The sequence below is a fragment of the Musca domestica genome, unplaced genomic scaffold (assembly GCF_030504385.1).
Source record: "Musca domestica strain aabys unplaced genomic scaffold, Musca_domestica.polishedcontigs.V.1.1 21, whole genome shotgun sequence".
In the NCBI taxonomy this organism is placed as follows: domain Eukaryota; kingdom Metazoa; phylum Arthropoda; class Insecta; order Diptera; family Muscidae; genus Musca; species Musca domestica.
Genome location: NW_026712258.1, coordinates 8,904,384 through 9,030,288, shown reverse-complemented (window position 1 = coordinate 9,030,288; position 125,905 = coordinate 8,904,384). Strand labels below are relative to the sequence as shown.

The 125,905-nt window shown below is 35.2% G+C and overlaps 4 protein-coding genes and 1 long non-coding RNA gene across 10 annotated transcripts; 3 read left to right on the top strand and 2 right to left on the bottom strand.

Moving 5' to 3' along the window:
* Positions 1 to 6,869: 6,869 nt before the first annotated feature.
* Positions 6,870 to 42,664, top strand: LOC101893323 (monocarboxylate transporter 10). Of its 2 annotated transcripts, none has more exons than XM_020038486.2 (5): positions 6,870 to 7,326; positions 14,832 to 15,208; positions 37,892 to 39,049; positions 39,109 to 39,249; positions 42,574 to 42,664. In XM_020038486.2, exons 2-5 carry the CDS (start codon positions 14,869 to 14,871, stop codon positions 42,615 to 42,617), a joined length of 1,683 nt encoding a protein of 560 aa, XP_019894045.2. In that variant the 5' UTR covers positions 6,870 to 7,326; positions 14,832 to 14,868; the 3' UTR covers positions 42,618 to 42,664. The 2 variants fall into 2 exon arrangements, with proteins under 2 accessions (XP_019894045.2, XP_005188337.2); XM_005188280.4 differs by having other exon boundaries at positions 6,872 to 7,322.
* A 962-nt stretch (positions 42,665 to 43,626) lies between these two features.
* LOC131802440 (uncharacterized) lies at positions 43,627 to 44,129 on the top strand. The gene is made up of 2 exons (XR_009342179.1): positions 43,627 to 43,866; positions 43,926 to 44,129. It is a non-coding gene; the product is annotated as an uncharacterized LOC131802440 (long non-coding RNA).
* A 20,850-nt stretch (positions 44,130 to 64,979) lies between these two features.
* Positions 64,980 to 78,271, top strand: LOC101893162 (probable cytochrome P450 313a4). The gene is made up of 8 exons (XM_005188279.4): positions 64,980 to 65,209; positions 70,924 to 71,121; positions 71,184 to 71,363; positions 71,425 to 71,500; positions 71,575 to 71,701; positions 77,252 to 77,404; positions 77,472 to 77,898; positions 77,956 to 78,271. Exons 1-8 carry the CDS (start codon positions 65,059 to 65,061, stop codon positions 78,111 to 78,113), a joined length of 1,470 nt encoding a protein of 489 aa, XP_005188336.1. The 5' UTR covers positions 64,980 to 65,058; the 3' UTR covers positions 78,114 to 78,271.
* Positions 78,272 to 81,319: 3,048 nt separating this feature from the next.
* LOC101892983 (glycine N-methyltransferase) lies at positions 81,320 to 88,562 on the bottom strand. The gene is made up of 4 exons (XM_005188278.4): positions 88,226 to 88,562; positions 85,670 to 85,797; positions 85,342 to 85,598; positions 81,320 to 81,717 (listed from the first exon to the last, which is right to left on the bottom strand). Exons 1-4 carry the CDS (start codon positions 88,441 to 88,443, stop codon positions 81,448 to 81,450), a joined length of 873 nt encoding a protein of 290 aa, XP_005188335.1. The 5' UTR covers positions 88,444 to 88,562; the 3' UTR covers positions 81,320 to 81,447.
* A 16,555-nt stretch (positions 88,563 to 105,117) lies between these two features.
* Positions 105,118 to 120,808, bottom strand: LOC101898731 (uncharacterized). 5 transcript variants are annotated; one of them, XM_020038493.2, is made up of 8 exons: positions 120,210 to 120,808; positions 118,785 to 119,287; positions 110,371 to 110,737; positions 110,074 to 110,309; positions 108,711 to 109,598; positions 107,158 to 107,413; positions 106,764 to 107,086; positions 105,118 to 106,652 (listed from the first exon to the last, which is right to left on the bottom strand). In XM_020038493.2, exons 2-8 carry the CDS (start codon positions 118,973 to 118,975, stop codon positions 105,707 to 105,709), a joined length of 3,207 nt encoding a protein of 1,068 aa, XP_019894052.2. In that variant the 5' UTR covers positions 118,976 to 119,287; positions 120,210 to 120,808; the 3' UTR covers positions 105,118 to 105,706. The 5 variants fall into 5 exon arrangements, with proteins under 5 accessions (XP_019894052.2, XP_019894053.2, XP_058978801.1 ...); XM_020038494.2 differs by having other exon boundaries at positions 107,158 to 107,395; XM_059122818.1 differs by having other exon boundaries at positions 120,260 to 120,808.
* Positions 120,809 to 125,905: the final 5,097 nt, after the last annotated feature.

Sequence of the window (125,905 nt, the reverse complement as noted above, 5' to 3'; positions counted from 1 at the left end):
TACCTCCATTTCTACTTTTGGTACCTCCATTTATTACATTTAATTCCATTTTTAAATCAAAAGTTTCGTTGCCACTACTTCTGGCACCTTCACTACAACGGTATACCATTCAGGAAATAATTTCCCAATTTTGTTAAAATTGTCATATTGCAATCTATCTATTAACATTAAATCTACTGTAAATATGGGATAAGGAGATAACGAGATTTTCGGTTAGGTTACACTATTACACCACCTACGATTATGGGCGGTTGTTGATCGAATCAATAATCTTCATACTTACTTGCCTATTTAGAAAAAGGCGCACCTCTGCTGTCCATGGGGCCACCAGTTTTACCGTCGGCTTAGTGGTGGATAATTTAACATTGAACTAGGTAGCTATCGTATGTAATCACAATACCTTAGGAAGTGAGTGGAATCTTAGAACTATAGAGGCAAAACATTGGAGAAGATATTATTCTGCTCCGTGTCTGAATTTCGCTTACGACTGGCGCCCAAGCAAAAAGTTAATCAAAATGGTTTTATAACTTGACAAATTTCTTTCATAAATCATGCATGACTTAATTAGTGAGGTCACACCGCCCATTTAACACTGTCGACAGGTTCCGGTCTACACACAAGTAAATTCAAGAAACATGATTTTATGTAACTAAGGATGTAAAACTTCTAACCTCACCTTCCTCACCGTCTTATTTCATGTAGATCGAGACTAACTAACGACAATTTGAGGAATTCTTCTAGTACTGGTCATTTCGGTTGCTAAAACATCACTATGGAGCTTCCGTCGGAACCAAGTTCTTGAATGATTTCAAAAGTGAGAAAATATTCGTTGTCCAGCAGTTTTTAAACAAACAAAATGATCGTGTTTACTTGCCAATGAGGTCAGCTGAAAATGTGCACCATCGGTTGGCCACCAGAAGTCAAGCGCCGGCCATGGTGATGGTGTGGGCCGCCATAACAGCCGATGGGCCCTCTCCGCTCGTATTTATCAACCGTGGCATCAGAATAAATGCTGAATATTTTTGCGAAAATATTCTGGAGGGTGTTTTTTAAGCCTTGGGCTCGCAAACATTATGGCCGCAAACTTTGGAGATTCCAGCAGGACTCAACACCATCGCACTCAGCACACGCCACCCAAGAATGGTTACAAAATGAGGTTACTCGCTTCATTTCCAGCGCACAATGGCCACCAAAATCTCCGGATACCAATCCGTTGGACTATTGTGTCTGGAGTATTTTGGAATGCAAGGTTGGCACTAAAAAAACCAAAGTGTTGATCACCTCAAGCAAGGGCTTCGCCGAGAATGGGCCAAAATACCGGCCGTTTGAAGGCAAGAAAGCTGGGAATACATAAAGCGCTTATTTGGCTGGCTTAAGTCATCGGCTGGCTTCTTCGTAGAGGAACAAAGGAGTTTTAGGTTGACATAGTTCGATTTTGACCCTAGGCTCCTTTGGTCCTTTCCGAAGAAGCCAGCCGATGACTTAAGCCAGCCAAATATGCCCTTTATGTATTTCCACCCTAATTCTTGACAAAGGTGACCGATTCTAAGATTTGATTTCATTCAATAAAATTTAAAAAAATGTAAAAATTGAGGCGTTTGACTTTGTTGCAGTTTTTTATCTCACCCTGTATATATATTATACAAATATTTTATCCAATTTCAATAGGGTTCGTTCTTGGACCAAACAAAGGCAATAAATTCGACATGTACTGACATGCAATGATAAAAAATAAAATTGCTGAGGCAGGAGGCAAGTTTAAAGTACGACGATAAAATTTGTAGTAAGAAAACTCGCCTAGTCTAAATCTATACTATGCAACAATTAGTTGCGTTACTTTTTTCATAAAATATTTGTATAATATTTGTTGCAACTGAATTTAAAATATTTTCCAATTGTTTTCTTTTTTATTCACAACAATACACACATATATACGAAATGTGCATTTGTTTTGACAGAATAATGAAACAAAAGAAAAAAAAAAAAAGAATTATTCAGCTTAAATAGCTTAATTATGATTTCCACTATCTTTTTTCATACATTTATTGTTCTTATATTTGAGTTACAAACTCAATAAAATGAACACAGTAAACGTTATTATATTCGTTTTGTGTGTCAAAAAACAAGATTGAAGTTTTAAATAATGATATCCGCTAATTTAGACAATTGATTCAATCAATTCTTACAGTATTCATCCATATATTAGTGATAACTAAACCGTTATGTTTATTTGAAGTAAAACTGACAATATATATTATATAATACCCTAAATCAAGTGGAAGATATGTCAAGTTTTTAATTATTTTTGTAACCCTGCGAAATAGCATTGTTGGTTTGTTTAACCAAAAACCAAGCAAATGCATACAAAAAAGTTGGTGGAATGTTAAATCCAAAGGCAAAAAATGTTCCATATACCCAATATTTTTATATAAACATATGTGTTTTTACATACTCTCACGTATGGACCTGATATTAAACCCTTAACCCCATTGCAATGTCCACTGCCGAATGACAACATTTTGTAGTAAATTACATCATTCAATTAAGTCGATTAGAATTGAATGCAAGTTGTTGCAACCAGCGTGGATCAATGATAGAAAAAATAAATTTAAAGTAGTCAATCAGATGGTCAATTAAAAGGCAGACCGCATGACTCTTTCTGAAAATTGGAAATCAATTGAGTCAAAATAAAAAAAAAAAATGAAAACATAAAAGACGCTCAATAATCAAAATTGCGTTTGTTTGCAAAATCAGACGAAGATGATTGAGTTGAACAAACAATTGAAGGAATTATTTTTCGATTGAATTTGTCGGCACAGTTTAAGTGTGAATTGTAATTGAAATTAAATGCTTGTCAGACGGATGTACAGTTACAGATTGCCAGAGGTTTCAAAGAGTGTCCATTGAACAATCTAGGGGGAAGAAATCATTCTTCAATGTGGACTCAAGCATGGCCAGGTTATACAAAAAGCCCAACTGACTATCAATTCCTCCAATTCAAGCTAGAATCCAAGGTCTGTGAACAGGTTACACGGGAAGCAAATTAACGAATAAATGTCAAGACTTTTCTTCAGCAAAAATTAAAATGTATCGCTTTACTTCAAACAAGTCTATTTTCTGGTAGATTCTGAATGGTTGTACACATTTCATCAATTTTCAGTTTAAATAATTTTCTTTTTTTCGAAAAATCTGAGATTTATTGCAGTAAGTTTATAACAATCATTATTGATGCCAATACTAGTTGAAAAGTTTAAATTAAATTTTCCCAGTTGCTGCGAACAGGACATATCTGTATAGATCGTGATCAAAATCAACATACTTCTTCTATCCTTCCTATCTCATATGGTACACAATAGATGTTGAAGATGTATTGGGGAACCATGTTTGAATCTGAACGAATTTTTGGCAAAACTTGCAGAGGTATTTTTCAGATATATTGCACATCAAACACGTGAACGCGAAGGGAATTATATCTGGACCGACTATCACAAATTTCGATAGGGTTAGTGCTTGTCCCAACTCAGTAAACATCATCTCAATCGAAAAATAAATGCGATAACTACTTATTTGCTTATAAAAATGTATCACCGGTACCACAGTGTGGTTTAGAGAATACCAATGTATTGCAGAGACTTATGAATATTTTCCTATAGCTCGTCTACACACAATAGTGCACATATCTTTCTAAGAAACAGCAAATTGAATTTGATTCTGTTAAATGGCGGCTAAAAATTCATTGACCACTTCCGATACCGAGAATTTTGAACATAATTCAAAATAACCTAAAAATGTGGGTTTTGATTGGGTACCAAGATATATGTACAAATATTTTTGGCCTTTAATATTTTTTAAATCCTATCTAAATCTTAATTTTAGGAAATCCTTAACATTTTATCAGAGGTAATAAAGATTCATCAACTCACGACAACCTCTCTCTCCAGAACGTGCTTATCATTGTCTTTCATAGTGAACAGTTTATACATATATAATATCACAAGGTCGTTATTTTGCAATGAAAAACTAGTTCAAGAGACATTTACTCTATTAATTGCGGAATGAAAATCCACTCAAAGAAACACTTTATCAGAGTAAACAGTTTGAGTAAATAGTTCTGATCACGGCATTGATCGAAGTGACGTTCAAGGATTTATATTATTTGAGTTATAAAATCACTTGCTTATTGTTCTGTTCCAGTACATGCAAGAATCTACTAATTTTTAAAATTTTCTCGTTATCATAAAGGGAAAATCGATTATCCTAGTACAAACATTTAAATTCTTGTAGTTCTGGAACAAACCAAATGTTAATACCACTTTATTGATATACAGGGTGAGATAAAAAACTACAACAAAGTCTAACGCCATAGTTTTTACATATTTTTTTTAAATTTTATTGAATGAAAGCAAAAAATGTCGGACATAGCATCAAATTTTAGAATAAGTTTAGATTTGTTGGAATGGTCACTTTTGGCACGAATTATGGCCTTCAAACGGCCAATGAAACCGTCACACGCAGCCCGAATGTTGCTCTGCGGTATTTTGGCCCATTCTCGGCGAAGCGCTTGCTTGAGGTGATCCACACTTTGGTATTTTTTAGTGTCAACCTTGCTTTCCAAAATACTCCAGACACAATAGTCCAACGGATTGGTATCCGGAGATTTTGGTGGACATTGCGCTGGAAATGAAGCGAGGAACCTCATTTTGCAACCTATCTTGGGTGGCAAGTGCTGAGTAGGATGGTGCTGAGTCCTGTTGGAAAGTTTGCGTGTACAAGGCTTTAATACAATCTCCAGAATATTTTAGCGATAATATTCGGCATTTATTCTAATGCCACGGTCGATGAATACGTGCGGAGAGCGACCATTGGCTGTTATGGCGGCCCACATCATCACCATGGCCTTGAGTTCTTGTGGCCAACCGAAGGTGCACATCTTTGGTAAGTAAACACGATCATTTTGTTTGTTTACAAACTGCTTACTCATCACCAATGTTTACTCATCGGAGAAAACAAAATTCGGCAGTTCACCACTTTCGGCCAAGCGAAGCAACTCTTCAGCTCTTTTGAGTCTATTTTCTTTCTGTTGAGGTGTAAGTTCTTGCACTTTTTGGAATTTCATTTATTTAGCTCACGAGCCATTTTTCTGCCACTGCGACGCGGGTTTCGATCAAGTCGCTTCTTTACTTTTCGAACCATTTCTGCTGATGTTGCTTTTTTCTTTCATCCACTCCCTTGACGTCGGGCTACGCTACCAGTATAACGGTAACTAGCGATGGTACGAGACACAAAAAATGTATTCACATTTAAATGCTGGAGTGCTCTGACGATAGTCATAGTATCTGAACGAGTGGTATACGATGTGGGCCGATATTGTTAATTTTTTTCTGACATAGCATTGACACAAATATTGAGATTTGAAAATTTTAGATCAAATCGGATACTCCCTTTGAGAGTTATCGTGTGCACAGGCTAAGATCGACTCCAAATGCCCTGATTAATTTTGGTCGTATAAATAGACAATTGCTAACAAACAATTTTAGTCAATGCATGTTTGATTGCCACACTTAATTGCCGCTTGATTGATTGACCGCTGGTCAGTACACAAGAGGAAAATCAGAGGCAATATGGTGTCCTATTTTAGAAAGGTCAACCTATCTATAATTAAAGGAAAATTTATGGTGTTTCCTTTTATTCATTAACTACTTTTTGAGTTTTTTTTTTCATTTTTTCGTCCTTTAATAAATAACGGAACATGATTAAAAGGATATTGGCTTTGTGAAAGCGTAGTCACTTTATATTCTACCCATTATGGTGCTGGTTTAGGGATGTTTATTAAAAAATTAGAGGGTTGAACGAATAAGTTTCTGGTCACTTTTTTATACAGGGTGTTTTTTAAGCCCGAGAGAACTTGAAATTGTAAAAAATATCACAAAAAATTAAATTTTAATCAATACGTGACATTAACATTTAAAAATGATTTCGGGCATATGGGCACCGCGGCTGTTCTTGACGAAGTGCATTCTGGACGTTCAATTTTTGGCCACTTTTTCGAGCACTGCTGGCCGTATGTCACGAATAACACGAACAATGCTGGCCTCCAAAGCGTCAATTGTTGCTGGTTTATCAGCATAAACCAGTGACTTCACGTAGCCCCACAGGAAATAATCGAGAGGTGTCAAATCGCAGGACCTTGGAGGCCAATTGACAGGTCCACTTCTCGAAATCAACTTATCGCCAAATTTTGATTTCAATAAGTCGATGGTTGCGTTCGCCGTATGGCTCGTAGCGCCATCCGGTTGAAACCACATCTCTTCCGGATCAATGTCATCCATATTTTTAAAAAAAAGAATGACGCATATAGTGATGATGATTTGCCAGAGTATACTGAAACAAATAAAAAAAATTTCATCAACATTTAATTTTTTGTGTTACTTTTTACAATTTAAAGTTCTATCGAGCTTAAAAAAAACACCCTTTAATTTGGTTGACGTCACTACCGACCAGCCCACTCCCGTAATTATCCATTCCCTAATGCAAGGATGAGTATGATGACATTTTATTCTTACCTTAAATTCCTTTGTATGCAGTTGTCACCCCTATTCACCCCCACCCCCACCCCACCTACATTACATTTACAATTCCGTATGTGGCAATACGTGTTCGACGAGTGTCCCCTGTACGTGCGTGTGGCAAACAGTCGTTATCAGATATGGGTATTTCAGCGCACCCGAGCATTAACATAAATATTTACCACAAAAAAGTTCTCCCGAGAACCTTTCATTGCGATAGAAGAATGTTTTTCTTCGTTAACCATAGCAACGCTGAGTGGCGAGGCGGTTCGTGTTCTTTTTACATCGTCAACGGAGTGCAATCGCTTGTCGCGACAACACTAGCGTCGAGTGTCGGTGCAAATAAACAAATCAATAATTGTGGCAGGGAGAATGACAAAGTTTTACTTTACCCACGACCGCCGTCGTGAATGGTAGTTCGCTCTGCCAATTTTCGGATTGTCGTAATTACTTATCGCTTGACAATAAGAAGACTCGCGGAACTAATTTATTCTAAAAAAAAAATAAAAACAAAATAGTAAATATTGCGGCGCTCATAGTTTTGTTATACCGACCTATATAAAACACATAGTTTGCGGTAATTTTTGACAAAAAATAAATAAATTTGTGCAAAATTAAAAATTCGAATAGAAATTTCAAGGTTGCGAGAACACTTTTCTGCCATTTATTATTATTCGAACCAAACTCTCCACGCCAACCGAGGAAGAGGCGAGTGTGCGTGTGTGCATGTGCAATTGTTGATATTTTTAAAAGAAAGTGAGTGAGTAATAATCGAAACACGTGTATTTGCGGGTCTCTCCCTGCCTATTCATTGGAAATAAGGCTGATGTGCCGCCGCACACCCATCTATCGTCCATCCCCACGTACAGTATTATAGAGAAGCGATGATGTGTGCAATGTGTGTTTGAAGTGATACTATTTGTATCTGAAAAAAAAAAAACGAAAAGAAACAAAACAAAACAAAATACGGAAAACTCAAAACAAAAGTTTGTTTTGTTCTTAATTTTTATTTTTTGCATATCACAACAAAAATGAACACCAGAAAGCAAAAAATATGAAAAAAAATTAATGCTGAATAGTTCTCATTTATGGACAGTGACTACCTTTTGCGGCCCTGTTATGCGGTTTAGTTCGTGTGGATTCGTTTTATTTTTGTAAAATGATTCCACAATGATGAAATGGCATTTTGCAATTGCAGCAGGCAGCCTTCAACGTCAATGTCTGCAGTGCGATCGGTTGTTAAAATCAGTGCGGGGTTTGACCCTGTAACTGAAACTTTAGTTGAAATTGAAAAGACATACCTATCTATGAACATATAATGTGAACTGTGCGTATTGGTTATAGAAAACAATCGGTATAGAAAATTGTATCTTCTGGATAATATCGCCACAATGAAAACGACGATAATACGAAACTATGGCGGGAAATTAAAGAATATAAAGCATGCAAGCTCTTACTATTTATATTCGATTGGTTTATTAAAGTCATTAAGGGACTGTTTCTGTATGACCATACAAAAATGAATTCGAAATGAGCTTAAAAAAATTGTAATCAGCTGGAAGCTCTACCTTACCTTTTTTTGTACCATGGTTTCGAGTTAATAAAAAGTTTAAAAAGGAATAGTTTGATTTTTCTTAATATTGACGTATGGTCATGCAAAAAGAGGCCCTGAAAATGTTTTTAAGTCCAATTTTTATTTGGGGATTGTATTTAATCTATCTGTGATCTATACAGATCACTGAAAATGTAGACCTACAAGTCTGTTGTTCGTTGTTTTGCCCCAAGTTCATGTAAAAAGGCGAAATACTCGTTCTAGCTTTCTTTTGGTATACCAATCTTCAGATCTGTTTCCGATTTTAGCAAGTATTAAGCGGGCGAAATAACCAAAACTTATTTGTGAATAATGCCAAAGTTTTGATAAATTGGGTTTTGACTATACAGGTAAGCTAAAAAAACTGCAACAAAGTCAAACGCCATAATTTTTACATTTTTTTTTAATTTTATTGAATGAAAGCAAAAAATGTCGGAAATAGCATCAAATTTTAGAATAAGTTTAGATTTGTTCAACTTGGTCACCTTTGGCATGAATTATGGCCTTCAAACGGCCAATGAAACCGTCACAAACTGCCCGAATGTTGCTCTGCGATATTTTGGCCCATTCCCGGCGAAGCGCTTGCTTGAGGTGATCGACACTTTAGTATTTTTTAGTGTCAACCTTGCTTTCCAAAATACTCCAGACACAATAGTGCAATGGATTGTTATCCGGAGATTTTGGTGGCCATTGTGCGCTGGAAATGAAGCGAGGAACCTCATTTTGTAAACATTCTTGGGTGGCGCGTGCTGAGTTCGATGGTGCTGAATCCTGTTGGAATGTCCGAGGTCGGCGGCCAAATTTTTTTCGCGATAATATTCGGTATTTATTCTGATGCCACCGGCGATTAATACTAGCGGAGAGCGACCATCGGCTGTTATGGCGGCCCACGCTTGAGTTCTGGTGGCCAACCGAAGGTGCACATTTTCAGCTGACGTCTTTGGCAAGTAAACACGATCATTTTGTTTTTTATACACTGCTGGACAACGAATGCTTTCTCATCGGAGAAAACCAAATTCGGCAGTTCACCACTTTCGGCCAAGCGAAGCAACTCTTTAGGTCTTTTGAGTTTTTTTCTTTCTGTTGCGGTATAAGTTCTTGCACTTTTTGGAATTTCAATGGCCGAGCACATTTTTCAATATTGCGATATGTTCAGCTCACGAGATATTTTTCGGCCACAGCGACGCGGTTTTCGATCAAGTCGCTTTTTTACTTTTCGAACCATTTCTGCTGATGTTGCTGTTTTCTTCCGTCCACTTCCTTGACGATGACGATGTGGAGCGATGGTACGGGACACAAAAGATTTATTCACTTTTAAATGCTCGAATGCCCTAACGATAGCCACTTGTGGTTTTCCAGCCAAATATAAACTTTTTTTCTGGAAAATTCTCACCAAAATGCTTTTGTACGCTTGTAAACAATATAATGAGCTGTTACAGCTGTCGGACGAGTGGCTTAGAAATTACAGCAGTCTGAAGTTAGTTACAGTTTTTTCATCTCCCCCTGTATATACTACTTGCAGCACAATTAAGATAATATTTTGAAAATCATTAAATAAGTATTCCACTTCATTTAATACTGGTGAAAATATTCCAATGGGCAAAACTGAAAGAAAAACCAAGATTTATTTCCAATTTATGTCAATAATTGTTAATTTTGGTGGAATGGTACGGGAAAGAGTGAACCAATAAATTCCATTTTCACATGAGATCTCTGAAACATTTAGATATACCAAGTTTGAAAAGAAAAGCTAACTTGTTTCGAAAGTTATGAGAGATATAAATATTGATAAATCTTATATCGCTTTTTAAGAGCGTTTTGTTATTCTAAATTTTGACCTCATTGTGGGGGAGATACCAGAAGGAGTGGACCGATATTACCTTCTTTGATCCCGATCTAAGTTTGGAAATAATATTACGATGTAACAAATTTGGACCCAATTGGGATTTATCATGCGCACTAGCAGGCAATCTCCAAATGTCCTGAAACCAATTTGGTCTAAAGAGACCGTTTTGGTCGTATCACATAATATATACACAACATAGCCATATGGCTGAGTTTATAAAAACAACAACAAAAATCTGGTGACCCAGTTTATGTTTTGGGCCAATTTTTGGTTGGTCATCCTATTAAAACAGCCAGCCACTTAGGCCCCACTATTCCAAAATAACCGAATAATACTCCTTAAGGCGCATTTATGTAAATTTGTATTTATATTTTCCCATTAACTGGGTTGAACATGCAACCTTCTGATTTGTAGTAAGATACTGATCTACTTTTAAACAAATCAAAGAGCTTTTAATTTTGCCGTATCGAATTCGCACTCCCATATTTAAAAGCGATAAATTAATTAATTTTTCCAATAATTACATGGAAAATTCAGTAGATAATGAAAGTTGAGCTAATAATAGAAGTTACGTGTATAGAGGGGCAAGTTCCCCATCTCCCTCATTTTTGGACAATTTCCGATAGATTCCTTGGAATGCATCAATTTTAGGTATATAGTGTCTTCGACAATATTGCAGATAAAACACGAGGATTATTTTGTTCTAATATAGGTCGTAGAAGACGTCATCAGGCCTAAGCGTCATGGATTCACAGCTCAATCGGTTAGAAAATGTGACTGAACATTCAATATGACGAAAAATAAGAGATATATTCCAAACATAGGCCGATATAACCCATTTTTCATACGAATCATTTATTTGGTCTGCCAAATTACAAAATATTCTGGACTCTTTCTTGATTTTTATTGAGAGATGTACAGAGCCAAAGTGAGTCTCAGGCGAATGTTTGGAAGTTTTGCAAACGGAATGGTAGGTAGATTTAATATAGAACCATCTTATGTTGAAAGAATAACAATATAGGAAGCTTTGTCTCCGCTTTAAAGCCCTCAGGATTGACTTTGATATACACACTCTTTATGAACAAAATTCAACGTATTTGTTTTTATCTGTTGATTCATTTTTTACACAAATATCAATTTTTGCTGGTATGACAAAATGAATCACAAACGTACATAATCATAAGGTCATCGTATTGCAACAACCGATTTATCAAATTTCCTAGATTAATTCCCTATGTAATATTATTGTTAAAGCTTGTGTTTACATAATTTAAACAATTTGTCATGTCATTTATGTTATTGTTTAAAACTAGGTATATTTATTACAATGCATCTGCTTGTGCAGACGTTTTCGTCTTTCTTTTATACCTTCCACCATAGCATGGAGAGTCATTCCATTTGTAATACCTCGAAATATACATTTTAGACCGTACGAAGCATATATATTCTCGATCAGCATAAAATTTCATTTCGACAATTTTGCAGATAAAATCATTCTAGCTTCCAAACGAAATAAAGTAGGTTGATAACATTTTAATCAGATGGGTGTTAGGCTTGCAGTTCAGCCTGGCAGAACTTAGTGCTTTTTTGCTTGTTTTTTGCATTTGTGTTAGTTTTTTGAACATGACTCTAAATTTTTTGATGATTGCCAGAAATTATTCAAAACGTTTACTGCTTATAAATCGAGAATTTTCACCATAAATTTTCCACAAGATAGAGAGATGTAGATGGACGACCACGACCATGTGATATACTATATCACTTAAAAGAATATCAAGTTTTGGTCCCTAATTTTCCATTGTCTTGGTTTATAAAAAATGTATTAATTAGGATGACTTAAAAGATCGTTAGAAAAAACATTCATGTCTTTTAGCCAAACAGGGTGAGATAAAAAACTGCAACAAAGTCAAACGCCATAATTTTTAATTTTTTTTTTTTAAATTTTATTGAATGAAACAAAAAATGTCGGAAATAGCATCAAATTTTAGAAGAAGTTTAGATTTGTTCGAATTGGTCACCTTTGGCACAAATGATGGCCTTAAAACGACCAATGAAACCGTCACACGCTGCCCGAATATTGCTCTGCGTTATTTTGGCCAATTCCCTTCGAAGAGCTTGCTTGAGGTGATCGACAATTTGGTATTTTTTAGTGCCAACCTTGCTGTCCAAAATACTCCAGGCACAATAGTCCAACGAAATGGTATTCGGAGATTTTGGTGGTCATTGTGCGCTGGAAATGAAACGAGCAACCTCATTTTGTAACCATTCTTGGGTGGCGCGTGCTGAGTGCGATGGTGCTGAGTGTTGGAATTTTCAAGGTCTGCGGTCAAAATGTTTGCGTGCCTAAGGCTTTAATACACCCTCAAGAATATTTTCGCGACAATATTTGGCATTTATTCTGATGGCCCGGTCGATTCATACTAGCGGAGAGCGACCATCGGCTGTTATGGCAGCCCACACCATCACCATGACCGGCGCTTGAGTTCTGGTGGCCAACCGAAGGTACGCATTTTCAGCTGACCTCTTTGGCAAGTAAACACGATCATTTTGTTTGTTTACAAACTGCTGGACAACGAATGTTTTCTCATCCGAGAAACCAAATTCCGTAGTTTACCACTTTCGGCCGAGAGAAGTAACTCTTTGGCACTTTTGAGTCTATTCTCTTTTTGTTGCGGTGTAAGTTCTTGCACTTTTCGGAATTTTAATGACTTTACCATGAGCTCATTTTTCAATATTTGCCGAATGGAATATTGCGATATGTTCAGAACACGAGCCATTTTCCGTCGTTTTAACAACTGACGGACGAGTGGCTTAGAAATGACAGCAGTCTGAAGTTGCCTGCAGTTTTTTTCATCTCACCCTGTATACTCTAAAACATATTCATAAATAGTTTTTTATATTCTTGAATTTGTTTTATTTTTATTTAAAACCACAAAATATTCGTATATAAGATTTTGAATGCATATAAAATCAAAAGGGGTAGCGAATCGTGCCGGCTTCAGCTAGTATTGTATATTTATGCACAAGGTGATTCAAATTTGCAAAAATTCCGTTGATATGTACTGCTAAAATCATAAAAATACTGAGTATAGGAAGTTACGGTTATGTTTGAGCAATACGAAGACATGGACCTGCTTATGGCAATTTACAATATGAAATTTGAAAGAATTCCGATGAATAATGTAGCTAAAATCATCGAAATGCCGAATGTAGGGTACTTTTATATATGGAGGATGTATGATGATGCGGACCTGTAAGAGACATTTTCTGTCATAGGATCTTCAAAACATTTCTGGTGAAAAGTATGTCTCAAATTATGGAAATATCGAATATCTGGAAATACATTTATATGGCAACTATAAAATGTGAATGTTTGTAATTGAATTTTGAAAACTATCAATTTTAGTGAAAATATTTATTTCATTAAAAAACTTTATAGTTTTTTTGCAAAATATCCCTTTTTTATTCGAACTCCAAAAATTATAAAATTTCTACACATTTATTGAATTATGAGTTTATAAACTCCGTTTTTCCAATCTATAAATTCCTCATATTACACGAAAAGGCAAATGTACATATAAACTTCGATAGATAAGGTCAACGTATTGCAACAACCGATTCATCAAATTCCTGGATTAATTCAATGTGTTAATGTTAATGTTTAAACAATTTGTCACGTCATTTATTTTAATGTATAAAACATGTTATAGTTATTACAAGTCATCTGATAGTGTTGACGTTTTCATGCAAGTAATAGAAGTGTCAAATTTATTTCTAAAGAATATTTATTGTCGACGATATTAATTAAAAAGTAAAAACAATGAAGAAGGATTTTATCTGAAATGAATGGTTTTATACTGTGTATTACACTTTTGTTTTGTGTGGAAGCACTCACGAGTCTCTCTCGTTTGTACAAGTAAAAAAAAAACATTAAATTTGGCCGGTCCACCTTAGGGTGAAGGAAACATTAAACCCATTATGACCTACAAATACCAATTTTTAGACAAATCCTTAAAAAAAATCTGACAAGAATCATCAAAATGGCGAATATCGGAAGGTACCGTTATACGGGGGCTATACCAAAACGTGAACCCATTATGACCAACAAATAGCAACTTTTACACAAATCCGTGAAAAATGTGACAAAAATCATCAAAATACCGAATATCGGAAGGTACCGTTATATGGGGGCTATACCAAAACGTGGACCCATACATGAAATGTTTCGCCACCATTTTCAATACCAGGCATCCTAGACTCAATACAAATTGTTCTGCTAAATTTTTCTGCCTACGTCAAATAATTTGGGATGTATCGTGATTTCAACAGACACACAGACGGACATCGTTAAATCGACTTAGAATGAATATGCTGATTATGAATATATATACTTTATGGGGTCTACGACGAATATTAAGGGATGTTACAAACGGAATGACAAAGTTAATATACTCTCCTTTCCAAGGTGGAGGGTATAAAAATCGATCGATATAGAGTGAGAGTTAGCCCTAAGGGTGATATCGGGTGGAACAAAATATTTTGTTTTCTGATATGTGTGTGCGTGAAACAGCAAACAGACTTTTTCGGAGGTCTGATTTATTTTTTCGTTTTTACAGAAGCTCTTCCATCTGTAACCCTAATGTTAGACTTTAAATTCATATTTTCGATAAGTACAGGGCTTCGTTTAAATGTTGTTGATTTGCCAACGTCAGTACAATGTAAGCGTACTATAGTACTATAGCACGGCTACTCTCTGACTGTTTTTAAATAACTGAAAACATTTTTATTGTTTTTCAAATAAACTATTGATTTTTTATTTTCTTTTCAGAAAAATTTAAACTGACGGAATTTAAAGCAATACGGCTATGACAGAAAACGAGCCCTTAAATGAGAGTTCGCAGTCGAATGGCAAAATTGTAGCGATCGATAACGGCGGACGCTTGAACGGCAACAATCATGCAAATGGCAAATTTCAAAAGTCCAAGGCATTGCCAATGCCGGAACACATTGAAGCTCCGTGTTGTCGAGACATTCATGGCGCTAAGGAACCACCAGATGGCGGTATGCGTGCTTGGTTGGTCATGATCAGTGCATTTCTCTGCAACGGAGTTATTTTTGGTATTATCAACACCTATGGTGTCATACATAAATTGTTGACGGAGCGACTGCAGGAGCAGGGCGATACAGATGCGTCCAGCAAGGCGGGTAAGTGAAAATGAATTTGTTTTTTGTAATTTTGATATTTCCTTGTATTTAGTAAAAAACATGTAAAATCTTTTCTATGACATTTTCGAATGGGTTATTTGATATTTACTACTATTTTGGGAAAACACAGAGAATACTATTTTTGTGGCCCAACGCATTTTCCTGTGGTTTTATAACTTTTCTAGGTACAAAGTGAACATTGGATATCTGATCTTGTGACGATATTCACATCAAATTCCCAATAGTTACTTTGAGGTCATTATACCAGTGTTTCCCCACCCTGCTGTCGGCCACATTTGCCATAACATGTTGGCGTTTAATTGGCTTACAATGACCAAAGTAATTTTTAAAGCATTCCAATTTAGTTGGAAACACTCTCAAATTATCACATCGAGAGCTACGAAGTCTTAGTAGTGGTGATGGCGGAGCACACATCGACTACTACGCTTTCTTACGGTTGAACTCAAACGTAATTCACAAACTTTGCCTCGGATAGTTAGTGAGTATGGATTTATCTACGGTCAAAGGCCTATTGATGATGGATGAACGAACGAATAAAAACGATAAACGAAAAAAAAAAAAAAAAAAACACAAATTCAATTGATTCATGACTTTTGTCAAGGTTCATGTCGGTTGCACTGGCTTTGTCAAAGAAAACCGCCACCCAGCCGCAAAAAAATCATTGACATCATTCTTAGCGACTGCGGATGTGAAATGTCGGAAAGAATAAACGCCAACAATGACTGCCATAAGTTAAGTATGTGGCGCACTTCAAGCTGTTCCGTTCTTTTGTATCAGCAATCAATTGGTGGCTCCGAAAGTATTCTTGGAATTTGGTTATGAAGAATTTCCCCTAGTATTTCTGATAGTTTAATGTGAATATTTCGAAATGAAAAACTAAATTAATGAAAAAGATACATGTCGAGGACCCAACCTGTCATAAATATTTGTAGAATATACTTTTGCTAATACCTAGGATATATTTGTACATATTTTTATATTGGATATTTTATATTGGACTAGCTGAACCCGGTGCGCTTCGCTACCCCTTTTGATTTTATATGCATTCAAAATTTTATTTACAAATATATGTTGGTTAAAAAAAAAAAAACAAATTTAAAAATTAAAAAAAAATTATTGCACTACTTTAATGCGTAAATAGCTATACCCAAACCTCAACTGATTTCAATATAATTTGGCAATTTTTTCTGGTGCCAGATTTTGTCTCTCTCGCTTTGGGTGCATCAAATATGTGAAATCGGCTGAGTATATATATGGGAGCTATAATCAAATCTGAGCGTATTTCAATAAAATTTTTTAAATTTATTTTTGTACCAAATTTAGCCACTCATGCCGAATTTGATTGGAATCGGAAATACGTATCGTGTTTTGTGCATCAAATATGTGAAATCGGCGGAAAATATTTATGGGAGCTATATCCAAATCTGAACCGATTTTAATATAATTTGACTAATTTATTTTCTAATCAAAATCCCGTTACATATTCCAAATTTCTTTGGAATCGGACATACATATCGTGTATGGTGCATAAAATACATGAAATCGGTCGAAAATATATATGAGAACTATATCCAAATCTGAACTGATTTTAATAAAATTTGACAAATGTATATTTGTTTTAATTTCCGCTACACATTCCAAATTTCATTGAAATTAGAGATACATAGCGTGTTTAGTGCATCAAATACATGAAATCGGTCGAAAATATATATGGGACTATATCCAAATCTGAACCGATTTCAATTTAATTTGACAAATTCATTTTGGCTCCCAATTCCGTTACATATTTTAAATTTCATTACAATTGGAAATACATATCGTGTTTGGTCCACCAAATACATGAAATTGGCCGAAAATGTATATGATATAATTTGACAAATTTATTTTCGGATCAAATCCCGTCACACATTCCAAATTTCATTGGAATCGAACATTCATATTGTGTTTGAGGCATCAAATGAACGAAATCGGTCGAAAATATATATGGGAGCTATATCCAAATCTGAACCGATTACAATATAATTTGGCAAACTTATTTTTGTTCCAAATTCCGTTACGTATTCCAAATTTGGAGACTGTATCTTCAACCAATCAACATATATGTGCATATAAAATCTAAATTTTTGGGAGGTACCTCCGATTCTGATGCTATATCTCCAGTTCCAAGTGGAAATTCAAAAATGTATATAGCCCATGTTACTTTCAGGCGATGTTGCAGTATATATGGACATTTTCAGGAAAATCTATTCAGCGGTTTTCGAGTCCATAAATTACAAACAAACATACAAATATTTTCCCCTTTTATAGATATAGAAGAAGAAGATACAATTTAAACAAGTGAAATACAATTACTTTTTGTTTTGATTAACAAGTATAGAATCGTAGGGCATGCGTCGGCTTTTGGTTTTGGGCTGGAAATTGAAACACTCTACTGACCCAGTTACCAGTACTTTGTTGCCGTTCGACGTCTGACTGGTTAACTACTAGTTGGACTACTCGGTGGAATAGGGAAGCCCTGCAAGTGCATTAACTAACAACATTTTTGCCACTTGCTCTTGCCAACACAGAAAAGTTCCGCAATTTGATCCAATGCTTGCGACTTCATGCTCTCGAATGCGCCACGAAATGTTGGTTTGAAATGAAACGAATTGGAGAACCGGGTGGCATTGTACGATTATTTGAATGCAAAAGCTAGCGAAATAACCGCAGGCTGCATTTAATTATTTTGTCTTCTCTTCACTTACGTTCATTTTACTTTCAATTTGAATTATGTTAATTTGGAAAAAGCGGAGGAATGGGAAAAGAAAAAAAAATCATATTGAAGAAAATTCAACGATTTGTCATATCAGATGAAAAATTTAAGATATATCTATGTCATATCGAGATTTACAACGTTAATCTATTTTTTATGTCTTTTCTCGACGAGGTTTTCTTTGAGATCCTGAATCCTCTTTCTTCTCTTATTCTTCGTGTGTACATTCGTGTATATAATAATTCCTGATTAATGAAAAACGTATCGAATGTCAATAATGTAAGAGTGATCAATTTTGAAGATACAACCTTAACTTGCAGGTCAAGTTCGAAGATGGGCTATATCGGTCCACGATATCGTATAGTCCCCATATAACGGTATCCCCGATAATCGGTATATTGATGATTTTAATCACATTTTTTAATGGAATTGTCCAAAAATCCATACTAGAAGAGAAATGTCTGTACCTCCCGATATTCGGTATTTTTATGATAGTTGCCAATTTGAATGAAATTTACTTTACTTAGTACTTTAACCCTTGGAAGAGTAGAGTATTGTCCATATAGGACCACGATATCATATATCCCCCATATAAGAATACCTCCCTTTATTCGGTATTTTGATGATTTTAGCTCCATTTTTAATTTCAGGTAATTGTCTAAAAATCCATAGTATGAGTTCTTTTTAAACACTGTACCCCCTGGAAGAGAAATGTCTATATAGGCCCACGATATCGTATAGCCCACATACAACGGCACCCCCGATAATCGATATTTTGATTTTAGGGACATTATTCACCGGAGTTGTTGCAATTTCGTATTTAGAATTAGTAATAGGTACTACAGCCTATGACAATAAATTGCGTATGCCGGCTCACGTCTTCGTATAGCCTTCATATAACGGTACCTCCAAATATTCGGTATTTTGATGATTTTACCGATATTATTCACCGAAATTGTTTCAAATTTCGTATTTGAATGTTGTAATGGCTTAAAACAAAACTTACCTATGCACGTCAATGTCTTCGTATATAACCCAATATAGTGGCTATAGTTGGCATTTTTAAGATTTTAACAGAATTTTAAATGGATTTTATTTTATTTTTTTTGAAAACTTCCAAATTCGTTCCAAGTGTTGGAGGGTATTCAAAGTTCAGTCCGCCCGATCTTACTACTTTTTTACTTGTTTTTATGAATTTAAATACTAAATTTCAATCGACTCGTGTTTAAATGCGATAATATAGGTTTAATAGTTATGTTGGCGAATTAACTTAAGAGATGCACGGGAATTTAATATATAGCTGTTCAGGTGCCATTGATTATCGGGATTTTGATGTTTACGACGATCGGAAATTCTAGTGTTAAGATGGGAACTATGATGTAGAAATGTCGGTTTATATTCGATTTTAGGATAATCGTATGTTGACGAGTCGTGGTTGATAGAAAATTACGAGGCAGACGATATGTGAGTAATCGAAGATTACGATGTTCGTGTTGTTTGCATTGTTAGGAAAATCCTTAACTCTGTAGAATGGACATCGGGTTGTAGATGATTTTACCATCATCGGGATCCCGGTTGAATGTTATTCGGGTTTTCTGTCGATAGGTAACTGGAGGTTTAAGGTGCAGGTACATACAGATATTTCGATTGAAACGGTGAGCCGAAGCGCCTGAGGAACTGTGAGCCAAAACTGTGGAACAATTAACCCAAACCAAGAAGATTTCCAGCCAACGATTCTTCTAAATACAGGCCATCCTTAACGCAAGCGCCCTGCAGTAACAAGCCTGTTCTGTCAACCGATACGACTCTATATGTCTTCACCATAGATAAGTCAATGCGAATTATTTCTCATGTCGCCAATTCTTGGCAAGTAGTGAAAGAATTGCATACGGCTGTTGATTTGTCGGGCTTTGAGCGTTCATTGAGTAACGTTGTTGTTGTATGTTGGTGAGATAGGCTGTGTCTTGTTTTTCGAATTGTAGTGTGGTAGGTAATAGTTCCCAGCTAACAATTTTTTCCGAGGGCTCTGATGTCCGATTTTTCCGAGTAATCTGCAAATACTTTTGTTTCGTTTAAAAATGCAAAGCAAATCAGAAAAAACGCGTTAGCAGAGAGTTAACTCTTTTTCAACTAGATTTTTTTACTGTTCCCAGCAGTCCGATGGCCATTACAATTTAATACCCATCCAAATGTATACTATTTTGTCAATAGGAAAAAAATGAAATAACAGTTGTTAATAGCATACAACTAGCATCCGATTTAGATGAGTCTAGCAATACCACTACATTACATTACATTGTGAAACAAAATCTATATTACAATTAAAGAACAAAACAAAATATAATAAAATGTGTCCATCGCACTTGCATCTGAATCGAATGTCGATAGATTTCGAACCCAACCATCCTTCGCTTACAATGTCTGTAGATTTTGGACCCATCCAACATTCGCTTACATTGTCGGTACATTTCGGACTCGTCTGACGGCCTAAGCCATCGCTGTGTAAATGTGAGTAGAAATTGTATACAGACTTTGGATGAGTCGCGCCTACATTGTTATTGGTTCCAGTTGGAAGATGTATGTGCAAAAAATTCGCTGGGGTTCTTCCCGAAAAGTTTGAGAGTACTCTGCACATATCCGATTCTCGGATAAAACTATAAAAAATATTAATTTTTTTCCTGAATTTCGTATCAAACATCGGAAAATTTTTAGAATTATGGATAAAATATACGACATTATTCCAAATTTCGTACCAAAATCCTATATTTCTTCGATTTTCGAATAGATTTTTTCGGAATTTCGTCTCAAACATAAAAAAGTGTTCCGAATTTCCTTTTTTGCGAATTCTAATCGAATTCTTCACGAAACTCTAGTGTTCTTTCCGATTTTTTTCGGAAAACAACTTCCAGAAATATGGGCAATCTTACACAATTTTGAGTTCTTTCCGAGTTCGACATTAGAATCGGAAACATGTGCAACGTTCTTTTCTGATTTCGGGGAAAAATCGAAAAGAATTCAACCATCCACTCTTCTGTCTGTATAAATAACTCTCTTGCCTATTAAAAATCCATCTTATTGACGTCGTTGAATTAGATTTCTTTCCTTTAAGGGTTAGCAAGCGATTTAAGCATTAAGCTAGACTGAATGATCTAGTTCATACACTGTTTTCAATGAATAGTTCAATCCTATGACGTACTTTTCCTTCATCAATATGTAGAAAAATATAGCAAAAAGAAACATACTATAACACCATTCACTAACTATTAAATATATAATCATTATGCAGTGACAGAGGACGGAATGCTAGGGCTTGCATTGAACTGATGATTGCTTAATTGGTGCCAAAATGTGTAACGAAAATGTACCATGTATATTTGTAATATGTTCCCTCATCAGCGGTTTAATTGCCAGCGGCATCACTTAATCAGATTAATAAAATAAATTAATAAAATACCAAAAAATAATAATTTGTCGATTTGTTTTTTATCATCACGTTTCACAATTGCTGTTTTTTGCAATATTTGTACGCAAGAGAGAAAAATCTCACTTCATAATTTACTGGAAAACTTTTACTGGCTAGATTATAGTGCAGACCTAGCGTAAAAGAAATCTGTCCACAAAAATGCAATCCTCTTAAACTGTGCCATTTTTAATTTTGGGTGTTTTATAAATAACATTGCAATTTTTTCATTTGAATTCCATTTTTTCTTTAACGTAATTGATATTGTTGCTGACGGCATCTGTTTTTGTTTTTTAATCGGAATCATTATTTGTCAATTTTTTTATAATATTTAATAATAGAAATGGCGTGTGCATCTCCATTTCGGCAGCACAAACTCATTGACAAAGAACCACCCTTGACCTAGGTTTAAACAATGTTTTGTTCAACTTGATAAGCCTAAAAATGATTATGAAATATATATTCCAAAAAAAAAAAAAACTAATTAAATGAGTTCATAAATTTCATAGAAATGTCAAGAAAGTAAATACGACATGTTTTTGTTAAAATTTGGAATATTCGAAAATGAAAACAAAACTATTCTGTAGCATTGATATATTTTTGCATAATATTATTATGTCAATGGCATAAACATATATGTATTATTCAATAATATGTAAACATAAAACAAAGGTGAAAAGTCGAGCTGGGATTGAGAATTTATGTGAAGTAGACCATCCTTTTTTGAATGCGTATATGGTTTTAGAGTAGTCACAATTTGGAAACTATATCCAATGTAGAGTGCATAATATGACTTCGATAAAAATTATATTAAAAACTATTTATTGGAGCAATAGATATACCGGACGTAGTTTCAATAAATAGTAAAATTCGGTCGAATATGAAAAATTTATCAAATTTGGGCTGCGATTTCATATATATGGTGGACAATGACCGTAAAATCGGATGAAGATTATATCGACGATGTATAAAAATCTGAACCGATCTCTATAAATTTTGGCAAACGTCTTTTTGAGCAGTATCTGATCCGCGGTGCCAAATATCATTATTGAGGAGTGCATACTACGCATGTGGGGGACATTAACACATGAAACATATTTATGGAAGCTATAACTATATCTGAACCGATTATCCCCAAATATGATGTACTTGCTTCTGAACTGAATTCGGTCGGATGTGCCAAAATTCAGGTCATTTGGTGCTCAATTAACCCGAAATCGGTTGAAGATATATATGGGAGCTATATCTTAATTTGAACCGATCCTCACCAATTTCAATAAGGTTCGTCCTTAGGTCAAACAAATATTGTTTGCGATCTTAATACATGAACAGACCGACGGACACACAGATGAAATTTTGATACCCTCCTGCATTTTGAAGGATCTTGAAAAATTTAAAAAAATACGTCGAAAAAGAAGAGGAAGACGTGGACCTGCATAAGTTTTTGTCATGGGCTGCATATATTACTTACCGAACTTCAAATACGAAATTGGAAACAATTTCGTTAAATAATATCGCTAATATCATCAAATTTGAAACATTTCTGGTGAATAATGTTGCTAATATCATCAAAAGCCGAATAACCTCTTCCAGGGTTAAAGTAATCAGAAGGAACTCCTGGTGTCGATTTTGAGACAATTCCATTGAGAGATGTGGCTAAAATCATGAAAATACTGAATATCGGGAGGTACTGTTATATGGGGGATATACAATATCTTAGACCTATTTAGACAATTAGACAAAAAATTTGGCTAAAATCATATAAAAGACCGGAAGTACCGTTATATGGAGGCTATACGATATCGATGACATAGCCCATTTTCGAATTTCACGCTGATCAAGAATATATTTACTTTGTTAGGTGTAGAATTATTATTTCGATGAGTTACAAACGGAATGACGAACTTCATATACCCTTCATACTATGTATGGTGGAGGGTATAAAAACTACGTCTTATAATAACAATTCAAGAAGGCATGAATTAGTGTCTTTCGTCTTTCCCACCAGTCTTTAGGTGGGAACTTTCGGAGCTTAAAACTGGGTTATGTTCTAATGATTTATTGAATCACTTTGGATTAGTATTATTGAATAGTGATGACACCAAAGGTTGGGTTGGTGTGGGATAATAACTGCGTTATTATTTATTAACAGCATTCCAATTTTTCTTGGCGAGGAAATTCCAATATTGTACAGAAGATGGATCCTTCTGGGGTTATTAAAAAAACGCGACACTAAGTTTGTTTCTATTTAGTAAAGATTTTTTGTAATATCGAGTTATTAGAAAAAATGTGTTAAACGATTGTAAGTCTGACTGACTCTTGACATAGGCGTGCTGCCTTAATATTTACATTTTAATTTAAACGAATTTCCAATCTCAGTAGCCCTTTTTAAGGTCTTCATTGGAATGGACGAGAGGTTAGTCGGTCTGTGGTCTTTGTGTAATGTGTGTCTAGTTCCCGGATTGGATTGGATTGGATTATAATAATGCATTAGTATGAACAATATTCAGGCCTAACTCCATGTGAGTGATGGGGAATAAACACGATCTAGAGAGGCACGTCTCAGGTGCCAGGGCGGGGAGTTCTGTACACCTGCGAAGTTATTGGAACGAAAGTATTTGTTAATGCTGACGCTCGAAAAAAATAGATTGGTAATTAGTGAACTGATGTCACAGTCCTGTTTCAGTCCTCAACCCTTAATTTTGAAAAGTCTACGTACTTCTCCACCTGGGTCCCACTAAATACGTCAGTGATTCTAAATCAATCTCTAAAACTGGAGCGAAGTACAGTCTATTTAATGTGGATATGGTGTGAAATTCGAAGAGCGTTCTGAAGTTTGTTGGAAGTGAAATCAAAGGTCTCCTATAACATCAACAAAATGGACTCTCGACCAAATAACTCTCTTCCCAATTACGACTTCTTTCTTAATCGCTATCGCCATCACGATCATCAATCAACCATGCGATTTTAATCAAAAATATTTCGAAATGTAAACGAAGTCCATTCTTGTAATTGCTTTTGATGCTCGTGTACGTGTGTGTACATTTCATCAGCTATAAAATATATATTTTTAACCATATCACATCACCTTTTGGGAATGTCTTGTAAACGTTATCACGAATCGATTGCATCATCGTCAACATCATAATCATCATTGCAGACAAGAATCTTTGCGTGGCCCCAGACATTATCGTATTCTCATGTTTCTCAGATCGGCACTTGTTGGCGGTGGTGAAACGCGGAATTACCCACAAAAAAAAATGAAATTCGCTGATTTTACAGAGAACGGCGACGTATGGACCAATGCTAAATTGGCAAGATTTCATCCCCAACCATGTACACACGTAAATACATGCGACTATTTACATTCCGTGTGGTGTGGCGGAAGTAGAACGTAATCTGCGAAACGTTTTGTTATCTGGCCATGATCGTGAGAAGTGAAAGAGCTGCAACACGTACTCGCTCTGGGGGTGTTATTTTCGGTCATCACGAGCAAAGTCAAGACCAAATAATCGGTGGCTGTTCTTGCCTTGACATTAGCCATCAAATGTTCAGACAGATTAAATGTCTTCCCAGAGATAATTTGGTGGGTGTATTGGCAGGGGGAATATTGAACTTTGAATGGGTTGTAGATTACTAGGATATACTTTTATTATTATTCTCAAGGGATCATTGCACCTTTCCAGAATTTATTATTGTTTTTTTCCAGAACAAAATATGTAAAACAAAGTTTGGAAAAATACAACTGCAAAGTTCAACTGCGATTTATAGAAAATTAGATTTCATGCATCTGTCCAAAAATATTTTTTTAACTAGTGAAAGGGGTTAAATCGCTTCTGAAGGCCTAATCTGTATTTTTAACAACAATCGATATTGTTATTTTATTAAGTCATTCCCTTAACGGCAAAGTTGACAATATTGACACTCTATAACCATTTTTAACAACTATCGTTTTTATCATCGTCATAAAAGGAATATAAAAATTATAATTTAAATTATAAATTTGCCTTGTGTTGTGCATGGATTTTTGTTTAGGAAAACAAAACTTGAAAGTTTTTGAAAGTTTATAGACAATTTATTCGCATTTTATAGAAAAACACAATTCTTATTGCAAACATAAAAAACTGTCGATAAAATAAACAATAGCAATAGTTGTTAAAATATACAGGGTAGGTATATCCTGTAACTTCAGTAGGCCTATTCTGTATTATTGTTATTTTATTGAGTATTTCTCTTTAACAACAAAATTGACAAATTTGCTATTCTATAATAGTTTTACCAATAATGGTTTTGTTGTCATTATAAATATTAAGTTTTAGTTTTGAACAATTTTAAAGTTGAAAACTTTTGAAAGTTTGTCGACAATGTATCTACATTTTTAAAGATGCAAATACCAACAACTGAAACGGGTTTGAAATATATTTCTGTTTATGTCCCAGAAACCATCTATTGGAAAACAAAAAAATGCTTTTGGCTGTTGGTGGCAGCGTGATAAGTACTTACTTCCTTTGACATGGTCACGTTAATATAATGGGTTAGTAGGCCGTTTTGTAAATATTTACTCTTACCGAAAATTCTGGGTAGGCTCTAAAACCGTTATTTAAATAAGCGACATTTTTGAACGTTTTTGGTGATATAAATACACATGTCTTCCGTAGCCATAAAGTAAAGCTCCTTCAGATTAATTAATATAAAAGCCTCAGTCATGTGGCTACAGAGGGAATACATATCATTTGATACGGCCAAAACGTGTCTCATCGAAATAACGGGTTTAGCCCCTAGGTCTCTTTGGACCAAATCCGTTTCAGGACTTTTGGAGTCGATCTAGCGATGTCCGTCCATCTGTCTGGTACCTCCCACAAAAAATGTCAAAATTTTCAAAGAACACACGGAAAGAGAAATGATAATCCAATTTTGCTCCAACTTTGCAAATCCTAATATTTGCGTCAATGCTAGGTCAGGTACGAAAACGGGCAATATTGGTTCACTTCATCAAGTACCTCTCCCACAAAGGGTCAACATTTTGAATAATTACAACTTTTATAAAATGTGAATAGTCCGGTTGTCTTCAAGTTTCACACATCTTTTACTTATTTTTACTAACATAAGATCTGTTGTGAAGATGGGATATATCGGTCTACTCCTTCTGGTACCTGCCCCGCAAAGGCTCAACATTTTGAATATCCATGAAGCTCATAAAAAAGCGAAATTAACATCCGATTCCATTCCAGACTTAGTACATCTCAATCTTTCCATCAACACAAGATCTGCTATAAAGATGGTAGAGATCGAACCATTTATTTTGCTACCTGCCCATATAAGGTTCAAAATTAAAAAAAAGCTCAAAGAATCGAAATAAGCATCAAACTCTCTTCAAATTTCACACATACAAACATAGAATAGAAGATCTGTTGTGAAGATGATATATATATGCGAACCCCTTCGGTACCTCACCCACAAAGGGCCATCATTTTCAATACTTTTATTTGTCATAACTTGCAAAAAAAGTCAGCGATTCTTTACAAGTTGCTATACTTAAATATATCTCTCTTAATCAGAAACCTGAGATGAATATGTATGAAATTATGTTCGATTTTCTTGTAAATTTTACCCATACCAGTATTTTTATATGTATTAGATGAAGTATGAAAATGGAATACTTCGGTCGACTATATCTGGTACCTCACGCACATATTAACATTTTCTAAAAATTATCACATATGTCATATAAAGAGAAGGACATTACCAATATATTCCAAACCTGGCCCGTCACAATATTTATATCGTATCTATTTAGGTCCGATACGAAATATTTGAATAATCATATCGGAAGTCTAAATATACTTATATAATCGAACATTGGCTGAGGGTATATGTCTGTCGGTAGAACCGATTGATACTTTTTAACTTGCTTAATACCTACTTAGTTTTACTTTATCGTACGGAAAACTATATATGAGATACAACATTGTATGTGCGGCAAATCATTTAAATATTTTAATTGAAATTCATATTTGCGTCAATCTAGAGTGTTTAATATGTATGTAACCCGAATCACATTTGTATCGACAATTACAAATTTTCAGTTCAGAACAAACATTTCAATTTAAATATTTCACAACAACAATATTTTTGATGTGGTCTTCTTAGGTTGTCAACACAATTTAATATCAATAAATATTGTATTGCGATTCGAGCAGAATATTTAAAATTAGCTTCTTCGTTTGTCTTGATGCGGTCAAATGTATGAAGAACATGTATAGTTCGTGTCATGGAGTCAATTAAAAAACAAAGCTGAATGTTATATTCGCGTTGATAAAATGGAACACTTCTTCGGTTTATAACCTCCACCTTTGTATGCATGGTATATTAAGTTTGTCATTCCATCTGTAACACCTCGAAATATCCATTTTGGTTCCTATAGAGTAAATATATATTTAATTAGCTTAGAATTCTACATCGAGTTAGCCATGTATTTTCGCTCGTCCGTCCGTGGAAATCATTTTAGCTTTCGAATGAAATGAAGAAGATTTATAAAATGTTATTGCGATTTTTGGTATTGAAAATGGGCCATATATGTCCACGTTTTGGTATAGCCCCCTCCCCAATATAACTTTACCGCGCATTAGTTTAGCAGGTTTTACCCAGCATGTAAGAAATATCCTTGCAGAGAAGTGTCTTTATAGGTTTTTTTGTATAGCCCCCATATAACCGTACCTCTAGATATACGGTATTTTCACGATTTTAGCCACATTTTCACCGGAATTATATTATATTTAGACTACATTCTGTATTTTGGTGATTTTAGCCACATTTGGTGTTGACACCACCAATAAAAGTGGAATAGAAAATAATCTACATAGACTCACATATAACTGTACTTAACGATACTTATTATTTCGATGATTTATGTAGATTTTTGGACAGACTTTGATTGGTATTTGTTGTTGGTATTTTAATCATTTTTGAGGCAATTTTTTCAACGGAATTTTGTACTTTTTCAAATTTCTTCTAAATGATGTGGGGTATTATAAGTTCAGCCCGACCAAACTTAGTTATTTTTGTATATGTTCATATATAAGTTGAATGTATATTTCGAAAAAGGAAATTTAATTTTGAATGTTAGATGTTGTCAATGAAATATCATGAAAAAATTGTATATTATATGTTAGCATGGGATTATCTTAGATGAGATAGCAAACAAAGATTGCATAGCCGCAAAGATCAGAAAAATTGTTTTATATATTTATTCCATGTAATACTCATTTTTATACCCTCCACCATTCTATGAACGGAATATTAACTTTTTCATTCCGTTTGTAACTCCTCGAAATATTCATAATATATCCTGCAAATTATATATTTTCTGGATATGCGTAAAATTCTAAGACGATTCACGTTTTCGTATAACCCTATGTAACGGTACCTCCCGATATTCGGTATTTTCATGATTTTAGCCACATTATTCAACGGAATTATTTAAAATTTCGTATATGAAGTTCGTAATGGGTACTACAACCTATGACAAAAAATTTTGTATGCAGGTCCACGTCTTCGTATAGCCCCACATATAACGGTACCTTCCGATATTCGGTATTTGGACGATTTTAGCGACATTATTCACCGGAACCGTTTCAAATTTCGTACTGGAAGATCCTAATGAGTACTACAGCCTAAGACAGAAAATTGTCTGTGCAGGTCCACGTCTTCGTATAGCCTCCATATTACGGTACCTCCCGATACTCCGTATTTTCATGATTTTTGCGACGTTATTCAACGTAATTGTAACAAATATCGTATTTGAAGATCGTAATGGGCACTACAGCCTATGACAAAAAATTTCGTATATAGGTCCACGTCTTCGTATAGTCCCCATATAATGGTTTTCATTTAAGTGGTAGTTTTCGGATTTTTTTTTTGAAATTTATCAATTTCCTTCGAAACGGTGGAGGGTATTAAAAGTTCGGCTCGGCCGAACTTACCTTCTTCTTTTACTTGTTCTGTTGTTCAATTGTGTTAAAAATGCGGATTCTCTGACGAAATTCTCTGTAACTTTTTGTACCCTCAACCATTTTATAGAGTGTGTATTAACTTTGTCATTTCCTTTGTAACTCCTTCAAATATAGATTTTAGACCCCACAAAGGCAGGTGGGTTAAGTTCGTAAATGGGCCATGTCTACTTATAGCCCCCATATAACGGTACCTTCCAATATTCGGCGTTTTTATGAATTTAAAGACATTATTCACCGGAATTGTTTTAAATTTTGTACTTGAAGTTCGAAATCGGTACTAAAGCCCATGACAAAAAATTACTTATGCATTTCATTTAAGCGGTATTTTCGGAATTTGTTAAAAATTTTCAAGTTCTTTTAAAATAGTAGAGGATATATGGTAGAGGATAGGTTGTCTTTTAATTGTTTATTTTAACATACATGCGTCTCAACTTTCTAGGGCAGGTTCTGGTATTATCCACAACAATTGACGAAATGTTTTTAGGAATGAACATATTTTTATATATATTACTTTAAAAAATATGGGTTATGTGAGTTTATAATATTTGGCCAAGTCAAACATCTTACCCATATGCCTGTAGTATTGACAATCACCCACATGGAAGTGCAAATAATTATCTAAACACAAAGAACATGAGTGAATAAATGCATTTAACATGTTCTGGGAATACATATTAACAATTTTTGACAGTGATTTCAATTGTGATGTGATAAATTTGTGGAGAAGTGAAGCATGCGTTCAAGTATTGAAACTGTAAAGCGATATCAATGCTCAGGGCCAAAAAAAAAATATTTTTATTGTTGCTATTGCTGCTGCCTATTCGCCCACATCCGACAATGTTGTTTCTCATTTTCCCAATCATTGACAAGACAAAGAAGAAGATGAAGCAAGTGAATGGAATCAATAGACGTATTGAATTATCAATCGATTCAATTAGAATTGAATTAGTTTTAAGATTTGAATACAGGTATGTAGATATACACACACACTATAATTGATATGTACGCACATGCCTTATTCATATGTATGTATGTAGGCATGCATGTTTTTATGGATTTGCAAATAAATTATTTTCTATGGTTCTAACTGATATAGTCTCATTTCATCGCATCTCGGCAGTCGCTGTGATTTGTGTTAGTAAAATATTTGAATTTTGCTATCTGACAATAATTATGATGATGATGATCATTATCGTTATGATAATCCTGTTATCTAGTTGCAGCATTTAAATATACATTTACTTAAATTGTAAATTATTAAAATGGAGTAATGCCACTAGTATTTATGTACATAGTTACAAGTGAAGATAACTGAATCATAAGCAGGATGTAGGGTTAATTCCGGGTATTATGGGCCTTCAAGACAGGAATATACAAATTGGCCTAATGAAATATGCAGTCGATTGCAATATTTTCTTCTAAAATTTTAAAAATTTAAATTATATTCCTATGAATTAATTGATCATATTTGCCAGATTTTTTGCTTTTTTACGCCAAAGTCCAGTTAAAAGCAAGAGAGGCAACTAAGTGAGTTTTGCTAAACTTCATTAACGTTTTGGCAGTATGGTAAATTATTATTAATTTTTTTTTGTAAAAAAACCAAACCTGCCCCCTGCACATTATTTTAAAATCGGTAGTTGCTGTCTAATATGTGTTTTTGCTGGGCAGTTGTATATTGGTCGATTAACAATCCAAGTAATGTGTTCCCTATTATAACATGACCACCCAAAGCCAATAAATAAATACAAAACCCAGACGTCCACTTTAAGAAAACTAGATTCGAATTTGTGCCTAACTTCGCCATACTTCATTAATTGATTTGTTAGTTCATATGCCTGATGGTCTTTTGATTGCTAGTGGCTAGGGACGACATTCGTATTGTAATAATAGATAACATCAATCCATCCAGATGCATTCAGTCCTGCCTGATAGATTTCTTGAACTGGGGGCACGGTTTTATATAATTTTATTTCATTGTCTATATAGTGTTGTTGTTATAAAAGCTAAACATGATTGGTTGGATTTCTGCTAATTCGGTTCCAAATCCAGGTTTAAACATTTTGCTAGCTTTGCGGGCTGTAAAGAGATGAAAGACATTTCGCACATCTTCGTCAATTCGTGCCCAATGCAGATTGAGACGACTGCACCATCCTCAACGTATTTGCGCTAATACGACTATCCTGGTTTGTCTAGACAGTCAAAGCTCTTTAGCTCCAATTTATGAGGGCTAAACTCCGAGGACGGTATTCATACGGTAATTGTTGATGACATCTCTGTCTGTATCGGTATGAAAGCTACCAAAGCCATTGTTTCGATCAGTCAATAGATGGCCGACTTAATTTTACGATTTAACTAAAATGAATTAGAAACAGAAATAAAAATAAATCGGGAAAACCCGACGGAAAAAGTATTAAAAATTATAGATTTGAATTCAAAAATATATTCCAGAGCATTTCGGCATACATTTAATGGATAAAAATCAGCGAAATTCCTATAAATACATCAGACATCTACTACCAACGCCATCTACCTGATATGCGTCTTGATATTGATATTCTTCCTGGCGGTACCTTCACTGAGAGACGGGGTATTATACGACTTCGTCTCGCTTCATCACTTTCGGAGCCTTTACGTCGTAAAACATAATTGAGCTTCATTCACGGAGGTTCTATTATCTTTCTTCCCAGGGTTGGGGAGCGATTTAATCCTTACTCATAGTCTACCTCATTTCCACTTCTTGTGCTCCTGTACCAACCTGTTGTCGTACATACTCAGTTTGCCACGGACAGTAGGGTTTGAACGCTGCGGCTCATTACGTCCATTCGCCTTATGCCGAAAAAACATTTCACCTACCCAAACATCAATTTGCATTATCGTGGTTGGAAAAGTGGCCATATTTTCGGACGATTCCTTTGAACCTTCCGAAATGGTTTTATGGCTATGTTGGTGGAGCAGAATGCCACTGGCAGATGTGAACATTCAATTTTTTTCAAGGGTGCTTTTGTCCTCCCAATTCGTTTTAAGAATTCTATCAGGTGAATTTTAGTCTCTGCCTAAAAAGCGAAACTGCCTAAATGGTGTCGTTTGGCAAAATAAGGCTTGAAACGTTGAAAACATTGAAAGTATCTAATATCTAGCGGAAAGATGAGAGTTTACATTTGTAAGTTCATTTAAAACTTCAAACGGATCGAGAAAAGACTATCCAAGAACCATATGTAACTCCTACTAACAAACCCATTGTTTTGAAATAGTTAACGCTTTCGACAAACTAGACTGAAGGCCCCTCATACGATTGGATTGCCGGTTAGTGTGTCAATCGTAGAAGCGGCCTCTGCTCACCATTGTAATTTTCCTTTGGAATGCTCTAAAAACTCTTGACGGGCGCATAAATCTTTTCATAAAATGCGCTATGTAATGTGTGACTGGGTGTGTGCTGGGTATGTGAGTGTGTGTTTGTGTTGTGCATGTGTTTTGCAAAGAAAAACAATTAGATTAGAAAATAATTCAATTGCAAAGATTTTGCACGAAGTACGTTTTTGCTGGTTGTTAATTGCCATCATTTGTGCCTCTATTTGATCTCCGATCACATTTGACGCCTAATCTTGGACTAAATGGAGCGAATATCTGGCACAAGCCAACCCGTCATTTGCTGTTGTCTTTAGAACTTGCAAGGCGACGCACGTGAAGGTTCAGTGAAATGTAGTGGAACAGTGCAGCTGGACAGCTCGACAGACAGACGGACGAACGCAGAATGTAGGTGTCATAAGTGGTAAATGTGATGGGTGTTTGAATGAAGATTACAGTTGTTGTCTTTATCATCTGCACCGCCGAAACGTCAGTCCATTAAAGCTTTGAAAAGACAGCAGCAGCTGTTGGTGTTATTGTTTTTTTGTTTCTGCTTTCAGACGAGAGCTTCGATGTGTGTGTTCAGCGGATTATTGCTGCTATGATTGACGTCTGCTTTCCTTTGAATGCGATTGCCGGCTTGATGTGGTCATAGATGGCTAATAAATTCAAATCGATTCTTTGACGCTCTGGACATGAGTATGGTCATAAGACGTTGTTATTGTTGCCATTTTGCTCTCTTATGGAAATGGCAAAGTAAATGCGACGCATTACCTACAACGTCTGTTTCATGCGTTTGGCTTCTTGAGCTTCGTTTCTGTAATCTTGCCTTGAATGTGTTAGTTTGTGGAACTCTAAATGTCGAAAGCGTTCGGGGGATATCTTACAATTATTATTCAAATTAATATTTAATATATAATCGTACATTTATTTCGATTGTAAATTATACGAGTATTGCAGCCCTGAGTTACCTGTGTTGTAAATAAAAACCCAGTAAAAATCTGGCGGGCCGACTTGATGATACCCTACACCCCTTTGCATATTGAGGAGAGCTTTATAAAACAAATAAAAAACATAAAAACCAAATGAAAAATATGTAAGGAACTATATCGTATGTAAACCGATTTCGACCCTATTTGGCATCCTTATTTTCAGGATTAATTTGGTCGTATGTGCAAAATTCCATACTATTTGAACTGATATCACACGTATGGTGCACAATAAAAAGCAAATCGGACGATGCATCTTTGTTATGGTAGCTATATCTAAATTTTGACCGATTATCTCAAACTCGTCCTTCGGTCAAACAAATGACTTGTACAAAATTTCATCTGGATCGGGTAATAAATGCAACTTGTATTTTGTTTAAAATACATGGATAGATTGACGGACGAAGTGACATGCATAAATCGACTCAGAATGTGATTTTACGCAGATCATCAAAAGGAACTATGGGTCTATTTCGTTTCCTTCTGCCTGATACAATCAAATGCACAAAGCCATAATACCGTGAAACATGGTGTTTGGTATAAAAAGAATAAATAATTCATTTGATTGATGGAAATGATAAATAACGAGTGGCGATTAATTAGAAACAATTAATCGATAAATCCATATTTTTAGCAAAAATAGAAAATTGCCATAAATAAAAACACTTAATTATTTAATAATTACAAAATTATCTGTTTATTCAAATTATTACAAATGAATTTACTTATTTAGTACAGAATTTAAAAATAGGAGCTTTGATAGCCGTTTTTGGCTAATCTGCTCCGTTTTTTCGTTATAATGGCACCTGCTTTGGAAAAAGTTGTTCTGATGGTACAGACATACCAATCAAAAAGTGATTGGTCTGTTCCAGAACTGAAAGAAAGTAGAAGTTTTTACAACGAAAACCGATATTTTCTTTTTGCTATTGAAAAAAATTGCAAAACTAGTCGATTCTTGAAGGTTCTGGAACCGAACAAATATTAGGTATGCATGATAACTCAATATTTTGTAATACATTGTACAAAATCCAGTAAAAGAGAGTAAATCGGCAATGCAATTTGCATTCTGAGAGTTTAGAATTTCTTACTAGGAAAATTTACTAAGCAAAAATTATATAACAACTTTCGAGTTATCGAACATAACTATTTTTGTGCAAGGCGGCACAGCTTAGGTTAGACCGATCTTATATCATCCCATGCGTCTATTTCATTTTTGAACGTGGCCGATCACGAACGGTATTAAGGTGAGGGTACATTAGCAGCTTGGCATCATGCAAAGACTTCATGCACCTTTAGTAACTAGGGTTGCTACCGTCTATGCTCATTTTTGGTTTTGGGTGTCTATCGATTATTATTTTGAATGGCCGATTAATTCAATTGTCCAAAATATAATTTGGGAGAAAAAATATTCGGTTATTACTAAATTTTCGATTAATCGTGCCATGCCATTACGTAGGATACCTTGGAAAGGAAACTCGCGTTTAACGCTTAAATACTTTCAAGGTGATCTAGGCTCTTTGGATTGAATAAACCACATGCTAAGGAAAAGTACACAAGCTGCAAGCTACCTGACGTCACAAAGCGATATTTTTTAACTGGTCCAATGGGTCCAATGGAGTAAAAATAAAGGGTCAGATAAAAAACTGTAACAAAGTCACACGCCATAACTTTTACATTATTTTTTTAATTTTATTGAATGAAAGCAAAAAATGTCGGAAATAGCATCAATTTTAGAATAAGTTTAGATTTTTTCGAATTGGTCACCTTTCGCACGAATTATGGCCTTTAAACGGCCAATGAAACCGTCACACACTGCTTAAATGTTGCTCTGCGGTATTATGGCCCATTCCCGGCGGAGGTGATCGATACTTTCGTATTTTTTAGTGCCAACCTTGCTTTCCAAAATACTCCAGGCAAAATAGTCCAACTGATTGGTATCCGGAGGTTTTGGTGGCAATTGTGCGCTGGAAATGAAGCGGGGAAGTGCTGAGTGCGATGGTGCTGAGTTCTGTTGGAATGTCCAAGATCTGCGGCCAAAATGTTTGCGTGCCCAAGGCTTTAATACACCCTCCAGAATATCATCGCGATAATATTCAGCATTTATTCTGATGCTACGGTCGATTAATACGAGCGGAGAGCGACCTTGAGTTCGGGTGTCAACCGGAGGTGCACATTTTCACCTGACCTCTTTGGCAAGTAAACACGATCATTTTGTTCGCTTACAAACTGCAGCGAATGTTTTCTCATCGGAGAAAACCAATTTCGGCCAAGGGAAGCAACTTTTTAGCTCTTTTGAGTCTATTTTCTTTGTGTTGCGGTGTAAGTTCTTGCACTTTTTGGAATTTCAATGGCTCATTTTTCAATATTTGCCAAATGAAGCATTGCGATATGTTCAGCTCACGAGCCATTTTCCGGCCAGTGCGACGCCGGTTTCGATCAATTCGCTTCTTTACTTTTCGAACCATTGCTGCTGATGTTGCTGTTTTCTTCCGTCCACTTCCTTGACGTCGGGCTACGCTACCAGTATCACGGTCCCGAGCGATGGTACGAGACATAAAAGCTTTATTCACATTTAAATGCTGGAGCACTGTAACGATAGCCACTTGTTGTTTTCCAGCCAAATATGAGGAAATTACACTATCACGCTTGAATTCTATCACAAATAACTTTTTTTCTGGAAAATTCTTGTAAACAATATTATGATCTGTCACTGTAATAATTTTAACATATGTCGGACGAGTGGCTTAGAAATGAGAGCAGTCTGAAGTTGGTTGCAGTTTTTTCATCTCACCCTGTAGTCTTTTGAAAACTTGCAGACGATGATCTATCATTTCCGAGGGGAAAACGCCAAATCTACTGTCATTAAAATAACTTACAACTAAACTAGAACAAGAGATCTTAACGTAAGAACGGAGAAGGGAATTATCTCTAGGAAAACCATGATAGGGCATTTCGATGAATCACTTTTCATGAATAAGACAATAAACATTTTCACTAGCTTCACATTTCATTGATTTAAGGCCATTGGAATGGCTACGTCCATTTAAGATCTGTGAGCTCTTTCCATCCGTAGAAAGGAACAGGCGCAAATTGGGTACTTCAACCTAAGATGAACATAATTTAATCCATTCTAACATACACATTTGTAGTCTGGTGTACAGACAATATAGCAGAAATTCTAACGACATATGGGTCGCCCAAATGATTACAAAACAAATAACTTTATGCCGCTAACTAAAACAGAGTTTAATAAACCAATAGCAGCAATTTCTTTCCGGGTTTCCATGTACACCTACACATAAAAGTATGCCCGGAATGATGAGCACAGCAGACTTATAGCTGATTTATGTGCGTTCAAATCAGCGGTGCTCAAAACCGTGTTCTAGAACATGAAGAGAAAAAAGAGATAATTTAAGAGAAAATTAAAATTCTGTTTTTCTTTATATTTTACGGTTCTATTTAATTGTTTTTAAACACGAATGTTTGCCAAAATAATTTATAAAGCAAATGGATAAAAAATATTTGTATAAATAATGACTTACCACTGTTTTGCTCTTGATTTAAATAAGCAAAGAGAAATTTGACTGAAAAGAGATATTTCTTCTTGAGCACCGCTGGTTCAAATAGAACATATTTAATTGAACTTCGTTTCTCAACTTTGCTTTTAGTTTATTTCCTACTTTTTACAGTTCTTAAATGTCAGCAATAAACAGATCTACATTATTATTTATTGTATACAAGCCAATAACCCAAATAAAGATACGACTAATCGATGTTTAACAATGCATAGGTTATTGGCTGAAGTTAGTTTGCTGTAGTAATTAAACTGTATAAACAAATAAATACTTGGACTTGCTTCCCTTCCTTGCAACCTAACCTAACAAAACGAATAATGATTTAATACGTATTGCCGATTTAACAACTAGGACATTATTTTGTGGGGTTTGTAGAACTTTTAATAAAAAATTAGCAGATATGTTTTACGAACTTGAAAAGTTTTGCAAGTCTTTTCACGGGAGTAAACACCATATTTAATAGTTAATTTAAAAAATATTTTTAAATATACAAATACGTTGATTATCTCTTATTTTATCTTCTTTCCAGCACTTGTGGGCTCACTGACCATTGGGACAACATTTCTTCTTTCTCCGGTGGCCGGTTGCCTCACAGACAAAATCGGTCTACGCCTTACCACACTAATCGGAGGGATTTTATCTTCCGGTGGGCTGTTACTATCATCATTCTTTACCTACAGTACTGGAGCTTTGTACGTCACCTATGGCATCATGTTTGGTCTGGGTGCCGCCCTAGCCTATACCCCGACCTTAGCTATTCTGGGTCACTATTTCAAACGGTACCTGGGTAAAGTTAGTGGTTTTGTGACGGCGGGATCGAGTGTTTTCACCGTTATCTTGCCACCCGGCATGGATTACTTAATTAAATCGTACGATCTGGAGACGACGCTGAGAATAATGAGCGTTATTTGTACCTTTGTAATTCTATGTTCGTTTGTGTACAAACCACTGCACCCGCCTCCAGCGCCACCAAAAAAGAAACCAGGACGCTCGAAAGCCAGCATGGTAATGCGGTCCATCATCAATGTGGAAATTTGGAAGCGTAAAAAGTATGTCATTTGGGCCCTGTGCATTCCGATGGCTCTGTTCGGTTACTTTGTACCTTATGTTCACATGATGAAATTTGTACAAATGTCCTATCCGAACAATGATCAAAATCTTCCAGTTATGTCCATTGGTATAACCTCCGGCCTAGGCCGTTTGATATTCGGAGCCATAGCCGATCTTCCCGGCGTCAACAGGATATACTTGCAGCAACTGTCATTGAGCTGCATTGGTGTAGTGACAATCCTACTCCCCCTGACCAGTTCCTATGTCCTGCTCATTGTATTCAGTTTGATTATGGGTCTGTTCGACGGCTGCTTCATATCGCTATTGGGCCCGATTGCCTACGAGATATGTGGACCGTCGGGAGCAACACAAGCCATTGGCTTTTTGTTGGGTCTAAGTTCACTACCACTTACCATTGGGCCTCCGGTGGCGGGTATAATCTTCGACAAAACTGGTTCATACACAATACCATTGATATTGGCTGGCATACCACCGATCATTGGATCGGCCATACTATTTTTGATACGTTTCATTAGAGACGATCCATCATTGGAGAAGACGAACGGAGTTATGGTGACCGCAAATGGAACGGATGCCAATGGTGGTGACAACGATGAAGATGTGGAGAAACATCTAGGTAAGGTATTAATTGAAGCTCTTTACAACATATCCTTAATGCCATGCCATTTTCCTTAGCATCCAAACAAATACAACCTTTAATGAATGGACATTCCAAAGCAGCAACCTTAAATGGCAATGGTTCCGTGGAACATCGGCCGGAATCCGAAACACACGATCCAGCTGCCGCCAATGGAAAAGCTCGCTTGGCCGATACAGGTATTACCCAAATGTTTTCTACAGCCTTCAAACGCATTTTCCCCAATGCTTGTGCTTTTGCTTCCGCTGAATGTGATAGTCGTAGTAACAATCATAGTCATAGTAGTTGTAGTAGTAGTAGTGATCGCTCCAAACCGTATGCTAACCATAGTTCACTAAGTTCAAGTGCTTGTACTAACAAATCGATAGATGTAAATACCGCCTTGGTAACGAACGACTCAAAGTCATCGACCCTCTATCAGTTAAACGATTCTTCAGGTGCTTCGGTCCACTCCCAACCGGGAGTGGATAATGGAAGCCTAAGTCAACAACGTCAGTATAAATATTCTATTTATTAATCTATAAATTATGAAATATTTTACTAAAATTATGTATCCGTGAATTACTATAAGGACGGAGGTATCTATATTCTGACAAAATTTTCTGTGCAGAAAATAAGTATTGTAATTAAACTTGGCTTAACTAACACAACACACTTGCATACATATGTACTATATACACACAAATACACACCCACACACATATTATATGTTTTATATATTTTTGCGAATTCAGTATTTGATTATTGCTTATACATCGCATAAATATATAATAACCAAAACAAAAGTACTTTTTGAAAAATTATAGGACAGCATTTTTTCGATACGAAAGTTAATACAAATTTTTTTTTGTGGCTTTATCAGATCTCAGAATAATAATAATTAATGGTAAAATTGAAAGAAATAACATTTGGCTTCTTGATGTCGATTAAAAATTTCAAGCAAACGAAAGTAGTCACGTAATTCTACTTCAATCGGGCTTCGCCGACTTACTGATATTCTATCGACCTGTTTTAATTATACAATTTAAATATTGTTCAGTACATGGATTAACATTTTTCACATTTTTAGAAAAACTTGATTTAAGGCAAATGGTGTCAAAGGAATAAGTATTCAACATCAAGTTAAACAGTCAGATCCAGAAGATAATGTACGTGTAATACAATTTTCGGAAATGACAATATCAATTTTGGGATACCAACAAGAATTTAATTAATAATTTCCATTCGCGTCATATTCTTATATTGTCGAGTTGAGCTAAACTCTGATATAAGTGCAATTTCTAAGCATAGCGTCAAATAAAACAACCGGTAAAGAAATGTGAAAGGTCGGACGTGGCTGACTTTATGATACCCTACACCACTATGTATATTTAGAAGAACTACCCATTAAAAATATAAGTTTAAATTGGGAATTAATGTGAAGTGGATCGCGCATTAGAGCTTTAGAACAGTTATAATTTGGAATCATATCCAACTCTGAATAGATTTCCACCAAATTTGACGGAGCCACTACTTATAGAGCATAGTATGACTTCGAGAAGTATTATATTATAAAATATATATTGGAAGTATTTGCTTCTAGTCTGAATTCGTGCAAAAATCCACTCAATTTCGGCTGATATTAACCAGTTGGACAATAAACGTCAAATCGGATGATCAAGGATCAAGAGGAACTATGGGTCTATTTCATTTCCTTCGCCATGTTACAAATAAATGCACAAACCACAGTGTAGAGTGGGGTATAAATAGTATACGTTGAATTATACTATGAGCTTAAAAATTTGTTAAGTCTGCAAACATAATCTTTTCAATCAGGAATATCCGCGCGAAATTCTCCACGTATCATGAATAATTAGGAGCAATAATTTACAAATGTTTGCAACGCTAATAGGTCTTCCTCGCGTATTGCTTTTTCTATATGTTGTGGAAGTTCGCACAACACACACTCAAACAATTATACAAGTCACCATGGAGGAGTCTATTTTTGACAGAATTCTAGAACAGAAAGTTGTACTGTGTGAAACAAAAATCCCAGGCGGAGACTCTTGAATTAACGTATTCCTAGCAAGTGTGCCATCCGGAAGCTGCTGTTTAAGGGAAAGCTCAAAGTTAGGGGCGTAAACGAGAACTTTATAGAAGATTTGGAAACCGAAAAATTTCTCTCCTACCAAACCACATTATGGTTTTCTAGGCGAAATCAAAAAAAAAAAAATACCTAGAGGCTCTGAACTAGTATATATGCTGGCAGTTTAAGGCACGTAAATCTAGAATGTGCCAAGCCATTAGAGGAAGTATAGCTAGATTTAAGGTTTGCGTGAAAAAAAAGCCCACACATTTTGTGTGGAATAATGAGAAAATAGGGAAAAGGCACCAGTAAAGCTGCAACGAGCACATTAACGGGTGTCATTGCGGGACATCTGGTTTTGGAAGTACTCCTATAAAGCGATAAACTTCTAGGTCTGGGAAACGTCACTTGAATAAAATACCTTTGACAATTTTAGACGAAATCGGTTCAGATTTTGATATAACTCCCATATATGTTTCGTCCGATTGTTCATCAAGGTATTCTGCACTCCAAAACAAGAATTTTCAGTTCAATATGTTAGGACATACCTAAAAATAACTTTGCCAAGTTTTGTCGAGATCGGTTTAAGTTATGATACATTTCCCATATATATTTCCTTTTAATTTGATGTAAATAAGGACGCTATATTTCTCTACTAAATATTCATAGTGGTGTTAGATAGCATAAAGTCGGTCTATTTTGTAGTTGCTCTCATATGACCGTAGAACTGGTATCAAATGTTCATTCATTGCTTAATGTTATTTTTTTGTAATTCGCGCCCTCTCTTTTGAGGAGTTATGTTGGCAATCCTTCGTTGAATTGGGATTGAATTCAAATTGGAATCTCAAGATTCCATCTTATGTGGCTGATATCGAAAGGATTGAATAGGTCACTAATTTGTCATAAAATTTCCAATTTTAGATTTTTTATCCCTAGATAACCAAGACTCTCCCAGATTTGGAATTATTAACTGTTTTGAAAAACACCAATTATATAAGAACTTTTCAAATTTATGAATTTGAAGACGACGATATATTTGCCTTTTTAACCCCATTTCAATTCCCATAATTTTGAAAATATTATAAGCTTGTCGTACAGTGTAATCAACGACGGCATTACGGACACGAATTTGTATACATGCGTGGTGTAGGGTACAATAAGGCTATCCAATGTACAGATTTATCACTAAATTTTGAACTATTATTTAAGCTATGTCTTCTATAGAAATATTTGAATGCTTTGATTAAATAGATGTGTGTCTTGATACTGCATTATTCCAAATAATATATTTTTTTCAATCCATTAAATATCTGTTTATTTTCTAAGTAAATAATTTTGTTTTCGTTTTATATCTGTGACTGAGCTGCTTCAAATGCTTACCCTAGACTTATTGTTATTGTTGTTTTATACATATTTCAATCTGGTTTTATTTTTTCAGAATCTCTGACGGATGCACTGCCCTCGTACAAAGAAAATGTTTAGCAAATAACTATTCATTGATTGTTGACTAATTAGCCTAAGTTTTTTTTTTTATAAAAAAAGTTGAAAAAATAATATCGGATGTAGAAGAATTAATTTTAATTCCCGTGCCCCACTTTCATGACGACATATCATTGCTGACACTTTTTTTTTAGTTTCTTCTTTTTTCACATGCGTATAACTCTGACCAGACGTACAATCTCGACTTGCCTGAATCTAATTTTGTTTCTATTTCTTCACTGCCAATGGACATTCCTCCCAAGCCCCTTGAAATACCAAAGTGTGATCCTAGAACAGCTCAAGCCAAATTAGGAGAAAGAAAAGGATGACAGACACCAAACCATACCGAGAATTGTAAATAGACAACAACAACAAATACAAATGAATACACATTGATATTGGCAGTTAAAATAGGCGATACACAATTATATGCATATGTATGTAGGTAATGCATACTTTTTTTTAATTTTTTAAGAGATGTACCATAATAATGAAAAAAAAAAAAATAATAAAAACAACATATTTTATACAAACACAAAGAAAAGTATTGTTTTAATTGAAATCATTGCGTAGAAGGTATTGTCCGTTTAAAGGGATTTGAAAATCTGCTGGAAATTGGAATGAATGGCACTCGTTTTATTGTTAACTCTAGCGGATTAAGTCTCTAAAACAGCGAAAAAGTGAAGACAATTAAGAAATCAAGCTGCAGTTGATATTTAATCTAAGTCTATACAATAATGTCAACTCGTAAAATAATCAAGTGGCGGTGGCTTCTTCTTTGGGTGAGAATGTTCGAGAATTCTCCTTTAGCTCCCTAAGGATTATTTAGACAATAATCGGCTTCGTCCTTTCAGCACAAGAGTATAAAGGTATTTATTGGCCTTTGAAAGATCTCTATCCTTTATTTTTATTGTACCAAAAAGTACAATCTCAGGAGCCTGATAACATTTCAATTCCGTCATCAAAATTCCAAACAAAGCCTATTTTAGCACAAATTTGAAGCAACCCCAACATACCAAAAATACAATACAGCTTGAGAATAATATTATGAAAATAGTTTATCGTAGGAATTCCTCAACATTGCTAGAGAAAAACTTTTTTGCACAAACTTTTCTCAAATCTGTCCTTTGTTGACAAATTTGTTTTGATTTTTTTTTTTTTTTTGTGAAAATTGTCAACAAAAAAAAATATTTTCTTTGGTTAAAATCAAAATCACGCGAATTTAAGACCCATTTCTGGACGAAACTCTAAGGTAATGATGAATAATAAATCTGGGAATCTGTAGTGTATATTTTTTCAATCTCATTTCAGAATAGAGGCGTCAAAAAGTTGCAAGAATTCAAGAGATGTGAAGAATTAGTGGAGGAGATGCGGAAGCTCAAATAAGGGGAAAGAAAGCATCTAGATATCAATGCAACAGGAGGCAGCGACAGCTGGGATGGCGATCAATGAATGAAATGTGTAAAATAATTAAAAAAATTAAAAAATAAATATTTTATACCATTGAAAAAATAAGCTTGATATAATATTACATTCGTAAGCTTATTCTGCAATTACAAGAATAAGCTTATGAATAAGGCTGGAAATACATAAAGAGCTTGAAGTCATGGCTAGGCATATTTTGTGACATTTCATAAAGGGATTACAGAGCCGCACCAAAATCCTGCCGTCGTTTTCCATTATAATTTGACATTAATATGCCTAGCTATGACTTCAAGCTTGTTATGTACTTAGCCCTTAAGGGTTCCCTTTCGATTATTCTACAATTGTTAAACAAGCATTTCTCAATACATTCTCAAGATTTTCTCAAGCTTAAGGCTTATGTTTGAAAGCTTATTAAAATATTATTCTCAAGTCAATTTGGTATGTTGGGACTCCATTGTGTACAAATACTTTTTTGAGAAATATGAAATTATTCAAAAAAAAAAAAAAAAAAATGACAGTATTTTATAGGAAAGCAAACCAAAATTTAAAATTTTAGCTTAATTCGTGCGCAAAGTACCTTTTTAAAATGTTTTCCGGTTAAGCGGTGTTATTTTTTAAATTATCGGTTGTTTATTTCAAAAGGTGAACTAATACTTTGCAAAAATTGAAGAGACATAACATTGCCAATCTCAATAGACAAATTTGTGGCTACTCTAATTCTACGAGGAATCCAACCTGTGATTGCACAGTGGTCGAGGTCGTATGGGAACAGCGGCCAAAAATACTTTCAGTGCAGATATCAATATGATTCTTTGGTTATGGTACCTTGATGGGATAAAAATAAAAATGTGACAAAATGGATATGGTCGATGCATGTTTTGGCATGGTCCCCTTACAAAGTACCTCCCGAATAAGGGTTATTTGCCCAATTTTTGTCACATTTCTACACTAGGTTGTTCTGTTCTTCTTACGTTCTAAAGAGCTGAAAATAGTCTTACTGAAAATTATTAGGAACGGCCTGCCTTCAGGTAGAGTCCCCCTGTATAGGTACCTCCAAAAATAGAAGTATTTTTTATACAAATCAATTCAAAATAGACAATTTTTTTGTAAACAAAATAAACAATTCAATATAAAATTAAATCAAATTACTAATGGATATTTATAAATTTCAGTGTTATTCAAGTAAATCAAATGCAGATTTTAATAATACAGATTTTTTTGCTTGGTTTGGAGGTTAATAAGATCTGTGTTTGTTGAAACACGAGAATTTTTTCGGGTATGATTTAGTCGAAACTCTTTTATATCTTTGTTTCTAGACTCCACGGCTGCCTCCTATAATTCTCCAATCGATACAATGACAAATTTGTAATGTCGGGTACATGTATTACAATTTTATAAGCTGCGGGTGGAAGATAGTTCTATTTGTTAACTCTTTAGCTGTTTCCAGTGCAAAGGCCTAACATTTTTGGACATTAATATTATACCCAGAAGACAATGCAGGCAATATTATTAAACACCCCTCAATTATATCCTTATCAATCCCAAACAAAAAAAAAAAAAACATATTCTATGTCACTAACACCATAGAACTGACAAAATTGGAGTGAAGTCACTTCAGTATATTGGCCATAACATACAAATCTGACAAAATCTGAAAGTTAAATTAGCACTTCTAGAATCTTAGGACCATTACTAATGGCGTGAAAAAAATTACATTGGAGGATTCAGGGGGGAAAACAATTAAAACTTTAATTGAAATCCAATATTATTCTCAAAATTAATCTTAAAGACAACTCAGAACACTCACATCTTCTATATTATACACAACTACTAAACACGCAAATTACTGCACTAGAAATAAGTCAATACCTTGCTTTTCAATAATTATGCCAAGATTTGTCATTTTAAAATGTATTTAATTTTGTAATACAGTTCTATTTTTGCTCCACTTTTTCACTGATCGCACTGAAAAAAGCAACTAACTACATTTTCTCCTTTTTTATGCTATTCTCGAAGTGGGCCGTTAGAATGAAACCCAAATTATTATTTTTTCTTAAAAGCTTAACCTCTTAAAAGTTCGTGTGTACACATTTGACAATAAATATCTGATTTTCATTTTTTTAATTTTGGCCAATGACAGCGACCACTGTGGATTGGTGAGACGCTCCGTAAAGAACAAGCGGGTTTAGGCCGGGACAATCGGGAAAATCGTTAGTAGATAATATAGCTTGTGTTACATAATCGAGCAATCGATAGAGCACAACTCTCCTCTTTATATTCGAACGAGAATTCGACACTGATGCCATCTTGATACTCATTATAAATAATGATATTCCAGATTAGATAGTCTCCCTAAAACAAGAACTGAATAATGGAGCTCAATATAAAGTACGCTATAATGGTAAGTAGAGCTAACTCCGGGAGTGACACAAGGATGTGTATTATCACCCACGTTATTCATCGTATTCTTGGACTGGGCAATGAAAGAAACAAACTCACATGTTCCTGATGGTATACGAAGGGACATAAACAATTTTATTGGTAATATTGATTACGCTGATGGTATCTGTCTATTGACACACAACTTCTTCGATATGGAGGCAAAACTTATGAAACTATCCCATAACGCTTATAAGGTCGGATTACAAATGCATTTCACCAAGACTAAGCAAATGCGTATCTGTTCAGAAATCTCAAGGCCAATGACCATGAATGAAGTAACAATTGAAGATGTAACGTCGTTCAATTACCTTGGATGCATAATATCCAAAGATAGCGGTTCAGCGAAAGACATAATTGATGGTATCAATAAGGCGCGGTCAGCATTTATGAAATTTTGTGGAGATCCATATCCAAATTCAAGAAAACAAAATAAAAAAATATTCAACAGCAGCTGTACGGCGCATGTTCTACATGGAGCTTTACAAAATCCACGCAACAAAAGGTACAATATTTTGTGAAACTAAAAATCAAACAAATATAACACGTTTACAGGCCCAACTGGATATCAAACGAATCGCTTTGGAAAATGGCGAACTGCAATTCATTAGCAATTTAAATACTTAAAAACAAGTAAAAAAGCTGTAAGTTCGTCGGGGCCGATCTTTGAATACTCTCCACCATTTGGAACGATTTTGGCAATTTTCAAGAAAATACAATTCGTTAAAAATTCTGTTAAGATCTTAAAAATACCGAATGTAGCCGTTATGTTAGGTTCTATACGACGTGGACCTGCATATGCAATTTTTGTCATGAGCCATTACAATATTCAAATGCGAAACTTGAATGATGGCTATATGAAGACGTGGGCCTGCGAAGACAATTTTCTGTCTTAGGCTGTAGTACTCATTACGAATTTCAAATCCCAAATTTGAAGCAATTCCGGAAAATAATGTTGTTAAAATCATCAAAATACCGAATATCGGGAGGTACGTTATACTGGGGCTATACGAAGACGTGTACCTGCACAGACAATTTTTTGTCATAGGCTGTAGTAACCATTACGAACTTCAAATACCAAATTTGAAACATTTCCGGTGAATAATGTCGCTTAAATCACCAAAATTCCGAAAAAAAGGAAGGTACCATTATATGGGGACTATACCAAAACGCCCATTTTCACCCATTTTCAATACCAAAAGGGGTCTTAAATCTATATTTCGAGGTGTTACAAATGGAGTGACAAACTTAATATGGACATGGATTGGTCATTCGCTAAGACAACCTGATGAGGTCGACTCCTAACCTCATCACAAAGCGATGTAACTAACGAAAGAAAAAGAAAATGCCGCGAGTTGATCTTTCTCGTTCCGTGGCTGGAAGGGAACTCAATTTATTTACAACATATTCTTAACACTAAAGCTTACATCTAATACATTAACACATGCATTTTATTTACTAATGCACGCTGTGCATTAACGCACACAATACGTTGCGGGAGAAAACGAAACGTACCTAATTTGTGATCGACTCTTTCTTATCTTCTATTTATGGCCGTGACATTTATTACATTATTTATTACCGACCGTAAACCTAGCATTTGGAAAACACATGCATCTTAAGTGTTTTCTTTATTTAACTAATTTACATTCTTCGGAAAAGACAAATAAAAATGAGATAAGAATTTAAAGAAGAACATTCAACACACAAACTATTTTTACAACATGTACAGTTTCTACAAAACTAAACATACTCCCGGCCTTAAAAGATCCTAATCTTTTAACAAACTTCGATCGATTCTATTTTTTTAAATTATATAAAATAAACATAATTTTCTTAATATTAAGAATTGGATAAAACTGTGCTAAAGTTATATCTTATTTCAAAATTAATTTCTAACGTAAAAATAATCTCCGAAGTATGCTGCTTGAAACTAGGTAATTGCACCCATGACATCCACCAACCACTTGAAGTCTGGATCTCTCCGCCAGCGATGATCAGATACCTGGGATATTTTTAAATCCTTGCCATGATTCAATGACAAATCTTCTGCATGGATACGTCGTTTACTCATACCCATGTTGTTATGTTCTCCACGACTTCTGAACCATCCCGGGCGTTCCAGACGGAAATTATCAATCTTGTCTTTATGTCCATCGCTAATACAATGCTTGGCCGGGGTTTCACTTTCTTCTTCTTCGGGAGGAGCAAATACAGGATTCTTGTGTTCCTGTAAATTCCTTGTTGGCAGCCCTTCTTCAATTTTAATTTTGCTCATTATTTTTCTTTCGACTCGCGGAACATCAAGGCGATCGTTTTCATTTTTTCTTTCGATAGCTTCTAAGTCCTCAACTACCTTTTGATGAGTCCCTAAACTACCTTTGATATTATCAACATGCTTCTTCATGTTCACCTTTTCAGGTGCTATTCTTGAAATGTTCCCACTTCTCACTATGCGGTAACAAATTCTAAGAAAATGGTAATGACTTGTGTAGTCATCCTGTTTTCCAACTACATCCAAATACCGCACGTATTGTGACGATAATGTTTGAAATTTTCTATCGATGTTTTCTATTTTTGAGAAATAACATCTTCTAATCTCCTCCCAAAAATCAAATAAAGCATCGATAAGTTTAACCGTTATCCCAATGTCTTGTCATGAAATTTTGCATGAACTAACCTCACGAATTCCATTTTCGAGGACTTGAATTGACACTGAATTGTTGGCGTAGACCTTGTCTTACACTTGGTCCCATAGAGATCACATCTTCGATAGATAAAACTGTCCGGAAAATGTCCCCATAAATGAACAATGATTTCGTTGCACATATAGCGACGTTTTGTTGAAAGTAAAAGTTGTCTTGATCAATACCATCCAACTCCGACAATAAAAATCATTAATCAAATGTATAGTAACTCATCAAGCCGAACTTTTAATTCCCTCTACCATTTGGAAGAAACTTGAAAATTTAAAAAAACAAATCGTTGAAAAATACTGCTTGAATGAAAACTGTTATATGGGGATATGCGAAGACTTGGACATGCATATGCAATTTTTTATCATAGGCTGCAGAACCCATTGCGAACTTTAAATACGAAATTTGAAACGATTCCGGTCAATAATGTCTCTAAAATCATAGAAATACCGAATATTGGGAGGTATCGTTATATGGGGTCTATACTTAAACCCGCCGCATTTAAGAACTTCGCCTGCCTACTGGCAAAACACATGTGTACAAAATTTTGGCATTCTATCTCAATTCGTTCGAGAAAAAGCGTGATTACAACAGACAGACAGATACACACAGGCTGACATCGCTAAATCGACTTAAAATTTTATGCTGATCAAGAATATATATACTTTGTCTGACATGTCGATTTAGCGATGTCCGTCTGTCTGTTGTAATCACGCTATCTTCAGAATTGAGATACAAAGCTTAAAATTTGCATACGTGTTTATTTAGCTGGTACGCTGGTTAAGTTCGTAAAAGGGTCATGTAGGTCCACGTTTTCATATAACCAAAATATAACGGTACCTCCTGATATTCGGTATTTTGATGATTTTGGCGACATTATTCACCGGAGTAGTTTCAAATTACGTATTTAGAGTTCGTAATGGGAACTACAGTCTGTGACAGAAAATTGTGTATGCAAGTCCAGGTCTTCGTATAGACCCCATATGTCAGTACCTCCCTATATTCGGTGCTACAGCCTGTGACAGAAAATTGTCTCTGCAGGCCCAGGTCTTCGTATAGCTCCGATATAACAGTACCTCCCTATATACGGTATTTTGATGCTTTTAGCTATAATATTCACGGTTTATTTCAAGTTTTGAATTTGAATATTGTAATGGCTTATTGCAAACAAAGCATATGTAGGTTCACGTCGTAGAGATACCAATATAACGACTAGATTCAGTATTTTTAAGATTTTAACAGAATTTTAACGGATTTTATTTTTTGAAAATTTTCTAATTCGTTCGAAATGGTGGAGGGTATTCAAAGTTCGGTCTGGCCGAACTTACTGCTTTTATAATTAATTAGGATACCTTTGTTGTTTTAGGAGAAAAATTTGCTGGACTAATGCCCCCTTATTAGACGGTCAAACCGTGGACAAAGTACACGTCTAGTAATGATTGTGTGTTCGTTTAACCGCTTTGATAAACTACAGGCCTTACATTTCTTGTCGAATACCCAAACAATATATAATTGATATTTTCAAAAATCGACATCTTAAAACGTAATTTTTATTTTCTCATACATTTATCAAACTTTTTGGTGCGTTCGATTACGATTTTACATTTGACTACAGCTGTTGGAAAATTGCCAATCGTCTTTTTTTCTTTTGTATTACCACAAAAACTCCAATTGTTGAAACATTCAAAAATGGCCAAAATGGCAAATAATTCTCATGGATGAATTTTACCGTGAGGGAAAAATGTACAAAATTTACTTTATTGCAATTCAATAATAACTTCAGTGTATATACTTGTTTTGCAATTATTTCAAGCGCATAAGTATTTAAGAAGCGAAGGATTAAAAGACAGTGCTATAACACGATTAACAATAATTACTAAACAATAATTACATATGAATTACACATGTCCCTAATTGCACATAAGACCCACATGAGACTAGAAAAAAATACACACGATATGTGCAATTACACATCAGGCGGCAAAACTGGTAATGACGTCTGTGAAATTTTCAATTCCAAAGAACGCGGGAATTGGACTTATCAGGGTTTTCTGCAACACTTTGGAAAGAACAAAGATTTTGAAATAAAATGCTCTTTCTGTACAATACTTGTATCCTGTCATTAAAAAAATAATTTCACTCCAGTCGTTTGTATACATAAGTATTCGTTTTGGTTTTTACATACCTACCCTATAAGCCTTCCATGTTTTTCATCACGAGAATTGAATACATTTCTATTCCCAATACTATACTGCGGTCAATGTGTTATGTCTTTGTGCATTTGTTTGTAACATGGAGAAGGAAGCGAGATAGAACCATTCTGAGTAGATTTTTGCATGTCTGTCCGTCTGTCCATGCATTTTTGTAGAGAAGGTAGAGGTTGCTTTTTTATTCGATTGAGATGAAACTTTCCACAAATCCGTTGTGTGGCCTAAGGGCAAAGCCTATTGATATTGGTAATAATCGGTCCAAATTTAGATATGGCTCCCATATACCGATTTTGAAGAAAATCGATTCAGATATAGCTATAGCTCCCATGTATATGTTTCATCAGATTTGGGGTTTTAAGTCTCTCACATGCGTAATATGCACTCCACAAGAATGATATTTGGTACCAGATGACTTATGGAACTCAAAAATACCTCTGTCAAATTTTATCGTGTTTGGATAAGATTATTTAATAGCTGCAATATACAGGGTGAGATAAAAAAAACTGCAACAAGTAAAACGCCATAATTTTTGCATTTTATAAAATTGCAAAAAATGTCGGAAATAGCATCAAATTTTAGAATAAGTTTAGATTTGTTCGAATTGGGTACCTTTGGCACGAATTATGGCCTTCAAGCGGCCAATGAAATCACCACACGCTGCCCGAATGTTGCTCGGCGGTATTTTGGCCCATTCCCGGCGAAGGGGTTGCCTGCGGTGATGGACACTTTGGTATATTTTAGTGTCAACCTTGCTTTCCAAAATACTCCAGACACAATAGTCCAACGGATTGGTATCCGGAGATTTTGGTGGCCATTGTGCGCTGGGAATGAAGCGCGAAACCTCATTTTGTAACCATACTCGGTTGGCGCGTGCTGAGTGCAATGGTGCTGAGTCCTGTTGGAATGTCCAAGCTCTGCGGCCAAAAAGTTTGAGTGTCCAAGGCTTTAATAAACCCTCCAGAATATTTACACAATCATTTTGTTTATTAACAAACTGCTGGACAACGAATGTCTTTTCATCGGAGAAAACCAAATTCGGCAGTACACTACTTTCTATTGCGGTGTAAGTTCTTGCACTTTTTGGAATTTCAATGGGTTTTGCGATATGTTCAGCTCTCAAGCCATTTTTCGGCCACTGTGACGCGGGTTTCAATCAAGTCTCTTCTTTACTTTTCGAACCATTTATACTGATGTTGCTGTTTTCTTCAGTCCATTTCCTTGACGTCAGGCTACGCTACCTGTTTCACGGTAACGAGCGTTGAAAATCGGTTCTGATATATCTATAGCTCCCACATATATGTTTTATTAGATTTGGTATTTAAGTCGCTCACATGCGTAATATGCACTCCACAATAATGATATTTGATACCGATCATCTGATACAGCTCGAAAATACCTATGTTAAATTTTGTCGAGATCGGTTAAGATTTTTTTATAGCTTCGATGTACATCTTCATTCGATTTTACGGTTATTGTTCACCATATATGAAATATCTGCTCAAATTGGATAAATTTTTTCATATTCAACCAAATTTTTCCATTTGGAGAAATTCGGTCCAGTATATCTATTGTTCCAATAAATGTTTTTTAATATAATCTTTATTGAAGTCCTATCTTGAACTATACAGCAATGTTATTTGGTACTAGAGCTACAAACGCTTTCTTCAAATTTGTTGAAAATCGAATCAGGTTGGATATAGTTCCCAAATTGTGACGAGACAATCAGTTACTTATCTCTTACGATTTTATGTATATAGTGCTCCTGAGTGCTTTGTTGGAAATAAACTACGAAAATTAAAATAAGCAAATCGGTTACAAGTAAAAAGTCATTCTCTTTGAACGGAGTTTCAATGAGCACTGTCTTTTTATTTCGGTTCGAACTATAATTTTTACAGAGTGTATTTGCAATTTTCATTCATCCTGAAAGTATACTTTACAGTGTATGCATTTAAGCTGTTCTTCCCATCGGCGATAACATTTGTTCTCCAAGTACATGGAATAAAGTCAAAATAGAAATCCTGAAAATATGCCAAAAACTTAGCGTTGTTTGGACAACTTCAAATTTGATAATCACAAAATTCCCTTCTCATCTACTACAGTTGAAAAGCGATAGGAAAAGAAATAAAACAAGAAATAAAACAAATATGGAATAATTGGAGGTACAGTTATATGGGGGCTATACCTAAACGTGAACCTGTATAGCCCATTTTCAATACCAAAAGTCCCGCAGACCAAAGACACATCTGATTAAAATTTTAAAAACCTACTTCAATTCGTTCGGAAGCTAGAGTGATTGCCACAAACGGACAAACGGTCGGACGACATAGAATTTTATGCTGAACGACATAGAATTTTATGCTGATCAATAAGATACATACTTTGTGGGGTCTAATATGTATATTTCGAGGTGTTACAAGCGGAATGACAAACTTAATTACCCTCTATACTATGGTGAAGGGTATAGAAAGAATGATTTGTGATCCATGAAGTAAACACACTCACTAGCGGAGTGAAATAATGATGCTTATTTAGTTTCGAAGAATGAAAACATATCGTGAAAAATTTGCAAAGGCTTATGGAGACCTTTATCTAACACCGAAGCTAGTTGGACAATAGCAGAGCAAATTCTCCAGCGGTGTCGTCGTCAATCAACATAAAAGTGGTGGGTGGGCATGAAATTCACTCGTTTTGATTTTGATTGATATTTGGATATGGATGTATAAGTATGGAGGCGGTGGCTTCCAAAATGACTGACATAGATGATATGGAAGGTAGGAAGTTTCTATAGCTTTAGCTTCTTCTTTGCGTAAATGCCAACGTTGGTTGCTTGTGCAGTTAAAGGAATTCCATCTCTCAGAGAGAGGCATAGAATTTACATTAGGCATGCAGAGTTAATAAAAACAAGTGAAAAAGTAGAAAGTTCGGCCGGGCCAAACTTAGAATACCCTACACGATTTGAAAGGAAATTTACCAAAAAAAAAAAAAAAAACTTTGAAAAATACTGCTAAAACTATAAAAATACCAAATATAGGGAGTTACCGTTATATTGGGACCCTTACGAAGACGTGGACCTGTATATGCAATATTTTGTCATATATGGGGCTACTTTTATATGGGGCATATAAAAAGACGTGGACCTGCATAGGTAATCATAGAATGTAGTACCCATTCAAATTCCAAAATTGGTATTTATACCCTACAACACTATGTGTTGGGGGTATTATAAGTTTGATTGGCCCAAAAATTATGTAACACCTCGAAATATTGGTTTCCCACATAGGAAAGTATATATGGATCTTCCTAGCTCGCCGAGCTGAGTCGATCTAGCTATGTATGTCCGTCCGTCCGTCTGTCCGTCTGTCCATGTTAATTTGTAATCACTCTACAGGTCGCAATTATGGCCCGATCTTCAAGAAATTTAGAATGGAGGTGGGTCTGGGGTCAGAATAGAACCCTATTTCTTTTGGAGATGATCGCCAAATGTTTAGGGGTTGAAATGGACCAAATACTGAAAAAATTTCGGATTTTGCAGTAGCTATACAGGTCGCAATTATAGACCAATCGACGCGGAATTTCGCATGTAGCTAGAGTTTAGGGCGGGGAAGAGGCCTACCAATTTGGGTGGTCATCGGATAATATTTAGCGGGTAAAATAGACCATATCTTTTGTGTTGAAAAAATTCAAAATTTTTCATTAAACCGCGAATATTTTAAATCCCGGCGAAATCACAAAGACATGACAAGGTTACTACTGATTTTTACATTGATGTTAACATTCAACAAAACGGATATATAGCAAAATATGTGCGATATATACGTTTATCAAAGAAGATATGCTTGAGAAATCTCTTATATGTCGAGAACGGCTGAACTGATTTCCACAGTTCTCATTAATTCAGAATGGCCTCTTGGCAGGAAAGAAAAAACGTCTAAAAAATCTCATAAAAATATCTCTCTAAAGATGAAAATATTGATTTTGTAAAATTTTCTCATAATTTTTCAATTTTGTCATATATTTGGCATATTTTCATTTTGAATTAAACATTCGGTAATATTTCTACAGCTAACAAAACTAAGTAGTTAGGATATCAGGATATCATATACAGATCGCATTTATGGCCCGATCCTTACGAAATTTTGCATGGAGATAAGATGAGGGTCAGAATAGAAGCTTACTCTTTTTGGAGATGATCGCCATATATTTAGGGGTTAAAATGGACCAAAAAACTGCAAAATTGTCTGCAGGTCGTAATTATCGCCCGATTCTCACGCACATTTGAATGGGGGTTACCGGACATTACAAAAGCCAAGCAGTTTTGGATGGTCATCCAAAAATATTCAATATGTGAAATAGTTTGCCAACTTTTGTAGACAAAATACAGTGACTTTTTGGAGAATTCACAAATACAGGAAAGACGCACTTCTGACTATTTCGTTAACGCTGATTTCGTTGAAGAATATAGTCAAATGTCTGTATCTCATATAGATGCGTTTCAGTCAAAAACCCATAATAAATGTTAATCTTTTGCCACTTCTGAGAGATTATAGGTCATTGGGAAATATTGGTTCCAGATCTAGGAAGACCATTTACGTGCAACATCTACCAATAAATTGGAAATGAGCAAATTAGTTTAAGTTGCTATTATTCGAAAATTAGAGAACGGAACCTGATGGTTTTCTTTTATTATTTGTCACAATATCTTGTGGAATTCTTTCGAGTATCTCGCCTATATAAACTGTATGGTTTATTATAGTGTTGTAGGGTATTCAACGGTCGGCCCCGCTCGACTGTAGCCTTTGCTTACTTGTTTTGTACTGAATTTTTTATTTTTGAAAAAGAAAAAAACTTAAAAAGCCGAAAATGTACCCATTATGGGTTGTTGGACATACCCCAGGGGAGAAAATCTCAAGCCCCGGCTACTGAAAAAAGATTAGACACATTTTAGTGGAAAAAATCTTAATTTCATGATTTGCATTGCTAATATCATTGGTACCATTTTGGAAAGGCAAGAGTGTAGGCTATAATGTGGTATGCAGATCTTAATACCCCAAAATGGGCCTATTTTCGTGCAATACTCCGGAGCAAGTTCCAATAATACCCATTTAAAAAAAAAGGTTTTGTAGAACCGGATATAAACCGGATGTTGTATCCGAACTTTCACGTCAAATAACCGGGTAGACGGGTATTTCCCCCTCAAATAAACTAATTTCCCTTAATCAGGTTAAAAATATCCAACTGCGGTAAAAATTTCAAAATGATCCGAGCATAGCCCCTAAACTTAACTTGCTCCTCAAATTCTGCAATTTGCAGTTTCCAACACAAATTGGGATCAAGGGGGAAATTTAGAAGTACATGTCTCATACTTTTATTATCGTTTAAGTACTGCATTCTTAATGTCAGCCCTAGTCTTTAAAGTTAATACTGAGGAAGGACCGGCTTTGTCTACTCCTTATCTTGACAATTACGAAATATTTAAAACAAGCTATTTAAAAAGTTCATTAAATTCTTCCAATTAATCTAATGCTAGAAGTAAGTACAACACTGAAATTTCAAGAGTTATTAAAAATGAAAAGAATTTCAGATCCTAAAATTTTCTACAAATTTTCAAATTCAAACAGAAGTCTGCGACAATTTCCTGGTAGAATGAAGTTTAGTAATAAAGAAGCCTCTAATAGAAGACATGTTTGCTGAGTTCTTCTTTAAACATTTACTCTACTAATACCTATAATTCATCTTATTGTTATGGCAGTGAAACTATGTAAACTATCTTCCTTTACTTGCTCTCACTGAGGTCGAAGTGTTCTTTGTGTGCATACGAATTTTACAAACCACTTACCAATATTTTTATGATTCTTTATCTTCAGGTTATATTACTTTGGAGATCTAGGTTCATAGCACCTTAACATAAATCTGGAATTGGATTGAAAAATATAGGATATGGCAAAATTGAGTGCAATCCAAGAACTCTTTACACTGTTGCACGTAGAATAATTCATTTTTCTCCGTCAAATAGCTTTTTGTCCTATACTTGAATAAACTTCAATCGGTCATTCACTTTTCTAAAATTTTAATGTTCACAGACTACAAATTGATCGGCACTCTCTTGTGAAATGGTGTGGTATAAATGGAATGTGTAAAAAACTATCATTATGTTGGATTGGAACGCAGATGAAGCATTCGCCCCTTATGAGCACCGCTTAAAACTAGTTGATCTCCCGACATTTTCTAACAATACTTTTTCTCATAAGACTTTTATGTTGTTTTATTAACTCGAAAATATTAATCGGTGAAGTAAAATGTGATGTGTCCTCTCTGTTTACTTGTAATTATATGCTTCTTAATTTCCCTCTAGTAAAATCTAATTATAAACTAAACAATCCGCTGGGATCATTATGTGATCTATATAACAACCTAGACAATCGCATCACTGAGTCAGAAGTTGTAATCACAAATTCTATTCTGCGTCATCAGCTGTAGATACATGCAGTTTCCAGATTTATGTGTTGAGGTTCTTTAAGTAAAATGTAATTTGTGTAGGAGGCGGATATATTTACTATTGCTGGAGTCCCCCAACATTACCAACCCCCAAGTTACAGAATAGGTGTGCTGGTTTCCTTGAATCTAGATTTGCAATATATACATAAATTCTATTTACACCCTACACCACACTGTGGTCAGGGTATTACATCTGTTTTTTTTTTAATATAAAGAAGGAAGTGAGATAGGCCATAGTTCATTTTGACAATCTGCATAGAATCACATTCTGAGTCGATCCGTCTGTCCGATCGAAATTAAAATGTTGTACAAATCATTTATTTGGTCCAAGGACGAACCCTTTTGAAATTGTAAATAATCGGTCAAAATTTAGATATAGTTCAAATATATATCTTCATCCGATTTGCATTTTATTGTGCATCAAATGGGAATTATTATTCCAAATTGGATGGAATTCGGAATATACGCCGAATTGAGCCTAGAAAAAACTATGTCAAATTTGGTGGAAATCGGTTCAGATATAGCTATAGCTCATATATATATATATATTTTCCATTCGATTTGTTGAATTTGTCCTCCAAAGCCGCAATATGCACTCGGTAACAACGACATTCGGGGAAATATATTAATACATCTTTGAAATACTTTTGCAATATACAACTTTACTCGATTTCAAGTTTATTGGACCCAAATTGAATGTATTTTGGCATATACAAGCGAATTCAGGCTCACAGAAATAACTCTGCTAAAATTAATAGAGATCAGTTCATATTTGGATATAGCTCTCATATATATCTTCATCCGACTTCAAGTTTATAGCGCCTAAAGACTGCAAATTAAATTCAAATAGGAAGGATTTTTATGAATATCGGTGCAGACTCATGGGTTCAGAGGAGGATATACTTCCCATATAAGTTATAGTTCCTTTCGGGTTTAATTTATAACTGATGTAAAGCCATAATACGCATTCCAAAACGATCATAGTTGGTATGATTTAATTCTTATTAAATCCCCATAAAAACATTTATTTACGGGTAGCTGTACAAAATATACAAAGTTGTTTGGGGTATCATAAAGTCGGCCCTGTCTAACTTTTGCCTTTCTTTACAGGTTTTTATATCTTCCATTATGCAGGGTATGGAGGGTATATTAAATTCGTCATTCTCATCAAAATAATAATTTTAGACCTAACAAAGTATATGTATTCTTCATCAGCGTAAAATTCTATAACGAATTAGCCTAGTCCGTATGTACGTCTGTTATAATTTCGCTAGAGTTAAAATAAATTTAGTTAGGAAGCTAAAATTTTGCCCAGATCAGTCTTTTGTGTGCAGGCAGGTAAAGTTTGAAGATGGGCTATATCGGTCCCCCATATAACAGTAGCCCTATATTCGATATATTCATGATTTTTGCCGCATTTTTTAATGTCGGAAAATCCACAGAAGAGTTTCTCCTGAGTACTTTACCACCTGGAAGAGAATTGTCTATATAGGACCACCATTTTTAGCCACATTTTTCATGGAATTGTCTGAAAATTGACACAAGTATTTTCTTCTGAGCACTTTATCTTCGGGAAGAAAATTGTTTATATTGGCCCACGATATCGTATAGCCCCCATACAACGGTGCATCCTTTTATTCGTAATTTTGATGATTTTAGGAACATTATTCAATGAAATTGTTTAAAATTTCGTATTTAAAATGGGTACTACAGCCGATGACAAGAAATACTTATGCAGAACCACGCCTTCGTATAACCTTTAAGCGGTATTTTTCGACGGAACTTTTGGAAACTTTTCAAGTTTCTTTAAAATGACGGAGGATATTAAAAGTTCGTCTGGCCGAACTTAGCTGCTTTTTAACTTGTTATGAATAATTTTGTAGGGCATCACCAAATATTTGCATAATAAAATAATAGTTTCCATTATTATTAATATTTTTTCCATTTATCATGATGTCCAGAAAAGCAAAATCTGAACACTTTGACATTGGTTGAATTGTTAAAGGTACGAAATTTTAAATATTCACTTCCTAAATCAATAAAATGGAATTCTCCTGGCAAAATATTTGACATTACCGGCAATTTGTATGCAGCCAACACAGAAAAGTGTAAATGGCTTTTGCGTAGGCACTGAAAACATTTAAATCACAAACTTTTTGACATACATATTTCATACAAATATACTTTGCATCGTCAAAATGCAATGAGTCATGTTTGCACGTCTAAACTGAGCTTTTTTTCTTCAAGAATTTATCTTTTATTCCATCTGTTTACCAACATGATGAGGTACATATACTTCAACAGTATCAGTTTGCTGTCTCCGTTTATAGCACGTTTATATACCAAATCTTTACCCGGGATCATGGTGCAATACTTGGGCCATGCCCGGCAAATGTTGTACTTAAACAAGTAAAAGAACATTGAGTTCCGCCGGGCCGAACTTTTAATACCCTCCACCATTGGGCAAAGAAAATATTTTTATATAAAAGTATCTGAATTCAAACGTGTTCCACTTTAAACTACAAATACCAGTAAGACCATTTGGATAATGCTGTTGAAGTTTTCAAAAAAAAAAAAAAAAAAAAAAAAAAACATAAAGTGGGTGAGACCGTTTCATGTTGGTTATACCAAAACGGGAACTTATATAGACAATATTATACTACAAGGTCTGTTATCTATTGCGAGTCTTAAATACCAAATTAGAAATAATTTCGCGAATAAATGTGACAAAAACCGTTTAAAATAATCGGTAGGTATCGTTACATAGGGGCTATACGAAAACGTAGCCATATACATATACAATTTTCCAACATCGGACTTAGAACGCCTTATGATCTATAAATGTCAATTTTTGGACATATCCAAATGTACCAAACTGTGAACCGATATATCTCATCCTAGGCACAATACGAACCATTGTGCCAAATTTTAAAGCTGTACGTTAAATAATGTGGGTTGTATCGTGATTTTAACAGACAGACAGACATCGTTAAATCGATTTAGAATTGTATGCTGGTTATGAATATATACAGGGTGAGATGAAAAAACTGCAACCAAATTCAGACTGCTGTCATTTCTAAGCCACTCGTTCGAAAGCTGTTAAAATTATTCCAATGATAGCTCATTATATTGTTTACAAGCGTACAAAAGCATTTAGATGAGAATTTTCCAGAAAAAAGGTTATTCGTGATGGAATTCAAGTGTGATTTCTTTATATTTTGACTGGAAAACCACAAATGGCTATCGTTAGAGAACATTGAAAGCCATTGAAATTCCCAAAAGTGCAAGAACTTACACCGCAACAAAAGAAAATAGACTCAAAGAGCTAAAGAGTTGCTTTGCTTGGCCGAAAGTGGTGAATTGCCGAATTTGTAAACAAACAAAATGTTCGTGTTTACTTGCCAAAGAGGTCAGCTGAAAATGTGCATCTTAGGTTGGCCACCAGAACTCAAGGTGTGGGCCGCCATAACAGCCGATGGTCGCTCTCCGCTCGTATTAATTGACCTTGGCATCAGAATAAATGGTAAATATTATCGCGAAAATCCCGGATACCAATCCGTTGGACTATTGTGTCTGGAGTATTTGGAAAGCAAGGTTGGCACTAAAAAATGCCAGAGTGTCGATCACCTCAAGCAAGCGCTTCGCCGGGAATGGACCAAAATACAGCAGAGCAACATTCGGGCAACGTGTGGTGGTTTCATTGACCGTTTGAAGGCCATAATTCGTGCCAAAGGTGACCAATTCGAACAAATCTAAGCTTATTTTGAAATTTTATGCAATTTCTGACATTTTTGCCTTCATTCAATAAAATTTAAAAAAAAAAATGTAAAAATGATGTCGTTTGACTTTGTTGCAGTTTTTTTATCTCCCCTTATTTTTGCAGCATTTTTGGTATTGAAAATGGGCCATGTAGGTCCACGTTTTGGTATAGCCCCCATATAACGGTACCTCCCGATATTTGGTATTGTGATTATTTTAGCGACATTGTTCACCGGATTTGTTTCAAATTTGGTATTTTAAGTTTGTAATGGATACTGAAAATTGTCTGTGCAGGTCTACGTCTTCGTACAGCCCCCATATAACGGTAGCTCCCGATATTCGGTATTTTGCTACATACACCGATTTTTTGAATATTGTAATGGCTTATGATGTCGTATATGTCGTCGTATAGACCCTAATATAAGGTCTATATTCGATATTTTTAAGATTTTAACAGAATTTTTTTCTTTGAAAATTACCAAATTTGTTCAAATTTGTTTGGTTAGGCCCGGCCGAACTTACAGATTTTTTCTTGTTCTATATGTAATTGACAGTAATAATCATTAAAGACCCAACAAAGTATTTACATTCTTACTACGCTCAAAATTCTTACACAATTTTATGTGTCCGCCTGCGGTAATCACACTAATCATTGAGGGGATCGACTTAAATGACTATTAGTTGGGTAATATGCATCTTATGTCTGAATTTTTCAAATTTAACCACATTTATTAATAAAAATCATTTATTTTGGGAGGACAAATTATTGTTGAATTAAATGTTCAAATGTAGCAGCGTTAATTGTTACGAAACATGTATTTTTAAACTAAAAAAATTGAAACTAACAAAATATTTCTCTCTGTTTATAAGAGGCAAATAAATACTTGACTTTTTATACCCTACACCACATGATGGTAAGGGTATTATGTCTTTGTGCATTTGTTTGGAACAGGGAGAAAGAAGTGAGATAGACCCATAGTTGCACAGCTCTGAAATAAGTGTTTCAAATATTGTCAAGATCGGTTCAGATTTGGATATTGCTCCCATACATATCTTTATCCGATTTCAGATTTATATCTTTATCCGATTTCAAATGGCAAATATCAGCCTAAATGAGCTGAGTTTTGACAAAACCGACTGTACCCATCCTAGAAACAAGTATTTCAAATTTGGTGAAAATCGGTTCAGATATAGCTATAGCTCCCAAATATATGTTTCATCCGATTTGATATTTGATACCGGACATCAGATACAGCTCGAAAATACCTCTGCAAACTTTATTAAGATCGGCTAAAAATTAGATATAGCTTCGATACACGTCTTCCCCCGATTTTAAGGTTATTTCCACCATATATGTAATATCAGCCCAGATTGAATAGATTTTTTTATATTTAATTGAATTTTACAATTTGCTGAAGCTATTATATTTTTATACCCTACAAATTTAGAATGGAGGTGGGACTGGGGTCAGAATAGAACCCTATTTCTTTTGGAGATGATCGCCAAATGTTTAGGGGTTGAAATGGACCAAATACTGAAAAAATGTCGGATTTTGCGGTAGCTATACAGGTCGCAATTATAGACCAATCGACGCGGAATTTCGCATGTAGGTAGAATTTAGGGCGGGGAAGAAGCCTACCAATTCGGGTGGTCATCGGATAACATTTAGCGGGTAAAATAGACCATATCATTTGTGTTGAAAAAATTCAAAATTTTTCGTTAAACCGCGAATATTTTAAATCCCGGCGAAATCACAAAGCCATGACAAGGTTACTTCTGATCTTTACACTGATGTTAACATCTAACAAAACGGATATATAGCAAAATATGTGCGATATATATGTTTATCAAAGAAGATATGCTTGAAAAATCTCTTATATGTCTAGAACGGCTGAACTGATTTCGAAAGTTCTCATTAGTTTAGAATGGCCTCTTGGCAGGAAAGAAAAAGCGTCTAAAAAATCTCATAAAAATATCTCTCTAAAGATGAAAATATTGATTTTGTAAAATTTTCTAATATTTTTTCAATTTTGTCATATTTTTGGCATATTTTCATTTTGAATCAAACATTTGGTAATATTTCTACAGCTAAGAAAACTAAGTAGTTAGGATATCAGGATATCATATGCAGATCGCATTTATGGCCCGATCCCTACGAAATTTTGCATGGGGATAAGATGAGGGTCAGAATAGAAGCCTACTCTTTTTGGAGATGATCGCCATATATTTAGGGGTTGAAATGGACCGATCCTCACGCACATTTGAATGGGGGTTACCGGACATTACAAAAGCCAAGCAGTTTTGGATGGCCATCCAAAATATTCAATGTGTGAAATAGTTTGCCAAATTTTGTAGACAAAATACGAAAATGTCGATTCCAGTGACTTTTTGGAGAATTCACAAATACAGGAAAGACGCACTTCTGACTATTTCGTTAACGCTGATTTCGTTGAAGATTATAGTCAAATGTCTGTTTCTCATTTTTTTGGGAAATATTGGTTCCAGATCTAGGAAGACCATTTACGTGCAACATCTACCAATAAATTGGAAATGAGCAAATTAGTTTAAGTTGCTATTATTCGAAAATTAGAGAACGAAACCTGATGGTTTTCTTTTATTATTTGTAACAATATCTTGTGGAATTCTTTCGAGTATCTCGCCTATATAAACTGTATCGTTTATTGTAGTGTTGTAGGGTATTCAACGGTCGGTCCCGCTCGACTGTAGCCTTTGATTACTTGTTTATATTATCCTCACTGAAGTCGGATTATGCATCATACAACAATGTTATTAGGATCACATTAATACCCAATATAAACTTTTTTGCTATGGGAACTCTTCTAAATACGCATAGTTGTGTAGGGTATCGTATAGTCGTCCCCGCCCGACTTTTGACCTTTCCTTACTGGTTTTTATTTAAAGTATATCATCAATCAAAAAATAATTTTGACCTTTTGTGCCTCGGGCTGATTTAAATAAACGTCAATTCCGGCTCAATTTCAATTACTTTCCCACATTTTTCAAACTATTTGGGACTTTTGGATCAGAGCTCAAAGTTTGTTGCAAACAAACTTGAGCTGCTTGGTAATTAGGTAATTAATGGCAAAGGTATACTCGTGTATCACCTTAGCTTCGAACCGCTCCTGCAAAAATGCACGTGCATTATTGTCTTACCAAACCGGTTTTTCTTTGTAGATCTATTAAATAAAAGCTATTGCTTTGAGTAGTTCTTTTTATGGAACCACCTTAAGATATAAATCGTTATTATTGAATTTTATAAGCATGAACACATCCGCACTGCACTCTTAAATTTTTATTAAAATACAAAAACAATAGAAATCCCATTGTAATAGTTTAATTGTGCGTGTCGCTTCGATCATCGCGGACGTGTGCTCCTCATTGGCTCAGATTGGCGGAAAAATGTCATATTGGACTATTTTTGTGGTTTTGTGTGTTTGGTTTTATTGGTTGTGGACCCGACGAAGATACTATGCATTAATTTTTAAAATATCGGGACCCCTAGGATATCCGCTGTTGGGGAAGACGTTGGATTTAATTGACAAAAATAAAGGTTTGTACTTTTCGTTAGTGTGTCCAATGGAATATACGGGGACGATGTACGGGCCGGATCCCAAGAGAATTTTCAAAAAAGAATGAACAATTTTATATAGTTCAAATGAAAACAAAGACATTCGTGGTGAAAAGAACTTAAAAAAAAAAAATAAAATAATAATAAATAAAAATAATAAAGTAAATAAATATCGTTACAAATATATATCTGTAGAGTGCCGAAAATATTTATTTATGAACCATTTATTTACTGGATATTGGAAACTGTGTTGGAAACATGGAAAATTATGAGTGATAGGTAGTGGAATTATTATATCTGAACGGGAATTGTGTTAACGTGTGTGCTACTCCGAAACGTTGACATCGATTGAAATTTTTCTGCGAAGAGGTTTTCTAGCCCCTTAGAAACCAAGATGTTTAATAAGGGTCAAATCAATTGAAAATGTGGTCGAATACCGATAACTGAAATCAGGGGATACCTATATATGAGGGTTATACCAAAATGTGGGCCTATATTAATAATTTTTTGCAAGGATTGGTTCTTTTTACTAAGAACTCAAATTATCATAATATGCCGAAATTAGTATAAAAGATATGATCAAAATTTAAAATATAATTAATATCTGGGTAAGCCTTTATATGAGGAGGTTATACAATAAAGTGGACCGACATGACCCATATTGAATATAAACAATTCTACTTGTAATCTATAGGCATGTACAGTGTAGTGTTGCACAGTGTTATTAATCGATTCTGTCGTAATAGCGAAATATTAAAAGCGCGCTATGATATGTTATAGAATTTAAAAAGTATAAAAGCAGCTAAGTTTGCCCATACCGAAATTTTAATACCCTCCATTATTTTAACGGATCTTGAAATTTTTCAAAAAAAAAAAAAAAAAAAAAAATGCGTCGAAAAATACCACCCTTATAGGGGGGCTATACGAAAACGTGGACCTGAATAAATAAGTTTTTTTGTTCTTAAGTTGTAGTACCAATTCCGAACTCCAAATACGAAATTTGAAAAAAAAAACAAGTTAAAAAGCAGTAAGTTCGGCCGTGCCGAACTTTGAATACCCTCCACCATCTGGAACGAATTTGGAAATAAAATCCTTAAAAAATTCTGGTAAAATTTAAAAAATTCCGAATATAGCCGTTATATTGGTGTCTATACGACGTGAAGCTACATGGGCATTGTTTGTCATAAGTCATTACCATATTCAAATTCGAAACTTGAAATAAACGGTGAACAATGTAGCTAAAATCATCAAAATAAAGTATATAGGGAGGTGCCGTTATATCGGAGCTATACGAAGACCTGGACCTGCATAGACAATTTTCTGTCACAGGCTGTATCATCCATTACGAACTTCAAATACGACATCTCAAAACGGAGTCAAATCGTCTTAGAATTTTACGCTGATCAAGAATATATTTGTTTTGTTAGGCTTAAAATTATTATTTCGATGAGTTATAAATGGAATGACAAACTTAACATACCATCCATACTATGTATGGTGGAGGGTATAAAAATAATGTTTGGTATGGAAATTAACATCAATACAAATATATTGAAATGTAAAAAGCCTCTTATTCGCGTATTTACTTAAATCTGTTTAGGCGCATGTATTTTCGTCCACTATCCGACGTGGTGCAGCCAGTTACATCTAAGTATGCATAAGACCTTAAAATGGTCAAAAATTGCACAACTGGCACCTGTTTAAAACTGGCGCATCCGATTTATGTAATTCTCTAAAACAAATAAATACGTCAATTAATTCATATTTTAAAATAATTGGCCAGGAACCAATTTTCCGACTTTGTACTCCAATTACTTGGGAAGCTGTGCAAAGCACACGCGTGCTAAAATCATATAATTAGTTCATTAGCTTGTTGGCTTCGACACAACATAATAAATAATAAAATTAATTTTAATAATCTCGGTTGTGTACATTAACACTAACACAGCATTCGAGTAAATTATTTTAAATGGTCCATATTATGGGCAAACTAAATTAATATTTATTGGAATATTGCGAACGGTCGTGACGTATGGTTTTGTGAAACTCAGTTTCAACGATTGGACAGCCCATAAGGGGAAAACAAACTGCCAATGTAAAACAAATTTGGTTCAAAACTAAGACTTAAATTCTCGAAACACCTTAAATTTAGCGGCACTGTTTTACGTGGGGAGTCACGAAAACATGGGCTTTTATAGCCCATTTTAATTCTACGTAGCTAAAATATATCAGGGTAAACATTTATAAACCAAATTCATTAAATTCGGAATCTATAGTAGTTTCTAAATCGAAGGAAGGACAGACGGATATACTTATCAAGATGTAGTGGACTACTTCGGTCCAACTGTATCTGGTACAACGCTCACAATTAAACATTTTCTAAAAATTATCAAATATCTAATATAAAGTACACGAAGTTGTTGATATAGACCAAATCTGGCACCTTGTAATCCCTTGAATAATCATAACGCATGTCAATACACATGTAAACAAACAAACATTGGCTGAGGGTATACATCTGTCGGCAAACCGACTGATATTTTTTAACTAGTTTAATTTCAAATACTTTTCATTTTTTCAAATTCATTCCACAACTTTTTAGGGCTTGGCATATTTTTTGTCAAATTAAAAAGAACCGCCTGATGTTATTGCGTTGATGGAAATCTATTCAATCCAGATTTTTTCCATAGGAATGTGTCTTTTACATAAATACACCTAAAAATCTTATTAAGTCAGTAAAGTAATATGAAAATATTCGTTATTCTTCTATGCATAATGCTCTCGCGATCAATTTATTTTTATTTGTTTTTACCATAAACGGTATCATAATTTTTGCCACAAAACACAAGTTGTACGTACATTACGAAGGAGAATTTTTTTTATTTTTATACCCTACACCACATAGTGGTAATGCTATATTCTCATTGCAAATTCAATAACGTTGTCCGCTCTTAGAATTATGTACCCGAATTAGCCTGTCCATACGGCACGATTCGTAATTCAAAGTAACATAATTCTTATTTCCAATTTTTATAACCTCCACCATACTATGGAGGGTATATTAACTTTGTCATTCCGTTTGTAACTCCTCGAAATACTCATGTCAGACCCAACAAAGTATATATATTCTTTATCAGCGTAAAATTCTAAGTCGATTTAACGATGTCCGTCTGTCTGTCTGTCCGTCTGTCTGTTGTAATCACACTATCTTTTGAACGACTTGAGATAGAAGGCTAAAATTTTGCACACATGTTTATTTTTCCAGTAGACAGGTTAAGTTCGTAAATGGGCCATGTAGGTCCACGTTTTCATATAGCCCCCATTTTTGATGATTTTGATAGCCGATATTTTGATGATTTTAGCGACATTATTCAACGGAATTGTTTCAAATTTTGTATTTGAAGTTCGTAATAGATACTACAGTATAAAACGGAAAATGGGCCATGCGGGTCCACTTTTTTGTATAGCCCCCATATAACGGTACCTCCCGAAATTCGGTATTCTGATGATTTTAGCGCCATGTTTTGCCAGAATTGTTTCAAATTTGGTATTTGAAGTTCGTAATGGATACTACAGCCTATAACAAAAAATTGTCTGTGCAGGTCCACGTTTTACAACTCCCATGGTTCCTCCCTATATTCGAAAATTTGATGATTTTAGCTACATTATAAACAGATTTTTTTTCAAGTTTCTCATTTGAATATTGTAATAGCTTGTGACAAAAGTTGCCTATGCAGGTCCACGTCGTCGTACGGACCCTTATATACGGCTACATTAGGTATTTTTAAGATTTTAATAGAATTTTCAACGGAAATTTGTACCAAATGGTGAAGGGGATTCAAAGTTCGGCCCGGCCTAACTTGTTTATTTTTTTTTTTTTATTTTAACGAAAATATATATATTTTCATTCATTCACTTGTATTATGGTAAATTCGACCGAATTCAGTCTAGAAGCAAGTACACAAACTTTGGTGAAAATCGGTTCAGATATAGCTATAGCTCCCATATATATGTTTCATCCGATTTGGGGTTTTAAGTCCCTCACATGCATAATATGCACTCTACAACAATAATCTTTAGTACTAGGTATCAGATACAGCTCAGAAATAAGCGCCCAAAATTTTTGTCAAGATCGGTTCAGATTTAGATATAGCTCTCATATATATCTTTTTTCGATTCCAGGCTTATTGCGCACCAAATGTCTAATATTACTCCAAATGGACTTAAAATTTTGGTGAAAATGGGTACAGATATAGACATAGCTCCCATACATATGTTTCATCCTCACATGCGTAATATGCACTCGACAACAAGGATATTTGATACCGGACATCAGATACAGCTCGAAAATACCTCTGCCAAATTTTATCTAGTTCGGATATAGCTCTCATATATATCTCTATCCGAAATATTCAAAACGGGCAAAACTTCGACACTCATCAATCACTTTTTTTATACCCTCCACCTTGGAAAGGAGGGTATATTAACTTTGTCATTCCGTTTGTAACATCCTTAAATATTCGTCTTAGACCTCATAAAGTATATATATTCATAATCAGCATAAAATTCTAAGTCGATTTAACGATGTCCGTCTGTCTGTCCGTCTGTCTGTCTGTCTGTCTGTCTGTTGAAATCACGATACAGCCCACATTATTTGACGTAGAGCTCCAAAATTTAGCAGAGCTATTTGCATTGTGTCTAGGTTGGTATTGAAAATGAGATATATCGGTCCACGTTCTGGTATAGTCCCCATATAACGGTACCTCCCGATATTCGGTATTTTGATGATTTATGCCACGTTTTTTCACGGATTTGTCTTAAAATTGGTATTTGTAGGTCATAGCAGGTCCCTGAGCGTGTGGCAAAACATTGCATGTATGGGTCCAAAATTTGGTATAGCCCCCATATAACGGTACCTCCAGATATTCGGTAATTTGATGATTTTTGCAACATTTTTTCACGGATTTGTCTGAAAATCGGTATTTGTTGGTCATAATGGGTTCCAGCTCCGGTGGCGAAACATTGCATGTATGGGTCCATGATTTGGTATAGCCCTCATATAACGGTACCTCCCGATATTCGGTATTTTGATGGTTTTTGCCACATTTTTTCACTGATTTGCCTAAAAATTGGTATTTGTGGGTCATAATGGGTCCTAGTTCGTGTGGCGAAACATTGTAATTATAGGTCCACGTTTTGGTATAGCCCCCATATAACGGTACCTCCAGATATTCGGTAATTTGATGATTTTTGCAACATTTTTTCACGGATTTGTCTGAAAATCGGTATTTGTTGGTCATAATGGGTTCCAGCTCCGGTGGCGAAACATTGCATGCATGGGTCCATTATTTGATATAGCCCCCATATAAAGGTACCTCCCGATATTCGGTATTTTGATGGTTTTTGCCACATTTTTTCACTGATTTGTCTAAAAATTGGTATTTGTGGGCCATAATGGGTCCTAGTTCGTGTGGCGAAACATTGTAATTATAGGTCCACGTTTTGGTGTAGCCCCCATATTACGGTACCTCCCCATAATCGGCATTTTAATGGTTTTTGCCACATTTCTTCTAATGTTTATTTTACCCTAAGGTGGAGGGTATTAAAAGTTTGGCCCGGTCGAACTTAATGTTTTTTTACTTGTTTGTTTTTGATTTATGACGCCCTTTGAGTAATGCTTGTTTTTCCCTCTTCAGATCCCTTAAGTGTGATACATACGCACAGCGAGAAATATGGCCCATTGATGTACACTTGGTTGGTCACCTATCCAGTTTTGCTTGTCACCGACCCTGATATTATTCGAGATGTTTTCACATCGCCGCATTGCACGAATAAAAGTGTACTTTACAAAGCGGTCACCAATGGCGTTGGAAGAGGCCTATTCTCTTCAGATGGTAACTGCAAAAGCAATTGCATTTCCGACATATTATTACATATTAGTCTCAATCAATTTAAGATCCGGAATGGGGCGTTCACAGGAAACATTTGAATCCTGCATTTGGACACAAAATACTACTGAGTTTCATGCCTATTTTCAATCAGGAGGTGAACAAAGTTTTGAAGCTGTTCAAGGAAATGGGCGAATGTTCGGATGTGGTCGCATTGCTACAAGATTTAACATTGAAAATCGCCATAAGTGAGTTACATATATCCATTTCAATACATTTTTGGGTTTTTAAAAATTGTTCAACCCACAGGAACAACGATGGGAGTTAATGCAGATCAAGAGTATGGCAATGGACACAACGGTAATTTAATAAAAAGCTATCAGTGGTAAGAGAGAGAGAGAGAACTGTCATTTATTCATTTCAAATTGATTTGAGCGTGATTTCTTTCTTAACATTTAGTGTTGTAGAAAACATGACCGATATTCTGTTTGCGCCATGGCTGACCAACAATCTAATTCGGAGGGTGTTGGGAGTTTACGAACCGTTCAACTCATGCAAAGCAGAAAACCGCAACTTTATTCGAAAGGTGAGTAGGAATAGAAATTGCTTCGCCACGCGAACCTGATGAGAGATGCCGCAATCTGTAATTATAATTTAATTGCATTGTATAACTGGCTAGTTAATCGTTTCAGTACGTGATCAGGTGGATACAAAGTATTTAGATTTTCATTTCAATGAGACAACAAAATATTTAACGGATGAAAAAAGTCCAAAAATATTAGTTGATTGTATCAACAAAAGATTGTTGTCATAAATGTTTAGCTTCGATCGACTCATATTTTTTTTTTTGTTATCTTTCTTTGCATGGAGGTGAAATTAAGATTAGAAAAGAACCCTATTGTTTTTGGAGATGCTCGCAAAGTATTTAGCGGGTAAAGTAGTCCATAAGTTAAATGTAAAAAATACGAGAATTTCCACTACCGAATTTTTTAAACCATGCGACGTCACAATTAAATTAAAATATCACTTCTGACTAAGACATTGGATATATAACGAAATATATAGAATGTCATATATCACTTATTTTTACAATTCTGGCCTTTTGCCAGAAAAGGATAAAATCGAAGAAAATTGTGAATATTTATACAATACACCACATAGTGGTAAGGCTATTATGTCTTTGTTCATTTGTTTGTAACATGAAAATGGAGAAGAGATAGACCCATAGTTACTTTGGGGATCCCCATAGAATCACTTTTTGAGTCGATTTTATCCCAAAGACAAAATATTTTGCCTCAAATGCGCAATGTCAGTCGGAATCAGATGGATTTTAGAATATGGCCATGTTTTGGCCTGAAACAGAACTCAAGCACCGGCCATGGTGTTGGCGTGGGCCGCCATAACAACCGATGATCGCTCTCTGCTTGTATTAATCGACCGTGGCATCAGAATAAATACCGAATTTTATCGCGAAAATATCGTGGAGGGTGTATTAAAGTCTTGGGCACTCAAATATTTTGACCGCAGACTCAGCATCACCGAACTCAGCACGCACTACCCAAGAATGGTTACAAAATGAGGTTCCTCGCTTCATTTACAGCGCATAATGGTCACCAAAATTTCTGGATACCAATCCGTGTTGTGTCTGCTGTATTTTGGAAAGCAAGGTTGGCACTAAAAAACACCAGTGTCGATCCCCTGGGTCAAGCAAGCGCTTCGCCGGGAATGGGCCAAAGTACCGGAGAGCAACATTCGGGGAACGTGTGACGGTTTTATTGGCCGTAATTCGTTATTCTAAAATTTGATGCTATTTCCGACATTTTTTGCTTTCATTCAATAAAATTAAAAAAAAAATGTGAATAGGGTAAGTGTACCAGTAGTCGGCACTTTTAGAATTTTCAATGTTTCAATCTTTCAACATTTTGAGTGAAATCTTTCAATTGCAGAAAAATAAAGTTGTTCAGATCCCAAATTTTGTTTAGTTTTCGAAATAATAAACAACAATTGAATTTGTTTTTATTAAATTGGCAAAATTTGCAATTTTACTCAAATAGTAGTTTTTTGCCAGTAGTCGGCACCATTTTCCAATGCTCGGCATGTCTATTTGCCAGTAGTCGGCATATAGTATTTCAGTAAAAAAAAGTATAATTTTGTATTTTTTTTTATTTCTAATAGTATAAAACAATGCTATATTACTAATTCACAGTTCAATTAATTAATTTCGTTTTTAAATAGTGTTTTATTATACCCTACAACACTATGTGTTGGGGGTATTATAAGTTTGATTGGCCCAAAAATTATGTAACACCTCGAAATATTGGTTTCCCATATAGGAAAGTATATATGGATCTTCCTAGCTCGCCGAGCTGAGTCGATCTAGCTATGTATGTCCGTCCGTCTGTCCCTCTGTCCATGTTAATTTGTAATCACGCTACAGGTCGCAATTATGGCCCGATCCTTACGAAATTTTGCACGAAGGTGGGGTTAGGGTCAGAATAGAAGCCTATTTCTTTTGGAGATGATCGCCAAATGTTTAGGGGTTGAAATGAAAAAATAAAAATACTGAAAAAATATCGGATTTTGCAGTAGCTATACAGGTCGCAATTATAGACCAATCGACGCGGAATTTCGCATGTAGCTAGAGTTTAGGGCGGGGATGAAGCCTACCAATTTGGGTGGTCATCGGATAATATTTAGCGGGTAAAATAGACCATATCTTTTGTGTTGAAAAAATTCAAAATTTTTCATTAAACCGCGAATATTTTAAATCCCGGCGAAATCACAAAGCCATGACAAGGTTACTTTTGATCCTTACATTGATGTTAACATCCAACAAAACGGATATATAGCAAAATATGTGCGATATATATGTTTATCAAAGAAGATATGCTTGAAAAATCTCTTATATGTCGAGAACGGCTGAACTGATTTCGACAGTTCTCATTAATTCAGAATGGCCTCTTGGCAGGAAAGAAAAAACGTCTAAAAAAATCGCATAAAAATATCTCTCTAAAGATGAAAATATTGATTTTCTAAAATTTTCTCATATATTTTCAATTTTGTCATATTTTTGGCATATTTTCATTTTGAATTAAACATTTGGTAATATTTCTACAGCTAACAAAACTAAGTAGTTAGGATATCAGGATATCATATACAGATCGCATTTATGGCCCGATCCTTACGAATTTTTGCATGGAGATAAGATGAGGGTCAGAATAGAAGCCTACTCTTTTTGGAGATGATCGCCATATATTTAGGGGTTGAAATAGACCAAAAAACTACAAAACTGTCAGCATGACATAATTATCGCCCGATCCTCACGCACATTTGAATGGGGGTCACCGAACATTACAAAAGCCATCCAAAATATTCAATGTGTGAAATAGTTTGCCAACTTTTGTAGACAAAATACGAAAATGTCCATTCCAGTGACATTTTGGAGAATTCACAATTACAGGAAAGACGCACTTCTGACTATTTCGTATTTCTCATATAGAGGCGTTTCAGTCAAAAACCAATAATAAATGTTAATCTTTTGCCACTTCTAAGAGATTATAGGTCTTTGGGAAATATTGGTTTCACATTTAGGAAGACCATTTACATGAAGCATCTGCCAATAAATTGGAAATGAGCAAATTAGTTTAAGTTGCTATTATTCGAAAATTAGAGAACGGAACCTGAAGGTTTTCTTTTATTATTTGTCACAATATCTTGTGGAATTCTTTCGAGTATCTCGCCTATATAAACTGTATCGTTTATTATAGTGTTGTAGGGTATTCAACGGTCGGCACCGCTCGACTGTAGTCTTTGCTTACTTGTTTAATTATAATTCTAATCCAAATGTAGGTAGAAAATCAAGAATAGTATGGTTACCTTCAGTAACGTATGGATTTTCAATTAAAATAAAAATGAGATTAAATAAAAAAGAAAAAAGTGCCTTTCTTATATTTGGAATTTGTGAATTGATCTCTTTTCTTTCTTCAAAAATGCCACCGCTATCTAAAACGTCAAATAGCTAATTAAAAAAAACCTACTAAATTTAGAAATGTTGGTCAAAAAGTACAAATAAAAACAACTGCCGACACAAAACATTTTTTTTATTTGTGTAGTTTTTGGATAATTTTTTAATAGTTTTCTCAAGTTTTGGTGAAATGGGTCAAAAATTATATTTTTCCAGTAATCGGCACCACCTGCCGACTACTGGCAAATCTCTTTTTTTCTGTTCCTAATGTCGGCATTAAATAATATAACAGAAAAATGCTTGATTTGTAAATTTTTTAAGTTATAAAATGATCCTTGGACTGTTATTTACTTTAATAAAATATTTCTGATTCCAAAAGTATTAAATTTAATTTACTTAAATCGATTATTAAGTTGACACCACCACTATTTTTTTTTCTTTACAAACAAGCACTATCGCATGCGTTGGAAGACACCCACTGACGAAAACAGTTATTCTCTCGTAATAAATGATCGGATCTCATTGTTTTTTTTTTTAAGGAAGAGGGCAGAGAACACTGTTGACGTTTTTTTGCAATTATTTGGTCAATTCTATTCTTACTTATTTAAGTTTAAATTTCAAAACTGCCGACTACTGGGACCTAAGGCGCACTTACCCTAATATGACGTTTGACTTTGTTGCATTACCACAACCAAATGTTCGGTTCAGATTTGGATATAGCTCCCATGTAGATCTTTTTTTCCATTTCACGCTCATAGTGCACAAAATGGTTAATATCAAACCGATTTCAATATAATTTGGCAGATTTATTTTTGTTCCAAATTCCGCTACACCTTCCACATTTGGAGACTGTATCTGCAATCGATCATTAGATATGTGCATATAAAATCTAAATTTTTTTGACGTACCTTCGACAAACAAACAATCAAAAGCACAAATATTTTCCTCTTTAATAGATATAAATGGAAAAAATCTGTGGAATATGAAAAACTCTATCCAAATTCGACTGTTATTACCTATATGGTGAACAATAACCGTAAAATCGGATGAAGATGTATATCGAAGATAAATAAAAATCTAAACCGATCTCAATAAAATTTGACAGAGGTATTTTCGAGCTGCATCGATGTCCGGTATCAAATATTATTGTTGTGGAGTGCATATTACGCTTGTGAGGGGTTTAAACCCCAAATCGGATAAAACATATGCATGGCAGCTAAGAATGAATTCCGCCGGAAGTGCAATTAAATTGATACATTAGAATTGATACAATAAAACTGAAATCGGGTAAAGATGTATATGGGAGCTTTATCCAAATCTGAACCGATCTTGACAAAATTTGAAACACTTATGTCAGAGCTGTGTCTAATATCTTTTACCAAAGATCATTGTTGCATAGTGCATATGACGCTTGAGAGGGACTTAAGCCCCAAATTGGATAAAACACATATATATGTGAGCTTTAGCTATATTTATTTCGAGAAGTTACAAACGGAATGACAAAAGTTTGTATATCCGCCACAAAAGTTAGTTTAATGCCGTGGATTTCAATTGTCGTATGCATCAAATAATCCATTGGATTTTTTTAAACATAAACATACTTTAAAACTGGTTTATGGAAAAATACGAATTACAGGCAGTGTCACTTAACTAATTATACCCTCCACCTTGGAAAGGAGGGTATATTAACTTTGTCATTCCGTTATGATTTTTGCCACATTTTTCCAAGGATTTGTCTAAAAATTGGTATTTGTTGGTCATAATGGGTCCTAGTTCGTGTGGCGAAATATTGTATGTATGGGTCCACGTTTTGATATATCCCCCATAAAACGGTATCTCCCGGTTTTTGGTATTTTGTTAATTTTTACCACATTTTTCCAAGGATTTGTCTAAAAATTGGTATTTGTTGGTCATAATGGGTTCTAGCTCCGTTGGCGCAACATTGTATGTATAGGTTCACGTTTTTGTATAGCCTCATATAGTGGTACCTTTCGATATTCAATATTTTGATGATTTTTGCCACATTTTCCCACGAATATGTCTAAAAATTGGTATTTGTGAGTCATAATGGGTTCTAATGTTTCCTTTACCCTAAGGTGGAGGATATTTAAATTTCGGTCCGGCCGAATTTAATATTTTTTAACTTGTTTTTATAATCGTCTTATATTACAGCTCATAGCAAACAAATTAAATGGGAATGGAAGTGATGGTAAAAATGCAGACGGATCCAAAAATATTTTCATAGATCAAGCAATTGAACTTTTGAGAAAAAACTTATTTACACAGCAGCATGTGGAGGACGAGTCGAATACTATTGTTCTGGGGGTAAAATTTGCAATATGAGTGATATTCCATTTTTTAATAACTTTTCTAATTATATTTTTAATTTTAGGCATTCGAGACGACAGCGAATACAATTGGCTATGTTCTCATTTTGCTTGCAATGTTCCCCGAATACCAGCAAAAAGCCTACGAAGAGCTCGTGTCCATTTTTCCCGAGGGCGGTGATTTCGATGTGACCTATGCCAATATTCAAGATATGATCTATATGGATATGGTTCTCAATGAATCTATGCGCATTATGACGCCGGTACCGTTCGTGGGACGTGAGAATGTGAAAGATATTCAGCTCTCGAATGGCATGGTTATACCGGCCGGAGTACAATTTGTCATTAACATATTTACCATGCACAGACGCAAGGATATATGGGGTGCCGCAGCCGATGATTTTAACCCGGATAATTTTTTGCCTAGTAACATGGAAGGCAAACATCCGTATGCATTTATTCCCTTCACAAAGGGAATACGGAATTGCATAGGTATGACAACAGCATTTGTTTAAAACTTAATAATAATGTATGTTTTGTATTTCAAAGGATGGAAATATGGCCTGATGTCAGCAAAGGTGGCCTTGGCAAAGTTGCTAAGGAATTTTCAATTTTCCACTGATTTCCAATACAATGATTTGGAATTTTATGATTCGATTGTTCTCAAACTGAAGCAGATGCCTGTGCTGAGGATTACAAGGAGATAATTAATTATTATTATTTTGTATTAAAAAATTTATATATATTATAAAATTTAAATATTGTAATTTATATATAATTATTAAGTGGAAATTAGTGTATTTTATAATTGAAAAACTACCGGATTAGGCCAAATTTGTAAACGATAAGGAGATTATAACTTGCTAATTTGTTAATAAAATAAAGGAGTGCAAATGTAAAATAACAATTAAAAAGCATTAAGTTCGTCCGAACCGAACATTTAATAGCCTCCAGCATAAGGTAAAGAAACCTTTAAAACATAAGCATATTATATTCGAGCTAGTTGCATTTTGCAAGTGAAATCGGCTGACGTATCAGTACCATAAAGTGGATGGCACTGATAAATTGAGGCTATAGGACAACGTTTGAAAATGTGTCATAAATATATATGGAGGCATCGTATATCGCTTATTTACGAACTAGACCTGCCTACTGACCAAATACACATATGTGCAAACTTTTATCTCAATTCGTTCAAAAGATAGCGTGATAACCACAGACTGACAGAAACATTGACATGTTTATACCGACTACACATTTTACGCTGATCAAGAATATATTTACTTTGTGGGGTCTGGCATGAGTATTTGGAGGTGTTTAAAATGGGTGAATAACCTAATGTACCCACCATGTGTGGCGGGGTGTATTTTACCCTCCGCCATGGTATAACAAGTTTGTCATTCCGTTTTTATGCCCTACACCAAATAGTGGTCAGGGTATTATGTCTTTGTGCATTTGTAACATGGAGAAGGAAGAGAGATAGACCCATAGTTACTTTTGAGGATCTTTCTAAGTCGATTTATGCATGTCAGTTCGTCTGACCATTTATTGTTGTGAACGAAATGCAGGTCGCATTTATTATCCAAATGAGATGAAATTTGCCAAACAATATTTGTTTGGCCCAAGGACGAACCGTATTGCAATTGGTGAGTATAGCTTCCATACATATCTTCAACTGATTTTGGGATAAATTGTGCACTAAATCATATTGGGTACCAGATATCAAATACAGCCCAGAAACAACTCTGCCAAATTTTATCAAGATCGGTTCAGATTTGGATATAGCACCCATATATATCTTCGACCGATTTCACGTTTAGTGTGTACCAGATGGTTAATATCAGTCCAAATGGAGTGACATTTTGGCACTTTCACCGTAATATGCAACCTAAAACAATGATATTTGGTACCAGATATATCATAGAGTTCATTAGTACCTTTGCCAAATTTTATCGAGTTCAGTTCAGATTGGGATATGGCTTCCATTTCACGGTTGTTAAGCCCCAGATGGTTAATAACAGTACAAATTCGATATTTGGAATTGGATATTTTCAACCGAATTTCTCTGAACCGCATGGAAACTCTGTTTCCATATTTATATTTCTTTGATATGTTTCTTAATTTAATCCATCTGGAAGTCATATCATGCAAACTACAGCCATATTATTTGGTAGGATAGTCACAAATGCCTCTGTAAAATTTGATGGAAATTCATCCGTAGTTGGAAATACCTCCCATATATTGGTTCCCCTTGATTCCAAATTATTGCTGCTCTAAAGCCATAATATTAATTCAAAAAAGGTTCAGGAGTGTAGGATAATAAATAGTCGGCCCCCAGACTTTTGACTTTTCCTTATTCGTTAACATTTTGAAATGTTCTTTTTGACCCCACTTATGTTCTTGATTAAATTCTATGTCGATTTAGCGAAGTCCTTCCGGCTACCTATCTGTCCGTCTGTGCAAATCACTCCAGTTTCGAACAAAATAAAGGTAGGTTGATAAAATTATACTGGGATGTTTTGGTAAAACCCCCATATAACTCTACCTCCAGATATTCAGATATCTCATTTAATAGTGCCTTGCAATATTAGGTATTTTTAAGATTTAATCTACGTTTTTATCTGAAATATCTCAAATTTGGGGTTCGTAATAGGTACCACTTTCTCTGGCAGATAATTGTTTATAGAGGTTCACGATTTCGAATAGGCCTCTAGATATTCCGCATATTTGAAATCAGTAATGGGTACTACCTCGACCTCTACTACTATGATAGAAAAATACCTATACAAATTCACGTCTTCGTATAGGCCCTATATTATGTTATCTCCCAATATTCAGTATTTTGAAGATTCTAGCTAAATTTCTCAATAGAATTATCTTAAACGTTGTGTTTAGAGTTCGTAATATGCACTATTTATTTTTGCAGATAATTGGCTGCGGAGGTTCATGTCTTCGTATTTACTTCAAATTACCGTCTGCAATATGAGTTTTGGGAAAGGCAATAAGTGAATGTGATTCTCATTAACTTGAGAATGCTCGACACTTATAGAGCTTTTGAAGACTGTCATACAATTCAATGTCATACATATTCAAGCTCACACATACATACACGAAGGGGTTCATCGGATGAACCACAAGAACGATTGTGAGTTAGGGGGCCTTTCAGGCAGTAACATTTTGAAATTTATTAATATTATATTTGTGACCACAAAATATTTTATATTTTTTTGGCAGTATTTCTTGCATGACTTTAATTTCTTTTCCAGATACAAGTGGATGGAAATTTGAAAAAACCAAAATTGACAACCTGCAAACTCGCCATTTTAAATTTTATAAATTTGGATGATACACATGATTTGTATTTGTTTTGAGAAAGCACGATCAGAAGCGAATGTTTTGTTTGCTATATACTTTTATTTGTTACCAATACTATATTTTTGGAATCGAATTAATTACCTCTGTAATAAATGTGCATATAATTTATTATTTGTGTGACCACAGCCGAAGGCAGCAGACTGACTTCTCTCGCAAATTAAAAACAAATTTTATTTCAGTTCATTTTCAAATTTCGAGCCGAACAAATCAAGTGTCTCAATGGGCCATACTCAAACACCTCCAATATGTCTCCAAACATAAGAACCAGACTATCCAACATCTACAACAGTACCTCCAACTACATCAAGAGCAACATGGACTATTTGGTGGAGATCTCAATAGTGGTCCTATTTTTTGGAGCTTTGCTAAATAAATTCTTAATTGTCTATTAAGCATGCATTGTATATTTTTTAAAGGGATTTGATTTTCGCGTTTTGGATCGAAGTGCGACGATCTAAGCGAACCAATAAACAAGGTACACGTAATCGCTCAGCAATGCTTACTGCATAAATTCCATTTGTTGTTGTTTTGTTTTTACTTTTTTTATTTTGTTTTGTTTATTTGTAAAAATTTATTTAATTTAGATTCGACTGGCAAATGCGTACTCAGGTGTAGGTATAGCTAATTCGGAACTATATTCTTAACTATTTGGACTACAACTAGATCTTAATTTAAGCCCTTCTCCATCAAGTGGATGTAGAAAGCGGGATTTTGGATTTCATTCAAGTCCTTGAAATCACCGTAGATTTGGTGTTCAGCGCCGGCACCAAAGATTTCTCTCAGGATTTTGGTGAACTGGCTCAGAGTGTGTGGATAGTAGGAGAGGCGGAATTCACTGGTCAAGTTGTTGGCTTCGATCAGGTAGTCCATGGCAACCATAGCAGGCTTGCCACAGTAAAACAATACGGAAGTCTTAATGTCGGCGGTATGGCTTGACTGTAAGAGAAGAATAATAACAAAAATTAAAAATGAAAACCATATACATACGATGAAAGGTAAGGAGGGGTAAGCTTCAATGCATTTTAAATAAAGTAAAAGCTCGTGAATTGTGGGGATAATAATACGAAAAGTGACGTTTTTATACCCTCCACCATTGTATGGAGGGTATATTAAGTTTGTCATGTCAAAATACTCATGTAAGACCCAACAAAGTATATATATTCTTGATCAGCGTAAAATTCTTTAGAGATGTCCGACTGTCTGTCTTCCTTTCCGTCTGTTGTAATCACGCCATCTTGCGAACGAATCGAGATAGAAGGCTAAAGTTTTGCAGACATGTTTATTTTGCCAGTAGGCAGGTTAAGTTCGTAAATGTAGGTCCACGTTTTCATAAAGCTCCCATATAACAGTACCTCCCGATATTCAGTATTTTGATGATTTTAGTGACGTTACTCACCGGAATTGTTTCAAATTTTGTATTTGAAGTTCCAAAGGTATACTATAGCCTAAGACAGAAAATTTTCTGTGCAGGTTCACGTCTTCGTATAGCCCCCATAGAATGGTATCACCCCATATTCGGTATTTTGGTGATTTTAGCTACATTATTTACCTATTTTTTTAGGTTTCGCATTTGAATGTCGCAATTGCTTATGATAAAAGTTGCCTATGCATGTCCATTTCGTCGTATGACCTAACGGCTACGTTCGGTATTTTTAAGATTCTAACAGAATTTTCAACGGATTTTTTTTTGAAAAATGTCAAATTCGTTCCAAATGGTAGAGGGTATTTAAAGTTCGTTCCGGCCGAACTTTCAGCTTTTTTACTTGTTTTAATTACAACAAAAATGTATAAAACAATTTATTTGCATGACTTCAAACAACAGGTAAAAATCTCAACACTCTTCAACAAGAAGTAACAACAAAATATTTATAAATTAAAGTATTTGGATTAAACTGCAAATGCGATTGAGAGAGTTTTCAAAACATCATAAAGTGGGTGGAACCATTTTGGAATATTTTCAACTAATAAATACCAACCAATACACAATATAAACTAAAGTACCAGACATATATACAGCAGGACATGTTAAATCGATTTAGAATTTTAAACATACCATGAAAATATATACTTCATGGGTTGTCGGAGGAATATTTAAAGTTGTTACAAATGAAATGGCAAAATTTATTAAACCCCACCTCTCTAAAAAAAAATACAACAAGTGTGAACCAATGAACTAAATTGCGTGATTTAGGTCTCTAAAAGAACTAGTAATAATTTTGATTTGATTTTGTTTATCCGAATTCTTTTGTTCACAAACTATTAACAATATATTGCTAATAGATTGTGTTAAATAAAGTGGATTTTTGACATTGAGTATTTACAATTTTAATAACATACTTTTAGGTGCTCCCTACAATTTTTAAAAGAAACACATAGGTGGTCCATGGTCCCATAAAACGGAATCACTAGAAACTTTATATTAAAATATACATTTTCTTGATCGGCTTACAATTCTATGTCGATGTTCGTCTGTCTGTCTTTACTTATTATATTTGGTATTTTTTGACAATTTTAGCGACATTATTCATCGGAATTGTTTCAAATTTGGTCCACGTTTTTATATGGGCCCCAATATTACGATAATTCCCTTTACTCGGTATATGGGGCAAAGGGAAAATTGACAAAGTCCTTCCAAATGGTGGAAATTATATCTTCTAAAAAACGGTTAATAAAGGTCGACGATATTCGGTATTTTTACTATCTCAGATACATTTTCTAACGGCATTTTTGAAAATACCAAACTTATATTTTGAAACGGATTTTAAGTCCTATGGCAGTATTGGTCGACGTTTTCCTTTGTGTATACTATGATAATCTTTATTATATTTTTCAAGGATGTGTTTAAAATTTGGTACTTGATATTCGCAACAGATACCAATCACTGTAGCAAACATTTGATCTCGAAATTTATGAACATACCCTCAAATGTGTTACTTTTCAATTGGTTCACCATGTAAAAACTTCGGTCTTGTTGAGGCTTACTGCTTGTTTACAATAAAATATTTCACCATTTAACTAAGAAGTTATGCCTGCAGATTTTAATATTCATCCTAGAAATATTGATAATTTTAATTTGGATTTGAGATTTAAAACTATAATAAGATTGTAAGCTCTATATTAGGTCTTGTTCGGAAATTGCTTAGGCCGATTGATTATGAGTGCTTGCGAACATTTCATATTAATGGAAGTTTTCGATGAATTACATAGAACAGACTGTTTTAAGCCGTTCCTCATTGCAATGAACTAGTTTCAGAACATACATCTCTTGTTCCATCAGAACATATTTTCATACGATTTGCATCATGAGCTGATAATGGAGTGTCGGAAAAGCATAAATTGAATCTCAGTACGCTATCTGTACTGAAATATCAATAAATACACGGTTTTATGTGTTTTTGACCTCAATATTAAATTAATTAGACACCCTCGGAGATAGATCGCTGCGGATGTTGAATTCTTCTAATTGTTTTCAAAAAACACGAAGAGATAACGATGACATAATTGGTTGAGGTTCAGTTGAAGATAAGATTGCGAATTATTTGAATTCGCTAATTTGATTTTCGAAGGAAGTCGTTAAATATCAATTAATTGAGACACTAGTCAGCATTGTCGGATGATGAGCCCATATGTATTCATGTATGTATATAAACATAATAATCGGTCCTTAAATACCCTAACAGTAAAAAATAAATGTATATTAGTTGGGGAGCTAACATGGCTTAATAATTACTCGTTTATTTAAAATAATGAGTGATAAACACGAATAATAAAACGAAGAACCTTTCATTACTAGGTAAAAAAGAGGTCAGTGAGGTAACAGGCATCCTTACGGGGCACCTGGGCCTACAAGCTCATCTGCACAAGATAGGATGTACAGATAACAGCATATGCAGGGCATGTGGGGAAGATGACGAAATATTGGAACATTTTCTCTGCCAATGTCCAGCGTTTGCAAATATCTTAGGGAACGACTCCATACCAGACCTTAATCAGACCATGGTAAATGATATAAGAAAGTTAAGAAATTTCATAAAGGCAACTGAATTTCAAATATAGCAGACTGTAAACTGCCCGTCTTCTTCAAAAAACCCATAGTCTAAAGCGCACAACAGGTCTATACTGGCTTAAGTGTATGCCCAACAGGGCATGCGGCGAATTGCTTCGCTCCTCTTTTCAACCTAACCTAACCTAATGAGCATTTTTGATGTATGTGTGTGACAGGACTACATCATCCCAACACCTTCAAAGAATGGCTAATCATTTCTAAGAGAGTGTTTAGACTACCAAATCCAATGGAAAGTATTTGAAATATAAAATATGGTATTGACATTTGAGATCGAGGAGACTTCGATCTTTATTAATGTTTGTTTGAATTTTAACGTCAAAGGAAAGGCAATAATGCGTCAGCGGTTTGTTTCCAAAGATATTTCGCAAACTTATTAAATTTGCTAAAATATACACAAAAATATCTGACATGAAAAATATGACGTCACTGACGCTACTTGGACACTCACATTTCCTTATAAATAGTTTTTAAATATATTAAATTGTATAACTTACATTGTAGTACAAGCTCTTGGCAGGTGTGGCTCCAGTCTCCAAAATGTTATCGTAATTACGATGATCAATAATTAAAACACCACCGGGTTTCAGGCATTTTTCGAAATTCTTAATGGCCTTCTTGTGTTCCAATTGTTCCGGTGAGGAATCCATCAAATGGGCAAATGAGTTACCCAAACAGAGGACAGCATCGAAACCATCCTTGACAATATCCTTGATGTCATCGTACAAACTCAACCAGTTGGCTTCTTCAATGACTAAAATTGCAAAAGAATTGTAGACATAAAAAATTCGTGATCTTCAAACGGAATTAATGCCAGCCACTTACTCCAGTTGTCGAAAGCGGCCTCCTTGCGGCGGTTCCAGCGTTCCTTCAAGGCATATTTCAACATTTTGTCGGAGGCATCGACAGAGACAACCTCAAAACCTTCTTCCAACAGCATAATGGAGTCAACACTGAAAGAAATTATAGATTAATACTGATCCTTTGATTCGGAAATAAGGTAACGAAGGAAATATAAATCAAATTTTTTTAAAGTTGTACGATATCGACTATGACTTTGTTAACTTGAAGATAATACATATTGCAGTAATACGGCCGTACACAACATTTTAGCAAAGTGGGGGAGGTGAGCAGTTTTATTTGGTACGTCGGATAATAAATAGGCCTGCGATTGTCTTATTAAATGTTTATACTGTTTTATCTGCTGTCATCTAATCGACTTTTCGAATATTATCTACCACTAGACAAATACGGTATGATATGTCAACAAATCGGACAGGATCCACAAGAGAAATGGTTTGACAGAAGGTTCTCCGTAAAAAACACGTGCAAAAAAGCAGTTGCTGTTCTGTTACTGTACAACTAACTTAGGATGGATCTATATAAAGTATAGAGAGAAGGTCAAACTTAGATATATATAAGGAAAAGTTTAATGTTTTTTTGTCACCATGTCAGTTTTCCGATAAACAAAATTTTGTTATAATTTTTAATGTTCATTTTAAGAAAGTGTTTTGTATTTATCTTCGGCATACCATTTGGAAACATTATAATCGATATATTGAAAATTTCGTTTTTAATATATAAAAATTAACTTTTCTTTGACATGGCATTACTACTTAAACAAATCTTTATATTAGGTACCAACTCTCAGAAATTAATTGTATGACATTGTTTTTGTTCTTAGAAGAATTTAAAATCTTTAAAAAAAAAAAATAGAATAAAATAAATACGTATTCTGTAAAAATCTAAAAAATACCGTATATAGGGAGTTACCCTTATTTTGGGGAACTCCCTATATACGGTATGTTTTCTGTCATAGGGTGTAGTACCCATTATGAAGTGCAAATACGAAATTTTAACAATTCTAGTGAATAATGTAGCTAAAATAATCAAAAAACGGAATATAGGGAGGTACCAACATTTAGGGGCTATTCGAAGACCTGCTTAGACAATTTTCTGTCAAAGGCTGTAGTACCTATTAGAAAATTCAAAATCGAAATATGCAACAATTCTGGTAAATATTGTCGCTAAAATAATCAAAATATCGAATATAGGGAGGTACCGATATTTAGGGGCAATACGAAGACCTGGACCTGCATAGCCAATTTTCTGTCACAGACTGTCGTACCCATTATGAACTATCATAACGAAATTTGAAACAATTCCGGTGAACAATGTCATCAAAAACATCAAAATACCGAATATGGGGAGGTACAGCGTACAAAAGCATTTTGGTGAGATTTTTCCCGAAAAAAGTTATTCGTGATGGCATTCAAGCATTTCTTTATATTTGGCTGGAAATCCAAAAGTGGCTATCGTTAGAGCACTCCAGAGCACTCAGCTGAAAATTTGCACCTTCGGTTGGCAACCAGAACTCAAGCGCCGGTCATGGTGATGGTGTGGGCCACCATAACAGCCGTTGGTCGCTCTCCGCTCGTATTAATCGACCGTGGCATCAGAATAAATGTCAAATATTATCGCGAAAATATTCTGGAAGGTGTTTTAAATCCGTTGGACTGTTGTGTCTGGAGTATTTTGGAAAGCAAGGTTGGCACTAAAAAATACCAAAGTGTCGATCACCTCAAGCAAGCGCTTCGCCGGGAATGAGCCAAAATACCGCAGAGCAACATTTGGTCAGCGTGTGACGCTTTGATTGTCCGTTTGAAGGCCATAATTAGTGCCATCGGTGAACAATTCCAACAAATCTAAATTTATTCTAAAATTTGATGCTATTTCCGACGTTTTTGGCTTTCATTCAATAAAATTTAAAAATAATGTAAAAATTATGGCGTTTGACTTTTTTACAGTTTTTTTATCTCACCCTGTACTTAAACAAATCTTTATATTTGCTACCAACTCTCACAATTTAATTCTATGATATTCTTTTTGTTGTTTTAAGAGAGTAAAAGCAAGTAGTTAGGAGAGTGAAGTTCGCCAATAAATCCATAAAACCTGTTATCTTCTTTTCGGCGTTTGTGGGTTGTAATTTTCAAAAACTTGTTCTCTGGGTCCATATTTTGGACTTGGTGCTGGTAAACAACAACATCCCATTTAAAATGAGTAAACCATACAAAACATTGTTGGATATTAAATACAATTCGCAGTTAAATACAATTGACTTCCAGAGATTAAATTCTATAGAATATTAAAAATAATTGTTCAAATAATTTTCCTAATGAAACATTAAAGTTTTTATTTTTAATGGCCGGTAAATCAAAAAGCTCCTAGGATAATTTAAACGATTGGCTCTTATGAGATTCATTTTTGCAAGTGGTAGTTAAATACAATCGAAATATATTCCTAACTGCTTCAATTAATTTGAAGAAGCGTATTATTATTTGCGCGTTATTTGCTATTAACTTTCCCCTCTTGTCCACTTACCCTGTGCCGCAGGCTACATCCAAAATACGCTTGCAATTCTTCGATTTCAACAGATTGATGAGGAAATTTTTGTAGTTTTCTGTGCGGGAATTTTTGTCACCAATGAAAATTTCCCAAACCTTGGCAGCCTTTCCATCGGCATACTGATCACGGACACCTTCGGCAGAAATACCCTCGGAACGGGCAACGAAAACACTATCAGCTGAAGTGGCAGACATAATTGAGAGCGATTTGTGTATGTGAACTTGATCGAACGACGTGAAAGACCCAACTAAGTTTTTACTCCGCCACGACTTTTAAAAACAACTCAACGCAAATACGTCCAAGTACCAGCCAGCGGCGAATTCGGCAGAGAAAAGAAAGCAACACCCAAGTCAGCGTTACCTATTGATCCAGCAACAACAATTAGTCTAGCTATGAAAACGTAAGCAACACCGTAAACACACAAAACTCATACTCGCAAAGCTCAGAGATAACACCCAAAATTTCTAATCAGTTTGTTATTGTTGTTATTTTTGGCGTGGTGTGTTCTTCTTCTCCTTTGCCAAAAAAGAAAAAGAAATGATTCAACCCACAACGAAATAAAAACACCTTTCACAAATCTCAAATCGATGTAGAGTTGATTAAAAGTTGATTTGTATGCCGAATGTAGGGGTGCTATCGCGCAATGTCTGGCTCATAACTGGTATAAACTCACGGAAGGGCCTGTTCGCTTGTTGTTTTTACTTTTTTTTACTTTTCAATTTCTAATCTCTCTCTTATCAATCCAGAAGCGCAATGACAGTGTAGTATTTATTCTGTGATTGTTGTTTACCACAGCTCGGATGGATGACACTGACCTTAGAATGATTAGAACTATTTTTATTATGGCGAAAATTATCAATTACTCGTGAAATGGTCCCGAAAACATAAACGCATCATGTAAATAGAGGAATGATGCTGGCAGAGTGGCCAATAATCGAAGCTATGAAGAAGTCTAACGGTCGCACGGGAAACATTTCGCTTACAGATAGTTTGACCCTTTAGGCTTTGCTGATAATGACTGTGCCATGTTTTGGGTGTAGCAATTTTCTTTGTTTACTTTTCCTGGACTCAAAACAGATACAAGTCTGGGAGAACAAATACAAATTTACTTTTGGAAATATTGAAATTATTTAAAAATATTTCACTATTGTTAAGCCATGACTCGAAGCAACGCAATAATTTGCAAGTAACTTAAAGCGTAGTTCATCTCTCAAAAGAGTATTTGTTGTCAAAAATGCGTAAAAAAGAATCGTTTTAAATCTTTCTCTAGACCATTTTATGATCAAGAAGTTAAAAAAATCGTCTGTTTGGGCGTAATTAGGTTACATTTTACATATTAAAATCATGAGACACCATCAAAAGTATTTCCGAATAAAAGTGTGGCGGACATTTTCAAAATGTCTCAAAACTGATATTGCTATGTGGTACGAATGTGTTAAATATACATTAAAAGGTGAAATGTGGAGATTCCCTTTGAAATATCTAAAATCAGGTGGTACTGTTATATGATGGTAGCCCGTTGATTTGGGTAGGTAACTTGGCTTTGAAGCTTTGAAGTAGTTTTAAATGTTGATATCTAAAGTGTTCCTATCAATTTAAATTCCCAGTTCTTAAATGGTAGGGAACCTACTCCAAACATAATTGAACCTTTTTACGTAAGGAATTACTTCTTTAGCCAACGAGTTTCGAATTCGTTCAATATTAATATATTAATACACATAATTAGCGGAGAGTTTATGAACGTTTTATATTTACATTTGTGTAAGATAGAATTGAAAATAATAACAAATATTGGGCGAGTTTATACGTCAGAAATTGTGATCTCATATGTTATATGTACAATGTGCTAAAATATTTCTAATGTTATTATTATTTCGACGTGGCAATTGCTCAATATCTACGACAATTCTAAAAAATAGCCTACATTTCTTTCAGGAGCGCCTGAAATCTTCAGCGGTTTTTGGCTGACATTTTTATGCCCTCCACCGTACTATGGAGGGTATATTAACTTTGTCACTCCGTTTATAACTCCTCGAAATACTCATGTCAGACCCAACAAAGTATATATATTCTTGGTCTGTGTAAAAATCTAAGTCGATTGAGCTATGTTCGTCTGTAATCACGCTGTCTTTAGAACAAATTGAGAGGGCTAAAATTTTGCACACATTTGTATTTTGCCAGTAGGCAGGTTAAGTTCGTAAGTGGGCCCTCTAGGTCCACGTTTTCATATAGTCCCATAAAACAGTATTTCCCCATATTCGGTATTCTGATGATTTTATCGATATTTTTACCGGAATTATTTCAAATTTCGAATTTTAAGTTCGTAATAGGTACTGCAGCCTATGACAAAAAAAATCGTAGCATATACCTCCCGATATTCGGTATATTAATAAGTTTAGCATTATTATTAGGCAGGTCCTTGTATCCTCCCTTTATTCCGCATATTGATGGTATTCTAGGCTTTATTATTTGTTTTTATATCCTCCACCATACATAGTATGGAGGGTATATTATGTTCATCATTCCGTTTGTAACTCATCGAAATAATAATTTTAGACCCAACAAAGTATATATATTCTTGATCAGCGTAAAATTCTAAAATGTAGCCCTATCCGTCCGTCCGTCTGTTGTAATCACGCTAGAGTCGAAACAAATTTAGATAGGAAGCTAAAATTTAGCACAGATCAGTCTTTTGTGTGCAGGCAGTTCAAGTTCGAAGATGGGCTATATCGGTTCACGATATCGAATGGCTCCCTATTTCGGTACCCCCGATATTCGGTGTTTTGGTGATTTTGGGAACATTTTTCATGGAATTGTCTGAAATTGTAAACAAGAAGTTCCTTGTGGGTACTTTACTCTGTATAGGTCCACGTTATCGTATATCCCCCATATAACGATAGTTCCCAATTAATTGTTCACCGGAATTTCGTAATTGATTCTTCTACAGCCTACTGGCTGTAGTCTATGATAGAAAATTACTTATCCAGCACCACGTCTTCGTATAGCCCCCATGTTAAGGTTTGTATTAGAGGAGTATTTTTCGACGATTTTTTTTTTTTAAATTTTGAAGTGCCTTCCGAATGAAGGTGGGTATAAAAAGTTCAGCCCCGCAGAACTTTTTAAAATTTATATGTTAGTTCTAACGCGCAATGAAACCATCATACGCTGCCCGAATGTTGCTCTGCGGTATTTTGGCCCATTCCCGGCGAAGCGCTTGCTTGAGGTGATCGACACTTTGGTATTTTTTAGTGCCAACCTTGCTTTCTAAAATACTCCAGATACAATAGTCCAACGAATTGGTATCCGGAGATTTTGGTGGCCATTGTGCGCTTGAAATGAAGCGAGGAACCTAATTTTGCAACCATTCATGGGTGGCGCGTGCTGAGTGGTCTGCGGCTAAAATGGTTGCGTGCCCTGCATATATCCACGTTTTTGTGTAGCTCCCATATAACGGTATCTCCCGATATTCGGTATTTGTCTAAAAATTGTTGTTAAAAATTGTAATGGGTTCTAGCTCCGGTGGCGAAACATAGTATATATAAGTCCACGTATTGGTATAGCCCCCACATAACGGTCCCTCCCGATATTCTGTATTTTGATGATTTTGACACATTTTCCCACGGATTTGTCCAGAAATTGGTATTTGTAGTTCGTAATGGGTTCTAGCTCCGGTGGCAGAACATTGAATATTTAGCTCCACGGGAATTAATATTGATTCAATCGACAATTCTTCTTTAATTTCTTTAATCTCTCTCTTTTATGTGGTTATAAAATAAATACTGACCAGTTTAAGATATTGTTAAAACTGTATCCTTAATATTTCATGAATGCTTTTTTACACAAATCACTTGTTGATAGTATTGGTTACATTCAATAGGAAAGTTTTTGGAAGAGGCAACTGGAACTTGTCTAGATACATGCAAATTTGACCATACAACAATGTGACCGACTACAAAAATGTACCTAGCTAGATCGCCACAGCACATCGAGACATGGTGTCGAGTATCAAAATTCAGTCACTTCGTTGACTCACGAAATGCTATATTTTGATCCGTGTGGATCAATGTATTTTCTTTGGACAATAATCGCTATTACCCTGTGAACCTAGAATATATGATTGCAAAATGAAAGCCAATTGCTCATAACGAACATTAGGCATTTAATTCAAAACAGATTAAGCCCAGAAAACTTCATGACACCACGAAAATTTGAGGTGAAAAATGTTTCGTCTCGTGCTTTATTCGTATGAAAAAAGTGAATGTTGGTCCAAAATATTATTGCTATTCAAACCGAAGAAGGAAGAATATGTTTTTGATTTAAATTAAATAAATTGAATGTCTTCTGATTCATGAAACATACATAAAACTAATTAATGCCCAAACTAATATTTTTGTCCAAAAATTGCTTCTCTAAGTCTTCTATCTATACAGCTTATTTTGGAATTGTTTTGTATATAGACAATATAAAAATATTGTACCTATGTCTGGGTGTTTTCATTTAGGTATACAATAAGAAAATGATAATACAACTTTGGTCTATCTCTTGTGTTTGGTTTTCAGAAAAGCTATTAAAAGTCTTTCATATTCTTACTCTTGATAAGAGTTTCATCCATTCTAAGTTTAAATTAAAGGTCAAAGCGTGCAAATCGTGCTTATTCCCATGCCTCCTGCTTAGCTTTTAAAAACTGATAAATTACTGACGCAATTTTATAAAGAATCTGTTAAAGAGGTGCCAGATTTTCAGGTCTTAAATATGAAATATATAGAAGCCCACTGTTCAAATTCAAAATTTCCATCAGAATAGACAGTTGATAAACAAAATCAGTAAAAAATGCCAAAGTCGGGTGGGTTTAGAGCAGTTATAATTTGGAATTAATATAGTGGATTTATATCCAAATCTCAATCGATTTGACTTCAACTTGACGTCGTATGATATAATTTAACCAAATGTATTTGCTCCCAGGATTATTTCGGTTGAATGTGCAAAAATCCTTCTAATTTAGGCTGGTATTGCATATCGAGTGCGCAGTAAACGTGAAATCGCCTGAAGATATATATGGAAGCTATATCCAAACCAGAACGAATATAAGGGACTTAAACACCAAATGTTATACATTCAAATCGGACGGAGATATATATAGGTGCTATATCTAAATTTAGACGGTTTGTCAACAATTTCAATTGGGTTCATTCTAGGGTACATAAATGCGACCTGTACTTTGCTTACAAAAATAAATGGATAGACGGACGGGCACGAATAAATCGACTCAGAATGTGATTGTAAAAGGTGACCCAACTAGAACGCAAGCGTGAAATCGGAATCTTGAAACGATAACCAGCCTTTCAAAAGTTCTTGCGTTAGTAAAAATATTGGAATGTGTGAAGTTTAGAAAGAATCAGATGCTTTTATGAGCATTTAGGTCATCAAATTTGTAACTACTTTGTACGGAGGTACCGGAAGAAGTGGACCGATTCACACCTGATATTGACTGGACTGGAAAAGAGTCGTCAGAGAGTTTTAACATATATACGGGGGTGCTGCAAGTATGTTTGTTATCGCCTTTGTTGTTCACTCTATATTTAAACAAGTAAGCAAAGGCTACAGTCGAGCGGGGCCGACCGTTGAATACCGTACAACACTATAATAAACCATACAGTTTATATAGGCGAAGTACTCGACAGAATTCCACAAGATATTGTGACAAATAATTAAAGAAAACCATCAGGTTTCGTTCTCTAATTTCCGAATAATAGCAACTTAAACTAATTTGCTCATTTCCAATTTATTGGTAGATGTTGCACGTAAATGGTCTTCCTGGATCTGGAACCAATATTTCCCAAAGACCTATAATCTCTCAGAAGTGGCAAAAGATTAACATTTATTATTGGTTTTTGACTGAAACGCATCTATATGAGATACAGACATTTGACTATATTCTTCAACGAAATAGTCAGAAGTGCGTCTTTCCTGTATTTGTGAATTCTCCAAAAAGTCTCTGGAATGGACATTTTCGTATTTTGTCTACAAAAGTTGGCAAACTATTTCGCACATTGAATATTTTTGGATGGCCATCCAAAACTGCTTGGCTTTTGCAATGTGCGGTAACCCCCAATCAAATGTGCGTGAGGATCGGGAGATAACTACGACCTGCTGACAATTTTGCAGTTTTTTGGTCCATTTCAATCAATCAAATATATGGCTATCATCTCCAAAAAGAGTAGGCTTCTATTCTGACCCTCATCTTATCCCCATGCAAAAGTTCGTAAGGATCGGGCCATAAATGCGATCTGTATATGATATCCTGATATCCCAACTACTTAGTTTTGTTAGCTGTAGAAATATTACCAAATGTTTAATTCAGAATGCAAATATGCCAAAAATATGACAAAATTGAAAAAATATGAGAAAATTTTACAAAATCAATATTTTCATCTTTAGAGAGATATTTTTATGCGATTTTTTTTGACGTTTTTTCTTTCCCGCCAAAAGGCCATTCTGAATTAATGAGAACTGTCGAAATCAGTTCAGCCGTTCTCGACATATATGAGACTTTTCAAGCATATCATCTTTGATAGACATATATATCGCACATATTTTGCTATATATCCGATTTGTTGGATGTTAACATCAATGTAAAGATCAGAAGTAACCTTGTCATGGCTTTATGATTTCGCCGGAATTTAAAATATTCGCGGTTTAATGAAAAATTTTGAATTTTTTCAACACAAAAGATATGGCCTATTTAACCCGCTAAATATTATCCGATGACCACCCCTCCCTAAACTCCAGCTAGATGCGAAATTCCGCGTCGATTGGTCTATAATTGCGACCTGTATAGCTACTGCAAAATCCGACATTTTTTCAGTATTTGGTCCATTTCAACCCCTAAACATTTGGCGATCATCTCCAAAAGCAATAGGGTTCTATTCTGGTCCAAGCCCCACCTACACTCTAAATTTCGTGAAGATCGGACCATAATTGCGACCTGTAGAGTGATTACAAATTAACATGGACAGACGGACAGACGGACGGACGGACATACATAGCTAGATCGACTCAGCTCGGCGAGCTAGGAAGATCCATATATACTTTCCTATATGGGAAATCAATATTTCGAGGTGTTACATAAATTCTGGCCCAATCAAACTTATAATACCCCCAACACATAGTGTTGTAGGGTATAATGATCTACATGACTGTTGATGAGAAAAATATTCGCATTTTGTTATATACAGACGACATTGTCTTACTAGCTGACGATGGAGAAGTGGTACAAAAGATGATAATAAGGCTGGAAAATTACTGTGCCCAATGGAATATGGTGGTTAACTTGGCAAGTCCAAGATAATGGTTTTCCGAAAAGGTGGACGTCTATCACTGAATGTTAGATGGAAGTATGGCAACCAAAATATCGAAATTGTGAATGAATACTGTTATCGAAAATGAGTTTTTCTAGGCACGTCGAAAATAGAAACATCAAATCAAAGAACTGTATAAATTCAACATGGAATGAACTTATAAAGAGAACTCAAAATTCATTAGTGGGGAAATGGAAAATTTTTTAGAGCGTTTGCAGAACAATGCTGTCTTACGCAGCACAAGTATGGGGTTTTGGCTGGTTTGAAGAAGTAGACAAGATTCAGCGGTATTTTCGCAAAAGAGTCTTAAGGCTTCCCGAATCAAAACCAAATTATATATTGTCCTGAGAAACCGATGTTCCTGATAACCACTTCCATACTTTACAGCTTCATTTGGAGTACATTAACAATACTGTACACAAATATGAAGACAATCGGCTACCACACATTCTGTCATTAAAAATATGGGAAAAATAATTTTTTGTGCAAAAGCCATGGAAATATATGCTGACAGTGAACATATTTCAACTTCAAATGTATGTATGATATCGCAGACATGGGTAACCTTAAAGAACTCATTGATAGCCCTTCTCAGATTGAGAAGCCATACGGAAAAAAGAGAAAGAGTATATGCCAGTGAAAATAGATTTTACCGTTCGTTTTCTGAAACCAGATGTTGGTACTGACTACATGGTAAATGTATGGAATTTGGACAGAATTTCAACTATAATGAAAGCCAGAGCTGATGTAATCCCATTAGATGGCAATAAGTTTGGATAAATTGATAAAATATTGTTCATTACGTAACTCTGGAGATATCGAAAACATGCAACATATCATTGCCAAATGCCCCAAGCAAAATAAGAAGAATATTTTTTGGAAGGTCATATTTAAAGGATAGGGTCTTAAAAATATATTAAATGGTTATATAGATTTTGGATGGGAAGAATTATACAATTATATAAAAACTGAAGAAAATGGCGATCATTCATTTACTGGACTTTTGTGTTATCGAACAACATTTTGTAGTTATTTATACGAATTATTGTGTTACTACCAATGCCTGTTACTCCGTTAACAAAAATGGACAACATTTATATCGTCATACAAAAAAATCATAATGACACTCTTAATCCTATACTTTATATGAAATTTATTGGCATTTAGTACTTTTCGTGTAATATATACAGGGTTGCCAATATTCGACTGACCCATGACTCTTTGGGCCCATTCCAATCGACGAAGCTTGTCCGCAGGCAACATTCTTTGCGTCAATTGAATTTTGTACGGGAACAAATGCAAATCAATGCAAATAATCCGTTGTAAAGTGGACCGAACCATGCCCAACTGCTGAGAACGGCGTTTTTGGGATGTTCTTGGGGACCTCTCAACACTGGCTCGTACGGCAGCGATATTCTCGGCCGATCGCCTTGGTCGACTTTTATATGGCCTCTTCGGATTAGAAAGAGCCTTACCAGTCGAAAATTTTTCGTATAAACGCTTAATGGTGTTCTTAGAAGGCGCACTTCTCACATTTTTTAATGTTTTAAAAGCACGTTGAGTTTTCACAATTGACTTCTTCTGTTGAATGTAAATTTAAACTATTTCGCGTGGCGTGTATTGGTTCATGGTAAAAATCTGCTTGGATTGACGCTTCAAACGCGGTATGTCATTGAGCGATGTGACATCTCTGTCAAAAGTTATGGCGTTGCCAGATGGGTCCGTCGAATATGGACAACCCTATAAATAATTCAATCATGGTTTGTTTGATCTGAGTGAAATGATCGATTAGATCGAACACTCAGTTTGAATCACATCACTCGTTGTCGAGCATGAGTGTTTGATAGCGTTGGCTTTGTTCAGCAACATGAGTTGATCGAACACGTGAATTTAAGTGAGTAATAACAACTGAGATTTGTTTTCTTCAATCGAGTTTACTCATTATTATTGTTTATTCAACCATTCACTCAAGTCGGTGCAGTTTAGTTTGAAAATGAATGAATGAAAGAAAATCGTGATAGTGCAACCAAAAGTCTGGTAAACCAAAAATTTTATGTTTTGTGTGAAAAATCTTGGTCGATATTGTAAAAACAAAAAAATATTTAAACATTTTTTTGCATATGGACATTGATGAATCAGTCCGACAGTTAGTGGATCAGTCAAACTCTTTTATTGATATGCATTTTACACATCTATTACCATAAATTATTGCTTAATTCAGTGTGATATGGGAACCTAAAACACTTATTGCTTTCGCTAAAAATTAAATTACAAATCGTAAAACATATTTTAGTGGTTTGTTGTTGTTGGTGGATTTCGCACAGAAGAAAACTTCTTCTTAGGTATATTTATTCAAATTTTCCCAATATATACGATAAATAAATTGAGCTCGCAGACGCACCTTAATTCCTACAAATGCGTGTATATATAGAAAGATATGAGGGGTATTTTTTTCTAATGGATCAAAACACATCTAAGTGATTTTTATACCCTCCACCATACTACTAATGGAAATAATGATCTTAGACCCAACATGGTATATATATATATATATATATATATATATATATATATATATATATATATATATATATATATATATATATATATATATATATATATATATATATATATATATATATATATATATATATATATATATTCATGATCAGCGTAAAATTCTAAGACGATTTAGCCATGTCCGTCTGTCTGTCTGTCTGTTGCTAAAATTCTTCACACATATTTATTTTTCCAGTAGGTTAAGTTCGTAAATAGGCCATGTAGTTCCACGTTTTCCTCCCGATATTCGGTATTTTGATGATTTTAGCGACATTATTCACCGGAATTGTTTCAAATTTGGCATTTGAAGTTCGAAACGGATTCTACAGCCTGAGACAGAAAATTGTCTATGCAAGTCCGTGTCTTCGTATAGCCCCCATATAACGGTACCTCCCAATATTCGGTATTTTGACGATTTTAGCGTCATTATTCACCGTAGTAGTTTCAAATTACGTATTTATTTATATACAGTCTGTGACAGAAAATTGCCTATGCCGGTCCAGGTCTTCGTATAGGCCCCATATATTAGTACCTCCTGATACTCGGTATTTTTACGATTTTAGGTACAATACTCACCGAAATTGTTTGAGATGTCGTATTTAAAGTTCGTAATGGAAGTTACAGTCTGTGACAGAAAATTGTCTATGCAGGTCCAGGTCTTCGTATAGCTCCTATATAACAGTACCTCCTTATGTACGGTATTTTGATGATTTAGGCTACATTATTCACCGTTTATTTCAAGTTTCGAATTTGAATGTGGTAATGGCTTGTGAGAAACAATGCCTATGCAGGTGCACGTCGTATAGGCCCTAATATAACGGCTTTATTCGGTATTTTTAAAATGTTACCAGAATTTTTGGCGAATGTTATCTTTTTCGAAATTTTTCAAATTCGTTCTAAATGGTGGAGGGTATTCAAAGTTCGGCCCGGCCGAACTTACTGCTTTTTTACTTGTTTTTGAATGGAGTTGCTCTGACAGTCCAACTGCCACAACATAGTAGAAGCGTAAATCTTTGAATGTACTGATATAATATGCTATAGAAAAGCCTTATAGACTCAAAACACATTCTTGTCTCTTAACTCATAATACAATGATGTAAAAATAAAGGTTACAACTGCAAAAATGTATGGTTTCTGAGGAATATAAGTTTAAAATTATAGTATGATAGCGACATCTATTAACAGCTTTCTCTATTACACAATTTTGTGCTTTTAACGTTTTAGCCATTGCTTGTTCTGTTACTAACATAAGCAGTGAGAGGAAAGCTTTATGTAGATGTCGCCTTTTTGAAAAGTTGAGTGTAAAATAATAAACACCAAACAAATTAAATGTCGAAAACAACTTTTTTATTGGGTACTGAATGCCGCAATATATAAAAGACAGAATATTAAAAAAAAGAATAAGATCGGCACTTTCTTCTTATGCGTTGCCAGGAATTATAAAACGAATTTCTATATAGTTTGTCCCCAACCGATACTAACTTAAGCTTTTAACAAGTAAGCAAAGGCTACAGTCGAGCGGGGCCGACCATTGAATACCCTACAACACTATAATAAGTGATACAGTTTATATAGGCGAGATACTCGAATGAATTCCACAAGATATTGTGACAAATAATAAAAGAAAACCATCAGGTTTCGTTCTCTAATTTTCGAATAATAGCAACTTGAGCTAATTTGCTCATTTCCAATCTATTGGTAGATGTTGCACGTAAATGGTCTACCTGGATCTGGAACCAATATTTCCCAAAGACCTATAATCTCTGAGTAGTGGCAAAATATTAACATTTATTATTGGTTTTTGACTGAAACGCATCTATATGAGATACAGACATTTGACTATATTCTTCAACGAAATCAGCGTTAACGAAATAGTTAGAAGTGCGTCTTTCCTGTATTTGTGAATTCTCCAAAAAGTCACTGGAATGGGCATTTTCGTATTTTGTCTACAAAAGTTGGCAAACTATTTCGCACATTGAATATTTTTGGATGGCCATCCAAAACTGCTTGGCTTTTGCAATGTCCGGTAACCCCCATTCAAATGTGCGTGAGGGTCGGGCGATAATTACGACCTGCTGACAATTTTGCAGTTTTTTGGTCCATTTCAACCCCTAAATATATGGCGATCATCTCCAAAAAGAGTAGGCTTCTATTCTGACCCTCTCCATGCAAAATTTCGTAAGGATCGAGTCATAAATGCGATCTGTATATGATATCCTGATATCCTAACTACTTAGTTTTGTTAGCTGTAGAAATATTAACAAATGTTTAATTCAAAACAAGTAAGCAAAGGCTACAGTCGAGCGGGGCCGACCGTTGAGTACCCTACAACACTATTATAAACGATACAGTTTATATAGACGAGATACTCGAAAGAATTCCACAAGATATTGTGATAAATAATAAAAGAAAACCATCAGGTTTCGTTCTCTAATTTTCGAATAATAGCAACTAAACTAATTTGCTCATTTCTAATTTATTGGTAGATGTTGCACTTAAATGGTCTTCCTAGATCTGGAACCAATATTTCCCAAAGACCTATAATCTCTCAGAAGTGGCAAAAGATTAACATTTATTATTGGTTTTTGACTGAAACGCATCTATATGAGATACAGACATTTGACCATATTCTTCAACGAAATCAGCTTTAACGAAATAGTCAGAAGTGCGTCTTTCCTGTATTTGTGAATTCTCCAAAAAGTCACTGGAATGGACATTTTCGTATTTTGTCTACAAAAGTTGGCAAACTATTTCGCACATTGAATATTTTTGGATGGCCATCCAAAACTGCTTGGCTTTTGCAATGTCCGGTAACCCCCATTCAAATGTGCGTGAGGGTCGGGCGATAATTACGACCTGCTGACAATTTTGCAGTTTTTTGGTCCATTTCAACCCCTAAATATATGGCGATCATCTCCAAAAAGAGTAGGCTTCTATTCTGACCCTCTCCATGCAAAATTTCGTAAGGATCGAGCCATAAATGCGATCTGTATATGATATCCTGATATCCTAACTACTTAGTTTTGTTAGCTGTAGAAATATTAACAAATGTTTAATTCAAAACAAGTAAGCAAAGGCTACAGTCGAGCGGGGCCGACCGTTGAATACCCTACAACACTATTATAAACGATACAGTTTATATAGACGAGATACTCGAAAGAATTCCACAAGATATTGTGATAAATAATAAAAGAAAACCATCAGGTTTCGTTCTCTAATTTTCGAATAATAGCAACTAAACTAATTTGCTCATTTCTAATTTATTGGTAGATGTTGCACTTAAATGGTCTTCCTAGATCTGGAACCAATATTTCCCAAAGACCTATAATCTCTCAGAAGTGGCAAAAGATTAACATTTATTATTGGTTTTTGACTGAAACGCATCTATATGAGATACAGACATTTGACCATATTCTTCAACGAAATCAGCGTTAACGAAATAGTCAGAAGTGCGTCTTTCCTGTATTTGTGAATTCTCCAAAAAGTCACTGGAATGGACATTTTCGTATTTTGTCTACAAAAGTTGGCAAACTATTTCGCACATTGAATATTTTTGGATGGCCATCCAAAACTGCTTGGCTTTTACAATGTTTGGTAACCCCCATTCAAAAGTGCGTGAGGATCGGGCGATAATTACGACCTGCTGACAATTTTGCAGTTTTTTGGTCCATTTCAACCCCTAAATATAGGACGATCATCTCCAAAAAGAGTAGGCTTCTATTCTGACCCTCATCTTATCCCCGTGCAAAATTTCGTAAGGATCGGGCCATAAATGCGATCTGTATATGATAGCCTGATATCCTAACTACTTAGTTTTGTTAGCTGTAGAAATATTACCAAATGTTTAATTCAAAATGAAAATATGCCAAAAATATGACAAAATTGAAAAAATATGAGAAAATTTTACAAAATCAATATTTTCATCTTTAGAGAGATATTTTTATGCGATTTTTTTAGACGTTTTTTCTTTCCTGCCAAGAGGCCATTCTGAATTAATGAGAACTGTCGAAATCAGTTCAGCCGTTCTCGACATATAAGAGATCTTTTAAGCATATCTTCTTTAAAAGACATATATATCGCACATATTTTGCTATATATCCGATTTGTTGGATGTTAACATTAATGTAAAGATCGGAAGTAACCTTGTCATGGCTTCGTGATTTCGCCAGGATTTAAAATATTCGCGGTTTAATGAACAATTTTGAATTTTTTCAACACAAAAGATATGGTCTATTTTACCCGCTAAGTATTATCCGATGACCACCCAAATTGGTAGGCTTCTTCCCCGCCCTAAACTCTAGCTACATGCGAAATTCCGCGTCGATTGGTCTATAATTGCGACCTGTATAGCTACTGCAAAATCCGACATTTTTTCAGTATTTGGTCCATTTCAACCCCTAAACATTTGGCGATCATCTCCAAAAGAAATAGGGTTCTATTCTGACATTAACCCCACCTACATTTTAAATTTCGTGAAGATCGGGCCATAATTGCGACCTGTAGAGTGATTACAAATTAACATAACATATATGGGAAACCAATATTTCGTGGTGTTACATAATTTTTGGCCCAATCAAACTTATAATACCCCCAACACATAGTGTTGTAGGGTATAAAAATACCATGAATCTGAGTGCGAAAAAAATGCTAGATTGGCCAAAATAAAGGCTAGTTTATATCTCAAATTTAGTTCTGAATATTATGTTTACGAATTTGATATTAAACTTGTTGCAGAATATTTAAACTTACTTCCAGTGAATGAACAATTAAAAGGCTGGGATTTAATTCATCCAGTTTATTTATAATTATATTATAACTAGCTGGCCCGGTCCGCGTTGCCGACCCGTACTTTCAGTTTTCAATGCATATTTTTTTATGTATATAATGAGTAATGAATCCATAGAAATTTCTAAATAGAAATAAATATTCATGGCAAAAAATATAATAGATGTTCGCTTACCGTTGGTGTCAGATATTTTGAATAGAATGATCTTATTTTTCAGCTATAAGCTTTGATTTGACTGTTGAAAACCTATATAATATAGAACATCTATAATATCCCCAGGTGACAACCCAGCTCAATTTTTTGTATTATAAAGAGCTTAGAAACATTTTCCATTGAAATGTGCTGTAATTTGGACTTTGTATTTCGCGCTGTCTACCTCGTAATTGAGGGTAGAATGATTTCAGAATAGTCAAAGATAATTGCTCTTTTACACCCGTAAGATGGAAACTATTTTTAAATTGAAGTAGGATAGATGTACTCACGGTTATTATTTTGTTTGAAATTTCAAAATATAAGTGTACTTAAAATTTTAAAAGCACAACAATTTAGTATTATTTGGAATTATGTGAACGGATAAGTGTAAAATATTGACCTTTGGTACAAAAAGTAGTTAATGGTATAAAATGTGGCATATTGCGCAGGAATAGAAATAGAATTATGAATTGTGGTATTAGGATCACTGTAAATGCGAAGCGTTTTCATTAGAGTGCGAGTTATAAATACAAAAAGTGTTAGTTTCATTAATTTATATAAAATATTATGCTTTTGAGAGTTGTTGGTCGTTCCATGATTGGAACCATGGCTCCACCATACATAGTATGGAGGGTATATTAAGTTCGACATTCTGTTTGTAATTCATCGAAAAGATAATTTTTTACCAAACAATGTATATTCTTGATCAACTTAAAATTCTAAGACGATTTAGCCCGGTCACGCTAGAGTCAAAACGAGTAAAGATAGGAAGCTAAAATTTTGCATCGATCTGTATTTTGTCTACAGGCAGGTCAAGTTCGAAGATGGGCTATATCGGTTCACGATATCCTATAACCCCCATACAATGGTGCCCTCGATATTCGATGATTTCCGCCACATTTTTTATGGAATTGGCTTAAAATCCACAAGAGTAGTTCCTTTTGAGTACCTAACACCCTGAAAGAGTATTGTCTATATAGGTCCGCGATATCGTGTATCCCTCATATAACTGTACCTTCTGACATTCGTTATTTTGAACGTTGTAGTCACATTTTTCAATAGAATTGTCTGAAATTCTACACAAGGAGTTCTCTGTAGGTACTTTTCCCCCTGAGAGGGTATTGTCTATATAGTTCCCCGATATCGTATAGCCCCAATACAATGGTGCCCCCGATATTCGGTATTTTTACGATTTTAGCCATATTTTTAAATGGAATGGTCTGAAAATCCACACAAGGAGTTCCTTCTGAGTACTTAACACCCTAAAAGGGTATTGTCTAAATAGGTCTACGTTTTAGTATATCACCCACATAACGCTACCCCGAGATATTCGGTATTTCCAGGATTTTGCGCGACATTATTCACCAGAATTGCGTCAAATTTCGTATTTGAAGTTCGTAATAGGTATTACAACCTATGACGGAAAATTGTCTATGCAGGTCCACGTCTTAGTATAGCTCCCATACAACGGTACCTTCCTTTACCTTTACTCAATTCGGTATTTTGATGATATTAGCGACATTATTCACCGGATTGGTGTCAAATTTCGTATTTGAAGCTCGGAATCGTTACTTAAGCCTTTCACTAAAAATTACTTATCCAGCACCACGTACAGTCTCTATTTAAAGGTTTTCATTTGAGCGGTAGTTTTCGACGGTTTCTTTTTTTTTTTTTTTTTTTTTTTGAAAAATTTCAAGTTCCTTCCGAATGGTAGAGGGTAAATTATGTTCGGCCGGCCGAACTTAGCTGCTTCTTTACTTGTTCAACTTCAAAGCAATTAGGAAAATGCTTCTCTGTACTGAAGTCTTTTTGCGTAAAAAAGAAATATTTATTCATTCAGCAAGTGATTTGTGAAAGGGCACCAAGCGGAAAAAATGATATTTAGTTGGTAGATATATTCTACCTTCTGTTATTGTGCTATGGTTAAAAAAATCTTTCACAAAAATAATTACAAAAACCAATTAGATTTGTTATTTTGTTTAAGTATGCATACATGTACTTTTGTTTATTAGTAAAAAATAACATTATATTTAAAAAATAAAGTATCAAAAATGTTTTTTTGAAAATATAATAAAAACAGATACATAAATATATTGCACAATTGTTATTGGTTAAAATTCAAATTCAATTTTACATTGGTTTGTGGATATTGCACATGAATTGTTTGTTTATGATAACAATTAGGTAGCGAGGAGGGGGTCTAGGGGTTTCAAACTACCCCTAGCCCCCTCAAGAGGGAACAAATACTGGAATTAATAGACAAAATAAAATACGTATATAAGTATGTTTAGCTGTTAATGAATTATTTATCTGATTACGTTTCTCAAAGCAGTTGTCTGTAGGTGTATGTGTGTGTGTGTGTGTTTGCAAACTCCACCCACTATTGCCAACTGCCTTGAGAAACATAAGCTAAATTGGACTTAATGTAATTTCCATAAAGTTATATTTTGTGTATATATAATAATATTTATAAACTATTTTTAAACAATATTCTGTTAAATTAAAAAAGAAAACTAAATGCAAGAGCTTGACGTCCCGTCACAGTTGTCGTCAGTGGCTTTTTTATGGCAAATATCCCAAGGTATCCTCGAGTGAGGCACTCACAGCCCGCATCGATTGATAGTTGTTTTGAAAGTTCTCCCGGAGGATGATGTCGCGGGTCTTGCTTTTGCCGCTGTGCACCGAGGCAGCCCGAGCAATGTTCTTCTCGATGTAGCTCAACTGCTTCAGGAGGTCATCGGCACTGCAAGACTTCTGTGATGAACTCGAAGACAACGACTGCAGAGGAGGCACGGCGTTCATTTCATTTCGCCTGCCAATGCTGAATGATTCGCGTTTGCGATACGAATGCGATTGTTTGCGGGATGCCACCGAATAAGAACGACAGCTGCCACTTCGGTTGCTTGCATTGGCGCAGAGGCTTTTGATGTCGGTCGTCTGGCTCAGTTTGACATCGGCGAATATGGCAGCAGCCTCAACGCTCTTCTTGACGCTTAGTGCCTCATGCGATTGAACCGGTTTGGTGTTTCCATTGCTGTTGATGTTGAATAGCTCGTAGTCGACACCGAATTTGTCGTTAGGTTTGCGAGTGGTTGAACGTGAACGACGTGATTTGTGAGGCTTGCTTTTGTGGTTGGCATCCATGGGTCTGGGACCGGGACCGTTGTGTTCAATACGTTTGCAATAACATTTACTGGCGCTAATGCAGCTGTCTGTATCGCACCAAGTGGTGTCGGAGTGGGTGTGGGGGGAATCGTCTTCGGCAGCAGTGACTTGATTGTCCTCCTCGACCAGGGAACAATAGCACTTGTCATCGGATTTACAGGAGATGAGGGATTGCCTGTTCATGTTGGCGTTTTGGACAATTCTTTTCGAGGATCTACGCTCGTTGCGCCGTCTCAACTCGTTTTCGTTTATCTCCTCGGTTCGTAAACTGCAATAGCAACGATCCGCCGAGGTACATGTGCACGACTCTGAGTCATAGCTACACTCAGAGCAGGAAACGTATCTGGGGAATGACAAAATAATAACAAATCAGATTAGATTTCGATCAGATAATATCAAAACAATTGGAGGAATCCCATCAAAGGGATGGTTGCTATTCTCCATGAAACCGAACCTGCATGGTACATACCCGCTGCTACTATTCCGATTTAGGCCGAATGCATTCTCGTGACGCACCAAAGAGACATCGGATCCACTTGTTGTTGCCCGATTCCGCTGATTGTGTGGATGAACTGGATTACTTCGTCCATGGTTGGGATGTGTGGATATCATCGTGGGCGGTCCAATAACGATTGGCGGATCCGATTTGCGATGATGATTTCCCAACTCTTTATTACGTGGAGGTTTCGGTGGCTTTCCACGACAGGAGCGAAACTGTCCTAACTGAAAAACCTTCTTCAAACTTTTTGTGCCAAAAATAGGGGTTTTCGTTTTTTTCTAAAGGTGTGCGGAAAAAAAATATTTTTAAATAGAGTATAAATTCGGAGCCTGTATGTCGGTGATCTTACTTGGGAACTGTTGGTGTAGAGTTTACGCTTTAGTTTCTTCTTCTTCTGGCGACGCATTATATTCTTCGACCTTTGAAAGAGCTCGTCCTTCGTTAGGGTCACCGCCAGCTTGAGCAAGAACTCCTTGTAGATTGGTTTCAAGTCATTAAATGACATACCGTCGGCATCGATGATGGCATTCAGAATATCATCCAGCGAGTGGAGGTTCTCGTGCAAACGGAATTCATTGAAGAGTTCGCTGAAACCAAGTGGTGAACTAGAAACATTGAAATGGAAGTAAGGGGCGACTTTTTTTCGTAATTGAACAGCAATACTACAAACATACAAATATACAGACATTTCCAGCTATTAATGTGTCACAAAACATTCAGTGTGGCACAAACTTTACATGTATGGGTATATAATTGAATAATTTGTCTGAATAATTGGTTCATTAAAGCCTAGACGAAATGGCAAAGTAAGAGTCTTAATACATCTGCATGTATCAGCGCAAAGGCACGATATGGCTGGATTGTTGGAAAGATGCACTGAAAGTTATTATGAAGCATCCCAAAGAACCAAACTGTCCGAGTTCGGTCCGTATTCAAACCGAAAGTCGGATGAAACTTCCGATGTCGGATGCTTATTCGGTGCGACCTCTGACCGAAAGTTATATGAAGTGACTTTTTATCGGACCGAGGCGTCGGTTTTAGCCGACTTTGAACCGAAGTCGGACCGAATTCGCAAGGATATCTATTGGAAATTCGGTAGGGAAATTAGACTCACCGACTGCCCCACAACAATTACGCATTGAATTCCACCACAACGTATAAACACAAAAAAAAACTCTCAGAGAGAAACGTACTCCATTTATTCTCCTTTTGCTTGTTTACAACAAATGTTACCACACAAGCAGAAGAGAAAAATCTCCAAAAATTCCTCCGGCAAATTTGCTCAGAATTTTGAAAGTTTCGGTTTGTCGACAGATATATATCCTAATGACCATCTGACCATTTATAGACAAACCATTTGCGATCCGTTTTACCCCAGTTAACTTGCATCGCGAAGTGCACAGATTCGATGATTAGACCCAATTTCATTTTTTTAAAGAGTGGCAACAAACCTAAACTAAATTCTGGACTGGAGCAAACCGCTTTATATATGTTTCCTCCTAGATATTTTATCGCCAGAATTATTGAGATGTGCGAAGTTTAAGGAAAATATAAAAAAAAAATCTTGAGAATGGAGGAGATTCCATATCATAACGTGTAAAGTTTGGTTTCCGTGCTATAAAATGTGTCTAAATAATAGAATGGCATGAATTTATGTGAAATTCTGAAATCGTATTTAATGGCATCAGCTACGGATGTCATACTGCAATTCAAATGGGAAATTGCTGAGAGTTAGTTGTAATGCCTGCCTACAATGGGATTACTTCCTTCTCCAATTCCCTCATTCATTTCTCTCATTTGTGTCTTAAATATTTAAGTGATGTCCGTAGCCATGTCAATTTGTTCGCATTTTTCTAATATTTTATATCATTTGTAGATCAACACTTATTTTTGAGTACTTACCCACCGCCACCTCCGCCACCGCCATTTCCGATTTTATCAGAATTACGACGTGCTGCTCTCGATTTGTACCGCGTAAGTCCTCCCGTGTTCAGGAAGCTACCGGATCTGGGTATAGCAACACGTGTCAATATATCTCCAGTTGTATCGCTCGTACGCAAACCTCCGCCAGACGATGCAATGGCAGCAGCAACCACCGCTGGAGGCGCACCATTGCTCAGAAATTGTGACGCCTTGTAAACAGCATCGCCGCTTATCTTCCTTGTGTGGCCCACATTCAGATGTTTTCCATTCTTGTCCATATTCTCGTGATACGAGGACGATGGCGAATTTCGATTGTCCCGATTCGATGAGTGTAGTCTTCTTGACATTTCCCCCGGAATGGTTGTTGGTATCGGTGGGGCTCTCTTCGATTTGTGAGATTTGCGTTTTCTCTCCTCAGTCGATGTCTCCACAGCTTCGTTGATGATATTACTGCTGGAGCTGAGGGAACTGTTCGCAACACGTTTCTTACGACTAGAACGGGAGGCAACTGAAGGTACGTTTCCCAGACTGCCATTTGTACTGCGGAATGAACTCTTGCGACCAGCTGACACCAGTTGAGATCGGCTGTGATAATTGGAACCGGTGACCGCCGAACTACTGGCAATACTAATGCAGCTAACGCCGTTTTGATTACGAGGCGTGCGTCGTTTTGTGCTGCGATGCGAATTGGAACTGACATGGGCCATCAGGCTCTGATATAGCGTTGCAGCTATGACAATGGCATCCTCGGTGCTTTTACAAATGAAGGCATGACATTCCAAGACCTTGGGCAGATCGGCAGAGCGCATAACTACAGCAAAGATGGGTGCGTGTTGATTGTTGGCCAAACGCTTTTGCTCCGACACACTGGAAGTAAGCACACTATATGGATTAGGGTTTTAAATCTATTTAGTGGAACTTAAATGGGACATGATATAATGTGCTATTTTGAATGTTTAAGTTATGCGAAAAATTACCAAAAATAATGAATTGACTTATGAACAATGGGAATTTCATTTTCAGTACCGATATCTTAAGCCTGTCAATAAAGCGTTTCATGTATTCTCACATTTAGAATAAAACGAGAGTTTTTAAAACACATGTTGATAAAATGGAACAGTACAAAAAATAATATTTTAATTCTTTAAATAAAAGTTTACATTGTTTAACTTTTTATATAATACTGGAAAATTATTCAGCTTTAGCGTGTTTGTTTAGATATCTTGAAAATTTCATCGGAAATCAGACCAGTATTCATACAGAACACATAGAAAATAGAAAATTAATGTCACCGATATGCCCCGACGAGATCAGTAAAATACAAATCATTTCCTTTACCCACCTTAATGGCTGAAACAGTAAACTCTTATCGATATTTTCCGGCGAAGTAATAAGGGGCAGGAACGCGGCACCACCATCTTCTTGAGACACCGTAAACTTCACAGCAGACCATACGGCAATATTGTGAAACGGCGTAATATCACCTTCATTTGTCGATTTTGTAGTGTTCTCCGATTTAGTAGATATTTTTACACGCAGTCCGGTGGCACAGATATCCAGAGAGCCAGTGTTGCGTTTCTGAAAAATAAAAATAAATAACAGTAATAACACATTTTATCGGATGCTTTTGAAAATTTACCTCATCCTTAATCTCTTTGAGATACAACTCCCTCAGAGGTTCTTGTAAGCCTTGCAAACTGGTCACTTTGTCTTTGAGAGGCAATGATCCGAGACAGGTAACCGCAAAACTGCTGGTGGCATCCTTTGCCACATCGGTGAACAGCTGTTCAATTTGTGCCTGGACACTGTTGCTAATGCGCTGGACATCTTTTTTGGCATTGTCTGCCAATATTTTGGCCGTTTCATTGGACTCGTGCAGATAGCTAGTTATGGATCGTGAACTGTCATTTGCCGTGCTGGCCAATTCACTGCGTCCGTACATTATGATGGATCGGGTTCTGTGTGAGCCATGCGGATCATCGAGTCGATGACTGCGCGTGGAACGACTGAAAGTAGAGAAGTAGAAAAACAAATTATTAAAAAAAATAAAAATTTATCGTGGACCTATATAGACAGTTCTCTTTCACAAAGAACTCCTAGTGTGGATTTTCAGACAATTACGTTGAATGTGGCTTAAATCATCGAAATGCCGAATATCGGGGCTATCCAATATCGTGGACGATTATATAGATAATTCTCTTCCAGGGGATAAAGTAATCACAAGGAAGTCCTTGAGTGGGTTTTCAGATAATTATTTTTATATTGGGATAATTATTATTATATTGGGATATACGATATCGTGGACCTATTTAAACAATTCAGGGGGTAAAGTACTTATAAAGAACTCCTTGTGTAGAATTTCAGACAATTCCATTGAAAAATGTGGCTAAGATCATCAAAATACCGAATATCGCGATGTGGCGTTTTTATGGGGGATAAACGATACCGTGGACCTATATAGACAATTCTCTGTCAGAAGGTAAAGTACTCATAAAGAACTCCTTGTGTACAATTTCAGACAATTCCATTGAAACATGCGGCTAAAATCATCAAAATGCCGAATATCGGGGAGTACCGTTATATGGGAGCTATACGATATCTTGGACCGATTTAGCCCATCTTCGACCTTGACCTGCCTGCTTCCTATCTTAATTCGTTTTGACTGTAGCGCAATTACAATCGTCTTAGAATTTTACTCTAATCAAGAATATATATTTTGTTAGGTCTAAAATGATTATTTCGATGAGTTACAAACGGAATGACGAACTTAATATACCCTCCATACTATGTATGGTGGAGGGTATAAAAAAAGTAAAAATTCGATTTGAAGTTCGACCGGGCCGCACTTTTTATAACCTCCGCCACTATGTTTATTAAAGTAAAATGAAATAATGAAAAATATAAATCCGATTTAATTAAAAAAATAATTCAAATAGCGGAAGCCATATTATCATCTAATTTGGATGTAAATTGAGGCAAATACCTTGAAAATACCAAAAATATGGAGGCACCGTTAAATTAAGGTCAGATAAAATAAAGTGGGCTCAGTTGCGGACATCGCGAAATCGACATACAATTTTACGCTGATGAAGAATATACAGGGTGAGATGAAAAAACTGCAGCCAACTTCAGACTGCTGTCATTTTTAAGCCACTCGTCCGACAGCTGTTAAAATTATTCCAGTGACAGCTCATTATATTGTTTACAAGCGTACAAAAGCATTTTGGTGAGAACTTTCCACAAAAAAAGTTATTTGCGGTGGAAGTCGACGGAGCTGAACATATCGCAATATTCCATTCGGAAAATATTGAAAAATGAGCTCGGGGTAAAGCTATTGAAATTCCAAAAGTGTAAGAACTTATACCTCAACAGTTATCCAGCAGTTTGTAAACAAACAAAATGATCGTGTTTACGTGCCAAAGAGGTCAGCTGAAAATGTGCACCTTCGGTAACAGCTAATGGCTGTGCTCCGCTCGCATTAATCGATATAAATGCCGAATATTATAGCGAAAATATTCTGGAGGGTGTATTAACGCCTTGGGCATGCAAACATTTTGGCCGCAGACATTGGAAATTCCAACAGGACTCAGCACCATCGCACTCAGCACGCGCCACCCAAGAAAGGTTAGAAACGAAATGACAAATTGAATATACCCTCCATTGTATATATACAAATTTTAAAGACAACTATGGCAAAAAACTATTCACATATGACACTAATATGAAATTTTAAGGCTTTTAATAATTGATTGTTTTTATTTTCAATAAAATTTTTAGAATTTAGAGAGAAAAGTGTTTTATATCGACGAGATTGACTTTCGATCCAAGTTGTTTTATAAATTGAACACAATATTCAATATATATTGCCAAAATTGACAAATCTTAAATTCGCTGCAATCTTACTGTGTCGAGGCGAAATATTAAATTTCATTAGGGGTCTATGAACAAAAATATTTATAAACAAAATATGTATCTTTAAAAAATATGTATCTTAAATTTCCGAACTAACTGCAAGTTGTCTTTACATTACAACGGGTACTTCGGGGGAGTGAAAATTTCAACTTTATATGATAGTATTCGGTTTGTAGAACAAAACAACAAAAAGTTTTTTTTTCTCAGACCAATTTTTGTATGGGGCGTTGTATGTAAAGCCTTAACCACATACAACAAACTTACCCCAATTTATTTGACATAGAGCCTTTAATTACTTCAAGAATCATTGGTTTAAAGATGAGTCATGTCAGTCTATTGTTGGCCTAAAAGGGTAAGGCACGATCTTAATTATGTTTTTTTATGTTTTACTCATATTTCCCATCTAAATTTGCCAGTTTTTGGAACATTCCTTACAGAAAATTATTAAAATCGGTTCTCATTTTCGTAGAGTCTTCATATGAATATACCTCCTTATTTTAGTTATTTCGACCCTATATAAAGATACGAAATTTGATCTTAATGGGAATATAATTTCCTGATAAATAAAAAGTCAATCATGTAAAGTGTTTGAATTTATCTAGATAGATCTAATGCAATTGGTCTGCTGATATTTTACACATTAAGTTTTTTGAAATATCAGATTGATATTCAAAAGCCAATTGTTTGATCTTGTAACTTTTTTTTATTTTATTCATTGACTCACAAATCAAATTATTTAACTTTTAGGGAATCGTTTTTTACACGTGCGCATTAAGTGTAAACAACAAATCGCTTAATAATACTTTTTATTTTTTTGAAACTGTTACTCCCAACTTTCATTTTTCCCGACATCAATGCAAGGCAATATTTTACGAATTTTGTTTTCTTTTTAGCAGAGAGCAAAGAATAACGTTAATAATTAAGCGTTTGGGTGAATGTTTGTATTTCGTATTATTATCGCGATACAGATATACCAAAATATTGTGGCAGTTGCGGAATAACAACAAAAACAAACAGACACCTTTAGAAAATAGAGAAGAAGCAGAAGAATAAACACTTAAGCGAAAAACAGTTAGCCCACCATTGAGTCTTAACTGCTTTAGATTTTGGATAATAAATCTCCGGCGATTATGGACTGTTCTAAGCGACCTCAATTTAACAACAGACAATCAGAAGCACAAAACAATGCGCGCACAGTCAAAGGCCAAGAGAGATGCGAAGCACATGCCGATACGTCGAAAGCGTTTTGATTATTTTTCACGGCACCGTCGATAAAACAATCAAGAGATTATTAAATCGCTCAAGATGTCGATGAATACAATGGTCAATGGAGATGGTCGAATCGACGCATTGATCTCAAGTTTGTGTGTCACATAGCGGTACTGAACGATCTCTGCTACAGCATCCAGTGAGTGCAAGCTATTATGGCGCTTTGTTGGTGTGCGTTATCCCCATGATACATGACAATCTTTCTATTTTAAAGAAAATCTATTTCACATCATTTGCGCACGTGTGTGTTAGTGTGAAAAATTCGATCTTTCCGGTTTAAAAGTTGCTATTGTTTCTGTAAACGGGTATATTTTTAGAAACTTCGTTCACAATCTCTTACTTGATTGTGAAGAAAGGAATCAAGTTTGGAATATATATTTTTATATGCATGTATTTATTAGCGCTACAATCTTCATCCAAATTCAAGTTCAAACCACTTTGTACTCAATAACATAAACAATTTGATGAAAATTGTTGGCACTTTTTTGGGATACCTAGTTAATTTGTTGCTGCAAAATAGTTAGGCTACGAAAACTTACCCTGGTAAGCATTAACTAATAATTGAACGTTGTTTTTAAAAAAACAACAATTATGAGATTAGGAATAACTGTTTTGCAACAACGAGTAAGGAATTTGTAGTATGTATTCTTGGTAGGAAATTATTTGTTTTTTTGTTTAGGTTTCAAATTTAAACTTAAAATAAAGTTAATAAATTAAAAAGTTAATTTTTTTCAGGGAAAATATCATGTCAGGCAAAATTATATAGGGTTTCAGCTACTTCAATCCGTTTTTATTCTGAATTTCCCTCTAAGGGAAATTATGAGTATTGCCAACAACATATGTGAAGCTCGTAACACCCCCCTTTAGTGATCAGTACGTCGGATCCTATTGTACTATTTTGCCTATAAAATGACATTTTTATGAACAAGATTCAGATTTGAAAAGAAAAATTGAAATTAGTGATTATCATATACAAATTTGCTATTTGCCTACAGAATCGGGTACATTTTTATAACCTCCACCTTGGAAGGGAGAGTATTTTAATTTTGTCATTCCGTATGTAACATCCCTAAACATTCGTCGTAGACCCCATAAAGTATATATATTCATAATCAGCATAAAATTCTAAGTCGATTTAACGATGTCCGTCTGTCTGTCTGTCTGTCTGTCTGTCCGTCTGTCCGTCTGTTTGTCTGTCTTTGAAATCACGATACAGCCCACATTATTTGACGTAGAGCGTCAAAATTTAGCAGAACAATTTGTTTTGTGTCTAGGATGGTTGGTATTGAAAATGAGATATATCAGTTCACGTTTTGGTATAGTCCCTATATAACGGTACCTCCCGATATTTGGTATTTTGAAGGTTTTTGATGTTTTTCTTTATTAAAAATTATGATTTGGATTTTAAGAAATAAGTCACCGAAGTCGTATATACCAAAGAACCAAAAAATAAAAATCTTCTGTTTTGTTTTTCTTTCATACCTAATCGGACCAATTTATTTAATGGAGACTGTTTTAGTTATGAAAAGCTTTATAAAATTACAAGTCAGTATTTCGACCAGATTCGAACTTTTGTGTTTTAATCAAATCACTCACTTAACCAAGAAGAATAAAGCCAATCATCCCGTTATGAACAATTCAATATTAGTTCGTAAACAGATCAATCATGTTTCCGATTCACTCATGTTTGCTCACAACCTTTTCGCTTGAGCAACTCGAATAAACATATTGCATCTGAGCGCCTCGAAATATACATTTTAGACCCCTCAGCATATTGATCAGCGTAAAATTCTTTGTCGATTTAGCGATGTCCGTCCGTCTGTCCGTAGCTTCAGAACGAAATGAAGTAAGTTGATAACAATTAAGTCAAATGTGTATTATGTCTGGGGGACTTTTGCTATTGAAAATGGGCCATGTAGGTCCACGTTTTGGTATGGCCCCCATATAATGATACCTCCATATTATCGGTACTTTGGTGATTTAAGCGTCATTATTCACCTGAAACTTTTCAAATTTGGTAGTTCGTAATGGATACTACAACCTATTACAGAAAATTGTCCGTACAAAGGTCCACGACTTCGTATATTCCCCATATATCCGCCGATATTCGGTATTTTGATGATTTTAGCGTCATTAATTGTTTTAGCTTAGCGTAATTGTTTCAAATTTGGTATTTGAAGTTCGTAACGTATACTACAGCCTATTACAAAAAATTGTCTGTGTAGGTCTACGTCTTCGTATAGCCCCCATATACCGGGTTTAACAGAATTTTTAACGGATTTTATATTTTTGAAATTGCGAAATTCGTTCCGAAGGATGGAGCTTTTTTACTGGTTTAATATAAGTATTAAGATGTGAAGGTTTTCAACTAAATCGGATATATACGTTTGTTATACATTTGAACTGTTTTGGCTTTAATCTAAGTTTAACATAGATTAGCAAGATTAATCCAAATGTCCTGATCGCTTCGGAACTGGATAGGACATATATTACGAAAATGATTGATACACTGCGGTCTACACAACCAAAACGATTAGAGTCCTAATTTTTCAAGAAAACTTCACAAGGGGGAAATTGTTTTTCACAAATGCTGTGTGTAACGCGCAGTCTTCTAAGAAACTAAACCGAGAAAGGATTTGAACCAGTTTGATATGAAGACGAAATAGCACTTCTGAGGAGAAATAAACCTAATCTACTGTGTAGAAGGGCCGAATGGGTCCTGAAGTTAGTTTATAAATGGGGCAGACCAAGAGGGCTAAACGTAATCCGGAAAAAACATAATTATGTCTTTTCAGCAGAAAAACTAACCATGGGCACTTAGATCAACTAGTTTTCCTGAAAAGTACAATAAAAATATCACCAGTAAAGTTTAAAGGAATAATCATGGATAAAAAATTAACTGGCGAGATCACATAAATAAAAGAGCAAATAAAGCACACCGATGATGGACTCTCTGCAGAAGGACAGCAGTTTCAAAATGGGGACGAAATCTAAAAATGATTCACTGGTTGTACAGAAGCGTAGACTAATGCGTCTGTAGTCTGGTGGAGATTTCTTAAGAAGCAAAATATTAGAAATTTGTAGAAAGTCCAACGTATGTTTTGCCTAGGCATCTGTAGGGCAATAAGGGCTAAACTGAGGAGGGCTCTATTGACTATTTTTATTATTTAGCCAATATACATGCAGATAAGGTATGATAGGAAATTCAATAGAGGAGACTATATATGATCGAGTACCAGTAAAAGAATTTAGTTGCTTTTTGCAAAATACTAATCTCAAACAGGTGCTCGTGAATTAATGGATTTCTATAGACACGCCATCTAGAAGCTACTGATTCACAGACGGCTCAATGCAAGGAGAGAGAACGATGCTAGGCATCATTTTAAATAAACTGGAAACCAAAATCTCTCTCCGTCTACTGGACCCAAATATGGTTCTCCGGGTGAAAATCCACTCAAGCCAGAGGTTCTAACAGGGGTCCCAAATGAGGAGAAACCCAAAAATATATGAATATTAAGCAATGCTGAGATTAGCAGACACTGGGCATCTGGATTTGCAAAACGTAGAGCGTCACGATTTGTAGACCTATGTGTACATCCGTTAGGACTTTGATCCGATTTTTTACTAAACTACACATTTTCCGAATTGTTATATCTTTTCAATATTTATACCCTACACCACAAGGTGGTCAGGGTATTATGTCTTTGTGCATTTGTTTGTAACAGGCAGAAGGAAACGAGATAGACCCATAGTTCCATTTGATGATCTGCATAGAATCACATTCTGAGTCGATTTATGCATGTCCGTCCGTCCGTCTGTCCGTCTGTCCATGAATTTTTGTAAACAAAGTACAGGTCGCATTTATTGCCCGATCCAGATGAAATTTTGCAAAGATCTTTTGTTTGGCCCAAGGACGAACCCTATTGGAATTGGAGATAATCGGTCAAAATTTAGATATAGCTCCCATATATATCATCGTCCGATTTGCCTTTTATTGTGCACCAAACGTGTAATATCAGCCCGAATTGTATGGAATTTTGCATATACACCCAAATTAGGCCTGAAAATATGTATGCCAAATTTGATCGAAATCGGTTCAGATATAGCTATAGCTCCCACATATATTGTTCATCCGATTTGTTATTTTTGTCTACCGCCGCCGTAATATGCACTATGCAACAACAATATTTGGGGAAATATTTCAAATACAGCTCAGAAATACATTTGCTAAATTTTATCGAGATCGGTTCAGATTTGGATACAGTTCCCATATATAACTTCGTCCGACTTACCTTTTATTGTGCACCAAACGTCTAATATTTGTCCAAATGGGATGGAATTTGGCACTTACGACCGAATTGAGTCTAGAAGCTAGTATGTCAAATTTAGTGAAGATCGGTTCAGATATAGCTATAGCTTCCATATATATTATTCATCCGATTTGTTATATTTGTTACCCACAACCGTAATATGCACTCCGTGACAGCGATATTCAGGGAAATATATCAAATACAGCTCAGAAATAGCTTTGCCAAATTTTATCGAGATCGGTTCAGATTTGGATATAGCTCCAATATATATCTTTATCCGATTTTAAATTAATTGTGCACAAAATGGGCAATACAATTCCGAATTTAAAAGATAGAAATGCTTCGCCATATTTAGTCCTTTGAACTTTAAATTATAATTATAATCATAGCGTGTATGATTGAATTCTGCCAATAAAACTTTTAATTGTTATGTCGAGCTCTACATAATTAGCAAAGTGGTGGAGGGTATCATAAAGTCGGCCCCGCCCGACTTTAAGACTTTCTTTACTGGTTTTTATGTATTTTTGTAAGGAATTAAAAAAGGTATAAATCGAGCACTTACCTTGTATCGTCAAACATTAAATCGATTTTCAATTTGTAGACAGAATTTCTACTGACGCTGGATGAAGACTCCTGGTTATCACTTTCCAGTAGACGCAAAGCAGACGAATTACTACCGTTAGCTTTGCGAGACCGCACAGAGTTCATTTTTTGAATTGCAACAATTTGATTATCCGATTTGCTTGTAACCATTCTTGGGACTTTGGGTGTTATTGACAGCTACAAAAACGCGCACAATATTTGGTTGTGGAATATTGCGGAAGATTCCAAAATCTGCAGTCTATGTTTTTGTTTTGTTGTTTTTGCTACGTGTGCTTCTCCTGCCACAGAGTTAATGCATCACACATATTTTAATTAGCTGCACTTCAGTTCGCTGTTGTTAAATACTTTAATTAATTAGCAAGAAATGCATTTTCCTGGCTGCTTGTCGGAGCTGTTTTGCATGCGATAATTGCTGTTGCTATTGTTGGTGTTTTTGTCGGTTTGTACTATAGCTGGTATCCACTGTAAAATAACAAGTGTTGCAAGCAACTAAACATTAGACTAGATTGATGAATGTTTGGCATTTACACAGAGTTGGGGCAAACTAGGTTTCAACATCCACCAGCCACTACATAAATAAAGGCAAGCGTTGGACGTTAGTAAACGCTAATAAATTTGATATTTTGAAAATTTATTGTAAATGTTTTATATATTTTTTTAAATCGAGTTGCAAAGTGCATCTGCGTGTGTATGAGTGTTTGTTTATCATATTTTCATTTTTTTATATTTCTTTTTGTGGGCTGTTCTCCACACTCTTGGCCAGAGGTTTGCTTGATTGTTTGGTTTTATGTGGTGGTTATTAATTTTCGTTCATAATTTGCACTACAATGGAATGGAATCACTGGAATCGGTTCACTTTCACTCCAGTAATTTGGAGTGGACCAAACGAATGAACAAGCGAGCGAGCGAGCGGCAGACCGACCGATCGACAATTGCAGCAGTTTGGCTTGACTGCAGAGTGAATTGCTGCTGGTGTTGGTTTGGTTTGGTGGGTTTTGCGATAATTAGACAACAAAATTGAAAAATGCATAACACCATTGAGAACAGGTCCAATTGAGCGAACGAAGATTGATGGAGTGCATGTATATATATTTTTTGTTTTGATCTCATGTAAGTAATTGTTTTGTTGTGGGATTTTTTTTGTGATAAAACTTCGTTTTGGTCTGTGCAAATTCCGCACTCTTTTTCAATTTCCTCTAAAATTAGTTTTTGTCGTTATTTTTTCGCCACAAATTTTTGTTACGAGTGTACGATAAAGAAACATTTTTTTTTTAATTTTGTAAATTTCCAACTTTTTCACTTTTTTTTTGGAAAAAATATTATTTTGAATCAAACCCACACTAGCTTGCGATGAATACCTATGTGAAAATAATTGTTTTCATACTTGAGATGATGCATTTCGAAAATAAGACACACACGAACACAAACACACACTTTAACGTTGGATATTAGAGATTTCCTCCAGCGCGTAACAAATGAATGAAAACTTGAAGTCGAAACATATTTGGTGAGACAGCTATCTGGCAAGGCACTTTGTTTTTATGTTTCGTCGTTCCGTCTAAGTTTCTGTTTGCCCTGGAAGCCGTCGTTTAGATACACGCGTTGTTTTCTTGACGAATGCGCACGCACAAATGTCGATGAGCAGCTCAGCGTAAAGCTGAATGAACCAGCGACTAAAGTACTCAGCTGGCATTATAGATGAATGGTTGGTCGGTCCGTCGGTTGGTCTTATGGACAGCGAACACAATGGCTAGGTAGATAGTCAAACAAACCTCTGCAAAATACCACATATCTACATGGTGTGGCACAAAGAAGCCACAGTCGCAGCCACAGATGATAGCATGCATAGCATCTAGCATGCTGGCCCAAAACGCTAAGCGTAGTCAAGCAAACGACTGGGGAATGGACATAGCCAAAAAGCCGATAATAGCTGTACTAAGTGAAGAATATCTGAAAGATGTGAGTTAATTTTCATTTCTTCGTTTCGAACCACAAATGCTTCGAATAGTTGTGATGGCTTGCTGTCACATAAGGTATGCGGAAGTGGGTGTTAAATGCGGCTAATTGAGACAAAATCAAAACATACGAACAAGTGACAAAGTTATATTTATAATAAATATAACTATGAATGCATTTTAATTATGAAATATTATAGTATTTAAAATAGAAGAAATTAAAAAATACTGTTGTATGCTGTTATACGAAGTTTAGAAATACATACTACTGTTCAGAAAAAAATACTCATTATAAAACTGTAGTGAGGCCTTTAAATTAGTTAATGACAGAAATATAGATAACAACAATTTTTGAATTAGCAACGAAAGTCAAATAGTCGCTGATAGAAACAATGTCCTTTACTTTAATTCCCATTTTATACAAATAATTTTGCGTTTCAACGTTACCAATTTTTGTCGGTAACGGGAAAACGTTAGAAAATCCCACTGGTTGCAAAATTCATAATTTGCACGTAAGTACCCTTTTTTTGAACGCCAAAAATCAATTAAATAAGTACTTATTTTGTGAAAATAATGGGTCGGTAGCCATGAAATCCAGTCTGTATTTCGAAAAAATTCTGTAAAAATGTATTTAAAACCATCAATGTACCGAATATCGGGAGGATGGAATATTTCGGCTACAGCTTTACGAATAAAAATACTAAATTTGAGCTTAACCTGCCTGCAGACAAGAGAGAACTCTATGCAATATCTTAGATTTCCATCATATGCCATTTGGACACTACAAAAGATGGGTGGATGACGGAATTTGGCACTAATCAAGAATAAATAGTTCGATAAGTTACAAACGGAATGACAAACGTAATATAGCCTCCATACCATGTATGGTATAGGGTACAAAATTACAGATGACAAATTTGTTCTTTTGAAAGCCATTAGATGAACTCAGTGGCATTATCTTTTGTTATATTATATTCGTATTTTGTAAATGTTTAAACAAGTAAACACCAGTTAATTCGGCGGGCCGAATATATCTCCACTATTTAACTTCACGACGAATTTTAAAACATTTCCAGTGGAAAGTGTGACGCAAACCATCAAAATGCCGAATATCTGGAGGTATAGTTATATGGAGACTACAGCAAAACTTGAACCTATATTATGTATACACGCTGCTAATTTACAGCAAATTCGGGTTAAAATTGTGACTAAAACACGAAAAAAACCTTAAATCTGTCAGTATAGTTATATAGGGGCTATACCAGAACACGGACCTATATAGTCCATTTCAATACCAAGTGTCATGCAGAATTTACACACATGTTAATAAAATTTTATCAAACTACCTCATTTTGTTCGGAAACTAGAATAATAGATGCACAAACATCGCTAAATGGACCTAGAATTTTATGATGATCTAGAATATATATGCTTTGTGGGTCTAACGTTTATATTCCGAGGTGTTACCAACGGAATTACGAACTTAATATAACCAACATACCATGGTGGAGGACATAAAAATTTAGCATTTTTCATTATAATAAATAAATCTGTTGTTAACAGTACATTATCAAATAATTAAGTAATGAATAATTTATGAGATTTCAGGGCAGAAGCCAATCACTAGGGATGGTGGTACATAACTTCTGTGCTGAAAATACCAAATTCCCATTTTACCCATCTAAATCAAGAGTACAGTTCTGGTGTTTACATTCATGCTGATTTCGTTAATGTAAATAGTCCGAAATCGTAGATATAGCAAAATATAATAAGAAATCTAAATTTGCTAATAGTTTTATGAATTTCCAGACTCGAAATACATGAGGTGCTTTTCTACGGTTGTTCAAACAGGACAAACTATCAAAGTTTCATTTGGAAATTAATACATTATTTATGATCCCTAAGAACCGAAAATTAGAAAACTATTCTTTTTATTATCTTTTAAGTATTCCCAATATTATTTATCACAATAATCAGATCTAAACAAACTTTACCCCAATATGTATGCCCTTCAATTATTTGTTTTCGGTTCAAAAAAGCTTCGAAAGGCATTTCTGGCTACGACAGTGGACTTCAGCACAATCTTATTTTTTTAATGTTTCGAAAGTTTCTGTCATCGGACTATCCCTGCTGTATATAATATAAGCATCCAGTTTTATAGAATCTAGCCAGATTATTAAGATTGACAGCACCCGTTATAATTCTGAACACATGCATTTTCGTTGTTTGCATGTCAAATAGTAAGCTATCCACGTGTTCTAGACAGCAGTACAAGGATAAGTTCATGCAAAAAGTTCGGTTGGACCGAAATTTAAATACCATCCATCATACGGTAAAGAAAACTATTAAAAGTGATAATGCAAATGCCAGTGAATGCGTTAAAGTCTTGTATTCCGTAAAGCTGCAAATTCATAAACAATTTTCGATCATAGAGATTGTTTTCTATTGCTAATTTCAAATTCCAAATTTGAAACATTTCCGTTGAAAATGTGACTAAAATAGTCGGAGCAACTTAAATTTAGTAAACATTCTCGTTTTTTTTATTTTTTTTTCCAGAGATAAGTATTTATACCCTAATTTCGGCAAAGTATTTTTTCCGGGTGACATGCTTTACTTTATCCGAAAGTTCGAGTTAAAGCTCTGGGTTAGACCCAGATTTAATAAGCAAAAATATACAATATTTATATAATTTATGTTCTTAGGGAAATAACTATCCAACAAGGTAAGGGAGTTATATTTTTGGATCCGATTTTTCCACATGTACTGGTGAACATACTCTTATGCAGTATAGACCTGTTGTGCGCTCAAGAATAAGAGGTGAAAGAAGACGAACAGTTTACGGTCTATTATATTTGAAATTCAGTTGGCTTAACAAAATCCCTTAACTATTTAATTTAATTTATTATGATCCCAAACGCTGGGCATTGACAGAGAACATGCTCCAAAGTTTTATAATCTTCCCCGCATGCCCTGCATATGCTGTTATTTTCACAACCTCTCTTGTACAGCTGAGCTTGTAGGCCCAGGTAAGGACGCCTGTTACCACACTAATCTCTTTCTGGCCTAATAATAGAAGGATCTTTGTTTTTATCTCATTGGGGTCGCCCCATAGGGTGCCTTCATAGTTGCATAGGGATATATGGGGGTTCCTTGCCATGTCCATACATATACTAAATTATACCTTCAAAAAGTGCTATAATATGTGTGATTATGTTTCCCATATCCATAAAAAACCTTGGTTCGCGTAGACGGTGTTGGGATATTTTTTCCTTTACGTATGTCTAACCCCGGGTAAAATTGATATTTATATGAGTAGCCGGCTTTCGACTGGGGCTTGAGGATTTCTTCATACTGGATTCTTTTTCGACTTTTGCGGGATTTTATAGATCTGGGATTAGGAAATCGATAATTTTGAAATAAGTCATGTCACCACTTATTGGATAGATATCTTTATAGGTTTTAAATGATATTCACATTCTCTTTATTGGTTTAGGATCTAACCTGGGCCTTGAACACGGAGTTTTAGATCCAATAATTGAGTGACCGTTTCGCCACAAAAAAAGAAAAGAAATATTGAAATCCATCGATAGATATCGTTATATTAGTATTATAGATAAATGTTCTACCAAAGAAGGTAGAACCCATTACGATATCTAATTAGCTAATTTTTAACAAACTCTTTAGAAAATGTTATTAGAAAAGAGGCAACATGTTCTCGTTGTTGTATGAGTCCCGTTGTAATGAAATTGTTTATAATATCGTATATTAAGTTCTTAAAGGATATTTAATAGTCGCTATTGGTTCACGCCATATAGTTGTTGAGCGATATTTTCTGATTGCTCGAAATATCAATTTAAAATCGCTTCCGTTGTAGAGTGGTTTTCAACGGATTTGCCTCTAAATTGGTATTTTAAGCTATCAATGAGTATTTCATCACCATAAAAACATTTTCCAAATCAATATTTTACCAAATTAACGGTACTAACCGATTTTAAGTATGTTGCTTAATTTCTTCGCAATTCCTTACTAAATTGGCTGCAATTCGGTATCTTAAGTACTCAAAGAGTATTTTTACATACAGGGTGAGATGAAAAAACTGCAACCGACTTCAGACTGCTGTTATTTTGTCAAATTATTCCAGTGACAGCTCATTATATTGTTTACAAGCGTACAAAAGCATTTTGATGAGAATTTTCCAGAAAAAATTATTCGTGATGGAATTCGAGCGTGATAGTGTTATTTATTTATATTTAGAAACATATCTGGCTATCGTTAGACCACTCTAGCTTTTAAATGTGAATAAATCTTTTGTGTCTCGTACCATAGCTCGTTAACAGTATCACAGTAGGGTAGCCCGAGGTAAAGGAAATGGACGTAAGAAAACACCAACATCAGCAGAAATGGTTTGAAAAGTAAAGAAGCGACTTGATCACAACCCGCTTCGCAGTGGCCGAAAAATGACTCGTGACCTGAACATATCGCAATATTCCATTCGGCATATATTGAACAAGTAAAAAAACATTAAGTTCGGCCGGGCCAAACTTTTAATACCCTCCACCTTAGGGTAAAGGAAACATTAGAAGAAATTTGACAACAACCATTAAAATGTCGAATATTGGGAGGTATCGTTATATGGGGGCTATACCAAATCGTGGACCTACACATGCAATGTTTCGCCAATGGAGCTAGAACCCATTATGACTTACAAATACCAATTTTTAGACCAATCCGCGAAAATATGTGACAAAAATTATCAAAATACCGAATATAGGGAGGTACCGTTATATGGGGGCTATACCAAAACGTGGACCTATAATTACAATGACTCGCCACACGAATTGGGACCCATTATGATCTACAACTACCAATTTTTAGAGAAATTCGTGAAAAAATGTGTCAAAAATCATCAAAATACCGAATATTGGGAGGTACCGTTATATGGGGACTATACCAAAATGTGGACCCATACATGCAATGTTTCGCTACCGGAGCTGGAACCCATTATGACCAACAAATACCAATTTTTAGACAAATCCGTGAAAAAATGTGGCAAAAATAATCAAAATATCGAATATCCAGAGGTACCTTTATATGGGGGCCACACGCACAGGGACTCGTTATGACC

Excerpts from the sequence above, each read along its gene's own strand:
- LOC101893323 (XM_020038486.2), top strand. The coding sequence starts at position 14,869 with ATGACAGAAAACGAGCCCTTAAATGAGAGTTCGCAGTCGAATGGCAAA. Across the intron at positions 15,209-37,891 it reads AGATGCGTCCAGCAAGGCGG|CACTTGTGGGCTCACTGACC; the intron begins GTAAGTGAAAAT and ends TCTTCTTTCCAG. Across the intron at positions 39,250-42,573 it reads AGCTCGCTTGGCCGATACAG|AATCTCTGACGGATGCACTG; the intron begins GTATTACCCAAA and ends TTATTTTTTCAG.
- LOC101893162 (XM_005188279.4), top strand. The coding sequence starts at position 65,059 with ATGTCATATTGGACTATTTTTGTGGTTTTGTGTGTTTGGTTTTATTGG. Across the intron at positions 71,702-77,251 it reads ACCGCAACTTTATTCGAAAG|CTCATAGCAAACAAATTAAA; the intron begins GTGAGTAGGAAT and ends CTTATATTACAG. Across the intron at positions 77,899-77,955 it reads GGGAATACGGAATTGCATAG|GATGGAAATATGGCCTGATG; the intron begins GTATGACAACAG and ends TGTATTTCAAAG.
- LOC101892983 (XM_005188278.4), bottom strand. The coding sequence starts at position 88,443 with ATGTCTGCCACTTCAGCTGATAGTGTTTTCGTTGCCCGTTCCGAGGGT. Across the intron at positions 85,798-88,225 it reads GATGTAGCCTGCGGCACAGG|TGTTGACTCCATTATGCTGT; the intron begins GTAAGTGGACAA and ends AATTTCTTTCAG. Across the intron at positions 81,718-85,341 it reads CCAAGAGCTTGTACTACAAT|TCAAGCCATACCGCCGACAT; the intron begins GTAAGTTATACA and ends CTTCTCTTACAG.
- LOC101898731 (XM_020038493.2), bottom strand. The coding sequence starts at position 118,975 with ATGGTTACAAGCAAATCGGATAATCAAATTGTTGCAATTCAAAAAATG. Across the intron at positions 107,414-108,710 it reads GGTGGCGGAGGTGGCGGTGG|TTCACCACTTGGTTTCAGCG; the intron begins GTAAGTACTCAA and ends CAATGTTTCTAG. Across the intron at positions 106,653-106,763 it reads AGCGGGTATGTACCATGCAG|ATACGTTTCCTGCTCTGAGT; the intron begins GTTCGGTTTCAT and ends GTCATTCCCCAG.